We start from the raw sequence: 135568 nt of genomic DNA, 5'->3' as shown, positions 1-135568 counted from the left end.
ACGTGGTCTGCGGTTTTGAGGCCGGTTGGATGTACTGCCAAATTGTCTGAAACACCTTTGGAGACGGCTTATGGTAGAGAAATGAACATTCAATTCACGGGCAACAGCTCTGGTGGACATTCCTGCAGTCAGCATGCCAAACTGAACATTTTAGAGTGGCCTTTTATTGTGGCCAGCCTAAGGCACACCTGTGCAATAATCCTGCTGTCTAATCAGCATCTTGATATGCCACACCTGTGAGGTGGGATGGATTATCTCGGCAAAGGAGAAATGCTCACTAACACAGATTTAGACAGATTTGTGAACAATATTTGAGGGAAATGGTCTTTTGTGTGTATAGAAAATGTTTTAGATCTTTGAGTTCAGCTCATGAAAAATGGGAGCAAAAACAAAAGTGTTGCGTTAATATTTTTGTTCAGTATAAATCACAACTGTTTATATGGTTTGTTGGCCGCAACAGTGGCCTGCAGCTTGGCAGGTGTCAGGTGACACCTTGGTGAGACATAGGTGACATGCCATCACCCATCCCCTCCACCTTCCAATGACAAAGTCACCTTATATACTACGACACTTTAGAAATGTTGACATGCTACATATGAAACGTGCAAATGTAACATATTTGTGGTTTTGCAGTAACAAACAAATGTTAAGAGAGTGAATCCCAACTCTACAGAGCAGTGTACACAAATGCAAAAGCTGCTGGAACAAAAACCTAGGTGAATCTGATTTCCGTCCCGTGGACAACGAGTTCCCATCACTCAGCATCTGCCATGTAGCACCATGGATCATATTTACACCCAGACAGCAGATAGGGGCTGCAGGGACTCGATGGGATACACAGGAAGCGGAGGTCACTTGACCAAACACAACCCATGCAGGCCTGTGGGAAGACAGCAGCAGCCATACATCATGCTGGAGAGGCAATCCGTCACCCAGGCCGCTCGATTTGAGGCAGCCACTTTGAGATTTGCCACAGCCACCGGCCCTTGAGGGACAAGGTGATGACAGAGCTTGCTACAAATACACTCTATACCTCTCACAAGCTGGACACTATATACACTGCTCGGAAGTGTCAGGAGGTAAACTGTCATCACACACATCCAATTAAAATGATTTTGGTCCATTGTTTTTTGTTTTATTTTGTTTTTGAAACGTTTCCATTAAATGTTTAACTTACACACAAAAAGGTTTCGTATTGTCTTATAGCAGATGGCAAGATGTCGATATTTTGTTGTTGAGAGAAAACCATGTCTAAATGGAGTCTGCAGCAATGATCCAGTCGAGCTGTATGCAGACTGAGCCCAGCATAGCAAATCGTCTTTTTATGGTGCAATCAGGAAGGATCTGGCAGTGGTTACAGAAGTGTAGTCTAGTTCGACAATAACTGGGGTATTTTTGGATGAATGAAAATGAATCCATGAGTGAAAGCTGTTTCTCTGGTTCCTGAAAAGCAATATGCTGAAAGCCAGAAGACATTTTTTGCCATCATCGAAGGTGCTTGTGTATTTTGAACATCAGTAAATCATTGTTTAATTTAAAATGATACTGATTTCTCACTTCTATTTTGTTGCAATCATATTGTTAGTGTGACTGTTTCCTTTTCTCCCGCAAAGAGGATTTTGCCAAAGCAGCAGCAGCCATTTTTCCTGTGTTGTGTTATAAAACAAGGCTGCAGATTTCCCGCAAAATCCAATAGATGCCACACAATGTTAAATTCTGCCAACTGTATTAGCTATGATGTCATTTTGTTTAGTGTCATTTTTTCTCAAAATGTTTCTGGTAATGATTTATTCAACATGCAGCCCACTGTAAGAAGCCATTTTGACCAACCCAAAACACAATGTGATATTCAATTTACCCAGCATATAATCTTTTTACCGCTTTTCTCAGGAAAAGATTTAATATTAGCTACAATGCACCAACAGGCACAGACCTAAATCAGTTTTATAATTTAGCTTGTAATGCTATCATCTGAAAAAAAAGAGAGAAATCAGCCTCATGGTTACCCAACAATGAGTGATGGTCCCTAACGTGCCTGGACTTTAGGGCCTGTTGTGATCCCCCATTGTCTAGCCTTGCGTCACCAGGCTCTTCACGTACGGCAAAGATGGTTTGCCTGGTTTCCATTCACTCTGAATTTTGTCTGGATTCTGGTTCCGGTCTAGAAAGCGGATCCGGAATTCACCAAATTCACCAAAGTAAAACTTTAAATTCTGGCGCACCATCGTCTCGTCGCATCCTCTTTCACCGTTTTGACAGGTGTAACATTATCAGGCAGCGATGTTGGCGATGCCATATTGTTGTTGTTGTTGTTGTTGTTGTTGTTGTGGCTGATAGAGCATGCTACATGGTGAGCATCATGCAGTTTTCCTCTCTCTTCCGCCCCCACTGCCCCAAACTTATCGAAAAAATGCATTTACAAACTACAGGTATAATGTACAAAACTAGGATCAAGTGCATATTAAATAAAACAGACTACTGAAATAGACAATAACTTGTAATACAATTAAATACAATAAAAGAAAAGGGTTAACTTAATGGCTTGGGGCTTTTCTTGTAAATTATATTCTTTAAATTAAAAAGTTTCACCGCACTTTTATTAGCTTGGTGCTTTTATTTTGACGGAAAGGCACATCCATCGAATTCCGGATCCTGTCTCACTCGCCCTGGTTTTCATTCGTGTTTTATTTTGAAAATCGACCGGATACTCTCGTCTTTTCTGCGCGTGACTTCCTGTTTGACTCATTTGAAATGTGCAAACTGACGTGCTGTCGCGCGGCGTCTACCCGGCGCGTATTCTTTGCGGAGCAGAGTGCCAAGCCGCTTCTAGGCCGCGGCTGGTGAAGCAGCCTGACTTTAATGGCCGCGATTAGCTCCGGCACCCGCGCCTCGGCCGGATCGCGCACGGCACAGATCTGGTGGGTTGCCATAAATGGGCCTGTCCCAGAGGCATTCAACTACCAGAGAGCTTTTGAAATGCTCTGATTCAGGGTGCCTTACTTGCAAATCGAGGGGGAGGGAGGAAAGCAGTAATTTGTGTCAGTTTGTGTAATTTATTTGAGTCTCACCTTTTGTTTTCTTTCCGTATTGCGTATTTTGTATTGTTTTGCGTATCTGTAACTGTTTGTGAGTGAGAGAGTTTATTTTGTCTGCACATGATTTAAAATAATGAAATAGCCCTCCAGAGGCAGATCAGTACATCGGTCATTTTTCTTTTAATTACTGAAATGTTTAACCACTCATCCTTAGCTGTATTTTAAGTGTAACCCTTCACCATAACATACCACTAGTGTTTTCATCAGTAAAAATAGAACATTTTTCACACATGAAAAGCACAAAGATTTTCTGCGGGGGTAGCATGCTCCCGGACCCCCCTACACACATATGTATCTTATTGTTCAGACTTAGATATTTGACCCTACATGTATGTGCCCCTGTATCAGAAGGACTGGCCTTAGCTTGGCCCCCCATTGAAACTGGCCTAGAACCGCCACTGTCCATGTATGTATTAAGAATACTAGATAAAGACCCCTCTCATTCCTAAGAAAGTTGCTTAGTGGTACATTACAACTCTTTACCCCATAAAACGCCTAATAGAACCACCCTTATAGAACATTCTAAGGCTACCCATGGAATTATTTGAATAAAAAAAATTACATCTCGCCAGGTGATTATAATAACCTTCAATCTTGCTGCGCCTCTAGATTTTCCAAATCTTATCGGACTAAATGGATGAAATCCCGACAGGGAAGCCAGTCCTTGTTTTGATACTCAAATAAATTTTCCACTTATTTACAGATGTCTCTCTTGCCATGTAAGTTTATGGGAAAAAGACTTTATGGGGCCCAAAAAGGGCTTCGAAGCCTGGCGCACTTCCCAGGGAACTGTTTATATCTATATACTGAGCGGGTCCTCTTCCACAGAGTAGTACATGTTGTTTCTACAGGGCCCCAGAATGGAGAAATGAAACGCTGGCTCTAGATTGGGCCATTTGCAGTACGTGGCTTGGGAAGTGCACTGGTAGCTGGAGAGGTGCCAGTTGGCCTCAGGGACACTGCCAAGGTGCCCTTGAGCAAGGCACTGAACCCCAACTGCTCGGGGCACCTTTTGATGGGCAGCCACTTCACTATGACATCCCTGCCTTTAATGCATGTATAGCTTCTTCTTCTTCTACACACTTAGCATGCTGTAGACGTTTCAGTTCTGCAACCTCGCTGCTTGATGCCACTAAATCCTACACATTAGGCATTTAAACTTGGTTTAATTTACCTGAAAAAGAGGAAGAGAGAAAAAAAAAAACAAGCAACAACTTCTGGAGCTGAAAGATAAAGCCAACGCATAAGTGCCAAAAACTGCAGTTCCTTGATTGGCCACTTGAGGCTGGCTCAAATGCGAATCACCCCGAATAGACCCCCATAAAATGTCCAGCTTTACAGCAGAAATAAACATGTTTACAGCCTGATACAAATATGGTTTTGGTCTCTATAATTAATTTTAACATTCATGGGGTGAGTTTTTAACTCATCTGTTTACATTTTATCAATGCTGAAAGATAAAGTCTATAACAAAAAAAAGATCAGATTTGTTCAGAATTGATCCTTTATTTATCTTTTTTTCTGAATTTTGGAGTAAATAAATGGTGCTGTTGAGTTTGATCCGTGGACAGGTCAAATGTATGTTTGCCACTGATGCAATGATAATAGTACGGGAGGATTAAAGCAAAGTGGAGAGGGGCTATCAAGTGTTTCACCTGTGTAACTAGGAAGTACCATATGGCTGCACTTCTCCAACTAATACACTGTACTCTCACTTTCATCATCTATTTATATGTACATAGCTGACTGAACCTAATGACTTACAGACAGATCCTCACAAAAGCCCTTAAGCTGTATTTCTCAACCTGTTTGCAATCTGTTATTTTCCTGAAAAGTGTTAGAAGCAATTTCCTTTTAGTTTCCTGTTTTAGAAACAGGAGCAAGTGCTGCTTCACAACCAATACTGTACAACACTTAGCTCCAAGAATTAGAGACTAAAGCACCTTAGATATACAGTACCTGCCGCAGACATCTTGTAACGCTGGAGATTTAAAACTACATTTCTCATGTCTTTAAGAAACTAACCTTTTCAAGCGTAAATAGTATAGGCGAGAGCATACCTCTCATTGAAATTCTGTATTGTTTAGCCAGAAAAACAGCAGATAGCAAGAGACGACAGCTCTAAATTATATGTCTCTGTGTATTTGGCCCTGTAGGAAGAAGTGAAATAAATGCATGTGCCCTTGTACTGTATGAGGTCTACTGCAGGTGGACAGGCGGCGTAGATTAATTTGTGCCACCGGCATGGCAAGGTTCCATGCACATACAGTACATAGCTTGAGCAGCGGTCTGGAAAAGAGAAAGAGAGCAGGGAGAACACAGAAGGCCTTTCTGACTGCATGAGCACTTTCAGTGAGCACCGCAAAAGGATTAATGTGAGGGAATATTATACATAAATGGGATCAACCTGAACTTCCAGTGGTGCAGCCCATTTTTACACTCGCAAAGGTCTCAGGAAAAGAAATTCCTTTCACGCTGATATAACCTTTCTTAAAAGCATCACCTCAAGTGCTGATACTGAATAATTCAGTGCCTATTAGTCTACCATTTGCCTGGACATAAAGTCTCCTAGCAACATTGGCAGACTTCAGGTAGGTGTTTTGTCACGGAAGCACTTCTGACTGCAGGTAGCGCCACACATTAGAGATTGGCATAAATAGCAGCCAGACTGATGCCTGTAATTTAAGCACATCATATACGTTTGTCATCAGAGAATCAATGGACAGATACTCCAAAAATAACTTGTGATGTAGATTTCATTTTTCTGTCTTAATAACATATTTCTCACATATAGACTTTCTTCCAGTACGGTATTGGGTCAAACACTCAAAATAACTTTAAATATGAGACGGGAATGATGAGTTTCAGTGAAACGGCCAAATGGAGAAAAATTCTGCTCTACTGAGAGCAGACAGCCAAATAGAGTGCACACACTATCAACACGGAATAATGAAGAAGCAGTAATATAATGATGTATGTCTGTAATATATAAAATTCTCTAATGATGACCGTCCACTGCCATCGCATTTTGATACAGGCACGCCTGCACACACTTTGAGGCTGAGGGATTGTAAATGTCAGTGGCTTGTCACTCAGACTCAGTCCCACATGGACAGTGAGATGGAGCCCACTAAAAAGGGAAGACCGAATGACAGGACAGACATTAGTACTCTGTCTGACTCACTCAGTGTCCGACTGTCAATCTCTGGATATGTTCGAGGCGCTACTTTACCACTTTATGCATTTCCAAATTTCTATTCAGTGCCTGATTACCCTCTATTCAATACCTCACTGCTGGATGTTGATTGGTTCTCCCCCTTGAATGTTTTTAAGGTGTTCCAATTGGCGGTGGCCTCAATTGCTTTCCCCAGTTTCAGTGGGGTTAAGCTGAAATGGAAAAGAAAGGATGTCTTGGATTCAGGGATCAGATGTGAGTGAATTTGTCCACAGCATTTTTAGAAATGGCCCATTTTGTCCCCATCAATATTTGAAAGCATAATTTGTTAAAAATGTTCTAAAAATAGGTTGCAAAAAGATATATTAACTAACAAATGACAGCGCTTTGAGAAAGGTTTATTTGCACAACAACACAAAAAAAAACAATGTAAATATACAAGAAAATTATGTGCAAAGTCCAAAAGTAACATAAGAAAAAAAAATGATTCTGATTCTAAAATGACCGAAAAACATGCATGTGTCAATCAGTAACTTCAACATATTCTTAACACAGATTCTTCTTGTCACATTTTTTCATTCTCTCTCTGTGACCATGACAGCACATATGAGCTATTAAAGACCAGGGGTTTATAAATTAATTAAACTGAATGTGTCAGCGACATGAATAGGTACCACATGCACATTCAAAGAGACCAGTTCCCCAAACAAAAGAGGACTAAAGAGTAAATTATGCCTACATGTGTGTTGTCCTTTAAGTTTTTATATTTTGAGTTTTGTATTTAACTTAACATAAATGAGGACAATTCCACTATGAATTGGTGCATAAAAAATTAACAGAATGCAGGAAATGACGTGTTCCCGAAAAATCAACAACAGATGCAGGAGGATACCTGCCTGTTTAGACCTTTTATTGTCTTGTTTATTAGAAGTTGGTTAACCTCATTCAGATTCTTTGTCAACTGAAATGGACAGAAAAAAACCCCACATAATTAATAATAATTAATAATACAATCCCACGTTTTTTGCTAATGATTCATGAGTGCATTCAGAAAAGAAATCCACCATTACAATATATTTTTTCTGTTTGTTTGGAACATAATTGGGCTCTGAACAGGCTACCCTATGCCCTTTTAATGCACTGTTTTGCATTTTTTCCCCAACCCCCATAATTATCTACTTTGACCTCATACCAAACTGCCATTAGGCTACATTTCCTAAAATCACATATGCTGAAGACCATTTAATTTATTGATTTATTTTTGAGCCCCTTTGTCCCCAGGACTTTTTAGCACAAAGTGACACAGTGAAATAAAGAAGCTTTATTTCAGAACAAAAACTCAATACAGTTGAGGACCTTTATTTAATTTCTGTGAATATTTATCACAGTGAATCATGTCATTGATGTTAGTGCCACAGTTTGATGATCCGGTGGAGTCACTGGTCACTGAATTAAAAATATCTGACACATTTACTTTTGTTGTGCAGAACGTGATAATTATCAGGAACATTTGTGCATTCTCCCTAATCGCAACATCCCTGCCACCAAAGTTTTTTTATGTTAAATTTCAGTTATGTATGATTACACTGCACAGCATGCCACAGACTGAGATGTTGTCACCACCTGACAACACTGATATGTACATGGTCCACAGCAGCCATCTAGATCTGGTATAGATTACACCAGAACTGTGTCATTTTCACATGCCAAGATTCAGTGACACAAAACCAGTCGAGAGCCAAATGGCCACTAGGCTTTTGTGTTAGTTTAAATAAATCCCACTTTGGAGAGGAATATGTTCCTCTGGACTTTGATGCAGTGCAATATCCTGGGGTTTGAATAAAGTGACTCCAAATACACCAATGACTTCCATCTGCTCAGTGAGTTATGCTTGTAAATTCTGCAATTAGATGCATAGTTAATTCCTGCTATCTATCCCTTTATAGCTCGTGAGTTTGGTGGCAAAGACCACCAAGCTGTCAAGCGCTGGCACCAAGTCGAGAACATTTTATCTCTCAGCGCGATGACTCGTACAGTGACAGAGCTGAAGAATTTATTAAGTGTCTGGTAAAGTCACCATGCTGCACACTTACTCTCAAACTTCACTCATTTTCTTTGTGATTAAAAAACCTCAGCATTCTTAAGGATGAATTAGTTTCAGCTTTAATCAAGAAAATATACTTGCAGTGCGTGAGATTGCCAAGAGAATGTCTAAAATAATTAGTAACAGGCACATGAGGTATCTCTGGTACAGGGACGAGCTCCTGCGCAGAATGTGATGACTATGAAGTGGAGTTGGCCGTCGCTCTCAGGAAGCAACATGACCTCATGGTTGGAAGTGGGATCTTGAGATTCAAGGATCATTAGAAATAGACCATAATACATGAATGTAGCTGCAGGGGAAAATAGGGAACAGTACAGTAACTTAGGAGCAACTCAGTTGATTAAAAAAAAAAAATCTGCCAGAAAATGGGAATTTGTTTCATTGCGTGATACTTTCTCCTTCCCTCCCATGGACTGCCTCTTCTACAGAGTTTAAGGGCTATTCAGCAATCCATCACTCCATTGATCAGCGCAAGAGAGAGGTGCGAGTACAGCAGCAGCCTCCTGCACAAGTCTCTGTCACCACCCCCGCCCATCTCAATCCTCCCATCTGTTTGGCTACAAATTAACATGGACAATAAAGCTGCATTTTCACAATAGTGACGAGCTAACGAGAAAAGAGATCCAAGAGATGCAAAATACTGTTGCAATAAAACTGCTTTGTCACGGTCCATTTGGGCTTGAAAATAAAGCTTTTTAGCTACAGAAATGTGACACATATTCTCCCTCTCAGCATTGTTCTTCATCACTCAGCAGCTGAAAACAAAAGTAGGCCAAACAGTAGGAGGATTTTGAAATTCGAACAGGTGGGTAGGCGTTTCAAATCTGAGAGTAATCAGATTTGATTAAAAGCCATAGATCTCAGCACATGGTGAAGCAAACACTTATGAACATAAATATGCACAGAGCATATATATTAATAAATAATAATAATAATAAATTTTATTTATAACGCACTTTTACAAGTGCTCAAAGACGCTTACATAAAAATAACAACAGTTTAAAATACAAAACAATATAGAATAATAACACAATTAGAATACAGAAACAATGTAAAAGATCAGGGAGAGATAGAATATGATGGGATAGGATATGGTTCTGGTGTGGGATATGGGACCAATGATGATAATGTCTGATTTGTCACTGTTTAGTTGAAGATAGTTTCTTTACATCCAGTTTTTGATTTCAGAGAGACAGTTACTGAGTGTGGAGAGGGTGGTGTTGGTGATGGCTTTGGTGGAAATGTACAATTGGATGTCGTCGGCGTAGCAGTGGAACTGTAGTCCGTAGAGATGGATGATTTTGCCAAGGGGGAGCATGTATAGAATGAAGAGGAGGGGACCAAGCACCGATCCCTGGGGGACGGTTAAAATATTGTATATTTTGCTTATTTTGTGCAGTGAAAATGTATTTCCCCTTTATTTTTATAATTACTAATTTTTATTCATCTACTCTCAGGCACAGTGTGCACTCATCAACATTACTTGTTAATGTGCCAGTCCCTATGCCTAATTTTAAAGTGGCCATTAAAACAGCAAAACAAAACACACAACAGTAAAATTAGAAGCAGAGAAAGCAAAATATGAACAGTTAAACAGGATAAAAAGCTCATAGAAATAAGGCAGCATCATGGAAAGTTGGACATGTTAAAAGTAGGCAATAAAATAAGACAATGTTAAAGGAGCAGTGTGTAAGATTTACAGGGATTTAGTGGCATCTAGTGGTAAGGATTGCAGATTGCAACCAGCTCCAACTTCTCCCAGTTAACATTCCTTCAGTGTTCATCGTTCAGGAGCATTTGACTGGGAGCCAAACTATCCCCAGAGGTCTCTCCCTCTACAAATGAAACAGGCCATAAATAAAGCAGTTTCACATTACATATGAGCGTTTTTCAGTCCCTGCTCAACTTTTCTTCTGATATAGACAGAAGAGGTAGAGGTTTTTACTGGGAGCCGGATTTTCCACATAGGTCTCTTCCTCTCCAAACAAATGGAAAAGATGATTTAAACCGGTAAAAACTCTGAAAAAAGCAGTTTCATGTTACAAATTTGTTTTTGTTTTTTTACAATGTTCAGCTTGACAGAAACAGGCCGCTAGCCCAGCGCCTGATAATGTGTGCTAACCTTTTTTCTCTGATAACCTAAGATCCAGACACATTCAACCTGGTTTGAATCATATTTGAAGGACAGGAACTACTTTGTGTTGATCAGTAATTACACATCTGATTGTACAAAAATGATACAACGAGGAGTTCCTCAAGGCTCTGTTCTTGGGCCTCTTCTGCTTAAAAGGTTAAGTGTTTAATATTTAGGGGGATTTAGTGGCATCCAACTAGAATTCTTTTTTTTTTTTTTTGTTTTTTACCTAAAGCCAAATTATTAGCAGAGGTCTCCTCCTTTCAAAAACAAATGGCTCAGATGATGTGAACCAGTAAAAACACTGAATAAAGCAGTTCCATGTTACAAATCTGTGTTTCTCCATCACTGTTCAACTTGTTGGAAATAGGCTGCTAGCCTAGCACCTGCTAATGTGTGCTCACCTTTTTTCTCAGAAAACTTGAGATCCAGATGTCCAGGAGGTTTTCGCCAGAAGCTGAATTATCTACAGAGGTCTCTTCCTCTTCAAAACAAATGGTCCTGGTGATTTAAACCAGTAGAAACGCTGAATAAAGCAGTTTCACTTTAAAAATCTCTGTTTTTCTTAGGCTGTTCATTGTGAAACAGCTGCTATAAAGTAGTTGACACAAAAAGCAATACACAAATGGCCCTTTCTAGAGTTGGTGTTTGGTTTGTCCACTCTGGGCTTTTGTACAAACACGGCAGTGCAACATGGTGCACTCCATGGACATGGACCCATTACCTATGTAGATATAAATGGCTCTTTCCAAGGTTATGAAAACAAAACATCCTTATTATCAGGCGATTATACACAAAAGAAAAACATAATTATTACATTCTATTCCATTTCTGTCCGTGTATCCCCTAAAATCCTATACACTGTAACACTGAAGAGTATATTTACAGCACTCTTAAAACACTGGGCTTCCAGGATGGCCCTGCTTCTCGTCTCTACATCTTTACGGGTTTCCAAGTTTGCAGGCTAAAAACGTAATAGTAATGGAAGGTGAAAGACAACAGAAATGAAATCACACCACAGTGCGAAAGCAAGTGCTTTAGGCATTTGTGAAACAGGTAAATGATCTTTCCAACACTTTCCTACTGAGAGAGGCTGAGAGGAAGGACCATTTGCGCCCCTTTCAAATCCCTCAGATGTACTGGACTGCTGTAGAGTAAGTCTTCATTTCCCCCCTTGGCCACACACACACACACTCACACACATACACACACCAGCGACAGGGGCAGCAACTCTCCTTTGGCAGGGACACTAAGCACTGAACAGCTCCGAGCACAGCAGGAGACTTTGGCCACCTGCATACTGTGGAGTGGAGATAGAGAGACAAATCCAAGACTGAAATTGGTGATAGACACTACAACATTTCCTTTTTCCACTCCAAGGATTTCAGCAATTTGTTTTCAAGGTTTAAACTGTGCTTAGGTATGAGGAGCGGCATAAAACGAAATAAATCAAAGACTTCCCATTGCTATGGGTGCTAAAACTGATTCACTTTTATGGCACTGGAAGAGGAAAAAAAATGCTTTTATTGTTCCCCAGGCCCGGCAAAGACCTATGCAAAATGTAAACAATGTTTGAGCCTACCTTTGAGCCTTGTTACAAGGGCCAACTACTGTGCAGTGTTCATTAGAGTGGAAATGATATGTGCAAACAAAGAGAGGCTCCCAAGCAGCACACTCTGCTGCGTCTTTTCATCTCAGAATTGCAAATGAATGCAGCCTCCTCACCTGGTCCCTGCAGGCAGTGTCCCAGTGCCTCCAATCAGTGCTTTATTGACAGCAGGCATCCAGCAGAAAACTGGGAGCGCTAATAGTAGAAGATGATGCCTGATAAACACGCCCTCCCCTCTAACTGCTTATCCCCCCACATATTTTACTGCCTGGCAGGGTGGCCTCTAACCAAGGTCAAATTGTGGAGATGCTCGGCGAGCGGAGCTGCTTATGCCAAAAAAAAGAAAAGAAAAAGAAAACGGAGCACAGTGTTGTTTAAGAGTCAGTTCTGACTCAGTTTGGCTGTTCTCCATCTGCTTTGTAATTTTAAAAGGTTCTTTGTCCGTACTGGCACAGAATCTTGTTGGAGGAGACAAGTGGTTTCTATGAATATACGGAATATACCAAGAAAAGTACAGAATTTCAGTCAAATTCCAGATGAAATGTAAAAGATGTGAAGAACCAACGTACTCAGATGTTCTGCTGAATAAGCAAATGAACCATACGCAGTATGCAGTAGTGTCGAAGGTATATTATGCAGGATCATCTGCTATTGTTTCCAAACACCCTCACCAGACAAAGTGAAAGTGTAAGTCAAGATTAACTTTCATTTTGTGTTTCGCCTTTTTGGATGGATGCCTGCTGCTTAATGTCTGGCACCTGGCTGCTTCCTTTTTATAAGGTCCCAACCTCACTTGAGCACTGTAGGGACTCGTGCCCAAAAACGTCCATAACACCGAAAATAAGAAGAAAACTAGAATTACTGCCATGCAGTTGGACGCCTCCACAAATCAGTCGAGTTGCAATTAACCAGACTTACATGTAGCCATGACAGCTGAATATGCTTCATATATGGATGTTGCTGCAAAGAAGCTGCAAATTCTAAAATGTGGATGCTTCACACACATCTTTAATCTGGCAGCGGAGGAAATCTATACAATCAGCAGTTTCAAGGTGGTCCCCCAAGATTAGTCTGACCAAGCATCTCCCCTTCTGTTCCTGAATTATGGTGGAAGACAATGGCCAGAAAGAACATTTGGCAAAATATTGATGTCACAGTGAAGTTGAGCTTTGACCTTTTGGATATAAATTGTCATCACCTCATCATTTCATCCTAATAGACATTTGTGTGAAGTTTTATCATAATCAGCATGGGAATTCTTGAGTTCTGGCCAAAAACATGTTTTGTGAGGTCACAGTGACTTTGACCTTTGAACACCAAATTTTAATCACTTCATCCCTGACACCAAAAGGACGTTTGTGAAAATTTGAGAAAATACCCTCAAGGCCTTCCTTAGATATTGCCTTCATGAGAATGAGATGGGCGTAAGGTCACACTGACCACCAAATTCTTATCATTTCATCACAGAGTCTAAGTGGACGTTCGAGCCAAATTTGAGGTTTTTCCCTTGAGGCCTTTTTGTTCATGAGAATGAGACAGACTCAAGGTGACCACCAAATTGTAATCATTTCACACTTGAGGAAACTCCTTTAAGGTATTCCTCAGACATTGCAATCAAGAGAATGGGACGGATGGACAGACGGATGGACAACCCAAATACAAAATGCTTCCAGCCCCGGCCATTACCGGAGGCATAATATGAAAATACAGGCAGAGGGCAGAGTCTTTGCAGAAAAATACACCACCACTCATTTCTTCTGGGTCATAAGTGATGGTTGAAAGGGATTACTTTTATGTGGGTCCATACATTATTTTTTTAGGAAAAACCCTGTATAGTATATTCTTAAGACTACTGGCATGCTACATTATTGTATAAGGCATCTCTCTCCTTGGAGGTGCAGCGTTAGACTTCCAGTGCAGCAAATGTCTGTGGCCAAACCATTCTGTCTAAATAACAGGGAGGGTGGCACGGTAAACACAGACTTGCTTGGCTTTGTCGAGCTAATGACTTCCTGCTCCAGTGGCTTGTGAAACAGTGTTAGAGCCAAAATAAGTAAAATCGGGAGCAGAATTTAATCTGTCACTCAATGGAAAGCCTTTAAGCAGAAACATGCAGCCACCCAGAGGGTGCACGCAAGTGAAGTGAAATTACAGCAAAAGCTCCCTGGCACAGAGTGAAGCGCCGGAACAGGTTGTGTATAGGAATGAGGACTACAGATTGGTTGGATAAATAGGGGATTCTTTAAAGCAAAACACGCTGAGTGTGAATGTCAACCAAGGTGGTAATCTAAAACCATCAATCCCTTTGAAATCTAGGTAAGCTGCACCTATGTAGAATAGAGATTGATGTAGGGAGGAAGACTGCGCTTGCTCTCGGTTTTTGATCTTTTCTGAATTCGCCCCGAGCTTGGTTTTGAACTGTGGAGCTGTGCAGCACTCATTTTAACAATCCATGTGTTGCGAGGTAGTGCGAGAAATTCAGTCTTCCAAACGGCTCAGAATTAATCATTTCAATGAATTGTTTGTTTCCTCTGTAGTCTCCTGGGAAAAGTGGATGGGTATGATGAGAAGTTACTCTGGGGTGGATGAGCTAAAATTAATCAAACACATCAATGGCTTGTTTTTGCTAAAAACCATCCTGCTTCCTTTCTAACCTGCTTTTCTCCTACTGTTTTCTGACAGTGGTGAATACGAAAACAAAACTGCATCCGATTTATACCTCTGTGCAATTACAGCAAGCCAACATTGATTCTGTAAACAAACAGCTGAATTTATTTACTGAAAAAGAAAACCTCCAAAATCACTCGTATCACAAATGATCTGTTCAATAATGAAAATAGACGAGCCTTTTCATAAGATATGATGAAGTGTACAAACTTTTTAAAACATAATGTGTAATGCCAGCAACTCCAACGTAGAGGCAATGAAACTTAAAATATATTTTTTTTTCATTTAACAAGTCTATTCTGAATCACTGACATCAAAGTTTCCCATGTTCCACATTAATATTCATGTGTGAAGCAAAGGAGGAAAAAAAAACAAAAAAAAAAGAAGAGAAAATAAGACATGAAATGCAGATTAGCCTCTTCTGAGAAGATATGCAAATAGCAAGCCAGACACTTGGAGCTTTTCTTTTGCACACAAGCAGACAGACCACATGCACATACTCTATATGCTTTTATATTCAAATCTACCTACACATAATTTAAATAGAGTTTGAAATTCACAAGGTCACAATCATCTGAGGATATCATTATAATTCTGTAAGGCTGAATACAGAAATAACCAGCGGGTTTCCTGCGTGTCTGGACAGCAATAAATCACATAAAGAGATTGAAATATAAGAACAGACTGGCTTTAATTTAGGGGTATTTTTGGCAGTATTCTATGAGGTAATACAGAGTGGACAGTTGGCTGAGGGAGTAAAAATGAATGTGGAAAACCCTCCCAAAACTTCAACATCGGAGTCCTTCTAGATATTAAAATGCACACAGCCTGGGAATAACTCAATATAATAATATGGTTTGCTCATGGGTGGTCATGGACAAATAACCTCTAAAAGTCCCGACCGCAAATTTTCTCACATGCAAAAATTTCACCGGTTTAATGAGCATAGTCTTTGGCACCTCAAAACTGGGAGACCATGTACTGGAAAGGATGGAATTATTTTACTGCTTAAACCAATATGTTCTAAAAAAAAACCCTCAGTTCAAGACAATCTGCACATAAATATGTAATTTACGCATCAAAATGGACTTTATTATAGAGGAATATTATTCTTTAGGATTCAACATCAAAAGGAGCTTTAATTTCTAATATATGGAAGAAATCCATTGTTGGTGAAAAGTAAGAGACACCACACCTCTCTGCATCTGTAAGGTCTCTAAAGCTCTACACAAAACTCCTTTATTTTAGCAAAAAAATCTATTCCCTTTGAACCTTAAGAAATATGACACAAGTGGACAAAAGCATGACTGAGCCTCAAAGGAGCCAAACCAGAAGTATTATGGCATGAAGAGATGAGAATAAATCCGGAATATGTCATAAACCTTATCTTAATAAAATACCTCTTTCACTAAAAAAATCTTAATTCATCTGAATATCATGTTTATGTAAAGGCTGTGATTCCACATGTAATATTATGTATCTATGGTTACTATATATATATACACTCTCAGATCAGACATTGCTTTCAATCCAGCAATTCAAACATATGCATCACATCCAACAGCTTAGGTCGAATAGAAATATATTTTCCAAAATGATTTGTACTGTGATGTCAGCCATCATGACCTAGCATCACTTTGTCCAGATGATGGCTATCACAACTTGGAACAAGAGCCACATGTAAACTTACAGCGAGATAATTAATTGAAAATGGGTTAATTCCTCCCAACGCGCTCGTCCACATTAATGGGGGAAGGAGATAAGAACAGTCTTAATGGCTGGTCAGACCTTCTCGGAGAAGTGTAGCCAGAGCGGGCTTATCTAAATCCTCTTGGCAGAGCTATCTGAATAGTCAGAGAGGAGTGCAGAGGGGAGCTTAAATTTGCCTGAAAAGCAGCTCTTATGAATAAAGCAGCGGCAGGAAGTTCTCCTGAACTTTACTGTTCTTTATTAACTAACTTATTCACAGCCCAGTCACTAGGAAAAAAGTTGGCATTGTACATTTCTGCAAACCAAGTATATGTTACATATGTATGTTTCAAACATATCATATCAGCGTTTCTATACTGACATCGTATATGAGCTGACCTGAGGAGGTGAAGAGGTGAAGAGGATGGTGGATGGCGTGTCACCTAAGTGTAATGCCTGCCAAGCCGCCTACCGCTGCACAACACTCTTTGAGATCAACAAACAACAAAGCCGTAATCATTGCTATTTCCAGTAGCTTTTTAGACACCAAACATGAGTTATTTTTAGCGATCGTGGCTGTTTTTCCACTGGGAACAGTGCCAAGAAAAGTGGTTGTTTTTTCCCAAGACATCTCAGTTTTTCCAGCAGGAATTGTGCCCCTAAATCAGGTATTTGAAATCAACCATAACTGTTTTTTGCGCCTAAAAATAATGACGTACAAATGTTATGTGTGCCAAAACATAAATGCCAACATTTTTTCCTTGCGACTTGGTTGCTTATTCAATATGTTGTGTTAAATAGAACAGAAAAAGTACATATTAACCAAAGAAGCAACGTGACTTCATAATGTGAATGAGTTTGCCATAATAAGTAAAATATAACAGAAAGCCCAGGCTAAACTATCTGAAAACAATGTTCCTCTGGAAGCAGCTGGCCTCTCTTGCTGGCTGAGAAGTGGTAGTAGAGTTGTAAAGGATGGTTCGTGTCCCTCCTGTGTGTTTGATGTCACTGATGGGATAAGGTGACCTGAGTTTGGGTTACGATGCACTCTCTGCCACCGTGCCTTCGCTGTCGCTCTGCCTCAGCGACTGCCTGCTGGAGTCTCTGTCCACTTCATCCTCTTCATCAGATCTGCCAAGACTCAGGTGTCTGCCGCACACAGGAGGGCTACAGGGGTCAACACACACACAGACACACCATTATATCATTACTTGGCTACTTACAGTAGACAAAACTGAAAGGCGTAAAGGAGAAAAAAAAGGTTGTCATAAAAAATATGGCATGGGAAACCACAAGCAATTTAGGCTGCAAGATTACATTCTTCCCCAGGCAGTAAACAACACATCCCTGGAGGTGTGCATAGCATATGTGCACATTGTTATCATGGAAGCTTTTCTAAATTTTAATTAGGATCAACACGTCCTCAATGCATCACAAATATTCTTGGTCCACCGCTCCTAGATGAAACAGTGTTACCAAGAATTACCCAGAAAAATAATAACAAAAATTCTGGTCTTTTAACACCATAAATAACTGACAGAAAAGCCATGCATGAGGACTGTGACATAATGTTCATATTAGTAAATAATATGTGCAGTTCATGCAGTAAATGTCAGGTGTCAACATTGATGAGCTCAATAATTCACATCTCAGCTAAGAAAAAAATTCTGTCATGTATTTCATGTTGCTCCTACCTACCACACTCATTAAAGGTCATTTAAAACCGTGGTCCTACATCTTTAGATTATGTTGTCATGACAACACATGGCATGACAAGCACTGAATGCATTACTTGAATACCAACTGTGGAGATTTCATGCATCCGCACTGCCATGAGCATTTCTCTTCACAGTAATACACCCAGAGGACAGCCACCACAAAACAACTGCAACATGTCCTTTCAGTGCAATAACACTTACAGAGAACAACCAGAACTGTCTCCGCTCTATTTATAATTATCCGCAACATGATCAAGTGTATTATGAAGTATTAGATATCTGAAATAGGCTCAAGTACTCTGCGTTCAAGCCTTGCCGTACAAACTGCTGCATCTCGACATGGAAGATGTGTGAGTTAGTCAAAGCGAGTGAGACATTAGAATGAGCGCTATGAATAAGAACTGAAATTACTCACAGGCATGTTAATCTACAGTGAAAGTGACACTTTGTTTAAAGGAGGTGTTTTAATCACTTTTTTGGGCTGAGCTGTTGTTGCCTTGTGTACTAGGCAGCAGCGCTCTTGGCAAACTGGTAGCGTGGAAGCTCTCTAGTGGTGTTACAGATTAAATTTTGAACACGCTCAGAGTGCTTAAAAGAAACAGTGACTCCAAACTAAAACACTGAGTTGGATTGCAAACTCATTTAGTACTTCTATGACAACAGTTATATTGTTGACATGGCCGCATACTGTATGTGCCAGTGCAATCTTCAGTCAACCTGGCTGAATTCACCCTACAGTGATTCAAGAGAGAAAGAGCCGGTGTTTAACTAGAGAGGCAAACATGTTCAAGGACAATAGGAAAAAAAAAAAAAAAACACTCAAGCCTGCTGTCTTGCATTTTTTAAATTCACACAGGAGGCAGAGATGCTCAAACTGTCAGTAAAATTACTCTCAAAATAGATAGGCTTTTGAAGCTTAGAGCTAAACTTAGCATTTTAATTATGAAGCAAAGTATTCCCATCAAGTAAATATCAACAGTCGTGTCACACCTCTTTAAACTCTTCTCACTTAAAGAAAAAAAAATTGTGTAATTTAGTTTTTGCCTAACTGCCAACATCTGTTTGTGCTTGAAGACCATCCGCAGCCAGACTAGCCTCTTTCAACACTATGTGCTTATAACAGCATCAAACACGACGTCAGGAGACACACTGCAATCCATCTTTGGAAAATGGAAATAAGAACGTAGCACTGCTTCACAACAGCAGCATGTGTGATGACTAGTATTTCAGTGCTTTGCTTTCGATGGACAACTAAATGTCAAAGAAAGAAAAAGTTTGTCAATGAATTGCAATGACATATTACAGTATATCTCTCAATATATTATATCTGCAGCTGCCAGTAATATAAACTACAGACATAACTACTGTATGCTGCAGTAAATTGGTGAAATGAGGACAAATGTTGGCAGGAGCAAAGGAAGAAAAATCGGCGGCATGCACTAATTGGCCAATGTTGATTTTTGAAAAATGTAGCTACTGTAGGGCTAGTACAATACAAGTTAACATTAGTGCATCAGAGTCAGAGTGAATACAAAACATTCACACACAGCAAACTAAGTTAGTTCATTCAGTGAATAATCCTGGCTCAGTGCCATTGCCAGGCTCCTGGTTACTATCACACCAAGCATCACCTTCTACTTTCGGTCTCAGTCACTGTCAGGCTTGTAGAGGTACTTCATCATCAAGCCATCCATCTTCTTCTGCTTCTTCTTGTTATCCTTCTTGCTACGACCTGCAGGCTCCTTCTCGTCATCATCAGATGGTTGTTTCGGGGCCCTTTTAACACTGCTGGAGCTGCGGTAGGAGATGGTCGAGTTGGAGGAGGAGGAGGACGACGACTCTGAGGAGGAGGAAGACGAATCCTCCGACTCACTTTGCTTCTTCTTAGATCTCTTCTTGGACTTCTTGCCCTTCTTCCCCTTTGAGCTCTTTCTGCTGCGACGCTCATCTGAGGAGGAGTCGCTGGACAGAGAGACTTTGCTTTTTTTATCTTTACGACTGCGGGAGCTGCTGGTGCTCACAGTGCTGGATGGCCGATTGTAGTCCAGAGCAGAGCCCGATGAAGAGCGAAGTACGCTGGATGTGCTGCAGCCGAGCCCCTCATCTTCTCCTCTCTTTCTACTGTCCTCACTTCCTGGTCCCTTCTTCTCCACCTCTTCGTCATCACTTAACTCATCAAGGTTGCTGCGCTTGAACTTAATAGGTTTGAAGCTCAGCACCTCGTTGATGGCAGCCTCCAATTCAGGGTCCAAGTAGTTTCGATGGGTGACTGTCTTGATGTCAGATGAGTCTGGCAGATTGCTGTCTGAGGAGCGTGGCTCGGCCGGGGTGGAAAAGCTGCGACTGAGGGAGCGGGGACTGTAAGATGAAAGCCCCCCTTCACTGAAAGCCATACTACGGCCATCTTCATCATCATCGTCGTTATCATGCAGGCCGAATTCACTAAGGCCACAGCTGCGGGCAAGGGACAGGCGGGAGCTAGTGCGCTTGTCATCCTTCCAGGAGCTGCTGCGATGCAGCAACCGAGGGCTGGAGCGGCTCACACTGCTGATAGTCGACTTATTGTCATCATCCATGTCCAACATGCCCCTTCTGGTAGACACCCTGCTGGGAGCCACAGAGGACACCACAGAGTCTTTATCAAATTCAGGGCTGCTGCGGGAGCTCCAGCGGGAGTCCAGGCCCTTCCTGGCTCTGCTGGTGGCTTCAGAATAGGCCAGGGAGATGACAGAGCCTTTATCGTCTAAGTCTTCCTGTGCCTGGCTCTTCTTCCAATCCTCCTGGAGCGCTCCAGACTTAGACTTGGCTTTGCGCATGGAGGCCTGGTCTGGTGTGTCGGGCTGTTCTTTGAGAGTGCTAAATAAGGAGCTCTCATCGCCTGTCCCTCCTATGGAGTCTTTCAGGTTGGAACGCTTCCTGTAGCTCAGGGAACTCATGACAGACACTGATCTGTTCTGCTCTATCTCTTTTCCATCTTTGCTTCCGTCATTCATCTTCTCCTTACCCTCTTTTACCTCCTTGGTATCTGCATTTGCTGCATATCTAAAGGGTTATGCATAAAATTGACACAAGAGACAACCAACAGAAGACAAATACAAAAAAATCAGATCTCCATATACTTGAGAAATTCTAAATTATTGCCATCTTTAGTTGTATACAGCATGCTCCATGTGGTAGCTGAGACTTTTGGTACTTTGACAGAATATTACATTTGTCATTTTCATTTTGTCCTTGGGACCAGTCAAGAGTCTATTGCTGTTATGTACAGTATACACTGTAGAAAGTGAGGCAATCAAGCAGCAAGGAGATCTATCTAACTGGCAGAGGCGTCATTAAGCAGGCGTGCCAACTGGCCACGGGCCACTTCAATAAATTTGACAGCAGCCGCTTCCCCGTTCCGCCTCCTGTCATTAGACAGATTACTGGGAGAGAGAGATGACACCTAATCATATGAAATACCCATCCTTCTGTTGCAAACTGCCCCAGGTAATCCTGGGCCCTTTTTAAGGCTGGCAATGTGGGTAGTTTTATCACTGTGAAACCATGAGGATGTACATGGTTATCTCTCATGATGCACAAGGATGTGGGCACTAACCTGGTGCTCTTCAAGCTTCCCTCATCTGACAGGGTCTTGGTGGAGCCTTTGTTCTTCGAGAGCCATGACTTAACTCCATCCACGCGGTCCTCCACCTCAGAATCTGTTTCTGTGTCATCTCCGCTGCAAAGAAAAAGAATCAGCTACTGTTTGAGGGCAGCTTCCAAGACTCCAACGCAACACAGCAAAGAATATTTATTTTAACAAGTCATTTTTACATCTTCAAGCGCAAAACTCTTGCAATCAAGTGAGATAATTCCCTTCATATTAAATAGAAATATAATTAATGGCCTTAATCTGCCTTATGCAGCAATTCAGAATAAACTGAGGCAGATTTTCAGACATGAAACTACACTAAATGACTTGTTATGTGAATATTCTACACAGTGTACCATCACAGGAATTACACAGGCAAAATAATGGTTAGTTTTCACATATCACAAGCTTTTGGTTAGTTAATTTAAACCTGTGTTCCTTCTCTTATAACAATCAAGGTTAGTATGATGCAAGACAATCCAGACAGGCCGCAGGTAAGCATGATTATGTGATACAACAATAACATAATCAAGGTGTTCTTTTAACAGAATGTTGAGCAGACGTAGATGAGCGATCTAGGCAGAGATGAAGCTGTTGGAGGCATAATTAACTTGTTTGGCTGGTTCTGGGCTGCTAGCATCTGTGTGGCATGTCACCTGCTCCTGGTGATTGTTATTGGAGTGGAGCCATGAGACAGCCCCATGGCCCTGCTCTTGACATAACAATCAATATACAGAGACCTGTGGCTACTGATGAAAAAGTGCGGTAGATTCCCGCCTCGATAAGGTCAATCCTGATTCATTCCAAATCCATGGTGAATTTTCTGAATTATGCATCCCGTTGTCCTAGAAGGGTAATGTGACAGAAAATGGTGAGGAAGAGGAAAGCAGAGTGGCCTATTACCTCTAAGCCGATACTGCCATCATAGTCAAAATGCGTTTGGGAGATGCATTATGCAAAAAACTTCTCCATTTTTTGTGAGGACATACTGCTTCCAACCTTAGTGCTAGCTGACACATGTGTAATAAATAATTTTCACACTCAAAGGAACCGTTTTAAAGGAACAGTGTGTACAATTTAGGGGGGGGGGTTAGTGACATCTAGAGGTGAGGATCACAGATAGCAACTAGCTGAAAATTCTCCTAGTTCGAATTCCTTCAGTGTTCATTGTTCAGGAGGTTTTTACTGGGAGCTGAATTATTGCAGAGGTCTCTTCCTCTCCAAAACAAACAGACCAGGTGATTTACACTGGTAAAAAAACACTGTATGACGCAAGTTTCACATCAGAAATCATTGTTTCTCCGATGCTGTTTGGCACATAGCAAACGAGATGCTCGCCCAGCACCTGCTAATGTGTGGTCACCTTTTTTACCTAACAACCAAATTATCCACAGAGGTCTCCTCCTCTCCAAAACACTGAATAAAGCAGTTTCATGTTAAAAAAAAAAATCATTATTTTTCCAACGCCCTTGTTGTGGAGGGACTGCAAATTGTATTTTCACTGTAATGTGAAAATACAAAAGGCCCTCTGGGTTACTGTAGGGGCATGGCGGTGCAACATGGTGAGCAGTGGTCGAGAGTTGACTCTCTATGTAGATATAAATGGCTCATTCTGGGAAATAAAAACACAATGATTCTCATTTCAGGTGATTATACACTACAGACAACATACTTATTATATTATATTCCATTTCTGCCAATATATTTCCCTAAGTCCTACACACTGGGCCTTTAAAGCTGCACAGAGACTCATGTGTTTAGAAGACCAAAACTACATTTGACTTGTGATGATGTGGTGAGCTCTGTCAGAGGAAATTACATTTTCCATTTTGTTTTTGGTTTCAGAGCAGGACACTGTATATTAAACACACTGTCGCAGGGCAGACGGTGGCAATGATGACAGGGTTTTGTAGAGGAGCTGCAATTTTCTATTCCAGATCTTCATTCTCGGACTGGCTTATCTATCTGAGCCCCGGAACATGTTGCAAAATGTTGGGGAAAAAATGCTCATAAGTAGCAAACACAGTATTCAAAGAGGTGTAAGATGACAGCCAGACTGCTGAGCTCTATCATTTTTCTCCATACCACACATCCATCTTCGTTGGTCTCCCAGTGAACAGCATGCCATTTTCTTTGTCACCAAGCCTTGTGTCACACGTTCCGTCATGTTTCCTCAGAGAACAAAGTGTCCTCTCTCCTTTTTTTTTTTTTTTTTAACACAAGAGAGGTGGTGGCGTTGCTGGTAGTGTCTGAGTATTGTGAGAGGGCAAGCACAGACAGGAAAAAAAAAGCCTCAGACTCTTAGACTGAATAGCATTTAGGCTTTCAAGATTTCTAAGAACATTAACACATTTAACTTTCCCATCATCGACCTTACGGCCAGGCTTTCGGGGGGGGGGGGAGTAATGACGATCTCAAAGAGACTAAATGGCCTGATTATACTATTTTATACAGGAAAACCTGCTCATTTCGGGATCTGAGAGGTGCTTCATTAGGCAGCAAGCTAAAATTGTGAGTCCAAGTTCAGCTTTTATATCACCCCTTTATTTTCCACTGCCTCTCTTCTCCACTGCATGCTAACTACAAGTGATAAACGCCCACTGAAACAAGATAATAGGTTCATTAATACTGGAAAGCTGATTACACATGCTGCCCATTTGTCATCTCTGTGATACTGTGACTTTTTAACATGATATATCACACAACAAAATACTGAAACCAGCCCACAGCAAAATCGTCTCCCTCTTACCCCCTCTGTCTCACACTCACATACACAAAATAAAAGGTGGCTTGCAATTGAGTGCTGTGCAAATGGTGTCACAAACGATTTGTCCTTGGCCCCACACTACTAGCTAACCAGTCCTGAGGCTCGTAGATACAAACAAGCCCCGAGAATTTAGAAGTGAACATTAATAGCTTCTGACAATTGGCCTGCACTGGTTGTAAATCTTTGTCACAAATACTTAGACTCAGCATCAAATCTCGTATGGCTTGGTTCTATCACTTTAGCACTTAAGCCACCAACACCATATTTTAAGGATATCTGTTCAACATGAGCTAATTATAGATTGACAAAAAGAGCATATCATTTATGTTACTAAAACAGTGTACACTGAACACTCTGTGACGTTACTCACTCATACTTGCAGATAATCAGCACGAAAAGTGAAAAAAATGCAACCATTCTATTCTCTATTCTGTACTGCACAGTCCTGCATTAGGGGAGAACTCGGTTGGTCGTCACACTTTTAATATTTATTTGAACCCCTCTAAATCTGTACCCTCAGCCCATTCCCACTCCTAACTCGTCAAATACCGCAGGTTTGTTAGTGTAACTTGGCATCAGATGCACAGTGGTACCCTTCGCAGCAGGTGGCTGACATAAACTACCATGACATAAAAAGCAGGAAAGTACTACAAGTGGAGCAGAGGTGGATGGGTCAAACAAACTTTGGATTTTTATCTGGGGCCCCACTGTTCATTTCCCGTGTAAAACCAGGAGTCAGCTGAGTTATTTTAATATAGTATGCTGTAGTATGTGTAGCATGCTTTGACAGTAACCATGATGTTTTTTTCTAAACCTAACCACATACTTCTCTTGCCTTAACCTAAGGAAATAAACCTGAAAACAAAGCGTTTTACCTACATTGTAAGTTTATTGTGAAAAAGGCTGTATGTATGAAACAAGCAGAAACTGTATATTTTGTGTGAAAATGAAAGTGTATTTTGACAAGATATAATGAGTGTTAATAGACACTCAGTTCCTGAACGCCAAAAACTGACGCAGGAAGGTACCTAGCTCATCATATTTTGATGTGTAGTTCCACAGACAAAGCTGTGGTTTTTGACGAGTTGGGGTGAAAATTTGTTGGTATCCTTAACAGATCCCCTTTCAATATGTAACAAAAGCCTAAAATATCAGTGGGGTATGGAATCTCCTTAAACTTCTTAAGCTAATTCTGTTCAAAAGATATGGACTGTCAAATTGTCTTGTGCACCTGTGACATTCATCCCCATTGTGGGATTGGTTGTCACACACAGTGGGGTTGGTTGTCCCTATGTTTGTTTAATGGGTAAAAATAAAAAATAAAGGCAATAAAAAGAATAAAACAATAAACAAGAATCGCCAACTGTGTATTTTTGCTAGCAACTAAGCTAACAACCACATGTCGTAGCCTGAGTAAGAAAAAATCTATAGCTCTCCCTACATAATTTTTAATGGTAAAAGCCAATAAAAGAAACACAGAAGGCCTGACAGGTCCCCTCATCTCAATGTCATGTGTCTTACTCCTGTAGGTGACCTCTAACCACAATTCTTAAAATTTCAATACCAACATTTTTAAGTGTGCCCTCTAGGGAGCGAGATCTTATGACTATGACAACCAACCAATGTGACAACCAACCCCGTTCTCCCCGAAATGGAGCCCCTGTAATTTAAAATATCCTGCTGCAGTCTACAAGGGGAAGGCCAGCTTGAACAACACTAATTCCACTTACATTATCTCCCTCCCTCTACAATAATAACAATCCAAGCTATTGTAACCTCTGTTTGAGGCACTGAGTACAAAAATATTGAATGGTAATGTAAATCATCTGGAAAATCCACTTCATAATTAGAAGAAAAATCACCTCCTCCATTATTGTTCATCCATGCTGCTAATGCAATGATGTTGAAGGAGGGAAAAAATGCAATTAAGTAAACACAGAAACGCATTGCTCTTCTCCTCGAGTTGCACAAAGAGAACAGCGGAGCGCCGATACACACGGGTTGTCTGATGAAAAAGGGATAACAAAAAGCATAATGAAGAGTGTGATGCCATGTCGTCCTGAAGAAGCAATCAGAGGTTAAAGCGGGAAATTATGGATGGGTATATCCGCTACAAACTGAAGACTACATTTCTTTACTACGCTCTGATGAAGGTTTAAATTATTTAACATGCCACAAAGATTCCTTTCACTGTATTAAAGCTGAAAGAAAATGGGATTCAGTCAGTCAAAAGAACATAATTAACATTCACGATCAATGACTACACATTTTACAAGCAAGACAAGGTGAACATTTGTATTTAAAGTTAAATGTTTCACAACACTATGAAATGAGATTGAATTAGTGAAGCCTTTGCATGCATGTAAATCAACAGCTGAGCTCTGGGTGGGGAAAAAAAATCAGCGGCGCACTGTGCCATCACTGTCTTGCAACACTTGCTGACTGTGCAGCCATGGACAGACTGTGTGCTGCAATCATTTCACAGTCACAAATATCGCTCACACAGTTACGCTTAGGGTCTTCCAGAACACATGTTAGTCCCACTATGCTAAGTTTGCGTAAAGGGCACAGTACAGATCATCTCTTTGTGCCATACTTTGAAACTGTATAGAATTTCTACCTCTTTCTTTCTGTTTAATTCTACGATGGCAGCAGCACCTCAGTTGATGAGGAGCCTGTTCAAGTCCCTGGTGGACCAAATCTGGAGTGTGGGCTGGTAGCTGGAGGGGTGACAGTTCTCCTCCTTTGTTTGTTTTCAAGTTGTACTTTACTGATTTCAACAACAAAATCAGTCCTGATTCTTTCCATTTCTTGTCATGTGTGAACGCAAAGCACAAGATTGAAAAAAATATATTATAGAAGTGCTGCTAAAGCCTACCATAGACTAGAAGACGCTAAAAATACTTAGAAAAGACTGAAGTCTAACTCTCTCTCACATCTAAAGACGATGTGGGTTTTTAGTCACACACTATAAGATTTTGCAAAGACTGGAGATCTTCCAAGGTCACTATTTGCAAGATTACAACCTTTTGAGATTTTTTCCCACCCTGCTCCTGGTGGAAAATATTACATCAAACTCCCTTTAAGAAATATGGCATATTAACAATTCCTTATATGTCTCAAAATATAAGATTAAAGGCACCATATGTTGACAGCATTCTTGTCAATACAGCACCAATATAATCCATAGAGATAAAATGTATTTCCACAGAGATAAACTGTATTTGTGTACAAACTTATTGGTTAGTTGTTTTAACTTATTTTAGTTGGACGAGACAGTGGACATGAGAGCAGACTGTTTCAAAAATTAAGATTTCTCATTAAAATTTACTTTTGCTTTTTGGTGGACGTGCCAAATAAAACATGGAGTCTTGTTCACTTTACAACTCCACCAGTTTCTCCTCCTTTCCCGCAGTACAAGAGGGACTTGTTCACATTCTTGTGACTCCCTGGAGTCCCCTCCATGTTTACTGTCTACCTGGTTTACTGCTTCCTGTCTGGTGCTGGGAAGAGCACAGCTATTGGTTGTTGATAATGGTCATGTCATTGAACTCAAGTATTTTCATGAGCTAAAACTTTTAAATATATTTGATTATTTCGGAATGTCAAGATGAGATACAGACTGACTTAAGACAGCTCAGACTGAGATTTACGACCATTATTCGGACATTGGAAGTTTGTCCATGACAGTGAATTGCTTTAAAAGCTGTTTGGTGTAAGACCTGCATAAGATGAAAAGATGAAAACAATCAGTAAATTCATCTTAATCTAAGAGGTTTCTTCCAAACTAAACTTACATAAACAACTAAAAGGGGAAATTTGCTTAGGTATAATATTTTTGATTTCACAAGGACAATATGAAAACAATCTGAAGAGTATTCCCCATACAATTCAAGGAAGATATGGGCTTGTTGCATGTGCTCTGGAAGAACCCACAGATGAGCAGAGGGCAGATAAAAATCAGTGCAGTTCAGTGCAAAACAGCTTTAGCCTAAGATTCAAACAGATTCATGATGAAGGCACATGATGAAAATATTCATCTGAGACAATGATGCAGTATTACCGCAGGTCTGTACCACTTGGCAGTTTTTCATTTGGGTCATATTTTCTACAGTAGTGAGACTGGCTTGAAGGAGAATGCCCGTGTCACTGTGAGTGGTAGTCTATTTACGACTCAAGTTTACATTTCTTCTTCTACCATTCTGCAAAGTATTCTGTGCGCCATCAGATTTTTCAAATAATTTCTTGTTGCTGTGAAGGTAGAAAAACAAGCCCTGAAATCTGCGACGAGGCCGTCTGTGTACAGACACCTCTGGACACTCGGCATAAAATAAAATGAAACAAAATGAAACACTGGGGCCATCCTTTAAGGGTAGCTTTTATCAGAGATGTATGCTACACAGACGCAGCTTCCCATTCTATTTAAAATTACTTCACCTCGCAGTGTTATTGTGAACAACACAAACTGAGAGGATAAGGAATACTGCATTATTCTCTCTTGTGTTTGAAACAGGTGAGAAAAAAACAAACTTGCAAAGCACCATAATGACAGAAACAAAGGATGCATTTTCCATTCTCACGTTTTGTTCTTTCTTTTCTGATATTTTGTCACCATGTCTTGCAAACTGCCAGAAGTGTGGGAAACAGCAAAGGGGGAACAAGGGAAAAAAGAGAAGGTGAGATACACAAACAACAGTGCAAAAAGAGGACAAACTGAGATAACAGCAAATAAATAGTTTTACACTTACACGCACACATAAAATAACTATCCATCATAAAGCAATGACTCGATAAATCAATTCATGCTGTTGCCGGCCTCCTTCTTAAACAGAGCTGGTGTGTGTAACCTCTTCCTTTTTAGAGGTTTGTATTACTGCAGTCGGTGTTTACCTCAGTGGGCTCTGAACTAGCATAACCCCCAACCCCTCCGCAAAGAGGGAAGGGGTAACCAAACAGGGAAAACCGGCGCCGAGACAAAAGATCAGAGGCAGGGAGCCGAATGAGACCATGTGAGAAGTATTTGGAGAACAGACAAAGTGTAGTGTGACTCACGGAGTACAAAAGAGGTTAGACAGAAAGTGATGTAGGAAGATGTGGGAGATAGAGAATGAAAAGATACAAGTTGTGATTGACAGGCTACTAAAAAAACTAGCAGTTCTCATTTTATACTTTTCTTGGAGCAAGATAACTTGCGCCAGTACGTAGGCCTCTAGCAATAGCACAGTATCCCCTGTTGTACCAAGCACACATTACAGATCCACTGAAGTAAAGGCAATTGTATCATTCCTTCAGAGGAGGCTAAAGCAGTGCTGTACCTGTTGATTAAGTCATCATTGTCATCACTCTCCATCTCGTCCTCTATGGCAGCCTGCAGGTCGCCTATCCTTTTGAAGGCCAGCTTAAGGTCCACTTGTAAGCTCTGATTTGCCGCCTCTAAGCTCTCGATGTCCATTTCCTGGTGAATGGATCACAGCACAGATGAAGCACGGTTACCTCCTCTAGTGTGAACTCCAGTGAATCGTATCAAGCCTCCAAGCGCCCGAAAGCCCTTACCAATTCGTGCTTCTTCCGGCTCGCCTCGGACTCCTTCTTAGACAGCTCTCCCATTTCTTCTTTCATGTCCCTTATCTGCCTCTGCATTCGCTTATTCTGCTCCTTCTCCCTGTTTTCTGCTGCAATGCGTTGGTTTCTCTCCTCTGTCAACTTTTCCAGGTTCTCCTTGAGACGACCCACCAGGCTCTGTGGAGGATTCAAGGTGAACTGAGTGAGCTTATTCTTACAAAGGTTGCATGTGGATGAGTGAACATCACTGATCTCTTTTGATTTGTATTAACCCTTAAATGTTTGCCTGAGCCTATGGGGCTGGGCAAAATTATATGAAAATATCTCTTTTAGATATTTTAAATGTTGTCTTTTCCTGGTTTTAAAGTCTGCATTACAGTTAAGTGATAAACAGACTGTTCTGTTCTAGCTGTTCAATAATTCAACCTAACTGTGAGAAAAAATGTTGGTTGTACCTTTCTGAAAACCAGGGTTACATTACATTTGCTAGTTATTATGTAGCAGATAGTATAGTGGTTAGATTTAGGCACAAAAAACACTTGATCATAGTTAAGGTCATGTTTTGGCTTTAAATACCTGGTTTAGTGGCACTATCCTAGCTGAAAAAGTAGCAATGTCTCGTTAAAAAAAAACACTTTTCGTGCCTAAAGGTTGCCACAAAACATCCATGTAAGGTGCCCAATAAACCGACTGGAAACACGGCAAAGACTCGCTAAATCAGAACCACTTTTATTGTTTGTTGGTCTCAAACAGTAGTCTGCAGACATAGGTGACATGCCGTCCACCATCCCCTCCACCCCCAGATGGCAAAGTCAGTTCATACACTGCATCACTTAAGAAACATTGATATCATATGAATGCAATGTGCATATATAACGTATTTGTAGTTTGCAGAAACGTACAATGCCAACATTTTCTTCTGGCGACTGGGCTGTATTTTCACTTTATCCACTTAGTCATAATGCCCACATTACTAATGATTATTTATCAAAAGTGTCATAGTCTTAATATTTTGTGAAAGCACCAATAGTCAACCCTGCACTATTGTTGTAACATTTACATTGAGGTATCTGGGCAAAAATATTGTGATATTTGACTTTCTCCATATCGCCCTGCCCTACCAGCCCATCATAGTCGGTCTCTTTGAAGCATGTAAAAATGCAAAGGTTTTTTTATTTTTCTCAATTATGAATCAAAATATATTTATTCCCTGCTGGATGCTTTTCTTCAAAGATATGGAGCGACGCAAGGGACGCCATACCCTCATCTCTACTTCTTGATAAGCCGAAAAATAAAATGTCAAATTTGCGTTTATAGCTTCACAAAGCATTACATTTACGAGACACAGAGGATCATCTCACCTCCAAGCGTTTGATCTGCGTCCTCTCGTACTCCAGCTTGGTCTCCAGCTCACGGATCTTGGCCTCCTGACGACACACAAGAGACTTTTCCACCATAGACTGTTCCTGGAATTCTAGCTGGCTCTGAAGTGAATGAAGCTGGAGGAGAGACACACATACATAGATGTAAACACACAATTACTCCCTAAGGAGCAGTTCCGACTGCAAACCTCCTCCGTGACCTCTGCTGTTCCACTTCCTCTTAAGCAAGGACTATGGAATAGTTTGCGCTGATGTTATGCGTATGTATTAAAACTAAATTAATGTTCACTTTTTCACCCTTTTTGTGTAAATTGAATCCATCTTGGTACATGTAAATATTGTGCATCCAGCCTGAATAATGAGCTCAAGATAAGCCCCCAATCTACCACAAATGGTCAAAAGAAGAGCTTGTGGTTCAGGCTGAGTAACACCGAGTCACAGTAATTTCACAGGCTTTTGGAAAGAGCACAGCTTCATGCAAAGCACGTTTGTTCCATCTGAATCGTTTTCTCATGACTGATAAAAGGAAGAAAGATACGTCACGACAAAACCCGGCCCAAGAGGCAGCATGGCACCTAATGGGGGACTTTGCATCTGAGACAAGGAGGATTTGGAGCTCTCCTTTGATATTACTAAAGAAGCTAGATTTCCCTCCTACTGGGGATGAGATAACCACTTCAAGGTCAGCCGCTTTAGATGGCTATCACTGCTTTCTCTGGCAGGTTTTAACAATGCCTTACAGCCTGCTGGGTGTCTCTAGTGTAGCCAAAAATATTCTGATGGGTGGGCCTTGCATAAAACTGAGTGGACCAAAGCTCTGGCATGCGTATAGCTTAATCTAATAGAAACAGAGTCTGCTGTTAGGGGGTGGCAAGAGCTCAATTCTGTCCTTTAGAGAAATTATATTTGAAAAACATTCCGTCCAAGGCAGATGGTTTTATTTGTTTAGACTGCATATCAACACTTAAAGGAACACAGAAAGTCCAGTTGCTGTGAGCCTGAGCATGTGTAATGTACATGCAAACTGTGCACTAGATAAACACGCTGCATTCGGCTATTATAGCCCAGAGGAAATTCATCAACGAAGAAAATTGGCATGCATTAATACAAAGCAACTTGACATGTTAGAGGTTATCCTCTGAACAAATAGTGCTCCACCAGAAAAAAACATTTTTATTATAAAAGCACTATCATTATAAAAGCACTATTATCAACACAGACCTGAATGCATTAACCTTTTTACCACACCAATCCACATTTATTCCAAGCCTCAATCATTTTGCTGACAACTCAGTGTAGCACTGCACACAGCAACTAAAACAGTCAGCTCAGAGATAGGCTAAATCAGCTTTATGACAGTCATATAATTCAAATACAGAGCTGTTATTGAGTGGGCTGTAAGTTATGCAATGCAAACATGCCCACAATAGCAATGTTGACATGTTGATGTATAGCAGGGATAATGTTTCCAGGTTCACCTTCTTAATTTAGCATGGTAGTACACGAACATTGCAAATTAGCACCATACTGTAAAAACAATGAATCAAAACTAGATAGAATTCCAGCTGAGGCAGACAGGAATTTTGCAGATACACTTTTTGTTAATAAATCAATTCAAATTTGATCTGATGATGGAGTCAGATGAAAAGTTAAGGGCTCTTATTACTAAAGCTGCAAGATATGCGAAAGAGAAAAACACATTGCGATCATATTGCCAGATATTGCACTTGTGATTTGTTTCAAGAGTTTAGAGACAATGGTAATTTTTTACTTTAATTTGCACTTAAACAATAAAATTAAATGATGATTGTTTTTTTTGCCCAAGCATATTCCCTTACATGTGGAGTATGGTTTGTAGGCTGGTGCATCTCTGCAGCACCAGTGCTTTATTAATTTTAATTTAATAGTACATTGAGATTACCTTTATCAAAACATTCCATCTCCTGCAATTTGGATATTGAACTTGGCAGCATTGTGGTTTTGATAATATTTCAATTAATTGTGCAGCACTACTTGTTGCAGTTCATCCTGAGGAGAACATAAGTGTGCATGTCAACCATAAGTTGTTGAAGATATTTCACTCTGAACCACAAATGTCAAACCTCGATTTAGGGGCCATGCATGGACTGGTAAGCCTGCAAAGGGTGTCTCATGTGCTTTTATCAGTTCTTTGTACGCAGTAACGCTCAACCAGGACAACATTCAGTCCTCACATTGTTTGTGACTGTTAAAGGTCCAGTGTGCAGGATTTAGTGGCAGAACTGTAGTTTCTATGTGTCAAATTTGTAGTAGAACTATGGTGGTCAATGCAAAAACATGTATGGCCATAATAGAGCCAGTGTTGGATTTGTCTGTTCTGGGCTACTGTAGAAACAACATAGCGGACTCCATGTAGATATCAACAGCTCATTCTAAGGTAACTAAAACAGAACAATTCTTAGTTTCAGGTGATTATAAACTAATGAAAACATAGTAATGAATATTATATACCATTTCTGCCAATAGATGCCCCTAAATCCTACACATTGGACCTTTAATAAATATTAAAAGCACATAGCTACAGCCATTACTCATGTCAGAGCTTAAGTGCCTCAGAGCACAGTGCAGAAAGCATTGTAGATGGACCTGTTACAAAAACACAGCACAAACTCTATATGGGCAAAGGGTGCATTTATAACTGCATAAGTGTGTATTAAATGTTCATCTAGGTAGATCATTGCACTTGACGCACTAAAGGCACACATGAATGTTTCAAGGCCACCCATCTCTCTACATATGGATTTGTGTGAGTGTGTAAGGCAACTAGCAAATACAAAAGTAACATAGAGCAGAGCAGGAGTTTGACATTTCAAATATAATTTTGCTGTTAGCATCTGTTGTTAGGGCCTTTTTTCATATTTGAGAGTAAAATGGCACCTTCGTGGGGTTTTGTATTGGTCAGAATAATCATGCTAAATGTACTTGTTTCCAATTGCCATCTTTTCATTTCTGAGAATCTTCTGATATTTAAAAAATGAAATGATGCATTGGCATTTGGATGACAAACAAGACCACAAATGAGATAAATCACTGAGACAGAAGCTGCTGCACTGAGTTGAGAAATAATCGTTGAAAGGACGAGAATAAGTGCTTTCATTTTATGTAATTGGTTAAACCATAGAAACAAGCTGCTGAGTTTGTGTACATGACCCTGCCTTTAAATGCGAGTGCTGAGAGGCAAAAGAACAATTCCTCTTCTTGACTCACAACCTTCACTGATTCCTACTATTTAAATGCAAATAGCATTGCAATTTTGAGAAGAAAGCTGCCACAGAAACGGAGCATTTTTTGGTCGTAATAATCAGAGAAACTCAGCAAAAAGCTGAGGTCTAATCAGAGAGAAGTGTTGAGGCAGCGGGCAGACTCCTGGCAGGCAGCTATATAGTGCTTTTGAATACATCCTTGTACCTTTTCTTGGATCTCCTGCTTCTCCTTTGTGGCTTCTTCCAGCTGGGCCTGTAGGTCACTGATCTGGCTCAAGTCTCTGGCAGACTAGTGCGCACACACACACACACACACACACACACACACACACACACATTCATAGACACACACACAAAGTCAACAGTCAGAGGATTAGGCTGTCTATATGTGTGTGAGAGAGGGGAAGTATATATCAATCTATGTTGGAAAAAAACATCCCCTTAAATGTAAATGGTTAATGAACATAATACATCTGTGCCAAATCATTTGTCATGTGATCTGCTGCAGAACAGATTGCATCCCCCTGACTGCAGAGCACACACTGTGTTTAGAGGGGAACATGTCCTCCACACCTCAAAGCCACTCTACTTAAACAAGCAGAGAAGAACAGAATGTTAATGCTGACGTTAAAAATGGTATCCTACAAGTTCTCAAACTAAATACAATTAAACAAGTACAAATTATCGAAGGAAATCTATTTTTGTCTCATCTTGGTCTGAGCATTGATATAAGAGTTATTCATACAACCTTATTTTCAAGGCTTTCGAACTGCTCACCAAGGCATGTTGGGTTACCTGGGCAACTGCAGCTTTGTGTTTCTTCATCAGCTCATTCATGTCCTCCTGATCCTCCTCCATACGAGACTGCAGGTCATTCTTCTCTCTCTGCAGACGGCTGACCTGTTCCTCCAACTGAAGGACAAAATTATAAGGAAACACACACATTTTTAGTGTAGAATGACAGGATTTATTCATGAGCTATTGAATATGATAAATGGTCATTAGTTGGCCAGGCCGGGGCCGTCCTGGAATCTCATCTGATGGCAATGAAACACAATCTGGACGGGAGTTCTGGCTGGAGGATGAGACCAATTGGAGATAATCAATTGGCTCATTTAGGCAGGGAAAAGTGCAGCCAGTGCAGCATACTGGTGATGTCCTACTTAGAGTTCATCCTCTGTGTTCAGGGGGGAGAGACTCGGGCCCTCGATATGCATTCTCTAATCTGAGACATTTACTAGACCTTCCCTTGCCATAAATGCAGCAATTAACAAGCAAAGCACAGGCACACGGCGTTGTGTGTGTCGTCTCCAGAGACACAAACATCCTCAGTCTATGAGTCTGACATGCAAGCGGCACTCTCATGAGACAGCCATTAATGAGCAGATGGAGAGAAAAAAAACATTCGACAAAGCTTATTTATCCATTAGAGCAAAATGTTGAAATCAGATATATGCCAAAGGGCATTTAACTTTAATATCCCACCATGGCTTGGTGATGCATGCATATTAATGTTAGAGCCCTGCTGCATTTCTATGAGTGAGAATTTGATAGGCAAAGCCCCCCCATTAATTAAACATTGTTTGTTGTTTTGGGTTTCATTTGCTCGCATAGAGAAGGGTATGAAATACATTTACATATATATGTATATTTTTTTTTATCAAGGAAACCTTTTCTGCATTGTGAGATGAAAAGGGGTGTTTCATTATCTATAAACGTGTGATATTGCTATTGATTATAAAGACACATTCATTTATTGTGTTAGAAACGTGCAGAACATTCATGCAATATGTGGCACCCCTAAGACACATCACAGACAAAACTCACCGACAGCTTAGTTTTGACCACGTCCTCCATTTGGATATGCAAGTCCTCTATTTCAATCTCCATGCTCTTTCGAGCCTTAACTGCTGCTGCGGAAGTGAACTCTGACTCCTCCAGCTGTGAGAAACAGGAGAAAGGATAAGTGGAGAGGAGGTGAGGGACAAACATTAGTAGGGCAAGATCAAGGATCTATCCTGGATAGGCAGAGGAATGAGGATTTATCAGCGCAGTTCTATTCAGACAGCAGACCAAGGTCTAAAAGTGTGTGTCGGGGGGTTGTATCAGTATGAGACACAGTGGAGTGTTGATGGGATGGCATACTTGATTTTTGAGCTGGGCGATCTCCCTCTTGCTGGGGGCGTTACTCTTCAGGTGGTCCAGCATAATCTGTGCATCAGCCAGAAGGACTTTGGTTCTCTTCAGGTCTTTCTTCAGCCTCTTCTCCGTCTCCACATCCCTCTGGCTCACCTGAATCACAAAATGCACCTCTCTAGCCAGTACTGTTACACATACTCTATTTTACTATCCTCCTTCAAAACCCACAGCACCTCTCCAGACTCAAATTCAGTTTCTCTGCGATCAAAAGAAATGGCGCGCACTAAATCGCGCACACTTAGCTGCACTGACAGAGACCAGAGGCAGAGTGATGGAAATACCTGGTCCTGGGCATTGAGCAGTTTGGACTCCAGCTCTCTTCTCTCACGCAACACTTTCTGCTTGTCTTCATACTCCTCCTCCAGCTGCACCTCCATCTGTTTCAGCTGCAGGACACATGAACAGAGTGTCAGGATGCACAAACAGATGATCAGTGATAAACAAAGTCAGACATAACACACCATCGACCGTCCTGTTAGACATGGCTGCTCTCGCACGTCAAAGACAAATGGGTCCCCCTCTGAGCGGATCAGCCAGCCTGTAGATCCATCAAAAGGCTTTCAAAGGAGATAACATTTTATTTTTCATGTTTAATATACATACAAACGCAACCAGTCCTCGTATTCTAAACTGTACTTATTTTGTTATTAATATGCATGTGCTGTGTTGGGTAGATGTAAGGATTTTCAGCGAACGTTGTGCTTGTTGTTCCTTATACATGATTGTGTGTAATAGGCAGCCTCTGCACTGTATAATCTATCCATACTAGAAAAATATTATTTATTTCTTCTTCTGATGAATACAGCATGTTTGTGTACCACATGGGACACAATCTGATTACCAATATGAACATGAAATAAGCAATTCAAGAGCTTGATAAATTAGGCTGTGCATGAATCTGTAAGTATAATGAATTTCAACACATTTGAGTAAGGGCTGTCAAACCATTCATTTTTTAATCGCAATAAATCACTGAATTTCAATAGTAAATTGTGATTAATGACATTTTTAAATCACATGTTTAAAATTTCATTATTTTGCATTTAAAAACAGTTTTGAAGTCCATATTTACAAGGTGAAGCATTTCTCACCAGAGTGTATTGAAAATAAATTTACTTTATGATCCTGACTTTTAGATTAATTTTTATTAATTCAGTGCTGCACTGCTACAGCAGTTTGGTCTTGAAAAACGACTTAGAGGTAGGAGACAACTTGAAAGTATAAGTATAAGGAAAACATAGTGTTTTTGTTTGATTTTTTTAAAGGATTACACTATTCTAAATTGAGAAAGTGCAGTTACTCTGATATCATTTTGATTCCTAAGTAACCCCCAATGATCCCCGCTTAATGCAACAGTATTTGCACTTTTCAGGAGCTCCAGTTTAGTTGCTTTCTCTGATTCATACAGGTCCTGTATGTATGAAACTATTGTTCCCCCTGACAGTAAGATAACATAACATGCCAAAATTATATACTTGTACGGTGGTGTGTCTGTGTTGCTTTGCAGTTACACCTCCAAAACACTGGCTGGCAGTGGGGTTTCTGTGAAGTGCTGTAAAGTTTGAGTGATTCAAAACACACCTAAAACACACATTAAACATGGCTTAGCAGACACATTTTCAAACACAAGTACACAGACAAAGCACCTGTCTTTTGCTGGACACATTTCCCCCACTAATACAACAAGCCAACTTATTAGCACAAGCCTATGGCATTTTACATTGTGTAAATTAGCCAAGCAGCTTGCAGGCTTTTTTCTCATATTATTACTGTAGCGACTCCCACATTTCTCATCATGGCTTGTGCTGGACTGAGGAGTTTGAAGAACTGTTTGCTGTTGTGTTTGCTGTGTTGTTTCCAAATGCGAATGTCACTTTTTGTTAGTGTTTATAATGTGTCTGTTTAAAACACAGTGGTGGCGGTGGCGGTGGTGGTGGCATGGCGGTGCAGTGGTGAGCATTGTCGCCTCACAGCAAGAGGGCCCCCCTACAGCTTATAGTCATAACTTCTGTCTCACATTATGTATAAGATTCTGCTTACTTTTGACTTGTCAATTGAGCCGTGTAGGTGTTTTGAAAGTTAAATTGGCCATTTAAAAGCTCAAGGAAGTTGCTACTTTTTCATCACTGCAGAAGGAGGAAGCTGCTGCAGCAACTTGACTATAAGCAACGTTACTATGAGGGGACAAAAAAGCAGTATGCAATTAATGCGATTAAAAATCAATTGCTTTGACCTTAATCGTGTCGTAATTAACGAGTTCACGTGGACAGCCCTAGTCTGAATAAGTGTGTGTTTTTCAGTGCTGCTGTGATCAGAGGTCTGTATTATGTAGCAAGATTTGGCGAGTTAACTTCAGGATTAACCCTGGTTTTTCACTACTAGGAAGCTGGTTCCCTTTTAACAGGGATAAATCAAAGTGTTAACACATGTTGAAAAGCGCTGAAAGTGCTCTGTAGCAGGTTAACATCAGTAGAACGGATCACAATCTGTCAACACCCCAAGCAATGACTGATGAGATCATTGGAAGAAAATATCCCAACATGGACAAAAGTCAGGTAAAAAAGAGTTTATATTTTAATAGGTCAGTGGAATCGTTTTATTTTTCCAAGCTTTCTTTTTTAGCTCTGGTTTTAAAATGGTTTGGCGTTTACAACACCAAACACATCATGATAATTTTAGCTGCAGTGTAACTGTGCAAAGTGTATTTTATCCCTGGAGTGATAGCTGACAGTGAGGCTGATTTTACACTCTGATTACATCACTGCAGCTCAGGGTAACATGAGACACCTCTGTGATGATAACTGGCAATAAAAACCAAAGACTGTCTTTTTGTAAGAAAAATAATCCACACTGTTAATTGGCACCTGCAAATATCAATGCAACATTTCAGTCAGAATATAGATCTCATCACTCATCACCTACTTTTTCATTCTTTACTTAATCACAGTTGTTTCCTCATCATCTAACTAAACAGCAAAAAATACTCACTTTATATTAAAGTCATAGTAATACCTACATGTATTTTAAGCCTTGGCCTACTTTTAATATTTGGAAGTTATTTCTAGTGTTTCTAGAATTATTCATTCATCTCATATAACATGAGATACTTCATTCATGATTCTGATTATATCACTTGTAATTAACAACCCTGTTTCCCTTTCAAATGATCGTGCTCATGGCTGGATAGGAAAACCCAGAGTTGACTGAGCTAGTTTATAACCAGCTTCTTCATCCAGACATCCAATGCTAGGGTTGGGAGGCCAGATAACAGAAAGATATTCTGGGAATGGTGAATTTGCTTTGTAGCACAGACCTCTGGTCTTATTAATTGTTGGTTCAAGATTGAGAGGCTATGTATACGAAAAAAAGCGCACATATGCATAAGTGAGAATGAGCAGCACCTACCTTCTTACTGCAGGAATGCCTGATCTCGTCTACCTCTTCATCCTTACTCTCAATTTCTTTAGAGTGGGTCTGCCTCTGCCTCTCCATCTCCATCTCAAGCCGCAGCTTAGCCTGAGTACATGGTGAGGATGCATGCATTTTAACAGCACATCAAATAAATGCCAAAACACAGAATTCAGAAACCACAAAAATGAAAAAGAACAAGAATCTTGGTTTTGATCCAGAACACGATTTCTACCATCTGTAAAAAATGAGAGAAAGCTTCTCATAAATTGATTTCTTAAACAAAACTGATGGGACCTTTGGGCTTTTAGGGCAAATGCAAGTTGTGTACCTGCTCCAGCATCTGGATAGTTCCAGCCTGTTCATCCAGCTCCTCCTCCTGGTCTTTAACTTTGGCCTCAAGGTCACGAAGCTGTTTCTTGACCTTGACCAGCGAGGCTTCATCCTTGGACTCCTGGGAGGACAGATCCTGTAGCTCTGCCTCCAGCTGCTGCACCTTCATATTCGCTGCACACAATTCAATGTCCTTGTCCTGCAGGCGGAAGACACACAGTATAGCGCACATCTGTACCAGCCCAGTTATGTCAAATAGAGAGCAGAGAGACCAGACGTGTAGTCCCTGAGAGAGGGCATCAGAGTACATTTGAAGTATGCACTATAGTGTAAAGTAGCTTACCTGCAGCTGCTGGCGGAGGTTAAACATCTCACCAGTCATTATGTCTTTCTCGCGAGCCAGCTTCTCCCTCTGGCTCCTCTCTCTTTGTACCTCAGCCTGAGCCTGGTTCTGCTCCAGGTCAAATCTGGAACACACACACATGGATACACAGCTCAGCAAATTATTGATTTTACAAGAGACTAGGGTTCCATCGGGCTAAACAGCTCAGCATCAGATAGATACTTTTTAAAAAAAAATGTAGTACCCATGGAGAAATTGGTTTTCACTATAATCACAAAAACATTGCATCACAACATCATAAAGGTCACCAATAGACACACAAAAGTCATCAGCGCGTACACATAATATACATATACATATTCATAACTTAATGTTGCTTTCAGAGAGTGATATCCGACAGGGAATTGAGGCCATTTTATCGCTCTCATCAAAGCCAGACTCCAGAAAAACAGTAATTTAACACTGCTTAACACAGGAGCTGCTGGTCTACCGCTGCCTTCATCACTTATTGTGAGACTGTGAGTTAGTTTGGTTTTGCCAAAGTCACACAACAACCCAAAGCAGATCGAGGCAGCAGTGGACCAGCAGCTCCCTTCGTCATCAAGCTAAAATGAATGTTCTTGTCGGTGGAGTCTGGTAGTTTTGACAAGAGCATGGGTAGCTTAAGTGTTAACAGTCTGTCTGATGGTAAGGTACAGCAGTGAAAATATTCTCAATATAGCACACACTTAAACTGTTATACATTTTTTTAGGTGGCTAAAATACATTTTGCTGTTGCACCTGCCAACAGCAGGACATTGCTTAGCTTCCATGGCGGTACTTCTGCCTGCTTCTCCAACCTGGGGACATGCTGACTGCCATCTACTGTATATAATACACTGATCATGGATAAGTACCTCATACAACCAACTTCAAAAGATCTGAACTATCCCTTTAATGGCCTGTAGAGCAAATGAATACTTGGATCTATTTTTAGTGAATAGAGGGAGATGGGGGGCAATATCATAGCCCAGATAGCAACAGCAACATAGTACACTGTGTATCTGTAATTACACAAAGTGGCAATATGTGCCAATTTGTGGAAAGCTGAAGGCTACAAGAGCTGAAACTGCTACATCAAGTCATTTGTCATCAAAAACTGTCATGGTTTCGTGAAGTAGTTGCGTATGAACATTTAAAAATATTGAGCCTACCGACTTAATGTCCGACCCTAACTACTGTTACTTAGCAGATTTTGACCATATGAGGATATCCTGGACACAGAGCCCAACATCACTTCAGCGCTACCTCTTATTTTAGCCTTGACTGTTATCCCCTTCCATTAGCCATCAATTTATAACGGGGTTGTAATAATGTGCAAAATGTTTTCTTCAATTGTCTGGGGCAGAACCACTTATGGTTAGTGAACTTAACAGCTAAGTGTTTCATGCTGTCAGCTCGTTGTAATTCCCTGTTTTTCTCTCTCAAGCGCAGCTGAAAATAATTTCACCCACAGAGCATCTTCAATTAGCCACAGGGGAGAGATCACATTCTGCCACAGCGATAGCTTCTCAAGTGCTTAAAGTCTGAGTCATTTTCTCAGCTAATGCAATTCCACAGATTACAGAACATCTCAGTCACTATTCAAATTAAAGAAAACGTTAGTGTTCTGCCGGGTGGGTCATAGTGTCTGCGCCTGGCCTTTCAAGGAGAAAAGAGCAATGTGTTCCCTGTAATTTTGTGTTTGCGAAAGACAGATGGACAAACAGACAGACACATAGCCAGACAAAGGAACTGGAACTGACTTCCTCTGTTTCTTCTCCAGATCATGGTTGCGGCTCTGCAGGCCCTCCAGGTGAAGCTTGGTGTCCTGCAGCTCTGCCGTCAGTTTCTGGCACTTCTTCTTCAGCTGCTGCACAGAGCGCTGCACATCCTCATTATCTGTTTGCAGATCAGCCAGCTGCAGCACACACACACACACACACACAACCACATGCAAACAAACACAAGTTTTTATTATTTATTCATGACAAGTCAATGCATATCATTATTATTTTTAAATAACTAACTGGCCACAATTGTGTGGTACCATCAAAATAGACTTGATTTGTTTAACAAATTTATGATCATAAAAAGTTTCTTACCCTTCTCTCGACATGTCTTTTGCTCTGCTGCTCTGTCTCCAGCTTCTCATCAAACTCCTGCTGGAGTTTCTTTTTGGTGAAGTCCATTTCACGAATGGCTCGGTTGTATTTTATCCGCCACTCGCCTCCTGGAGGAAAGACATACAATTCGGAAAATGTCTGTGTGACATTTGGGTGTCTCCTGCCTTTAATGCAGGTCTAGCAGGGTACACAGACGAAAAGGCTCAAAAGCTCAGAAATGATGGATGCTGTGGATTATGGAGTGCACTGTACTGGCTGTGATGGTTATCACATTCAAGTACCGAAATAATATAATCTCTCAGGAAATAAAACGTCTTTCATCAAATCCCAACCTTATAAGGTCAAAAAATTGGACAGGAAACTACAAAGCAGCCTTTGCGTTTCAGCTCTAATCTTGGATAAACCTGAGGTAAGAATTCTGAGCACACCACAATAGTAGTTAGAGAAGGACATGTCTAAGTGGCACTTTCCACAGTTCTTAGCCGACCCTAATTCTGGAGCTGTCAGAGGCTATCAGAACTATAACAGCAGCCGGGCAGATATTCAGGTTCAGGTTCATTTCCAAGCCTTATCATTTTAGAGGCTGTCCATTTCTCCTTCACATACCAACACCGGCTCCTCCATCAGTGCTGCTCATTAGCATATATATAGCATAATGACAACTTGCAGGGCCACCGGCTCTGATCCCAACGATTATTTTCTCATTCATCTAAGAATTCTGATATGCTCTGTAATGGCTTGTCTGCTGAGGTGGGTTGGAGGGGGGTGGGAACGCAGCGGGAAAGAAAAAAGTCTCACGGACAATATGTTCTCAGCGGGAGCTCTCTTTCCCAGCAGGTGGGGACCAATCGGCAACAGGCATTAGTTGTACGCCTGGGAGCGAACATCTTAATCCCCTAGCGGTAAATCCCAAACTTGGAAAATATACTTAATAGCATTATGTGACCAAGTCTCGCTGCCATGTCTCCCGCTGAAACAGTCAAACAACGCCACTAATTCCTGCAGCTACAATTAGTGTAAAGGAGATTTTTCAAACTGTGCACATAATGCCGGTATGTACGGTTCAGTAAATTATGCCTCTGACCTGAGCTGACATGCCCATTAGGCAGGTCTTGGCGAGCTGCTGCAAATGTCACAGGGGCCAATTAATTAGGGAAATGAAAACAAATGTTTAAAAACACTGATGACCAAGACTGTGATTGCAAAAAGAGAGAAAAGTCCTCCTGTAATTTTGGGAGTAGATTTAAATACAAGGATGGATGACTGTCTCTGGCAAGGGTGTAGGTTTTGTTTCAACACTGAGGGGGGGGAGTATATTAAATAGGAGCTTTAGGGGTCGTGTGCCAGAAAATTTTGAGCACTTAGTTTACTGCATTCTGGTGAATACTTATGCACCAATTTGTGCTTTTTTGGCATCAGTTTATGGTGTAAATGTATTTAATGTTTTTAGTGTGCCCTGCGTTGCCCCAAAATCTACACCTATGGTCTCTAGTGTCTGCACCAAGCCACCAGGAACAGTGCCAAGCTTTGAAGCCAATTTCACATAGTGGCCAAATGTGAAATTACAACTTCCGGGTGTGTCACATGATGCCATTGGCCCCAAAAATACTTTTTTCCATAGACTTACATTGTGAAAAAGACATGTAGATACATTTTTTAGCGTCATAATCCTCATAAAATGACTTGTTTCACTATCAGGATTTGATCTATTTGGTCTGATAACATTTCTAAAGTCTAGAAGTCGTATGATTAAGTCATTTTATCCCCTTTCAAGTTAGCAGAGCGCAAAACTGGAAATTAGCTGCTCGGCCGCTGTAAGTTTCTAGCGCGCTTGTTCTGTAGCCCCCCACAATGCAGAAGATCCAAGTAACTTTAAACAGCAGAAAACAAGCTTTTTTGAGCTCATGTGCCATTAAGCAACTTTCATAGGAATGAACAGGGCCCTCGCCTCCAACGTTGTATCCAGTTCTCTTTCTACATCCAAGGTCTGCACCTGCAAATGACAACTAGCAGTTCCTAGCTCAACTAACCAGCATCATCATCATCGTCCAACTCTCCATTGAGCTCTGATGTTTTCATGAGCCGAGCCTCCATCACTTCCATCTCCTGTGACTCTAATTGTTTCTTCACCGCATCAAACTTAGCCTGGAATGTATAGATTAAGACAGGAATCAAAATAAGAGCTTGTCAGTCACATTGAAATTTGATTTTTTTAAATAATACGCTGTGTGTTTTTATCAGTGTATATATGTGCCTGTAGATCCTTCATGTCCTTCTCCAGGCGGAGTCTCTCTGAAGTCTCAGTCTCCAGCAACTGGGACGCTGACTCACTCGTGCTTCTCTCATCAGCCAGCTCTGCCAACAAGTCTGAGATCTGGATACAAACACACACAGAGACAGGGTGTCACACAGAACCACAAAATATTTGCCACTGTTCTTGTACAAGTTAGTGATAAGATCTTTAACTGAAATGAAAGAGTTTAACTCAAACACAGTCCTCCCAGCATGCATTGCCACAGGCGAAGGGACCCACCCTGCTCTCCAATCGATCCGTGTTCAGCCTCAGCTCATTCCGCTCTTTCTCCACCCTCTCAAGCTTCGATTTCTGCTGCTGGATCTCCTCCTGGAGCACAGAATGCAGCTATATAGCTTATTTGTAATGTTACAGGTACAACAGTTAAATATTAAGTATTACAAGAAACATCAATAATTAATAACAGGAAGTTCCGTGCTGCTGTGGCAGGTGGTGCTTCTTTAAAGCAGATTAGGGTCTAACTGAGAGGAATCTATCAGGTTGGGTGTATCACACAGAAAGGCTTCCTCACGTCTTTGCTTCGCATCTGCTCCTCAGTGAGTTGGACTTCAATGAGGGGCTGGACTGTGGTGAAGAGCTTCCACCATGGCCAGTCTTTCACGCCACGGTTCTTCTTGATGTTCTTCTGGATGCAACGGATTGCCAGATCCTGAATCTGAAACACACAAACGGACATGCAGTCACCAAACAGGAACATCTACGGAAATGGGGATGTTTGTTATAGTGTACACACACAGAGACGCAGACTGAGTCATTGGTAATGTAATATTTATCTAATTGCTTGCAACTGTATCTGTAAATTGATCTTCTAATACAAATAAGTGCTTCATAACCAAGACAACAAACATAATAATAGCCTTACTGCAGCAATTTGTCCAGTACCATGGTGTTAAATGCATTATATAGAAACAGATGGTTTATTAAGTGTTGGAATGCGCACACATCACAGGGTGGCAGTGTCCAGAGGTCCATGATACAATGCCAGACAAATAGGAACATCTTAATTACTCACTGGGATAAATGCTTTACAGAATTCATCCACTGTTCACATATCATGAACAATATTTGAAAAGAAAAAAACTCATCTCTCTCATTCTTCTCTTATACTGCCTGTGTATGGGCTCGCAGCTAACCCAGGACTTCCAAGCCTCCTCCGGAGAGTTTCTGCAGACTGTGTTCCAAGGCTGGAAGCTAATTTTTGATTAATTAAATCAAACATGTTGGCAGCTAATTCCAAGTATTACACGATTTCCATGCTGCTTATGCATGAGGCTCTCCAGCAGCAGCAGATTATGGGCAAACCCAATTAGAGCGACGCAATTCTCAGCATCAGGTACATTTCGCCCTGAAGGTACTCTCTATGACCAATTAGGATTTGTCACACAGTGAAAGCCTTAACATGGAGTAAAATGCAGCAAATCTCTGACAGAAGATTTAAACAGGTCTCACTTGTCATATTTAGTCAAAAATGAATAGAAAACAAACAAACGATTATTCTGCATGAACACCATGGATAAACATTTTGGTATTCATGTCACATTAAGAGGGTGTGACAGCTGTAAGACAGTGTGATGTGAATTAGGTTTGTGAGCCAAGATTAAGACAAAAGCGTGTTTTCATTCTCTTTCTCGATGTTCTACATTTCCATCAGAGTTAAAAATGTGTCCTAGTGTGTGCATGCACAGCATATGTATGGATATGATCCTACCTCTGAAGAGAATACTTACATGGTCATGCTCTGGGGATTTCTACAGCATGAGATAATGCCTTGCTCAAGGACAGCAACTGATCACAGGTATGGCTTAATCAAGTAGCAACCTCTAGGGCTGAAAGATGAAACCAACGCAGAAGTGCAGTGGCTCTAATAGTGAGTTGATCCCCATAGACCACCATGTTAAAATGCTCAACTTTACAGCAGAAATGAACATGTTCACAGCCTGGTTCAAAAAATATTTGGGTCTCTATAGCATATTTCCCTGTATGGGGGTGAGATTTTATAACTCACCCATTTAAGTGGTATTAAGGCTTAAAGTTGCTGCAAAGTCGATGCAATGGCAACAGCATTGGTTAGGTAGGAGTCAAGGCATAGCCGTATTCATTTTTCCATAACCACGGGGGGGCTGGAGCCTGTCCCAACTGACATCAGCCGAGAGGCAGGGTACACACTGGACAGGCTGCTCAGCTATTACAGGGGTGACACATAGAGACAGACATCCATTCACACTCACATTCACACCTACAGCCAATTTAGAGTCACCAATTAACCTAATGTGCATGTCATTGGACTGTGGGAGGAAACTGGAGTAGCCGGAGAAAACCCACGCTGATGCTCCCCCACCCTGGGATCGAACCAGGAACCCTCTTTCTGAGAGGTGACAATTCTCACCACTGTACCACTGTGCCGCCAAATTTCAGTTAATGGGAGTCTATTGCAACTTTTTGGTCTCCTGAAAAAATCCTTTGGTTGCACTAAAAGACGCTGTGATGAGTTGGATGTTCACTTTTCCTGATAAGTACATTTTCTTTTAATGGTTTTAAGCCTGTTTTTCACAAGCAAAAATTAGCATTAGCATTGTCACAGTTAGGGTTATCTCCACCCTATTGTCCAAATATGGTCACTTCTGGCTCCAAAAATCCAAGATGTTGACGGCAAAAATGCCAAACTCGATGATTCAAAACGGGAGTCCACAAACCAAAGGGTGACATCACAGTAGCTACATCATTATTTTATATAGTCTATAGGCCTAATCAAGGAGCTGTTGAATACCTGGACAATATCATAATGATACTATCAAATGATATTTCAATCCTGCAATATGCATTTCTATGAGCCATAATCCTAGCTGTTAGTTACCATGGCCTTAAATAAATCAGTGCACATTATAGAAATGTACCTGATACCAATACAGAGCCTATCCATGTCTGTACAATGGGAGGTATTCATGTTTCTTCCATATGTGACTGCATGGTATCATGATATTCTGTATCCCTGTCTGATAAAGATAAATCATAAAATACAGTGAGCACTGTTGCAATAAGAGGAAAAGATTCAAATGAATAAATATAATATTACTAGGCTAAAGCTAGCTTACGTTTGCTGCTTTACAGTGCTTTACTGATTTCAATGCAAATAACAACAACATAAAAAAAAAATGTGTAGGGTACCTGAAGGACAAACCTCCCAATGCGGTAAGTGCCTGCTGAGGCAAAATAACAGACTTTTAAAATGTCAGGTTGTCCCCTTGAGGAGACAGTTGAAAGAGGCAAAAAAACAAGAAAAATTATGGCTTTGTCATTTAATGTCACATGGGCCTGGCACAGCTTCACAAGGTTAACATGCCAGGGAATATCAATCAAAGGGAACTTGTGACTTTCTGTCACATCCATATACATCACCCAGCATGTGTCAGAGTCTGAGAGGCTTCACCAGAACTCATATTCACTGTTTCAGAGGCAAACTATCGTCTACTGTACCTGCTAAGACTGGATGCTTTAAACGGTGCAAGAGGCAAGGGAGGCCTATCAATATTCACAATGGGATAACAGGGTAACAGCAAAGGCGCAAGTGGATGTTATTATACAATGATTACTCTAAGATTGAACAGCAACACAGTCTGTAAATCATGGAGAGAAGCAGAGATTAAAATCACTCCACAGCCCTGCTTCTGTCCCATTACCATGGTGTTGACTAATTGAATCAGGAATAATATAAACAGAATGAGTTTCAGCAGGAAAAAATGCCTTTCAGGTAATCACTACAATACGAGACACATGTAACAGTTCAATAGTTATAAATCTAGCATACTGCCATTGCTTTAGCCGTAGGTGAGGGGAGGAGAGGAAAGCAAGGGGAAGCAAATCAGACTGGCTCTGCTTCTCACTTCTGATTCTCGACAGCGCACATTTTCACATGTCAATCTGACACTTTACTGCACATACTGACCTCATAATGTTAAAAGCTTAGATTTATTCTTTCTAAAGGCTTCATATGACTTGTCAAATCATTCCATTATTGGAAAAGACCAGAGTTTGATAATGTATGATTGCACTATTTCAATGCAGTGAATACCTGCACCAAGAAGCTTCCATGGATAAAATCAGAATGGGCCATGTCCTGTATGTTGTACTGTGACATGAAGCATAGCTCAGCTTGAATGGCTTTTTTATCCAATTATCTATCAGTCATCCATCATCCTCAGCTACTGTGCAAAGTTATTTCAGCTACACTGTGGGAATGACTACAAGGCCTGAAAACTATTTTTTTGTTTTAGCAAATTTGTATTGTTGGTTATGACTGCTGGATTATTCCAAAGGAAGTAATGTGTCACTCTAATTCCACTACTTTTGTTGGTAACTAGACATGCTACTAAATATATTCTCCAATTAGAGTCATAGATAATATCTGACAGTTGTCTTGTCCCACACTTTTCCACAGCAATACGTAAGTCATATAAAATGAATATGAATAAGATGTTCAAAAGTAACGCAAGTAAGTAACTACTTTTATATACAGTAATTGGTAAAGTAATTTAATTACTTACTAGTAACTGTAACTGATTACTCATTTTCAGTATCTTGCATGACACTATCTAGAGTGAACAAGATGTACCACCTGGTACGTTTAAGGCTCAGTGGTTAAATGTTATATCTCATTTGTTTAAGCAATATAAAAACCTAAGTGTCATATCGAAACATCATTGTTTTTCAGGGAGTGATGTGCCAGGCAATTTTTGGGCCCAGTGCACTCACAAGGTTTGTTACCTTTGGACAGAACCAGGTATAGTTGTTTCCCCTTGTTTACAGTCTTTGTTCTCACCTACAATAACCAGCTGCTGGTGCTGGCTTCATATTTACCATACAGACATGGCAGTCGCACTAATCTTCATTTGACTCTCTGCAAAATGTTATGTAAATTGTAAAATGTTGAACTATTTGTTGAAAGTATAACAACTGGTCCTTGTTATATTTGTGCTTGTGTGTGTGTGTGTGTGTGTGTGTGTGTGTGTGTGTGTGTGTGTGTGTGTGTGTGTGTGTGTGCCCTGTTGCATGTACTTTTTAATCGCCATGCTGTGGGTGAATGAAGTTTTTTAATTGAGTTGAATTTTGAGTAAACACTGGGTATGACCATAAAAGTAATGTGCATAATCATGTGCACGGTTTGAATAAGCCTTTACACTGGATCATCCTTTAGCCCTGACATGACAGAATCTTCGGTCTCATTCATACACGTTCATAATTGTATGTTATGTGTATCTTACCTTGCCAACCTATACCAAGTTTAAGAGCAATAAACTCACAGACAAAATGAAAATGAATTCTTATCTTTCTATTATAGATACATTTGCAGGAGATAGGGGGCACATGGGGGCAGAGGGAAAAAAATGTCTCTTAGCTAATGACTTCTGTAATTGCGTAGTTGCCTGGCAATCTTGAATGGTTCCTCGCTGTTGATTTACTCCAAGTTCTAGCAGATTATGAAGCACTGGGCCTTTAGCCTGCTTCACTGTGTGAATAATGACCTTTGAACATAATAAAGAAAATACACTGGCCTGCCTTGGTTCCCCATTTTTAACTAACATCCATTACTCAGACACTCATGGTAAAAATATCAGAGGAAAGCTAGAAGTCCAGTAATATAAAAGGTCATATTGATTTACCTTATTGCAAAGATGACAATTTAATAGTTTTACTGGCATCATATACAAGATATCTACTCACTAACAGCATGTCATGCTGGATGGAGAGCAGCAATGTTGATTCTGTTTCTGCTGGTTCATCACTAGCCAGCTGAAGCGGCACATTCACTTAAATAGTAATCACAGAGAGGGAGAAGGACTGCGGGGCTCCATATATCACAAGAGGACACGTATGAGGTCCGGAGAGATGGACCCATCACATGCTGGGAGAAAAATGGAAGATGGGTGGAGCAGATGGGTGTGTGAGTCAGCAGTATGCTTGATAAGGCTGCATTTAAGGGGAGTAGTTTGATGAAATGCAACAGAAATGGACGTGTCACCATCAAATATCCCCGTGGGAGAGCTGACTGGATGGATTACAGAGCGGGAGGGAGGGTGTAAGGGCAATTGATTTAGAGAAGACATTTATAATTAGTTGAAGATTTACAGCAGAGCGGGTGAGATCTACCCGAAGAGCAGAGCAAACAGGCACTAAAATTAGCTCTGAACATGGAACTCTCAACTCCTGGTGGACTCCAAGGCAACAAGGCCTCTGGAGCTCACATTCTTCACCTACTTTATTAAAAAAAGAGCTTAGCAGCAAAATGGACCTTGATACTAAACTTTGTTCGCTTGCAGAATTATTTTTGCAATTTTAACTTGTGTCTTGCAATGTATTAAAACAAATCCATTTGATTTTCTCTCATTCAGCTAATGATATGAATTAAATGTGAGATAGATAATTCAGTTTGGATGAATAAATCCTTGGTATTACTGGCTTAGACTTGGTGGCACCCCTAGAAAGAATCTCTGAATTTTCAGGAGGTTGATTATGCTGTTGAAGTATAACTTAGTTGAAAACTGTTTCAATGTGGAGAGTTAATATTTCTAAAAATCTGATGTTTAAGAGACTCCTTTGAAAATTCTTATTGCAGTTGTTCCCTCGCCAAAATGTATCCCAAATTTGGAGCGCTATTTAGCCCCCTTACCAACAAGCTATGCCAAAGTGATTGTACCAATGGATGCCTTAGTTTGTCTAGTTTCACAATATACCTACATGCTAGCTTAAAAATGAGTGAGCTACAGCCTCTTCAAAACAGTAATGTCTGCCTCCAATTATTTTCACGAGGACCAGTGGGGAGGTCCCACTGCTGAGGTCTTAGCCCTTCTTCTCCATGTGATGTCTTGCCTACCTTCCTCTTCTTGAAGGCTTGCCGCGCCAGGTAGCCTCTACAGGCAGCTTCAAACAGGGTGAGATTACGCTTGGTTTGCTCATCCCTCTGTTCCTCCAGCTTAGCCAAGGTGCCAGCTCTGAAGAACAGCTAAAACAAAGCACAAACACACACACACACAAATAAAATCAAATTAACTTATTAGCAAAGGATAAATTATTGAGAGATTATGTAATGCTCATTTTAGCCAGGGGGAAATTGGATTTAGAGGCCTTGTTTTAATGTGAAGTGCAAGAGAAAAAAATATAAACAGAACAGAGTTTAAAAGTAAATAAGTGCACCGAAGCATTAAATCAATAAAAGACAGTGTAATCCACGGACAGGAGAGTCTTATCTAAGTGAGAAAGCTGTGATTAAGTGATTATCTCGGACAATCAGCCTTGTCTGTTTCTAATCTGGGCCAAAGGTAAAACAGGTAAACAGCTAATATAAAGCAGATCACGTCATGGCCTGTCTATACCTGGCCTTGTGAATGCATTCCAGTTACAAAGGCAGCAAGCTATTAAAACCGATGGATCATGGACTTTCTCCATCCAAGGTCTCTCAATACAAGTCCCAATGCTTCATAATTTATCAGCTCCATATGTGATTTGTTAACAGAGCAGGAGCTGGAAATGATCGAGCAGCTTCAGGAGTGGAATCTGCAAACCAGCAGGGAGAGGCGAAGCCTTCAGTGACATCAGTGAATATGACTTTTCAAATTGCTTAGTGGGGTTTGAGCAGGAGCCAACATCTGATGCGTGCGGTACTTTCTAAAATGTACGTGCTGTTTGTAGACACGTGGCTATCTCTAATGGCAGATCCTGTCATCAAAAGCTGTGATACCACTGCCGTAAGGTTATTTGGGGCTGGTGTAATTGGCATGCAAGTGAGACAGGTTGCTAGGATGCCACTGGAATGCTTTGTGAATGGCCAACTGTGCTTGTCTACTTCTGAGCCCATTTCACACTCCAAAGTGTGGCACCATGCAAAGCCGCTGCCTCCAAACCATTCTTGTGTCGTGTGTTTTTTAAAAGGAGACCCTGTACAGCGCACGTATCTGGGAGCACAAGTTCCACTGTTTTCTACATTATTGTTTCCTTTGATTTCCTTCTTGGCTGATGGCCATTTTCTGGCTGATAGGATTAGACCTCAGTGTGCCAGGCAGTGTTTACTGTGATTACTTTACAACGGTCATGGGGAAAAACAAAGAGGGCCATCAGTTGCGAGAATTTGCTCTAATGACCTGAAAAGAAAGAGAGAATTACGGTCACATCGTCGGGCAGAGTAGAGACATGCCTCTTGGGTAGCCACTGGCTATAAGACTGGAAGAAGGGGCCAGGCTTGGCAACTCTCCAAAACAAGGATGACAAACAAACCTCAAAGAGGGACAGGTGTAATGAAAGATACACTTCCCCCAGACAGCAAGTGTCTTTTTAAGTAAAAAACACAAGGATGAAAGGAGCTGTGTACTGCAGCTCTGTGCTTAGAGCTTTAAGAAGAGTGAAACTGGCAGCGATTCACAGCAAAGGTTTATTCAATAATTTTGAAGCTGTTTATTTGTTTGAGATGCAGTGGCATTACTTACCCTACTGAGACCCATGTGGTAGCTGCTCTTCTCCAAATCCAAGGACTCCAGTAGCTCCTCCACAGCCTGGGTAAAGGCACACATGAACACAAACATACACACACACTTAGTCTTTCAACTGCTGGATCCAGTGGGAACTTCTACTGACACTGCAACACTTCAGTAGTCCACAGTTCCCCTAAGTTGCCATGCTGAACTAATGGTACAGTGCAGTTTCCCCCTCTCCTCTCACATCCATTCCCGGCTGGGTTTTGTTTTGAAAGTAAGTCAGTGTGAACAGGAAAAGTTTGGCTCCTCAGAACCTCCCAACCACAAACCAATTACAACTTGCCCCCCACCATAATCCACCGGCTCCTGGCATATTCCTCATGACCCCCTGGTTATTCTTGGTCCTATTGCAGCTTTAAACCTGCATAGCCAATGTAGAGATACACCATCAGCCAGCCTGGAGCTTTTCTCTGTCCATCTACCGGGCTGTATACTGTAGGTGTATTGTTGTCTCAGCCTCCTCTTTCTACTTGAGCCTAGAGTCTAAAAGACCGCATCTAGATTACACCAGGAGAGGTTTGCCACGAGCACTGAGGGGCTTTTGTTTGCCAGTGTTTCCACAGAAACTCAGCCACAAAACATGGACACTGGGGAAAAAAAGCTTTTCTCTCCCTTAACCCCATTCTTTCACTCTCTCTCTCTCATTTCTCTCTAGAAGCAAACTTTAGCATTTCTTTTACTCTTCACTGCACTTCAAGCGGGACTTCCCTTGCAGAGGACCAATGCACCAATGCACAGCACGCCTTCATTGATAGTTAACTTTGACGAATAAAACTCACACCAAGCATTTTCTAAAGGTTATTTTCACAATCCTTATTCATAACTTTAAAACAAAAGCACTACAAAGGTAAAACACCAGTGTTGTCAATAAAACAGGGTAGAACCTTGGCAGCTTGTTTCCAATGCCCAGAAAGATAAGTACGTGTACTTGAGTGGTATTTTGCCGCTTTGAATGCAGCAAAGCACTTTCTAAGCCGCACTAGCGATCTGCCTCTTTAACAGGCATGATACTGATAAGGTTAAGTTGATTAGATCATTACAATGGCTCTGATGAATGAGGGTTTATTTCTCTGTCAGTTGGCTGCTGACAATTCAGGGGCAGATGTAATGAAGCTGCCTCTTCACAACATTAATCTTTGCTGTGCTTGGCCACTGGCGGAGCTTTACATTTTCCTCTCTCGCTGATTGACTTACTCTCTTCTCGTCCTTCACAATGTAATTCCTCCCGTGCTTCTTGGTGAGGTGCGGTGCCAGCACGTCAAAGCGGCGGCGAAACTCAGAGAACACCATGTGATCAGGGTAGCCTGTGTGTCAGTATCAAATTACAACATTATATTCTGGAAATGTCTGTAACAGATATTGAAGGAGGGACCCAAAAAGAAAGAAAAGGAGAGGTGTGTATTGTTACACCTGTCCTTAGTATGTGAGGAAGGCAGCTACCTCACCTTGCCTATAGATCCGGAGAGCATCCAGCAGCTTGGAGCCACGCAGCTGAGCACGGAGCAGGGCTACATCCAGCTGCATTAAGCCAGGATCTCCAGTCTCCCCTTGAGCCTCACATTCCCCTCCTTTGAACAGGGATCCACTCAAAGCCTTAAGGGCATCCGCCTTGGGCAATATGCAGTGAACAAAGTGAATCCTGGACCTCCGCACCATGTCAAGCAGAGCATCCTGGAAAATACGGAGCACAGTTAGGGCTGAAGCCTTATCTTCCACTGTCGAATCTACATGCAATCAATAGTTTAACTTTTTACTTAAAACAAACATATGCTATGCATATTGATTCTGACATGCACAACCTACAATATTAATACATTTTTTGAGAACGTACACCAAACTTATTACGTGCTCATTCATCCAAAACATGTGTCCCTGGCTGCAGGAAGTAAACAAGGACAAGATGTTTTTGTTTTGTTTTTCCTTAATTAAAATCTCATAGTAATGATCCTCGTGTAAATTTTGGCATTATAATGCCTCTGTAAATAATGCACAATGGGTTATTATTTTCTTGCTTGATAAAACAATTTTCTATGGTTGTTGCTACTTTAATTCCAGTACAAATACCAGGTTTGAAGACCACACACAGGGTTGCCACTCTTCTGTAATGATACACTTCAATGACTTTTTAAGCACTTTTTGGGAACCGATCCTCAGTTCAGCATTACTCTTGGACTTGCTGGGTCTGATTCAGGCAGTTTGAGCGCAGAAAGCCACCTGTGGGCACCACAAGACAGCTAGAAGAGCTAAAAGCTACTCTTAAAATGCCTCAGTTGGAGTTTTTGTAAACACTGAACAGCTGATCTACAGTTGGGCATTGCTGTTGTTTCAAGCACCTAACTGTAATATTACTGAAATCCTATTGTTAATGCGTTATATTACTTTGTAACTACTCAAAGTAATCATTACTGCAATGCATTACAAAAGTATATTGAGTAACATTACTCCCAACACTGAAAATAAGCTAGCTAGCAGCTACATTAGCACAGTTCAACCTGGCGGATAAAGTTAGATGGTTATAGCGTCCAGCAGAACAGTAAACACTGCACATACAACAATTACTTAACATTGATTCGGACTAATAATAACTGTTGAACATTAACAGGTTAGCAAGCACATATAAAAATATAGCATAGCTCACAATTTTGAAGTACTCTTTGTGAGTGCTTGTGTTTGTCTCCTTTTGCATGCTCCTTTCACACTGTCTACACTTGATTTTGTTATTTCAGTAACTGCATTTTGGGAAATATTTATTTTTTGGGACATTTAGTGGCCATTTTTAACTTGGGTTGAGCAGCTACAGGTCATTAAACTGGCATTTGCAAAGCATGCTGGACAGGTAACATTAGGGAGAAAGGGGTACGGGGCCTCGCCTCGACACAGAGACTTAAACACACTAAATACTCCGCACAAAGTTGATTGTTTTCTGGAGTCAAACAACCAACAGACGTTCAAACTCAAAAAAATCCAAAATGCTAAATCTGGGCATTTTTAAGGAGCCCCTCTGAATCCAAGTATTTTCAAGTTCTTTATTTTTTTTTTCTTTTTTATCCCTTACCATGTCCTAACCATCATCTATTTGCCAAAACAATACCATGTGCAGAATATTGTGGAAAGTGAGAAACAGCTGCAGGGCTCTTCTCATGGCACACTACCACCAGGCCTAATATTACTTTTAAATCTATCTCTGGGTGCAGCCCAAATACTGGCTGTCATCTCATCCATTTTCTTTAAAACTACGCTACAGGGTCCAAAGTACACTGCAGTACAATTTCACAAGTATGAGCCCTGATATATTTATCACATCAACTTGTCAGGTTCCCACCTGTTACCAAACAGGAACCGATTAATGATAAAGGTGCTGACTGGGATGTTGTTCCTCAGTGTCCTTGGAGTTGACACAAAAACAAAGTTTGACTGACTGATTAGTTCCGTCCTCTCCTCTTACCACTTGCAGTTTTATCTGGATACACAAGGACTTCTTCTTGATAGCAGCCACCCCTGTGGTGAAGGTCTTCCTCATGCTAGTGGCCCTTCGCAAGGAAAGCTGGGAAACCCCCTCAAGGCCTGCAATGGAACCGGAGAGAACAGTGGCTCCAGCCGTTCGGCTCATGAACAACGAGCTGATGATCTTCCTGTAAGAGATACACTATTTAAGCCTAAAGTTTTGTAAAAATCCACTAAAGGAATAATTCATGTAATGACCCCTGAAAGCTAGGCTTCTCCTGCAGGTGTGCTGCTTACTTCTGGGAGTCCTGCAGGAGGCTTGTAGCATTGGTAGTTGCAGGATTCTGCTTGGCGTAGTTCAGCCACCCGCAGACATCGTACTCCACCCAGTCAGTCCCGTGACTATGGCCCAGCAGGAAATGATTATCCTTTTCACTCTTCAGGAGGAAAGTGTGACCTGATGTAAATGTAGGAGGCAGTGTGAGACTCCCTGGCTCATTGTACATGTACTGAGAGAATGACAAAAATGAACAGTCTCCATCAGGAGTTTAGGAAAGTGTTGCATGAAGGGTTTATCAAAGATTCATCTTGTCTTGATTACTCTGGTATGCGCAGGCTGTCACACACCTACATAAACTTTACTGACACAGTCATAATAAAAGACAATCTGTTCCCGACCTAGTTGTTCATGCGGTGGACCATCAAAGAGATACGGGTGATAAACTGGAGACAGAGCTCAAATCTGGCCTGTATAAAGAGTATGAATGAAAAGATTTCAGCTGTTGTTTTGGGAGGCTGCAACAACACGTTTCCACAATTCTATTGACTTTTATTAGGATAATTTCTATAAGCTGTAACCTTGGCAAGTAACAGTTGTCAAGGTTGCCAACAATATAAACAGAAAGGATTTCTATGAGTCATCTATAGTAAATCTGTCAGATAGTGCTTTGTGTACAGTCTATTATACAGATATGAAGAGCCTACTCTCCATGATACAATACAGCTTAGGAGTCTTCACTGGAGTTAAAAATACAAGGTGAAATCTCTTTATCTGAAATTAAACGTGTAACAACAGTTGGAAGATATTGTGAAAGAGAGAGTAAAGGATGATTCTGCTCTCACAAATGATGACCCAAATTGCACATAATGTTCTTATGCCTCAAGGGCAGAGATAAATGCTTACAACAAGTGTATTTATTTATACCATAGACTGCATGCTAAAGATTGACGACACAGTGGCTACCCAGAAGTAAAGCCAAAACATCTTGACTGCCTCCTGGTGGCTGGCTACAATACGGGTCATAAACCCTGCCCCCTCCACATAAGATGATTGAACTTTGGCCAATCTAAAAAATCAAAGTACACGTCTAATAAGCTTTTTCCAGGAGATGTTAGGTCGTTCCTATCACACTAATGTATGCTCACGTTTTCATTTTTTGGCTAAGCTTGGTTTTAATCATTGTTTGATGCTTTAAAAACGGGGTGTGATGTCATGATTATCAGCTGTGACTGTGCTCGCAATTGAGTCACGCAGGTGTATGGCGGGACCTCGATATTGTGGCGTCTTCTCCTCGATCACTACTGTGTAGACTCTGGCTTCAAATAACATCACCAACGCAAGATGACAGCGCCTGTTTCTGAGATATCTGGCTCCATTTTTGTCCAGTGGGAGTAAGTGGAGACATGTCGTCCATCTATATATACAGTCAATGATTACACCATGTTATTGCTTTGGCAACATCACTGATATTAATATACTGCTAATTATATTGGGATTGAATATTCATAGTAGCTTTTTTTCAAAAGATTTTTTCAAGTAAAAACTTTCAGGCCATTTTTTAAGAATGTTTGAGTTTATGTCTGCGTGCATGTGTGTGTGTGTGTGTCCTCTCCTCGCCTTTACTCTCGCCCTCAGCAGGTCCGTAGTAGCTAAAGAGACGTCCCAACAGGGTTTCCTCTGACCCCCCAGGCTGCAGCGCCTCCTCCTCCATTAGCCACAGCAGGCCTCGTGCCTCATCTGTCCGCACTGTCCGTACCTGTCAAATAAACACGTGTACACCCACAGACACACACACGCAAAGGTCATGGGTCTTTAGTGCAATGCCAGTCTGGACACAAAATGTTCTGCCGTGAGACTGTGATGATCACTGTACCTTTAACTTCCTTTCTGTTTTACCTATTGGACTCCAAAAAGATTATGTTTTTACAACAGTTCCTCACATTAACACCTTGCCACAAGGACATTCAGCTTGCTTTTGCTATTCAATGTGAACACATTAAATCAGAGGATATTAAAAAAAACAAATTATCACTACTTATGAAAGTTTCTGAAATTTATCCTTCAAATGTTGAGTGCTGGCCTCTATAGTCGGTGTTTGCTTTAATATTCTGTCCCACTCAATGTCAGTAAAAGTAGTTTGCTGCACTGTATGTTTCCCTAGTTGTGGCAGGCATGATAGTAGCCTAATATCAGCATCAGAAATTAAAGTTTCAAAAGCATTTGTGGTCTTTGCACCCTCCAGCAGTTGCTGCTAAATGGCATCATCAATTTAGCTTTTCCTTATAATCGAAATGGAAACAAACAAAAGAGCTCATGAATACAAAGGGTGGTGAGGGAAAAGGGATTAAAAAGTAATACAATTAGTCGTACAATTAGTGTGAACACAGAGAGGAAAATAAAACCCACTCCAGCATTGATGATCTTGAAATAAGTGCATGGGGAAGGTTTTTGTTTGTACATTCAAATACTTCAAAAATTAAAAAGCACGCTTTGTCGTTTTTTGTTTGTTTTTTTTTGTTCTTAAACTTTTGCCAGAGTTTAAATGATGCACTTTTTTTGTCCAAAGACATTTAGATAAGCCACTATTGTTTTGTGGATGACAATGAGCTCCACAGTGAGGTAGCCAGCTTCGGTTGGCATGGCTGATGACTGAATCCACCCTGGGAGCTTGGGGAACCAAACTCACAAAACCAAAAACTGTTTTAGCAGCTATCAGGAAGTTACACTGGAGACATCCTTATCAGCAGTGCACACTATGCCGACTTCAAATACAACACAGAGTATCAGTTTGGAGGAGACATATGACAACTATGAGGCTTGCAATGAATGAGCATTAAGGCTGTTTGCGATAACGGACATCTGAGCTACAACAGGAGAAAAAAATATCTGTGGGTGAAAAAAAATCAAGGTTCAAACTGTCTTTTAATTCTTTGCAGCGGATCTTTAGAGTTGACTTTCGAAATGACTTTGAAGAATCAGTGTTTTTTTCCCCCCTTTGGTTTGTAGTGTGATGTACTACAGTTCACTGCTTCTGATGACATTCCCATTAGAGTGTGAACCCTTTAAAAAGTAAAGCACTCCAACCAAACACATTGGAATTATACCAGAGTGATCTATGACTCTCTAAACTCTGCCATTTCTGTTTCCATGGTGCAGATCACAGGCTGCAGAGGCTAAACATCGATTTTCTTTCTTGAAGTCAATTCTATAACCTTTCTTTTCCTGCTTTCTACCCTCTCTTTTGAGCCTCTGCCAAACACCTTCAATATTTAAAAACTCACAGAAAGAAAACTTCTGATGCTAAAAGATGATAATTACTGTTGAATAAAATAGAGTGCCCAGAGATTACCATGTGAAAATAGATCATGAAAGGGATGCAAGTCTCTTAGGTGTTCTGAGAAGCATTCAGAGGCAACACAAAATTTATGCATGAAAATATCCAGAAACTTGAGCCAGAAATGAAGACAACAGAAGCATGAAAACACTGAACTTACCAGAGCTTGGCTTGAGGCTTGGTCTACCACTGCTACAGACAGGGATGTGCTGGGCTCTGTGTCATCTAAAGCAAGCTCTATGTTCTCCTGAAGGAAGACAGGAAGATTGACACACTCTTTAATGACTTGTGATGATGCCAAACAAAAGAAGAAACAGGGGATGTAAATAGTGTTGTTTTTTTGGAGAGTGAAAATAAAAGAATTGGAAAAAATAAATACACTTAGATTATATCTTTTTACAGTTTGGAGCCCTGGGTTGATGATATTTATGAAACTTGTAGGACAACAATAGTTTTCCATTTTTAATCTTTAGTACTGTGCAATGCCCATTCTGCTTATCTGAAAACAGCGGTAGCTGAAGTTAGGGACCATTCTTTATTTATCAGAGGATGAGGGGTGGCTGGGATGTGACTTTGTTTTTTAATGTGTGTGTGTGTGTGTGTGTGTGTGTGTGTGTGACTGTAACTATTGTCATGCATGCGGGAGCGCAGAATCTATTGTTGTTTGCAGGATCTAGTTCGTGCAAACGGTTTATTTTTGTCAAAGTTTAAATGAGACATAACTATTTTAAGATTAGACTGGGTCATGTTTCCTATTTTCTGGTCAAACAGAAATTTTAAATCTGATGATAGTTTATGTTTTCCCAGTTTTTGGCTATGATAAATTGTGCAATTTTTGGCATTTTTTAAAGAAAACATGCCTTTAAACTTGCTGTCGGGCTTTGGGGTTCAGATGGTATGTAAAATAAGTACAAAATACAACAATTTGAAGTCCCTGCCCAGTGCTTAAAAAATATGTTGCCCCATGTTGCACCACCCCCTCCCCCCACATAAATAACAAGTAGTCACTTACATGACTGCTCAAGACTGGAAAACAAGTCAGATTAGATCATATACTCTGATGACAATACATGTTTTGGGGTTTCAGTCTATACTGAGAAGTGAAATGCTGCTCAGCTGACAAGCAGCCTACGTCTCTTAGACAATCAGATCTTGTCCTAGGGAAAACTATAAAAAGATGCATTTCAGTGTTTCTCGTCAGAGACAAACTTGTTTTCCTTCTGTTTTCTGTGTGTGGTGGTAAGGTCTGTCTCTCTTGCTATACAATAATAATTTTCCATGACAAATGGTTATATTGAAGATGAGGAAAAAAACAGTTTGCTGCTTATGCAGCTAGATTGGATGTTTCTCTAAGTGAGGAGCCCACTATCCCTTTTCAATCGCAAGACCTTTTCCAGGAGCCCATGAACCTGACAACAGTTTGACCACAAAAACCTAGTTCCGGATTTGATCGTATTTCCTGTCCCTAAAATATTCTATGGTCTAGAGGTAGTAGTTTCAGATAACCCAGGAACTGAGGAGTTTGTAGGACATTGCTGACTTGTCTCATACTGCCATGAGCCCTGGGGGAAGTAGCTTCCATGTGACCCATGCTAAATGTCAACATCACAATTTGACAACACACCATTAAACAATTAATTTGCATCTGTTTTGATAATCATTTAATCAATTTTATATTTGTGATATATACTGGTGGGAGTAGTTTCCTATTCCCCAGAGTTTTTTTCCCCAGATTTATTTCTCCAGTTATGATCTAATGTCACCCGCAGTGATGTGTGGCTCAGGTGAGCAGCCTTCAGTCCCTAAATCTTGTGTGTGTGTGTGTGTGTGTGTGTGTGTGTGTGTGTGTGTGTGTGTGTGTGTGTGTGTGTGTGTGTATGTGTGTAGACAGAGAGAGAGACAGAGGTAGGGGAAGAGAAGGTGGAAGTTGGACTATTGCACACAAGGTTATTAATAACTTAACGTTAGTCAGAATGCTACAGGACCCACCGGTCAAACAGCGCATCAGTAATTACCCAACCTTAGAGAGGCGCACTAAACGTAGTGCATTATTCAATCAATCAATCAATCAATCAATCAATCAGCATTAGATTGTCATCACACTCAATGGCTAAAAGTTCAGGCAATTCTATTGCTTTCTTGGGAATTTGGACATTATTTTTCCCTGCTCCAAATCCAGGAGAAATACGACTATAGTGGTGAGTTGTAGTCTATGTGCAGGATTTGAATTACTGTTAAGGCTAAAGGAGGAACCTCAGTGTGTTTATGTTTTTTGTAAATAACTTTTACCACTTCTAATTTAATAGGCCTGTCACAATAAGAAGTTCTCTACCAAAAGTGATTGACCTGAAGCCTGTCTAGGCTGCAGTAAAAAGGGCTCTCAAAAGATATCATGTTTTTTGTTCCAGTACCTGCTCCTCATCATAGTGATAATGGGTATAATCACAGATAATATTTGACAGTTGTCTTGTCCCACACTGTTCCTTAATAAGGGAATTGGTGTAGATATTTTTAAGGAATGCAAAAGATACTTCCCCTAGTACCTTATTATTTTTATATGCAGTAATGGGTGAAGTAATTTCAGTAACGTGCAAATCCTTGGTAATATGTGATTGTAAACTGAATATCTTTGTGTTTTGAACCACTGGTCTGACAAAACAAGACAAGTGAACACACCACTCTAGGCAGTGGTAAATATAATATTTACTATTTTCTGTTAAATAGACCAAACAATTACATGAAAAAATAATTGTCAGATTAATTGATAATAAAAATAATCATTAGTCTCAGCCTAGCCTCGGGTACTGGCTTGTCTAGATGAGACAACAGAGGCAAGCACTAGTCCCACAACTATGCACACAAGTGCCAGTCATCCAAGTAATTTAAAATCTTGATCCCCCTTCATCACGGAGGGGTGGCTGTGCCAATGCACCTAGAGAAGGTGCAGGCAGCCATAATAACTCACAAGATTTTTATGGATATTGAAATGAAAAACAGTGGCATATTAGATGTAAGAAAACTAAAAGCCAGAGCAAATCTATTACAATAACAACAACGCTTGGCATTTACTAAGACTGCTTTTCCTATAGGTAAATGGAACCTCTAAAAGATTTCATTACTGTTGCAGATAATAACATTTCTGCGATAAAAGTGGAAATAAATACTGTAAATTACCTTCACCAGAGCAAAACAGGCATGCAGCAGCTCACAGTGACAAAGTGCAGGCGGCACTAGGAATGTGGGGAAATGTTGGCAGTGCTAATAGTGTGGCCGTGACAGATGCCAGTGTTCCAGTTGACAGTGTATGTGAAGTAGCCTAAATGATTTGTTGTTCTCTGCTGTGGGGAGTCAATGTGCAAAGGATACACAAAAACTATCCACGCAGTTGCAGCAGCACTCAACAGCATTTAATGTGAAAGAATAAAGCATGTGCCCGTTGTGTGTATCACAGTTTAACCTGCCTGTCACCACCATTGTTCATACTGTGAGCTGCGTTAAATGCCTTCGACCCAGTTTTCAATGACAGTTTCACAGCTTCTTATATTTTTAAGATGCACTGACATGAGAGAATTACACTACAGAGATTTATGCAATATTTCTTCATTTCGCTCCAATTCCCTTTCTCCCATGCGGAGGATGTAGGTGGGAGGTGGGCGGGAAATCCCAGGATCCTTGTTCACAGTATTAAAAGTAAAATGATCAGGATTTCTGTTTAACTTTAGTGTGCTATCAGCCAAGTTTTGAATACGAAGGATATTTCTGAGATTAGCTAAGATGGGACAGCAGTAATGGATGATGTAAATGATGTGTGATGAAAGAAAAAAGGCTTTTATATTTATCCCTAATTTCTATTTTATCTTCAATTCTTAGAGATGACTGTGCCCAGCTGCAATGGTCCAGCACTGCTACACAGAACTTAAAGGAAGACAGACAAAGAATAGTTCCTTGATCAGGAAGCAACACCACTGCTGTGCAGCTGGGCGTGTCTCCCAAAGGCAGTTGTGAGTGACTTCACTTTGATCTCGGCAGAAGAGGTGAAGACTGGCATTGCTAATGAGGAGGTCTAACACATGAACTACTTTGGCTTGTCACAGCTTGTGACAGGTGGGAGGGATAGTGCGTCTGATGTGTGAACACATACACTATTGGAGTTGATATATCTGAGAGAAAGCGGCAGACAAAGGGGGAGAGAGAAACAGGTAGGAGGAAGAAAGAGGCAGCAAGAATGAGGCTGTATGTACTGCGTGGTGCATAACACTTCACATGTCCTTACCTCTTTGTATCTCTCCAACTCCTGAACGAAGGTGCGCTGATAGAAGAGGGAATGCAGACGTTCTTGTGTGTAGTTGTGGCATAGGTCCTCAAAGGTTGCACCGCACTCTTGCTTGGCCAGCCTGGGGTTCTGAAAGCCTGGTGTGTCCACAATGAGTAGAGAGCACAAGGAGTGCTGGCTGGATTTCAAGGCCCTGAAGCACACAGGGCGAAACACACACACAAACACACATACACACTGTGATACTTGAAACCACATTTTATTGATTGCATTCACTGAATATAACCCTTAGCTTTAACCTTAGCACTCTTTACCACATCCCTAACATTAACCCTCACTACACATAATCCTGGTTCTATACTGAAGCCTAAACCCAAGCCTTTAGTTTAAAATAGCTTCTTATACTCCTAAACTAACCATTAAAAACAATATTGTCTGGACAGGCATTGCTTAACCCCACTCCCAAAATCTACAGTAATGTAAAATTTCATTCAAGATGCCAGGATTTATAAGCATATCAGTATGTCAAGCAGACTTTAAGGTTGTATTTTAAGTGATGCACAGGCTTCTGTAGGTTTGGTGCAGCCAAAAATGTGCCATCGCCAATTTGTCACAGTTTCAAAAAAGCTTTGGATCAAAAATACTGACCGGTTTATTAAAGAAATGAGGATAGTGAAGAGTTCCGAGTAAAGACCAGATGCCATGGCCTCTAAACACTCCATGGCTGTAGCCTTGGATCCTATTATGAAAGGCAGCCAGACACAGAACAGATCAGAAATAGCCAGTTCACAACATCTCCATCAACAAATACGAGAACTAGTTGAATTAGAGAATGAAATGTCAATGTTTTGAGCTAAAACTATGGTCACAGCATTTGTGTCTAAAAAGGATGTACAACAGCATCAAGTTTGTGCATACTATGCTAACAGGCAGGCATAAAGTATTCAGATTGGGTCTGAAATAGTCTCTGTTAGCTGTGTCATTTAGGACTCAGGTGTTGCCGAATTGGTGAGATCAAAGAGCCCACGCTCATGTCTGTGCCTGGCAGCAACAGCCACCTGTTAAACTCTCCTAATTCACTCCACTATTGCACAAAACTGTGAGTTTATGGTGCATACACATCTATGACAGTATGTTCATGTGCGAAGGGAGATAGAGGAAAAGTGAAACAGAGGTCAATTCTGTCCATCCCTTCTGTGACAGACTTTTAACTGTATCCTTATGCCCTTCAAAGTGTGTTGCAGTCGTGATGGAAGTCAGAGGACCTGCACATGTGAAAAATCAATGTGAGGCAATTATGATTTCAAGGACAATGAATGAAGAGTAGATCCAAAATTGCTTGTCCCGACATAGTGTGTGTACTTATCTGTCAATAGCCATTGTAAAGCTGTGGTATTCATTACTAAGATAAGCTTTACTTTCTCCAGAGCATGCAATTTCCCTCCAGTGATGAGCAGAGGCGTATGCATGTGCATGTGTGTCTGTGTGTGTGTGGAAACAGAGTGACAAAGAGAAACAGAGGAGGGGGGGGGGGGGGGGGGGGGGGGGGATGCTGTGAGGAATGGAGAGGAAAGAGTCTGTTGGTAAATGTGGTCTGTAGAGTACCTGCATCTGCTGTGCCATTTTCATCAGAAGCCTGCCGAATGGTGCTGGCTCTGGGCAGGGTGCCCTTGGCCTGGTGCTTGAAGATGGAGGAGGAGAGCTCCTCCAGGGTGCAGCCCAGCAGGTAGGCTGCCTTCTGGGCCCACTCATGACGTGCAAATTGTTTCCTGCCAGCTGAGACACGTGCATGAAAACCTCCATTAGTCCTTCTGCCAACTACCCCAGGCACATGGCTAGCCGAGTAGCTTTGTGACAGGGTAGGATTACGTCTCTGGTCAAGCTGACACTGACACAGCTGGTGAGAACATGCACTAAAAGCATGCTCAAAATGTTACTGTCTTGAATGCATTTAACTACAGCTGACAAAAAGAAACATCCACTTGCTTCTACTGTTTCATGTTCAAAACAGTCTATGAAGACGAAGATAATTGCCCTTTTTATCGTCTTGAGAATGAAAGCAAAACTTATCATTATGGGACACAATTAATTTATTTACATAAAGACCTCTGTTGGGAAACATAAGTTTCTCTTTAATCTAGTGGAGGAGTGATGGAAACATGCAGATATGAGTGCAACTTCTGTTTTAATCCACCATGAAGTGGTATCTTCTAAGACTTGAGAGAGGAACTGGGGGATTTCACACAGTGAGCAGTGGGCTCTATCTGTTTCATCAGCGCCGCAGAAGCCCTGCATACTTTTTATGATGATAAGCAGGATGGTTGTACAGACAAGTAACTACATTTAAATATTTGCTTTGATAGACTATTGCCACCACAATTATTAAACTCCAGTAAAAACATCAAAAAGAGGAAACTGGGTTTGCCGATATATCTGGATATTAGTGAATCAAACATTAAGGAGTGTATGACACTTAAAGATAAAAAAAAAAATCTACATATGTATAATATTTGCTCTTAAAAAGCATCCTGACTCACAGTGTGATAAGACCTTTTTCTATCTGTGCTCATTAGATGTAAGTGTTGACCGTATGGTATAAAGAGAAAAGCAAGTTCATTTCAGGTGGTTCCTTTAATTAGTTTTGGTGAATTAGAGACCAGTGCTGCCCTCTTGTGTTACAACATGAAGCTGCATTGCCAATGAATATTTTATACTGTGTGTAATAGTCAAACACTAACTGAGTCCTGTGGCAGCAAAAGCTTTTTTAGTGGTCCCTGGTATGATTATTGTATTTTCATGAATAAATTCAATATTCCCTTGGAGAGGGAGACAAAATTTATTTGCCATCAGTGTGTCAACTCTTGCTCATAACTTTTATCCCATCGTGCACTGTTTCTTCATGAAAACCCCCGCGTGTTTAATGGGACGACAGCACTCCTAAGTCCATAAATCACCCAGTAATTTGCAGATCAGAGCAAAATTGTTTGGTGTCTGTGTTATGGGATGATATTCATTGCTGAACATTTTTTAGAACTGTTCCTGGATGGTTTTTATACTGCCATCAAAAAGATTGGCAGCCAGCTGGAGGGGATCACTAAAAATAATTTAGCAAGTATTTCTTCATAAGTGACTGGCAATTACAGTGCAGAGGGAAGAGTGAACAAACACGTCAACTGCAGAAAATACAGAATCACTGCTACTATACATTCCTAGTGATTCGTATGGTGCATATTATTCTGATATACTGCATTTATGAATGGCTTTCAAAACGCAGAAAGTCAGACGTCAAGTTGATTGATTTGCACTGCAGTGACATCTGCACTGCAAACATAGTACAAGTCCATCCTTTAAAAAGCCCACTGTAACTGTTCTCAAGCAAGGGTCTTTTATACTTGAGAAAGAAAATATGCCACGCTCACCAATAATAAAAATCTTTTTGACAGCATCAGCCTTTTCAAATGGCAGGTACCTAATTTTAAAATGAAAGTCAAATGCTGTGGAAGGCAGATCTGTTAGAGCACCAACAACAAAAAAAATAATCAAACCCTCTTACGTTAGATTTCATCATACAAATAGCTTCGAAGACAAGAACAAATCCTCATGTCAAAAAAGACTGCTGCTCTCATTAGTCCTCTGATGCATTCTTATGATAAGATAACATGTTTGTCAAGACTTCAGGCCAAAATCAGATTGATGTGTCTCTGTCCTTCAGCTGCAACAGTGTTTCCTGACAATTAGACTCTGGCAGTTTGCCAGCGGTTTAAAATCCGCAGTGAGGAGTGTCAGATGATTTCAGTTGGTTTTCATGCGATCATGCTATCAGTTCAAAGCAGATGACCAGGAAAATGACTAGTCACACGAACTTTTCCTGCCTAAATTTTTAATTTTTTAGATCAGTGCAGTAGAGCGGTCTAACACCTGTGCGCTGCGCAGCATCTTTTAAAGTGCAAATGCATAATTCAGTTATCTGGATTACAGCTGTCTTGCATCACACTGAAGGTGTTACCTACAGTGAGATAATGCAGGCTCAACATTTTAGTGTTACTAAATTATATTCAGCTAATAAGGGTCATTTTAGGCAATTTTAGCTTTTTCATCATGCACTGCTGTGTGTACAAATCAAGGGTGATCTCTGCATCTCTGTTTGTGTGCATTATATTATTATTAGCACTATCCATATAATAAGTTAGGAAGCTATAGAATGAAAACCATTTGATGAGCAATCTCACCCTTAGTAGCTCCTGCAGACCCCAGATGGTAGATGGCCCCGAGGACGAGCCAGAAGGCCCTCTGCTCATCACCACTGATCCCCAGAACCTTCATGGCCGCCTGCAGCTTGGAAAACTGCTGGGAGGCCCGCTGCTTATCTTCAGTCTGGTGGATAGCACATATAGTCGAATAAAACTCATTTCTGAACTATCAGCAATACAAAAAATCCAGAAAACGTCTTAAATTAATAGTAGGAGGTTTACTGACTTGTCAAATGATATTTTAACTTAGGATTAACAGAAGTGATTACATCTGCAATGGTTCAGCATAGTTGTTGATAGATATTAATTAGTCTGCCAGTTGCCAGACTGTGCCATCTTTCAAAATGCAGCTTACCTTAGTCTGAGGCATGATGCTGAATGCATTGTTTTCAGCAAAGTGGTTAAGGTGTAGCTCAGTTCTAATGAAGAAATCAGAATAACACAGAAGACATGTCTACTAATGTCACTATTAGGATAGCAGTAATATATCATTGCAACATATCAATGTATAAATCCAGTGCAGCACTGTGGTACATTGTGCATTTAAATAGCATAATAACTATAGTCCTGACCTAAGAGAGCTGTCTACTCCAGCCATCAGGTAGTAAAAGACATTGAAGGTGGACTCTCCTCCCGGTCTTCTTGTCACTCTCATCTTCTCCAGCAGCATGGTCTGCAAGGCCACAGCACAACAGCATATTAACATGCATTGGTGGAGGAAGTATTTGGATCCTTTATGTAAGTAAAAGTACTAAAACCACAATGTAGAAATACTTTATAACAAGTAAAAGTCCTGCATCATAAATAACACAATCAGGAAATGTACTTAAAACTGTAAACTTCAAAACTATCAATGAATAGTTAAAATTATTAAAATGAATAAAGGGGAAATCATTTCATTGATGAACCTGGAATCATGAAAAGTGACTTCAATGATTATCAAATAAGCTACAAACAAATTTTCTGTCAATCATCTTATTGATTAATCAACTTATTATTTCAGCTTTACAGCTATATACTGGTAGTTTACAGTTCACAAAAATGTTAATTTGTAAAGTAACTAAAGCTGTCGGATGAATGCAGTGAAGTAAAAAGTACAATATTTCCCCCAGAGATGTACTGGAGAAGAAGTATAAAATGGCATGTGAAGAAAATCAAGTAAATTTGTAATTTGTACTTTAGTGCTACACCATTGTTAGCATGATAGAATACAACATTTACTACAGGCAGAGCAGGTAAGCATAATGTCAAAGCCTGCTGGAGTAAAAATAGCTATACTGGTTTATTCCACATTGTCTGGGATCATGAGATCATAGCACATGAGTAGGAAACTCAAAAGGTTGAGCGCCAGTGACTCGAATAAATGCTCAAATACATGTTTATTTGTACCTGGATAGAGGCTGAGGTTACCAGGCCTGCCTGGTCAAAGTCCAAGGAAACAATATGGGAGAAGCGACTGGCATTCCCATTCATACAGGTAGAGGCATTTCCAAATGCCTCCAAAACTGTGTAAACCGCCTGCCATTTCTCTGCTGCGGACAACACAGAAAAAAACAGTCATTTGGGGGGTTCTTAATAATACACCAGCATCAACATGCACCAAAACTTAATTCTTTTTATTTAGAGCTCCTCTCCAACCTACTGGAGAATGTTTTGTTAGTGCTGCCAGCAATGGTGACCAGGTACTGGATGATGTGTTGGCAGTTGGTGGTCTTGCCACTACCGCTCTTGCCCAGCAAAACAATAGATTGATCCTGACGAGTGGTCAAGAGGTTCCTGTATGCAGCCTGGGCCATGCTGTAAACATGAGGGGCAGTGTCCTCCCTTCTGCAGCCCTTGAACATTTGCATCACCTGGAAAGAGGATAACGAGATGGTGACATTTGTACGTTTATTTCATTCCAGTTACACTCCTATATTCTGCAATTCCATAAGAGATGTGTCATTATATGCACAGGCTGCAGCCTACCTTCTCTGAGTACATCGAGGGGGCACTAATGGGGTTAACAACCACCATGCTGGGCCCGGCATGGGTGTGCACCAGGTTACCGCCATACCGCTGCCGCAGGGAGTGCATCACGCTCGACTCATTCAAATACTGCAGAGAGGCCAGGTCCTCCACTCGGTCAAATAGCGGAGGGTTTGCCTGGAGTTCAAAGTCAGAGCGGTCATGTACTCACCCAGTGTCATCCGTAATTGATGTGGTTCAGAGTTGATTTGATGATTAAATACCTTCTCGACATCATCTTCATCCACATCCAATAAAGATCCATCACTCTCCAGGCGGATTTTCACCTTCCCCTCTGGCAGACTGCCTGCCTCCGTCTTCAGGAGAGTTGCTGCATCACCACAAAGTGTGTAGTTAATTCATCATGACATATGATCTCGAGTGCACAAGCTTCGTCTTATCTTACATGTCTGATAATGTGAGGCTGTTGTATCTCTTTTAATAATGTATAAGCTTCATTAAAACTCAACAAGCAACATGCTTAGTCTAATTACATACAGCCTGAGGTCTAGTCTAGTCAGGTGCCCTCTTTTAACATTAAAATATCAAAAGCATTTTCTAAGCTTCATAAGTCCAACAATCAAATGTCACAAAGAGAGACAGTGAGTTAAGAATTTGCTTTGAATTACACATGCATACTGGTGCTTAAAAACCAAAGTTTTTACTAACCCATAGAGAATCCATCCTTGTGGACGAGCCATACTTTTTCTGTGTTGTACCAGGCTCTCTCTGCTGTTATCTGCTCCTCAGTCTTTCCCTATTGGAAACAAATACACAATCATTGATCAATAACTGAACATTACAAATCAAAATAAAATAAAAAATGCTGAATGATAAATTAAGACTTCCACAAAGCTCCTTCAAATAGCACTTTCACAAGCATGGACTAACATGCTGTTAACATTCACATGAGACATCAAAGGGGAACTGCATTCATTAGGTGGCGGGCTTCTGTCAGTGTGAAAAACCTGCATGAATGTGTGTGAGTTGATTTATTTTCAAATTTCACTCTCAGCCCTCTGCGGCAGAACTACAGTTCCCATAATTCTCCCTTTAAAGCTGCAGTTGATAACTTCTATGAAAAGAGCTTTTTGTCACACTGGATGACACATGAGACAGATAAGTGGAAAAAAAAGTTCCTCTGCCTCCTTCTACTGCTTCTAATGGCCGGCGTGTTGAAAACAGTCGAGGCAAAACTAAGCACCTCCCACCAGCTGGAGCAAACATTCTCATTTTACAGCTAAACAGTACACTAAATATGTTTCTGCAAACATTTGAGGGGGTAAATAGGCAATGTATTTGCAGAATCTTGATTTGTATTTGATCAGCGCTGCCTAGCATGAGAGTTAGTCTGAAATTCATGAGCAGTGATTGACATGATTGACAGCTACATTAGAGACTCCTACGGTCTGATTGGCTGTTCATGTTCAGTGCGGTGGATTCTTGCACTACATGGAAGCAGAGGAACATGATTTTATTTCACAGACTATGTGTCTCGTGTAGTACTGTGTGGATATAGTGAGAGATTCAGCAAATATGACAAAAAAATAATTTTTCATAAAAGTAAACTGGGTTAAACTGGGTTGAACTAAATGAAACTACATCTAATGTGTTGACTGAAAAGACATCACAGACAGGGTGAGTCAGGGATGTTTTATCACAGCAAAGTACATCACGTAGACTTAAGGGGGATAGCACAGGAAAGAAGCACAATTTCCACAACAGAAACAGACAAATTAAGTCAAGTGCTTGGAGTGAGTAATGCATGGAAACAGACATACTCAGACATGCAATCAAGCTAACATAATAGTCCTCAGACAGCTGCACCAAGAGTGTTTTTTTTTTTTTCTGTATTTTCTCCCTCTGGTTAAGATGCGAGCTGAGCAGGTAGTGAACTGCAGAGTTCTCAGTGATACCTCAACAGCAAGGGCTATAGGGAAGATGAAACTTGGGCTTTCCTGGTGGTGAGATTGCCTAACTTACTAGCCTTCATCCCACACCGCTTTACTAGTCCATCACACACAAAAACCACAAGACACACATCACTCTGAAACACAGGGGAGATGCAACCAGAGCTACAATCGGTTGTAGTCATGGTCAGACCTTTGCTGCAGCTGAGTGTGCTGCCTGAAGGATGGCCACGGGATCCTCAACAGGCTTGGACTGGAGAAGGTGGGGGGAGGAGAAGTCAGTATTTTTAGCAATTGAATTCAACAGCTGAACGTTATATTCAGTCATTATCTCATAGGTGCATGATCAAAACAATGGAAAATATGACATGATAAAAACTTTTTATAGTTTTTACAGGTCAAAAATTATTATGAGTAAAAACACAATATAAAAACACCGCAGCAAGACCATCAGTTCAACTGTACGCCGAGCAACAGTAGCAAAATAAGTGAGTCATCAGAGGGATTCATCAAAAGAAATTACAATATTAATGCTTTAATAAGAGGGGATCACAAGGTGCACTGAAGTACAGTGTAAGTCTATGGGGACTTATGCACAGAATGAATGTTCTGTCATATTACCAGTCACACTTAACAAGATCAGTGGAACACCGTAACCATTAAGTGCATCACGCACCATGCAGCTACTTGTAAAACAAAGCAATAGTCAATGCTAATGAACTTAGCTATAGAAGTAGTATGGTTATGCATAAACACAAGGATATAATGTCATATGTTATACAATATACTATATCACTGCAAAGAAATTCAGGGATTTCTGGAGTTCTTTAATGTCACAGACACTTTTTTACTTAGGAATTTTTCACTGCAAAGTATTTGAGAAACTCTCTAGTGTTGCATATGACTACAGTGTGACCTCTGTATCTATATGTGGGTGTAAAAAGCAAAAACAGCAAGAATAATACACAGCTACATGTTGTGCTTATTGTAAACTGAATTCAGCAACGGTAAAAATCAAGCTGTTTTTGAGACCTCGAAAACCTGGTCAAGAATCCCGGCCCAAACTTTAGTAACCACTGTTTGTGTCACATTACTACATTCCGGGCCCTCAAATGAACCCTGAATGAACCGAAGAGAACAGTGCAGGGACAAAGACGAGCAGGCGGGCACAGACAAAGTAGAGCAGCGAGAGGGGTCAGTAGAGGAGAACAAGCTTTAGACTCCAGCACTCAACGGGCGAGGGAGCGCAGCGAGCCCACCGTCGAGCAGGCCGTACCTGAGAGGATTTGCGGCGTCTGGCACGCTAGCCATGCAAACAGCAAAAAAAAGGAAAACAGCGAGTCAGGATCCGATGACCCACAGAGAAGCAAAAATAGAGACATGAGACACAATTTGACACAGCAGGAGAAGGAATAAAAAGCCTTTTGGTTCTCTAGACTTTGAGAGAAGAAATAGGCTGCTGGTGCTGTAGCAAAATAATTACAACAGGCAATGTCCAAAGTCATACAGTACACAGGAGCTCCTCTGGACCTGATAACAAAGAAGTCAATACTACAGAATGAATAAGAGGAAGGCACTGAGCAAGAGAGACACAGAGCTAAAGCTGTCAAGTTCATTTTCAGGAGTGTGCAACTGAGCTCAAAGAGTACAAGGACTCATACTGTTGTGTTTTCTGAAACAAAAGTCAGTTCACACAGGATACCATTTGAGATAGCATTTTATGGATACAAAGTTAGATATTAATTATTAAAGTATCCACAAAATGGGTTTCTCTCAGTTATTTTTCTACTGAACTAACTCTGAAGTCATCTCCATAACTTGTGAAACAGAGACAATAATCTCAAAGTTTCAGATTTCACACAGAGTGGCCAACAACACAGGGCACAGGGGACCCCTGTAATTGAAAACCTAACAGCAGACAGCTCGGGACAGCCATGGACGTGGGTAATTTTTGGACACATTTCCCTCTAACTGGGGAAGCAAGCAGTTGACTCAGGCTGGTCACTGGGTAAAGCCTTGGTACAGCATGGCAGGTGCAAACCAAACAAAGTTAGAAAAACAGAAGTTACATCATTGTCATTGAAGGCGAAGATCCTCCTCACGCGCTTGTAATCCTCCTCAGAGGGAACCAGCTCTGGGACCTACAGTTGGATAGCAGGACCGGCCATTGCAATTGGGTAGCCAGAAAGTAAAATCAATGATACAGAGGAAATTGCTATGATTGTCCACTTTAGACAAACTGAAAACTGACTGTGCACAGAGAGGTATTCAGTATAAAAAAAACTAGTGCTTTTGAATGTAGGAAACACACACTGTTACATGTACCTTTGAAGTAAGATGAGCACACACCTGTTCTCTTGGTGCAGACTGAGCTTGGGGCAGTGCAACAGAGGACGGTTTACCATCAGGGGCCACAGCGGGACAAGATGTTTCCTTTACCTTTATAATATATGCAAATACCCACAAACACACAGTTTGCCAGACAAACGTGCACACACACAGAGATGGAAATTACATGGGAAGATGACAATGAGGATGACATTTATGTTTTAGCTTCCGGTTAATCATTTCATTTTGTATTCAATCCAACACATTCAGAACTACAACCAACTTCAAGGGATGTTTGTTCCTGCTAATTTAATTTTCCAGTTAATTCAATCAGGAAATGAGTAGGGAAAATGACTATTACAGAAAATCGGATCATTAAGCACTGCAGCAAAAGAATAATGGTTCAAAGCTTTTGTCAATGGTTACTTAAGCAACAATCTGCTCTTCTTTAAAGTAATTAAATAGTTCAGTATTGTCTCAGCTGAAATTTTCATACAACTACACCGATATCCAAGGAATCTGGGAAAGAAACCTGAAATTAAATCATCGAGTTTCATGACATTGCTCTGTAATTGTACGCAGCTGTGGATCAATAACTTAAGTTCTGTCCCATATCTGCTCCTGATTGCATCTAAAATATATTTCTAGTTGAGTCCACTGCCAAAAACCTTTTTAATCATGGCAAAAATCAATATTTGTGATTGATTTTTTTTTTCTTTAGATGACAATAAGATGCTAGTTTTGAGTTAACTTTTTCTCCGTAATCTCATATGCTACAAGTAAGAATTCAACAAACCTCCATACAAAGCCTTACGGTGGAAACAAATAACTACATACATCATACTTTTCTTCCAGGGCTAGTTTAGTTGTATCTGATGGCTGACGTCAATAACATGTCATGTTGATATATAGCTCCACTGAGAACTAAAAAAAGCGAAATCACAAGACAGCACAAGAATGCTTAGTCACGTACAAATGTACTTTTTTAACATCACATCTTGAGCCTTGCTTTAATATCAGAAAGCTAAATATCTCCCTGGGGCAGTCAAAAACACAATATCCCTAGGCAAAAACACCAGGTGCATATCTCCAAAATCAAATCCCTTGCTCCACAGCCAAATACCCAACTGTTCGCCAGATTTCGTGGACATCTGTTGATCAAATTTTCAGATGGCCTGCTGGCAGACAAAACGGCAAAGATACTAAATAACAGGACAAAATATAACCTTGTCTCAGGAGAGAGAGACTATGAAAGTATAGACAGCACAAGTGTGGAACTGAAAGGACAGCTACAAAATAAGTCCAGACAAACATAAAAAGTTTAGCTAAAGCTGAATTTAATTATCCATGTACCAGCTCCAAGCTGCACATGGTGATGCATGACCAACTGTGACCTTAGTTTTTTGGTCAACTGTTTTTGGAAAGGGCTGTGTAATTGGCAATAGCTACTGATTAGTAACTCTATGAGAATATCATTTCAATTCTTCTCGTGATTCCTGTTTCTTGAAAAAGCATCCTCAAAGATCCTTAAAGCCCCTGCCTCAGTGGTCAGAACAACTTCAATGCTTTGGCTGCAGAAAGTGACAGTAATGAGTCACAGCTCAGTGCTCATGGACAACTCCAGCTGACCACACTAGCAGAGTGCAGGCCATGAGTAAACCCTTATACCCACTGATGAAGTCTGATCATGAGCTGGTACATGCACCCTGCTTCCCTTCACTTATTCAGAATGGCTTTATTATATCAAGGCTCTTTTTTTGTCAGAAATCAAGAGCAAGATTTCCTTTTGCAGGAAATGTTAAAAGGGCAATTTTGTTAATCACGAAAATGAGATGTAGTATTATAATGATAGTTGTAAGAAATGGTGATTCAAAACCGAAAGCAAATCTGGTCAATTTGAAGATGTCTTTCAGGGTAAACACTGTGACAAGGCTGCATGGATATGAACAGTAATGGCTGGGTTATTAACACACAGCATGCTCCACCCGGGGGTTAGGCAGCAAAACATTCACTTTTTTCACTCAGTACCTCCGGTTTCTTTACAGCAATTGGACGAGGCTTTGGTATGAACCCTGCAGGAGGAGCCAAGGGGTCTGTCTTTATGACAGGGATGAATCCCGGAGGTCTTGCCAGGGGATTTTGTTTTGGGGGCACCGGACTGGATTTTCTGGCAGGGATGAAACCAGGCGGAGGGGTCAACAGATTCTGTTTGGGGAGGGGGATGAAACCAGTAGGCGGGGCCAAAGGGTCAGGTTTGGGAGCGGGGATGAACCCGGCTGGAGGGGTGAGGGGGTTAGACTTTGGTGGTGCAGAGTTTGATGTGGGCACAGATGTAGATGTGGCCTCTTCTGTTTTTTCCACAGTAGCTTTTGCCCCCTCTGCCTCCACCTCTTCTTTCTCCTCCTCCTGCTTCGTCTCTTCTTTCATGTCCTCTTTGCGATCCTGGGTGCGGGTGCGCGGCCGGTGTTCCTTGGTTCTACTTCTGCCCATTAGGCTTGTCAGACCCATAGAGATATCATCCTTGTCCTGCCCAGCAGCTCTGGTGGTTTTAAACCTAGAGTCTGCAGCAGAGGCAGCCCTAGCAGCCTCGGAAACAGCAGACTGGTTCTGCTCTACCGTCCCAGCAGGAACCACACGCCTAACAACTCTTCTCACAACCCTCACCACCTTTTTACCGCTAAAACTCTGGTCCTCCCCCGGAGTGTCTGGGTCGCCCATGGCAACGTTACTGTTGGACTCTTCCGCTGATGATGCAGTTGACTGTGGACCACTTCCTGTGTCTAGCCTCGGTGTAGCATCTGCCTGAGGCTGACTACTATCTACATCAGACTGGATACAAACAGAGGAAGGCAGACAGTGGTGCTGATTATTTCCATGGCTGACGCAGATAAACTGCCAAAGATTTCAACAGCAGGTTCGGGGCTCAGAAACTCTGTATAAAGGATTATTCAAAAAATGGATTTATATCACACTCACTCACTCAAGCTAATGTATGCAATTACCCAAGCTAGTGTGTGCAATCAGGCCATTTGATTCAAGACTTTCATTTAGTTTTAACTTTGGAGCGTATTTGCAAACTGTTGTCAGATATGAAGAATGCACACCATGCATTAAAGTGAGAAACACTGAAAAAAACTTTAAACAGTACATCCGAGGGTGCCTTTGAGATTAAAAGTAAAGAACCTAAGTTGTAAAAATTACATGTATATATCAAAAAAATACTTCATCCAAAAATGTACCATTATATATCAATATATCAATTACTCACCACGTTATGTTGAATTCTTGGAGAAAAAAAATGTTTTTTTTGGATGCCTCCACGGTGAACAAAGAATCCAAAAAGGCAAACATTCTTTATGAATCACTGACCACGTTTAACAACAGCAAAACAACATCAAAACATCCATCACACAGCTTGTGCAGTATAGTCTCATTTATCCAGTTGTCCACATGCATTTTCACTTGAGCAAAGTTCAAATCATGCACATGCCCAGGCCAATACTTGGCCGTGCATGAGAATGTTCGGAGCAAAACGTTTTAAATCATAATGTTTTAACAAAAAAAGCATGTTTGGAAAGTACTGAGCATACAACTGGATAAATAAAACTTGCACTACACTGCAAGAGTTGTGTCAGAGTTTCTATACTGATGTTTTGATATAGTTTTGCTGTTGTTAATTGGTTCCCAATTACTTCAATTCATCAAGAATATTTGCCTCATTTGGATTTTCCATTCAACATGGAGGCATGCAAGAAAAAAGAGGTTTCTTCAGAAATTCAAGGTGAGTAATTGATATACAAATGGTCATTTTGTAGGTGAAGTATTCCTTTAAGCTTCACAGTGGTTCAATCGTGACTTCTTGGTGTTGTTGAACGTAGTTCCACAGAGGACACCATTTCCAATCTTTTGATTGTTTAATTAGCTAATAAAGAAATGTAGACACAGTGTTTCGGACAGTGGGCCAAGTGATATTCAGCACTGACAACAAAGAGACTAAATTGTTAGAAAATGTCCTTTATTAAGAAGGAAGACGTGCTTTATTGGGAGGGGAAATTCAATTTTTCCGCTCTGTTATTATATTCACACCCAAAGGCCCAAATGCACACATGCACACACAGGACCTACACACATACATTATGTATGGGGAGATGTCAGAGCGAGGGGGCTGCCCTATGGTATGTCACCCAGTCCACACTTTGTACTTGATCTGTACGGGGACTTGAAGCCAAATCCCCAAAGACTGAGCGACTGCCACCCCATGCTTTGGTCATGTTCTTCAAACAGTAGTTGCCCAGAGAAATATGAATATCACCTCGAGTTCTATCCTACTAATAAATTAATGATTAAGTGTATTTGTCATTACCTACCTATTCCAAAATTCAACATATTGCTAGGACCATGCTAAAGTAAATTGTTTGCAAAAGGGTTGTGATTATGATTAGTAGCTACATTCTTCTCTGTTATCTTGCGCCACAGCACACAAAACTGTTCTCCGCATGTGAATTAGTGCCCAAGAGCATGCAAGGGAAAAGACACTTACATCTGGCTTGTTCTCAACTTTAACCTACACAAGAGGAAGCAAAACCAAAGAGATCAAACCATACATTCAGACCAAAGCTTTTCTGCATCACCATAAAGGAGTATTTCACAAATTCAACAAGCAACACCATGCAGATATGAACTGAAAGGCCAAAAAACAAAAGACACAGAAAAGCGTGACTTCCCTTTTGCTCCCAGAATGAAAAGCGCGATTTGTACGCCATGGAGATAGGCCAGAAGTCATGGAACAAGCTGGGCGATGTGGAGAATAAATGAATGGAATGATGAGAGAGAAAAAGAGAGACAGCCGAGGAGAGGAGGATGTACTGAGCGCAGCGATGAAGAATGGGAATTTAGGGGTGAACGGTGAGAAACTGTGAACTTTTCTGCATACAACAGGGCAGTGGGACCATGCAGCCCTGAGAACAGAACACATGAACAACAAAATAAAATGGACAGTTTGCTTTTGCATACTACAGGAGACAAGTGGGAGACATGAACATGAAGATCTAAAAAGATCTACACACTGCAAACAGGACTAGAAGTCTATACTCATCTGCAGTAGTGTTATTTATGAAAAGTAGGCCTCACTCACAATCAATTACTATAACTATGTATGAAGAACTACCCTTCACCTAAGTCAGCACACTAAAATGATTACATATGTTAGTCGTTCCTCTCATTTGTAGTGATGACACAAAATCAGTCAGAAAACATATGACTATTGCACACAACAGGAATGTGTTGCCGATAGCAAAACACATTACAGCCAGCAATATTAATGGCCGATTGATTAAGGGATCAAACAATTCCATATCTATACTTAATGACCAGGCATACATGCAACTTGTTGAAACTTTTCATGAACAGTCCAGTATAAAAAATTGACCTGCTGCTCATTGAGGAGACACAGCAAACATGCAGCAACATGTTTCACCATCTCCGGCCCTGCTTTCATCAGAGTCCACTCCTATAAATAGTTTCAGCAGCAAAAGGAGGCCATTCTGAGACGCCATCAGAGCCCAAATGGAACTGCTAAGCAGAGCATGTACACCCAGAGCAGATCACACCGCCTGCCCACACACACAGTCCACCAGAGGCCCGCGCCCATTACCTTCTCTTTAGGCCTGGTTAACCTTCCAATCTCCGCTCCGTCACTGGAGCAGCGCAGTCAGGGCCAAGGCAGAGCAGGACCTGGGTCGGGAAAGAGCTCACTCTCCCTAGTCCTGAGTGAGCGGGAGGGTAACGCCGAGGGCGGGGTCAGAGTCGGCACAGCACAGTAAAGCTGTGGATTGGGGAGTGGAGGGGGGGTAATGTGAGAAGTGCTGGGCAGGGACATTGGAGAGGGACAGCTGCTGAAATACAGAGGGGCTATAAATAGGATTTGCAGAAGCACATCAATTAACACTGCCACTTTTCACTGCCAATCTCTTGCCTGGTGACAGGGAATTAGTGAGGAAGTCTCCCTCATCAGGTGATATACAAACCTTTATGTATGCCCTAAACCTTCATTTGAGGACACAGAAAGTATGATAATGCAATTAAGAGATTGAGAGATGATAGAAAGATCTATAGTAAGACTAAGTGCAACGATTTCCTCCTCCAAACAAACTCCATATTGAGTGAAAGCTTTCTTAATCTTCCATTCCCCTCAACAATAACAGGTTAAGTAAGACATTTGTCTCAGTGTGAAGGATACACACTAGTACCTACACATCATATCCTCTGTATTCACTTGAAGGTGAGAAGCCTCTATCTCTATGCAGCTACCGTAACACACACATCAAAATACATAAACATGCAAAGAGCCAAAGTATTGACTTATTATCTAAGGCCAAACCATGTTGTTAGAACTTATGAAAGACATATTCCTCACCATGCCTTGTACACCACAAGAGGGAGCTATGAACTAATGTATTAACTCTATTTCAGGGGCTTCTGCTTAGGCATTCTACTGACCTAAATTTGAAATGCTGTATTGTTTGGTGATGAACACAAATAAGAATGACACAAAAAACAGCGGTTGCAGGACCCCAGGCCCAGAAGACAGCCAACAAATAACACCCATTTCATGTTTGTCTGTACTTCAGTGTCAATCAATTCAAACGTTATAAAATGAGACAGAGACCAGGCAGATGTAATTTAATAACTACTCTTCCAGTCAAAACAAAATCTTTCATGACATTGCTTCAAGTGAAAGCTCTGTCAGTACTGCAGTGCTGCAAAACCAGTTAGGGAAAAACAAGTAAAAGCTCATTGGTACCATAGAGTGTAGCAACACAAGGAATACAAGGGATGAGTGAATCCTATCTTGGCATGCTTTTTCCTCCATTAAATCATTCAGAGTTTAATTTATTTGCAAAAAACTTTTCTTTATCATGGTGAAATCAGAAGTTAACATATTTACAGTCAGCAAGACCCTGCCAAACACACAGCCTAGCTAGTGTATCTAGCACAGTTTGCTAATCCCCAGAGTCAGTTACTGGGCCACAGCATTATGGTGGCTGTTTGTTTACACATGGTTAGTACAGACCAAAGATTAGGGACTCTATACACCATAAATACTGCTGATTCTGACCCAGTTAAACCCTAATATGAAACCTACTCAAATTATTTTTGAAATAAATTCAACATAGATTTTTTTTATATATACAACAATATCTGCTTTTTCTTTATTTACCAAACCTTTACTGACTTGGGTTGTAGTCCCTGAAAAGGCAGAACAGAGCTGACCACACAAACAAAAGTATATAATAAAGCTTTAGTAAATAGAGACAGAATGACAAAATCTCCCAAATAAATGTATTACATTTATTGTTGGAAGCCGATCATTTCAGATTAAAATCTCCATACAGCATAATCCAAGAAAAGTGGGCAGAAATCACGCAGACATCTGACCAGTGTCCATGCTTTGGGAGCTCAGAGCAGAAATGAATCATGGGACATCACAGTCTGCAGTCCTCTGAAAATTCCAGGATCTGACCCAGATTTTACACAGTAATAGTAAATAGGCCTGAAAATCAGAACTTCTCTCGGAAAGTAGGCCACATGGACATGATTTAGGGAGCAGCAAATTTACACTCAGGTGTGATCTCACCTGTTGTAGCAGTGTTTAGGGGGGAGCAGTACAAAATGGCCTCATGTAACAGCCAAAGACAATTCTCACAATATTCACTAATAACACTAATAACACTAAACACAGCCGATTCATTATCTCAATAAAATGAATGCATAAATTGTGTGTGGTTTCATAATACAAGTAATGATTCTCAATTTAAAAAGCTCTTGGGTATGGCTGACAAGTGTCTCTGTCCTACTGACTGACAGACGTGGTATCAGTCACAAACTCAAGAATGCCAAGTATGTCTGTCTTAATATGTCAAACTGCCATCAGAAATAGTCACAGTGACTCATTACAGCTGACAAATTTACATGAGAGATTAAGGTCTGAAACAAGGGCCCAAAAGTCTTAAATTATGAAATATAAAGCACATGTAAAAATGGAGGGAATCTTGAATGTAACCTCTATCATCATGAACCAAACAGCTTTGTTCTTGGAAGCCCCACCTCTTTCTAATCCATGCCTGAGCTAATACTCTCTGCTGCTGTAGCATCACCCCACTGGAAAGAGGGATGATGTGATTTAAATGGGCAGCTTGGGGAGGAGATTACACCATTTGCTAATTTCCTGATGAGAAAACTGTGTCTGGAACGCAGAAAGACAGGAAATGTATGTAGGGATATTAAATAACAACATGGGAACATCAAGTCAGCCATGGGCCACCCTGGTATTCAGGCTTTCAGTTTTGTGTGTGTGTGTGTTTGTTTGTTTGTTTGTTTGTTTGTTTGTTTGTTTGTTTGATTGATTGATTGATAATAAGAATGATTAGAATAATAACTAGTAGAGAATGCAATTTCTGAAGAAATTGCAGATGTGAATGCAGCATGCTGAATAACTGATGCTGCACTGCAATGCTAGCTTGAAATGTTGAATAATACTATTAATGAATGATGTGGAATATTTAAGGGTTTTTGACAAGCTGATGGTACACTGCAATGCTAGTGTAAATGTGTATGAATGTCATTAAATAAATGAATTATGGGGCGTCGGTAGCATAGTGGATAGTGCCAGCACCCCATGTACAGAGCCGATGCCTTGCTGCAGCGGTCGCAGGCTCGACTCCAGCTTGCGACCATCTCTGCATGTCACCCAAGCAATCCATTCCTGATTAATGTTTGAATGAAGTTTGAATGTTGACAAATGTGGAAAACAAGTGGGCAGAGTAATAATTATAAAGAATTCCAAAATTCCAAAGCTGTAGAATACCATAGGCTGTAAATGCTTTCGCATCTGGGATATTATTGAAATTTTACATGAATCTGCTTTTTCCTGTTTGCTATTGTGCTACCATATTTGAACTGTGTTTGTGAAATCAATAAGTGCCATCTTAGTCAAGATAAAAAAATGGTTGTAAAAAATGTATCTAATAAATGTCAAGTCAGTTCTGACAAATAGATTCAAGTGTACAATAATAATAAGTGGCATATGGTATTCATGAGGACACTAACCAGTTCAAGGGACAGCCCGTTTTGACACCATCAACTTGCTGAGAGTCTCCTGCATATTTGGCATCTCAACTCGGTTTTATAATGCCTCTGTCTGATTGATTTACCTCCACCAGCTGGAAAATTTAAAACTGCCGAATAGTGCCCCTCTCTTCCCATCCTGAGAACAAACAGAAGGCACAGAGTATTACAGCCCTACTCATACCGGCACCTGCTCATATGCAGTACAGCAGGATCCCCTTACACAAACTGTAAGGGAATCCTTAAGTAATGTATGGTATATGAGCACTAATTCTGCACCTCACTTAGACGCATACGATTAGTCGATCTTCTTTTACCTTCCACCCAGACTGGTTTTGGTCATTTTAAGCTAGCCAGCCAAAAGAAAAAAGTTCAGAGAGCAGATATGAATCTAAGGTCAAACGTTTGTAACATTGCATAGCTTAGAGCTACAGTTGGTAACTTTTATCAGTCTTTTTTTTTAATCGTCATATTTGCTGAAACTGTCACTATATCCTGACAGTAGTACATGAGACAGACAATCTGTGAAAAAAAATCTAATGTTTTCAGAAACATATTTTGGTTTACTCTTTGGCTGCATAATTACAAAATTTACTCTGGCGGGTGGGCGGTGCTTGGTTTTGGCTTGATTTTTTCCAGCATGGCAAGCAATTCACAAACTTTCTCATTTCAAACTTTCTCATTAAACAGGACATTAAGATATGTTTCTGAAAACATTTGAGGCAAGAAGAAGGCAATGCAGTAACAGTCGTGATTCATATTTTATCAGCACTGCCTAGTTTGACAGTTTGACTGCAGTTCATGAACAGTAATTGCCGTGACAGACAGCTGCATGAGAGACTCTTCGGCTCTGATTGGTTGTTTTTATTCAGGCACAGTGAATTTTTGCAAATGCCATTAGCAGCACAAGGAGGAGACAGAGGAACATGAGTTTTTCACAGATAATCTGTCTCATGTACTACTACAACTACAGCTAAAAAAAATACAGTATGATCATTACACGCATTCAAATCTTTGTTTTAGAGGCTCAAATTCTGTTTCTTAAGTTTTCAATAGTTTCAGTTCGGTTTTGTCATCTGTGAATGTGACTTTGCATAACAGTGATCTGAGTCCAGTGGTGACATCTCAGTAATGAGATGTCAACTGGCTTGAGCGGTCTATAACTCAGTGTCATGATGAAGTGCTTACAGTGAATCAGGAAAGACACTGAAAGCTTTGGAAATACAATGGAAGAGACATAACAGAAGAATAGTTGTTCTGACCTCATGTAGTGTGGATGATGGCTGCCACCCAATGGACAAAAGGTTTATGTGCTCAGCTGTGCATACTCGGCCTAGCCATAAAATAATTTAATTTAGTCCCAGAATAATGTCGAAGAACAATTAAAGGTGTGATCTCTTACTGACCCCTTGTGATCCACTACTGACCCTTTTAAAAAGCAAATAAGCAAATGTTTGAGATTACACTCAATTTGTGCCAGATACAGTTATTTTGGCAGGGAGATTCCTTTTTTCGTGTGTGTAAAGGTGAGGGGTGTGTTATGTAGCCTAAAGCAAACCATGTGATGTTCCTGTAATCAGAAACCATATAATAATAAAATAGAAAGCGACAGAGACAGCAGACACAGGGAGAGCAGGTGTTCAACTAATACCAGACCTGAACGGTAAGTTTTTGTTCAATATCCAGCTCATTATTACTGTACTCTCACTGCAGTCTTGCACGGTGCAGTTACACAGAACACTGCTGGTTGCCTGGTAACATCACAGTGATGACAAGACTCCAGGAAGTCACTGCACCCTGTAAAATGGTGCCGCAACACAGATCGAGATACAACATTTTATTTAATTAGTGAGTTTTAGGGGTGCTGGTCGGCAGATATTTTTTACGTATGAAAAAGCTAAGCTAGCTGTTGCCTCCTGCCTCCAGTGTTTATGTTACACTAAGCTAACAGTCTCCTCGCTGTAGCTTCATTTTAGGTCGACAGATATGAGAGTGATATCAAACCTCTCATCTAACACAATGCAAATAGACATATTTCCTAAAGCATCAAACCATTATACCAACCTTTGTATAAACTGAGCCAACATGCAAAATATGCTCATCCATCAGATATGGTCCTAACTGTGTTGCAGAGCTCTAGATCCAGAATCCAGATCTTATTATAACCAACTATAAATAGTGCTGTTGGTTCTAGGTCACGTTCACATGCACATTTTCTGCTTTTTAAAATGGCCTGTCTTACGATGATCATCGAGATCAGCTGAATGTGGGACAAAGCAAAGTAAACGAACTGTGTCTCTGGCTTTGAAAACATTTGTTCCCACAAAGGTACATTCCCACATAATTCAAAATGATGGTTAAAGGCATTGGGTAGAAGAAGACAATGTGATGCACACAAACAGATGAGAACATCAAGTTCACACCTGCTGTTTTACAGTGTATATCACAGCAATTGTGATACACCATTTCTGTTTAACTTAATATTTGAACACTAATGGTGGGTGGGTACATACTGTCATCAGAAACATAAATGATTTTCTGGTGACCACACTGGTAACACTGATATTGTTAGCATCTCTGCTGTCACTTCTGCAATGCCTCCAGATTCTACACACCAGTCTTGCACAGAGCACCTTTTACATCTTATGTACGCCACAACAACACTCCAAGTAAGGCCTCACAGTATGGATTAATTACTGAACTTTCACACTAAACTAGGCACATGTGACCCAGCCCTCAACCCTAATGTGCTCTGGAAAAATGGAGACAATCTCCTTCATTACACAAACACTTTATGTATTAGTTAAATAACAGTTCAAGCCAAGTAATTTGATTGGACAAGAGGCATTCCATGAGTGCGGCCTCCCACGGCTTTGTGCCTACAACCAAATCACAGCCAAGCTGATATACAGTACAACAGCATTCACTCTCTTACAATATTGCTTAATTATAGAGCTGCAACAATTAATCAATTAGTTTTCAACTGATAAAATAACTACCAAGTAATTTGATTAATCGGTTTAAGTAATCTTTTAAGAACAAAAAGTCAAAATTCTCTGATTCCAGCTTTTTAAGTGGGAATATTTTCTGGTTTCTTTACTCCTCTATGACAGTAAACTATCTTTAGGCTGTGGACGAGACAGGAGGATGTCATCTTGGGCTTTGGGAAACACTGATGAACATGTTTTACTATTGTGTGATATTTTACAGACCAAACAACTAATTAATGATTCAAAAGAAATCATCTACAGATTAATCAACAGTGAAAATAACTGTTAGTTGCAGCCCTAATTAACTGATTAGTGAGTCAGTCAGTCTACTATCATTTCACCAGTCTTGTGGTGTGATTTTGAATAAATCTATAACTGGCCAAAAGTGATGCTGTCTCAATAGTCTGAATATTATTTTATTGTATGTATATACTATAATTTACCTACGATGGGACTGTTTAATAGGAAAAAAATTATTCTTAATTTCCAATGTTCATTTGTATCTAATCTTATTTCGCTTTTTCACTTTAAAACAAAAATTATACCAGCGCGACGTTCTATCAACACCTATCCTTACAGTGTAACTAATAGGCTGGGCTTTTAATCAAGACTGTCTATTCTTTTTTGTTCTAATTTTCATGATTACAGAATAAAACCATCATACGTGGGCATTATTTTTTTTTAAATGCAAAAGCACTGTGAAAACATTACTGATTTATCTCAAATAACAGTATACTGCCTTGCCCTTACATGAACCTAAGTTTATCTCACCCACTGTCTTCAGACACTTAAGAATCTGGTGTTTGTTGTGGCGGCTAATAAAGAGTTTAACTTGATGTTCCTCTACTTGTTGCACATGATTATCCGAGCGAAAAGAACTGAATGGGCTGCCAGCTAAGTCTTACAAGACCATATGGCCATGGTCTGTGGTGGCGTTTGGGTCGTTGTTTCCTTCAGCGTCCTATTGTTTGGTGTCAAAGGACTGGGGGGGAGCGAGGGGGGGATTATATATACACAGAACACATTCTCTCTTTCAAAACACACACTCCCCCATACATACAAGCACAAAAGCACATTACTAGTGTCATTACAGTTCCATCCGTGATCCAGACATCTTTAATCCACAATACTATTTGGGTGCAAAACTACACAGTGCTTAGAAGAAACAAATACCAAAATGAGGAAACTAGAATTACTGCCTTGCAGTTGTATGCCTCCATGAACCAGTCAAGTTGTAGTTACTCTTTACATCCATGTCCAGACTCATATGTAGCCATGACAAGTTAAAATGTTTCAAATATGGATGTTTCTGCAAAGAAGCTACAAATTCTAAAACATGGATGCATCATGCTTCACACACATCCTCATCCTGGCAGCACAGAGGATCTATACAATCTGCACATGTATGACCAATTCAGTATTTGACCAAATGCCTCCCCTTCTGCTCCTGAGCTATGACATTGAATAATGACCAGAAAAGTGTTTTTTCAGGACATTATGATATCACAGTGAAGCTGACCTTTGACCTTTTGGATATAAACTGTCATCACTTCATCATTTTATCCTATTGGAAATGTGTGTGAAATTTTGTCATAATTAGCGAATTAATTCTTGAGTTGTGGCCAAAAACATTTTTTGATCTTTGACCTTTGAACTTTGACCACCAAATTCTAATCAGTTTATCCTTGAGTCCAACTGGACGTTTGTGCCAAATTGGAGGAAATCAGTCAAGGCCTTCTTGAGATATCGCCTTCATGAGAATGAGACAGACAAGGTCACAGTGACTTTAAACCTTTGACCATAGGCTTTGACCACCAATTCCTAACCACTTCATTGTTGGGTCCAAGTAGATGTTTGTGCCAAATCTGAAGAAATTTCCCCAAGGCATTCTAGAAATATAATGTTCATGAGATGGAATGGACAGACATATGGATAGTTGAACAACAAAAAAACATGATGGCTGTGGCCACAGCTGTCACCGGTGCTGAGGAATAAAAAAAATGCCATATACAGCAATTTTAAGGTGGTAATAAGTTTTACCCCAGGTATACATTTATTGAAAACCCCAAATAACAAAGCTCTAGAGTCATCAGAATAACATAAACTCTGTTTCTCAGTGCAATGGAGATGAATCCAAAAGTCTGAAATTGTCAAAAGATCCAAAGTGAAATCCTGGCTGACAAAAAAGCAACATTTTGAGATATAAGCGCTTTTCAGGAATAAAAAAGATTCAACAACAATATTACTTACTTCAAATATGTCTTTGCGCAGGCCTTCAGCAGTCCTCAGCCAGCTGGCGTTCAACTCGCTCAGCTCCAAAATCGGCTGCACCTTTAACCTGACCGATTCTCCAGACTGACGGATCATCTCCACGATCTCATCCCTGCTCTTGTTCTCCACATTGATGCCGTTGATTTCCACGAGCCTGTCTCCTGGCACCAGGCCAAGAGCCCGGTCCTTGGTCCCAGCACCTGGCTCAGCAAAGTGTACCACACGCCGACACACCCCTCCATCAGGCTGCCTCTCTAGCATGGTGGTCCTACGCAAAGAGAAGCCAAAATCCCCAGTGTTGCGTCGCTGTATCTCCAGCTCTCTTGGATCCGGTATTGGGGGAGCAACAAGCACGGGCAACTGCAGGTCTGCACCAGGGAAGGTCTTCTCCACCATCTCAGGAATGTGGACCATATTGATGCCTTTTGGGTTGGGGTAGGACTTCCGAGACGATGTAGTCCAACTCCGTCCAGAAAGATCTGAAACCTCCAAAGCATTGTCATCTTTGTTCTTCAGTGAAAAAGAAACGTGCCTCTGGCTTCCCACTGAATTCGGCCTGGCCAATTCCCCAAACTTAGCTGCTCTCTCCTTCACAGAGCGGCGATGATGATCCAGTTCATGTCCCTTCAAGTCTTCACCAGAGGTACTTGCACTTATTTGCCCTATATCTTGCCCCAGGGTGCCGTGAAGGCGCTCTGTCTCCAGGTCTGTCAGACTAAGCTCCATGTTGGTAGCCACCTTAATTGGGATAGGACTCGAGATCTCCAGCTTGCTCCTAGATTCCCTCTTAGAGCTCCCTCGATTGAGGTGGAAGAAGCCTCTGCGTATGCTCATCTCTTCCAGGCTCTTTAACTCTGCCTGGGACATACGCTCTTTCTTCTCTTTCTTCTCCTTCTTGCCCAATTCCTTCTCCTTCTCCTTGTCTTTCTTAATTAGGTGAAACATGCTCACACTTTTCTGTAGTCTTATTCCAGTTTGAATTGTTTACAGCAACAAAAGAAGAGTTTCATTCAAATGATGAGAGAGAGCATCCACAGTAGCTCTGGACCTATAATGTCATCTGTCAGGAAGAGTGGGAAAAAAAGAGAAAATTAAGAAAATACTAGCTGAGAGCTTAAGAGAACCTTCTAATTTGTTCATGTTCACTTATGTTTTCTTATATTTATGTTTTTATTAGAATACAGATCTGCCTTAAAGGTCCAGTGTGTAGGGGCATAAATGGTACATAATATTCATAACAAAGTTTTCATTAGTTTATGATCACCTGAAACTAAGAAGCATTGTATTTTTTTACCTTAAAATTAGCCCTTCATATCTACATATGGAGCAGGTTCACTACCTGGATGTATAAAGACTGGTTACAGCATTGGAGGCTGGGGCCCCATTTATTCCTATTAAAGTTCCTCAATAACGCATGAAGCAAAAAAAGTCTGACTTCTCGGATGTTAAATTACCTGAATCTTTCACATTGTAGGGACCACAGAGCAAGCACACTGCAGACTTTGATGAATGTGGATAAAATAATTTAATCTTGCAGCACCTCTAGACTTTCATAATATTATTGGACCAAATTGATCATATCCTGATAGTGGAAGGAGTCATTTCCCGGAGGTTGCGAGGGTCACAGTGGTCCCTGATTTACAGACATCTGTTGAAAAAAGTATTTTGGGGTCCAATCACATTACAAGACAGACCCAGAAGTTGTAATTCCTCTGTTTGGCCACTACAAAAATCGACTTCAAAGCCTGGCGCTCTTCCTGGGGGCCTAGTCCTCTCCAACAGAGTTCACCATGTTGTTCTACCTTAGCCCAGAACTGAAAAATCAAACACTGGCTCTAGATAGGGTAATTTGCATCAGCCACTATAGTTCTCCTGCAAGCCATGGAGGAAGTTTCAGTTCTGCAACCTGACCACTAGATGCCACTAAATCCTACACACTGGACCTTTAACAAAATAATTATTTGTTGTGTCCTTGTGACAAAATACATTTATCCCCATAAGGCAGTTGCCAAGGCTCAGAGTCCAAGGTTCACAGTCCTGTCCACATTCCTCGTACATCTTATTGTTGCAACACATTTGATCAAATAGGGCACTGTACCGCATTTCATGTCAAAACTCCTCTCATATTGCAGTTTTTATATAATTTTAATCATAATTTTCCCATTCATAGCGTCCACAAACAATCAAAATAACTCAAATTAGAAGAAAGTAAACAGTGTCAGCTGTGTGAAAGGGACATCACCTACAGTACTGGTGTGTTACAGTCTCAACAAAAGAAATGGCCTGCAAACAATAATATATTGTAAATAAAAGATTTATTCTCTCAGTCCTATACATTTACACGTCTAAGCCACAGTACATGTGAAGTTGCCCTACATACAGACACAGTTTGCTTTGACCTCATCTGTCTTGCTGTCAAATGATCAGCATCACCATTAAAGTGATGCAGAGCCTCTGAACATGTGTGCACGAGACTCTCCATCGAGCCTGAATGCATTACACATCCATACACGTTGTGTTAGCCCATAAACAGTTAAAATCGCACTTAATCCACACTTAATCATGTCTCCTCATGTCAGAGAGGCTATAAAATAACAATGCAATCTCTTTACAGCACTTTACAATACAACTGTGAATATTCTTATCATTACTGTTGACAGAAAATGATAAAATATTCTTTAGCTTTAGCTTTAGTGAACTTACTGTACACATGCTACAGCTAGGTTATCGCTGCGACTAGTCCACAGCTTGCCTGTAATACTCTCCCTTTAAGCTGCTTTGCCCTCATTCTCTAGCACCGGTGGCCTTAGGGAACACTTTAAGTAGAAAATGTGACAATGTCATTCATATAAAATGACACAGAGTAAACGCTATTAGCGGATATGACACTGTCCTACCTGTAAATGCCCGCGCTGTTGTCTTGCTTGAAGTTTTCAGCATTTTCCTCCTTGCAAATTGACAGTAGGTGCGAGGTATGTACTTGTGGTGCCTTCAAATGCTTCCGGTAATCTCCGATTTAGTAACAGTATGGTCGGTTATAGAGGACCCGGGGATACAACCAATCTCATGTTTGTGTTTTTAAATGTAAAAAGAGGGCAAGTGGTAGTCATGAGTAGAATAGTTTATATATATTTGAAGACAAAAAATGAAAATGGAACTTGAATTACATGTGCAAAAAATGTTCAAGGAATGCTTTCACAACCTTTTACTTATACTGATTTCATACAGCCTATCTTTATATGTTACATGTGGACAAACTGTGCCAAATTTAGCCCTCTATAATCGCAATTGGGTCGTCAGTGTTTGAACTACTTTAAAAGTGTAGTATTTCCAACAGTAACTGAAGGCAGCACCAGTGTAAACCGGACAGCAGTGACCCCTCCTGGTCTTTCTACTTAACTGGAGCACTGAATGTGCAGGTGCAGTTCAGGCCTTCTTTTCACAGACTGTGGTGCAGGCACAGGTAAATACTCCCAGGCTGTCCACGTTTTACTTGTCAGGACTCACCTTAGAACTCAGCACATGAACCACATGTCTTAATTTAGATGTTTGATAGGATAATGTAGCCTAAGGGGTGTTCATTTTAAGTTTGCTAAAATATTGAATGTGCTTTTGAGTCTTCAAACATTAACATATATGATCACATTTTGGCTTAAGTAGGCTATAATTCTCAAATGTAATGTCTTTAAGATTTATTATATTATGTATGTACTATAGCCAATAAATGCTATCCAGGACAGCAAGCATATTCTTCAGACATATCTATTCAAGTCAAGGAAAATCAAGTCTTTTGTCCAACTCTATGGCACAAGTAAGATTCAGTATTACTGCATTTGTCCATAAGGGAATTTGTCTTGGACATAAAGGTAGCCTACTGTAGACTACAGGCTGCTGTAGGCGCTGAAATTCGACTTCTGGCGGAAGGACTAAACAATGAGAATCAGACCAAGATACAGATTTCTAGACCAAATCAGAGCCCTTGTACATTGATGCTTTACAGGCCAAGTAAGTATAAAGTTTCTGATGTTTAGATGCATCATCTGTCTGCTTACAAAGGATCCTTTATGGTTCTTGTTTCTTCACAAAGCATAGTGTAAGTCTAGGAGTAAGTGAAGGTATGAATAAATCACAGCAAAGACACTGATTTGACTCTATTTACAGAAACATTTTCATAAAATCTGCACTACATTCATATCAGTGCTTCTTCTATAGTACACCTAATAAACCAAGAATGGTAAACAAATTGCAACATCTCCCAATCATTTCAAAATTCTGGCTTAACAATGTTAAGTACTCTTTTGCTTGTGCAACTGTCTGCGATTAGAAACTGGTACACTGAATCTGTCGCAGTTTCTCCCTGAAATTGTCGAAATCATTTTGATAATCACAAACTTCATAACTTACTTTAACTGATCCATCCTGACAAGTTGAATTTAGAGATATACAAGGACAGTCATGGATGGAATATATTTACAGTACAAAAGAAAGATATGGTTTGAAATTATTTACAGCCATGACTTTTTGCCTCTTCCTATTTTGGCCATATTGTGCAGTCTAGTCTTGCTGCGTTCCTTTTCATCTGGATTTCTCTTCGAAGTACACTCCAGTGTGGAGTCTGTCTCAAAGGAGATGGCCGGGCCTTGGTTTGGGACACCGCTGCTCTTGTCCCGGGACATGGTAGAGGTGGTCTGCAGGACAACCCTGCCACGGAGTGAGTGTTTGAGCTCCAGCAACAGTGGGTTGTTATCGGAGTATAAATCCACGTGCTGCATGGGGTTTCTATCTGACTCACAGCATGTGCAGCATGCTGAGAACAATACTCTGAAAATATAAATCCAGCCTAGATAATGCAGCTCCACAATGTTCAAGATGAAGCAACCTAGACTGACACTGAACATGAAGTTGAGAAAGATGGTCTTCTCTGTGGCTCGGGACACAAAGCAGTCAGTCCTGTTTGGACAGGGGTAGGTCTCACAGCGGAAAAGGTGTGGGACCTCAAATCCAAATAGGTAATACTGCCCAATGAGGAAGATTATCTCCATGATGGAGCGCAGCAAAACGTGTATGATGTAAATAAGCAGTACTTGGCTGGAGAGCTGGGTTGGGTCCTTTCCTACCTCTCTCATTTCCTCCTCCAGCTGGCTCATCTCCTTACATTCACCTTCCTGTGAGCTCCAGTCCTCATTATCATAGGTTGTGTTATAAGGACTGCCAGCTTCCAGCGTTGTCTCTTTATCTCCTCCCATGTGTTTGTCCCTTTCTAGTAAAGGTGAGGACCTGGGCACCACTTCAACCTTCTTATCCTCTATCTTTTCATTCTTAGTGATTTTTTGCAAGACGTAGATAATGTAGAAGATGGAGGGTGTGGAGACTAGAACAATCTGAAAGACCCAGAAGCGCAAGTGTGAGACAGGAGCAAAAGTGTCATAGCAGACGTTATTGCAGCCAGGCTGTAAGGTGTTGCAGGTGAACTTGGACTGCTCGTCACTGTAGACAGCGTCCCCCACCAGGGCCACAAGCAAGATCCGGAAGATGAGCAGCATTGTCAGCCAGATCTTGCCAATGACTGTGGAATGGTTTTGAACCTCAGTTAGGAAGCGGCCAAGAATGGACCAGTCTCCCATTTCTGTGGAAAAAAAAAGTAGTTAAAACACTGTTACTACAACCATACCAACAACAATCAGGCAGAATGTTTTTTTTTACAGTGAATCATAATAAAACCAAGCTGGTTGCTCACATACCCTGCACTTCTAAGGAGAAAAAAATGCCCACAAATATGACTCAATAGTCTCACCAAGGAAGCAGGTGCATGAAACCACATGTATTTGCCCACATATGGCTTTCAAATATTATCTAGGTTCAAATATTGACCTAGAAATCCCCCTAAATACCATAAAATAGCTTTCTTGGTGTGTCATCGCCTCATGTTAGTTTGTCACAATCTGACATGACCTTCAGTGTCATTTTTCCCCTGTGAACTTAAGAAGAATAAACTACTGTGTGTATTTCATATGTAATGACAATATAGCAGATATTGCATTGAGTTATAAAAGTTATAAATTACCAGCAGCTTCTTATAGTCCCAAAAAAAGTTTAGTTACAGGAATGTGTGTTTTTAAAATTCCTGGGTTGACAAATTAAGTCTCAAAGTAACATCCACAATCTACTCCTAAAAAAGCTAATCAACTCTATAATATTTTGTTGTGTTCTTGTGTCCTCGAGGAGCTTACCTTTGGAGAATCTGAGTTTTCTTTATCCAAAGCTTGAGAAAAAACAGAGGAAGCAATCTGCATAACTGTAGTTTCAAGTGGAGCCCTTTGCTGGACGTTATCGTGTCTTTTGAGCTGGATGAGGGGAGAATGGGCTGACCACACATATTCCCCAACTCCTAACTGAAACATTCGTTGCACTGTATGTGAATAAAGGCTTTCAATGTACAGTGGGACAAAGATTGAAAATGTACAATGGGGGCACCTTTACTGAACAGCCATTCAGGGACGAGCAGAGAGTTCAAAGAACGTACTGGAAAGAGTGTGCACAATACTGATTCAAGCATGGATCTGTGACCACTTTCATTTTAAAGCTGAAATACAAGTCTCATTTCCTAGAGGTTTTAAACACGGTGGCCTCACTGGTAGTGTGAAGAATCACTTTATATCAGTTTTCATGTCACTTATGATTAAGTTTTCAAACATATCAGCAACTTCTCTCTCTTTTTTCCAACTCTTGGCTGTTGTGGAGCAAAGAATATCCCTGAAATTGTAATACAAGCACTCAGGGCAACTTTAACCATCCTTTTCTTGCTCTTAACTGAAAAAGTGTTAAATAATTAAGCATACTAGCAGGAAATGCTGCTTTAAAAAAGTCCTTAAAAAGTTATTATTGAACAAGTGCTCTTTTGGTGATTCTACACATTAATGATATGGGCTGGACAGATAAATCTTTGTTTAGTTATGGGTATTACGAAGTGTAAGTGTTGTGTTCAGATTTGATTTTCATTCACAGTTAGTAGCTGTCCTCAGTGAAAAAGAAGTGAGTAATGCTTTACTTTTAATTTGACATACAGTATAGTGATAACTGTGCTGTGTTAGCCTATATGATACAGGGGTCCTCCTGTTATAATGTAAATTTAACACTGTTTGGCTAAGTGTGTACTGTTTACATTGTCTGGTGCTGCCAAGCAATCTGAGCCCTGTTGCTTTAGTTACATCCAGGTACTTTAATAACCACTCTTTTGCTACCTTGAAACTGAATATTGTATCCACATAGGCTGATTATTAGCTGAGTTGGAATGCATATTTTTAGTTTATGAAGATATTTTTCAGCAACAGTATGTGCCTGGCTGGATTTTAATAAAAGATGTTGGAATGACACACAATCTTACGTGTCTTAGTAATCTGAGCTTCTATAGGACAGCCGTTGGTGCTTATGAAGGTCATTTCTTGTAACCCCAGATGCTCTGTGCTTTTTTTTCTCAGCTGTTTACAAGGTTGAAGGTGTCATTTGACCACAGGCAGGCATCCTGTATTCCTAATATTGTCTGCCTGCGTTTAATATCAGAGATATCAGTTATACATTGTTATTTCACAGTGATACATAACATGTTCCCTTCTATCAAATGACTAAATTGAAATCCAATGTGTGAAATATCTTGGCGACAGGTGTAAAAACATCAGGATGATACAATGCAGCTATGATTCATTTTTCACTGTGGTCATGTCAGTGTCCACTCTGCCTGTGGTTTGATCATTAGTTATACAATAATAAATGATATAACACAGTGAAGGACAAATTTGAATTTGGTTCCAAGAAGAATGATATAAACCAATATGTCTAACTCATTTGTAGGAAGAATGCTGAAGATAGGGTTGGTATATTGATGAGATCAATAAAAAAGTGTCAATTCATTTTTCTTTTACTTTGAACAAATCAGCAGCCTTCACATCCAAGCCTAAACTGTTGTAACAATCTTTATAACCATGCTATATAGAACATTAGAAACAACAATTAATCCACATGATTTCCTGATACTATCAGAATTGCAAAAATCCTCCAAAAAATAATTCAATTAAACACGAGAAGCATTTTTTTGTCGTAGTTTATTCAATACAAGTGGTGTAACACTCAATGAGTAGACTGCGTGTGTGTTATTTTGGTCCACTGCAGGCAATTCGTCCAATTTATGGGTTCTGGCGTTTTCATTCATCCCCATCCCATGAATGAAAATAAAGTGCTGCGCAGGCGAATAATTTCTTGCTCCGTTTAAACGGAAACACTTATCATTTTCGAAAAAAAGTAAGGCCAAGTGTCTATATGCAGAACAAACCCACTTCGAGATCATTTTCTTACAAAACGATTGTAGTGTTACTGAAATATATTCATATCCCAACCACATGCGACAGTAGTCGACTAAATGCCCCTCGCAGAATCAGCGGAAACCCATCCAGGGGGGTGTTTAGAAATCCACACACATCATATTAGTTTTAGGACAGGAAAGAAACGATTAAAATAATGTGTTACAATTACAATTCAGAATGTTTTTTAAGTTGGCAGCCTTAGTTTATTTACCTATGTTTCATGAGCCGCATAAACTATTACACAAATTCTTTGTAACATACTAAATTTAACATCCCCCCTAAATAGTATGTAAAGTGGTTCAGCCCTTCGAGGTTACCGGAAGTTGTTTCAGCTGCCATGTTTGGTTGCTTTGTTGTAGGCTTCTACAAGGTTTCCTACAGAATTAGTAAGTGTGGAAATGGAGCCGAGCTGGAGTACGTTTCTTTTTCAAGTAAGTTGACTCTTTGGGAGGGAAACTGGGGACGCTCGTAAAACAACCTTAGAAAATGTAAGCACTAGATATCTTCGCGGTTAAATCAGTTTTTAAACGAGTAATGCCAAGATCAAGTAACCAAGCAAAACAATGGTATATGAATCCAGGCGTCCAGCTGTGAGGCTTGGGAATGACGCTAGAACAAAAAATCAGTTCTCCTCAACGCGTGTTTGGAAAATGTGGCTTGTTTTTCTATTGTACGAATACTTAGGTTATTAATGGCGAATAACTCGACAGCGTTTTGGGGTTTTTAAGTTTGTTTGCCAAGTCGAAGCCAGCGAAACATGCGGGATAATTTGAAGTAAGGCTGGAGACGCCACTGCACCGTTACAATCGAGACAGACCTGTTTTTTTCCTGTGACTGAGAGCTTTGATCGGACGCCGTAGGATAATGAGATGTAATGCCGGCGAAGATGTTCATTGTAACGCGGATAACACCACAGATAATTTTAATTTAAAGTGGGAAATGTAAGCAAACGTTGAATAAGTGTATACTTAGGTTATCGGCTGCTGAGATTTAGTAACGACGATTCGCAAGTCCGCGGTGAACTTTCCGCTTGCCTCAGCCGGTTCGACAGTAACTAGCCAAGTTAGCTAACGATGTCTCGGCTGGCTTCATCAAACTCGCTGGCTAATTTAGCTTAATTTGGGCGAGGCTGTCGCAAAGAGCTCACAAAACTAATGTTACACGGCTAGATAAGCAGCGCCGTACCGCTCTCTGTTTATTAACAAGCTATTTATTCTGGTAGACCGTGGTGGAAAGGAATTCAAAGTATGCACACACATCAGCTAACACTAGCAACGAAGAAGCAGATTTGAAATTAGCAGCGACATTACGCAATTTATAAATCCATTTTCAGCCAGAAAGTGAGTGCGGCTGTTGAGTGATATATCTGCCACGGTTAAGTGGTTTTCACTCGGCACTAAGATGGAAGGCTATTGTAAATAACATTAATTAAATGTTTTATTCCTATGGCCTTACTTAGCCTAAAAGATTTAAGCCCAGTGAGGACGTGAAAAATGTAAGACCCCTAGTTTTAATGGAGAGGGTGTTTTTAAAATGATTAAAGGGTTTGCCGCGCATCCGATTGTTTTATTTTAATGCCGTCATTTTGTCCTTTGTTAATCAATATATGAGCTCATACCCTAAGTATATCGTCATACTACTTTCTCGGGTTTATTTCCAGGTCAAGGGGGCTATATGTATGAAGTTATACCCCCGTGTGTTTTAGTGGGTGTGACAAACTCCTCAATGAACTGTGCAGCAGTTCAGTGTCATTCACAAAAAAACTTTAAGCATTTTTCTCCAGAAGACTGTCAAATTCACATCCTCAAATGTTGACCATAGAGTTACAAACTGTTTATTACTTAACTGCAGCTTCATATAAGTGACTGAAAGCAGGATTAGACACAGATCATGGGTTCTTGTTAGAAGTACCATTGTGTTTGAGTCCTTTGCCAATGCTGGCCAATAATAATCAACATTTTGTGACAGACGTGTAACCTTTAGAAAAACATGTTTACTTTGTGTTACCTGCCATCATAAATAAACATGTTTGCTGTTACTGCAACATATTTGTAGAGAAGGACCACTGATGGAATATGGCAGAAACAAGGCATAGACAAAAGTTAAATAATGTGAAGGATTCATGAGGGGGCTGCTGGAATCGGAATCGCAGGAGGAGGCAGAGTCGGTAGAAGTGCCACAGGGCAGCTTGAACTATCAATATGTTGGAGAAGTTTCTCATTTGAAATACTTTTAACAGGTCGAAAGCCAGAGTCACCATTTTGATTTTAACACTAGTCCTGCCTAGTGTTGCCAAAATGTGAATAATGCACTGTGGATTGCTTTTATACCATTTCTATTAAAGTTAGATCATCACAGCCGTTGAGGATACTTCGCCTTTTTGTGGTCTTAGTAACGTTTTGCTCTGCTGTCAGAGACTGATGATCACTTACTCACATCTTTGAGCACTATTTCTTCCCGACGAAAAAGGCAGATGGGCGGTGTGGCTTGTTGTGGAGTATCTGGCGTCTAGCCAGAAGCTCTGCATGTATTATGTACCGCACACTGTTACTCTGTCAATCTCATGTAAATCTGTGTGCAGTTATCACTCTGGCGCTTGATGTAAGGAGGGAAATATTTCATTCAGCTATACCATCAATTGACATATGCTTTGCGTTTTTAGTTTGAAAGTACTCCACTCTATTACCTATTACAGAAAGGTATTTCATTTATTAAGAGGTTTAAATTAAAAGATGACGAGTCTTGTTTAAATACTTTGTCAGGCGTTTTAAATTAACCACATTGTTGTGTAAATGAGCTTGAATATTACCATAAGTACAGCTGCATCTCCTCCTATTTTTGCTAAATGTTCGGTATATTAAAAATCCAGTACCCGTCAGGCTGTAGTTAAGACCCCTAGTGAATCATGTTGTTTGGACTAGTTTGGCTCTGGGTGTGCAGTGATACACCAGTAATACTGCAGAGTAACAGAAAAATAGTAAAGAGTGCCCCAAAGTGAGGAAGACACAATTTAATCCCTCTTTGCCGGAAACTCCATTCTGGCTTTCTCTGGAGACTGCAACAGCCACTTGAGACAAACACTGTATAAACTATGTCATACAGTAATAATAGATAAATGTATAAAATGTGCTACACATCTTTTGGATATTTTACCAGAACATTTAGGTGACAGTTTGCAAATGTCTAAAAGAAAATGATGTTCAACAGGTGGACACACTGTATTGGAAATGGTAAATGGACTCATCTTAAACTCATAATAAAACCCTTACAGGACACTGTAAGACATGTTAACATAGATTAAAAGTAGTTGTTGGTGATGCACCTTGCATTTGGAAGCCATTTAGTTATTTTTTGTATTGATCTGCTTCTCAATACAGTAAATAACTGGCCAAACTGCACTTTAGATATTAACATTCAGTGCAGTGACAGTTTAATTTGATATGAGAAAGGTGCTGTTACATTTGAAATTGCATTCATCATTTTCCCATTAGGGGCAGAAGCATGTTAAGTCAAGCTAACAGATACACAACCACCAAGTTGTTAGGGCTAACACGATAGCAAACAATTGCCAATTATATGCTTCATTTATTCTCATGTCTGTGGCCACCTGGTGAATGCAGGTTCATTTTAGCTCCACTTTGTTTTGACTAACCCCTGAAGAATGATCTGGGTCTTTAGCTTGCTAGATGTTCAATTTTGTTAACTAGCCATTCCATTATTTCCATTCCATATCTCTTTGCCATTTGGTGCTGAGCAGGTTGCTTACAGTGGGTTTTTATCATAGACTTTATAAGGTAATGGATGCAGCCACCATGCTGCTGCCTATCTGTTTGTTGACTCCCATTTTGAAGCCTCGAGTCTGGCCTTTTGGTCATCGCCATCTTGAAGCCAGTAGTGGCCATATTTGTATGAGAGGGTGGAGCTAACCCTAATGCTAGCTGCTAGCTTAGTCAGCATGTTGCATTTACAGCTATGGTTAACTATGATAAAACTAATGCTAATGCTGATTTTTCCCAGCAGAAAACAGGCTTCAAATCATTGAAACAAAATGTACTTATCGGAAGAACTGAATATCCGGCACCGTCGGAGAGTCTTGTAGTAGCCTACAACCAAACACCGAACACGACTTTCTTTTAGGCTAACCAAAATGTCACAGTTAGCTTTCATTAACTCTACTCTGTCTGTAAATCTGGGGTTACACCATAGTTATGTTACTTAACCAACATTGTCACCATTGTAGCAACTTGTCAACTCACAGCACCCACCTGTTACTCAAAGCAGCCATGCCCTCGATCATGCATAACTTTAAGCATTAATAACATTTTGGTTGACTTATAAAAAAAATCAACCCCTGTACTGTTGTCATGAAATGAGAAATTAGCTATTTAGACCAAACTACTTTTTTGTACCAAGCTGTTAACATGTTTATTTTGCGAAGTGAAAACATCGATACATATTAGTGTTGTCACGATACCAAAATCTTTGTTTCGGTACCAATATGAATTTCGATACTTTTCGATACTCTTCGGTACTTTTCCTAAGGAAAAGTCCTTTTGGATACAAACCTTTAGAACAATAAATAGTAGGGGTGTAACGCTACCAAAAAAATCATGGTTCGGTAAGTACCTCGGTACGGACGTCACGGTTTGGTTGCTCAAATGTTTCAGTTGTCTCGTGTTGTCTCCCTTTGCGAGGCAGACTTTCTCTTGGGCCAGCTGCGAATGTTGATACAAGTGTTGTCATACACACCACTTGCGCAATCTGTGTTCCAATAGGAACAAGAAAGGCGTTTGTGTGCGTAAATGAGTAAAATAAATTAACTGAATTAATGAATTGAATCAATTTCAAAGTATTTTCCAAATGCAGTATAGTACCGTTTGGAATACTCTAGTACCGCGGTACTATTTTAGTACTGGTATACCGTGCAACACTAATACATATCATCTTTAACATATGCCTTTATTTTGAAATTCCCATGGTATGTCTGTGTCACAACTTCCACCCAAGCACACCTCCTTCCTCAACATTCGGACAGTGTTAGCAGCCTAGCACCAGGCAGATAGTGGCAAGCAGCCAAGAAAGACAATGAGAACATTCACTGATAATGTCTCATATTGATCACAGGCCCCTGATGTGAATTGAAATCATACTGTCGTAGACTTTGAGATCTCAGCAAATATTTATAATATATAAATCATTGTTGTCCAAAGAATCGATATATTTTATCGTGATAAAACTTGTGATTTATGCCCCTAGTCAATAGCCCTAAACAGAAACAATAAAAGTAAATAAAAATAGACTTGGCAGCCTTTAATTAAATATTTCTCACTGGCACTATTAGGCCTCAATTTCACAGTTTCATATTTAGTGTCCTGCTTATTTGTGTTCTACATGCACATTTTTAACAATACATGTTTTTTCGAGGCAGACATTTTTGACATGGTTCAAAAAATTGTCCCAGTCAGCCAGCATGCACACCACCAGGGCCCTGGAACATGCTCACCTAAATGGAATGCAGTTGTTTGTAATCAGTTATCAGTTGCACCTGTGCTTTTACTGCTGTGGCGAGCCAAAAAATTCTATCAACCTTTAGAATTGTAGTAATAATTCCTTTGGCCAAACGAAAAGATGGTAGCAGTTGAATGTTAGTGACTGTTACTGTGTAGCATAGATTTAAACCAAGGGTGACTTTGGTGTTTTACATCACTGTTACAAAGACCACTCACCAGCTGTTGTTATCACTCACTCTATGTGTTTGTAACTGCAGTGATTATGCTGGCAAAAGCTGAACTTTTAGGTAACTGAGCCATTTCATCATATCCGTGAAGCCAAAAATAACTCATCAGTCTGTGCCATACATATGCAACATAAGAGATGCACTGTACATCAGCCAGTGAGTAACTATTTTAAATGTTAGTTCACTATTCTACCTCAGTCTTTTGTCAGATACAGTACCTCTTTATAAAACCCCAGATGTGGTCACATATAAGAAATATTTGCAGTTCATGACTCAAGAGAGCGCTTTGTGCTCTCAGGTAATATGTGTTTCATAGATTCTAAACCACATTACATCTCACAGCAGTTTCCTTGTTCTTGACAGGACTGTTTGCTATCAGATGCTGTATTAAATGCCAGCACTTTAGGAGGTTCTGGCTCATTGATATCAGTTTTTTTGGGAGAAGGATGGCATAGTGAGTTGCTTAGAAATGGCCGATATCATCCTTTTACATGATGCAGTCCAAGCCCAGGTGAAATTAATATATCAAAACAGCTATTTTGCCCACTCCTAGCAGAACTGAAATACATCTGCTTGCAACCTACATCAACAAGCAAGAGACCGAATCCCTGCAGTGTTCGTATAGCTTCACAGGCTATGAAAAAATCCAGAAGGATTACAAACATTATAAAAAGTGATGTTTTGTGAGAAGTTGTGTCAACTCAGCAGACAGGGTTGCAGCCAATGATTTCAGAAGTTGTAAACAAGTGAAGACCAACCTAGAAAAAACTCATGAACTTGAAGAGAAGGCGTTACATTTCCATTTTTATTTTTATCAATAATAGTTTCTGTTTGTTTTGTAAAAAAAAAAAGGATTTTGGCAAGCAGCTGTAGAGTGAGGCACAATAGATTCAAGAAAGACAGCGCATAATCTGACTCAGACTCGATTCAAGTCTACAGTGGCCCGTGGAGCCATCAGGACACTCCCTCCATTTTGATGTTATTTATGAGGGAGCAGCCCCAGTTGTCAGAGCGCATTTGTGTCAAAATGGTCAGAGCTGCATGAAGGCACAGCAGCTTACAGGCCCTGCACCTCTGTATAGACGCAGGCTGTCTGCAGCGGCTATGTCTGCTGTTCACAAGCTTCACAAAGAGGGTTCCCGGCTGGTATCCCCCCACCCAAACATAAAGCCCCCCCTCACCCCACCCCTGGTGTGCCAGCGGACGGGTTAGCATTGGCATGATGATGACTAATCCTGGAAGGTGGCAAGTGTGAGCAGGTGCTTAGACAAATGGATGGGTGGGCTTGGTGGCATTCTCCACGAGTTCCCAGGTCCCATTGCGTATGAGGGAATGACGGCTAGTTTAGTTGCGTAGTGTGTGGATAAACAATGTCCCTGTCTCATGAATAGATGAGCCAAATCAATGAAGATGAGCATACAAAGATCCCCTGCTGAGGCATCACTGCTCAGATTTGTGTCTCTCACAATAGGCTGGATGACATAAGGAGGACACTGTGTGGTTCATTTTTCTTTTCTATCCCCTGCCTCCTCTTTTGCAACTCCTTTCTTGGCTGGCCTTCTGCGATGGATGATTGAACCTCAAAGGGAAAGGTCAAGCATTTCACCTTGCCCTTTCTTGCTGGTGTTTCACAACACAGTTGTCTTGACTGTGTCCATTTAGCAAAATAACAGCGTTAACTGTGATTTATTGTTTATGTTTGATACGGGGGGGAAAAATTGTCTTTTCAAGTTACAGTACAAGTTTAGCAGTAACTATAAAGGAGTATGAATTAGGGAATTAACATTAATATTCGTCCCTGCTAATAGAGTGTAACTGTGTGCCTGCTTCTCTGTTAATTACGATGGATGTTGGTGGGGCAGTCCTTAGGTTAACAGGAATCCAAGGCCTCTCTTAAAGGAATACTTCGCCCCCCAAATGATCATTTGTATATCAATTACTCACCCTGTGTTATGTTGAATTTGACAAAGAAAACTTAGTTTTTCTTGCGTCCCCTCACAGCGAACAAAGAATCCAAAAACAGGGAAATTCTGGGTGAATTAAAGTCATAGGGGGCCAGGTTTAACAAAAGCAAAACTATATAAAAACATCAGTTAACAAACTCACACAACTTGTGCAGTATCATCCAAGTCTCATTTATCCAGTCATATGGTCATTACTTACCAAACACAGGCATTTTGCTAAAATGTTACCATTTAAAACACTTAAACATAAAAAGTGTAAGCGCGCTACTCGTCTGTGCCTGAGAGTGTTTAAGTGGAATTGTTTTGGGTTTTTTTGCTTTTATGGTCTTGGCTTATACTGCATGAGTTGCGTGAGTCTGTCAACAGATGTTTTGATATAGTTTTCTTGTTGTTTAACGTGATCCCCTATGACTTCAGTTCATCAAGATTTTCTATGTTTTTGGATTCTTCGCTCTCTCAAAACAAAGTTTTCTTCCTGAATTCAATATAACACTGGGTGAGTAATTGATCATTTGGGGGGTGACAGAGCTATTCCTTAAAGGGGGGTGAGTAACTAACTTAATTAAAAACTAGAGCTAATTAGAGCTATGCAGTTGTCAGAATTTAAATTTAAACTAATCTGATCTTGGTTAGAGCATTAAATAACCTAAGCTGTAAAATGACAAGAAAAGCAGTTGTACCACTGTGATCCTCATTGTTTTATCTAGTATAGTGAGCTGTATTTTTCTGTAGTATGTGCATTTCACTCCTTTACTTCACCACGTCCTCTAACTGAGCTCCTTAGCTGAGCTAATGGCCTGCTCTTCAGAGCACTGAGCTCTGCTTTGCCTCTAATTTGGTATGCTTGCTTTGCAGTCACATGATGAATCAGCACCATCATGATGGGATCATTTTTCATCCAGTATATTTGGATTCTTTAGCACTAGTGGCATGCTGCATCAACCTCATTAATGACAGATCCTGTGCCCATTTTGTATTCTGTAACATCTTACTAACCCTTGTTGCTTTCATGAACATGTCAAAGCTAACTCCTGACAGTTGTGGCGCAGCTGTCAGAACCGCCTTTGTTCTAGGGTTAATTCTTATGCAGACACTGGCAAGTAATGATACAGTGGGGTATTCCAACTGTTGTGAAACTACAATCCCCAATATTGATGTGTATTTCATATATCAATTTTGTGTTAGACATAGTTCACCCTTCATTATCATTGACCTTAAAGCTTGTAATAAATTTTGCCAGCAAAGGTCTGGAATTAATTTAGGCTCAACCAAATATTTATCTCTGTATGTGTGTGTTTGTATCATCAGCAGGCCAATGAAGCCCTCCACCACCAGCACCATGTGGCCCAGAACAGCCTGCTGCCACTGCTTAACGCAGGAACTGAACAAATCGACCAGAAGCCTATCCTGCCCATCCAAATAGACCAGAAGCCCCCTTCCAGTGCTGCTGAGCTCCTTAAAGACAATGTGGCCAGCGGAGGAGGTGCACGGCCGCCAGTGCCTGTGATAAAGAAGGAACACAAAGGCAAAACGCCGTTCGTCTGTGGCTACTGCAACAAGGCCTTCCGTGACAGCTACCACTTGCGGCGTCATGAGTCCAGCCACACAGGTATCAAGATGGTGTCGCGGCCAAAGAAGACCGCCCAGACGGCCCCCACCATGGTCCCCATGATCTCTACCATGCCACGAGAGAACAACGGCAACCCTTCCTACATCTCCACGGTAGCGGGAATCCTCTCCACAGCGACCACCTCGGTTTCCTCAGGCACAAGTATCATGACACAATCGGCAATGGGCAACGTGCCACAGCAAAATGTCCCTAAGAAACCCGCCAAACCCGTCAAGAAAAACCACGGGTGTGAGATGTGCGGCAAAGCCTTTCGTGATGTCTACCACCTGAATCGCCACAAGCTGTCCCATTCAGATGAGAAGCCTTTTGAGTGCCCCATCTGCCAGCAACGCTTTAAAAGGAAGGACCGAATGACCTACCATGTTCGCTCTCATGACGGGGGAGTCCACAAGCCCTATGTATGTTCTGTATGTGGGAAAGGCTTTTCCAGGTAAGGACCACATTAGTAGTCATTCAATAGCTCTCTAATGCTAACCCTCCCTGAAATTTGACCTTCAACAATATTTTAAATATCTGTACAAAATGTGGGGAAAAGGGTGAAATGAATTGTCTGATGTGAAGACATTTTTCTTCATGCAGCCTGACAGACTTGTCATGGGGAGTCAAACTGGCAAACCCTGAGCCATGGATGGCTGTTGAGTGCCGGCAACAGATTTCATGGGGAGATAATATTACCCATTTCAAATGTCTTTGAACATTCCTCATATAGCTCATGAGGTGGAGGGATGAGTTATGTTTCCTCTTAGACCAGTAGCAAAAGGGTAAAACAAAAACATGACACAGTTAGACAGGCATTTGAAGTGGACTTGAAGTGTCTTAAACTTCCTCTAATATGTCAGTGAATAGCAATGAAAATGTGTTTTTATTTAATTTTGAGGCCTGTCTCGCAAAGCAGGATTAGGTACTTAAGAGACAACTTTTCTTTCGGAAAATGTAGAGCCCTCAAATGTGGAACATGAACTGAAAGCAACTGTTTTAAGTTTTATTCACCGCAGTTATCAAACTAATTCAGTAATCTTGCTTCCTGAGACAGGCCCAGTGCAGCCTGGGACTCCCCTATACATAACTGGAAGTGGTGTCCTATGGGAGGCCAGCAGGGTATCCATGTCCTTGTCACTGCAGTAGCCACTGGTTTGTTTGGGATATGTCTGCAGTGCGAGGGTCTAGGCCTGTGAATCTCTGCGTCTTATACTCTCCCAGTGATACTCTTCGGTATGTGTATCTGAGGAGGTGTTTGGTAGGCAGTGGGATCAGCAGAAACGGGGACAGTGCACAGTGACAATAGCAAATTCTAAATCAGTGAGAAAATGGGGGCAGATGCAAAAAGCATTTTTTACAACTGCTCTCGTTTATTCATATGCTTTCAGTCATCAAGTAACATGGCTATTGTAAACAGGAAGTATGAGATCTAATTTATTCTTATGATAGTGGAGACACAGAGTAATTCTATCCTCTGGGTTGCATTCCAGGGTCAAAGAGAAAAATCTTGACTTGTCTGCATGGAATATAAAAACAGCATCAGCATTCAATGTTAGTGTTTTGGGTCAGAAATCTATTTGCCCGAAGTCAATTTGTACTTGCCCCTATACCGATTGTTTTATTTATTAGTGGTTGTCAAATACCAACTTAGCCTCAAGTTAATTGTTATGTTTATTTTTTTCATTTAAGAAAGATGCTGTCAGCTGGTGCATTTCATAGTAGGAGTTATGCCTACATCCTTAATTGCCATCAGGGTACAAAGTTGGCACTATCCACTGGACAATTCCTAGTAAAACTGGCAAGTGGCTGGTAGATTTGCATCAGTCACCAGCCAAAAAAAAACAATGGCTATCTATTGAGTTGCTGGTAAAATCTGAGTCATAAAACCCGGAAGTGAGTTAGCATTTTACCACTACCAGTTCCCTTGTCTTGAAGCCAGTGGGTTTTTTTGAATACTATTTGTTCGATGTCTGAAATAAGGTCTGTGGCTAACACAAGACCTCACATTTTGTGTTACGACACAATACACATCAGTAAATAGCCAACTTGTGATTTTTGAAGCCAGTTAGTGTCTTTAAAAAGGCAATAAGTGGCTAAATGAGACCACAGAATGTCATCATGCCGAACACAGTTTTATAGCCATGTTGTTATAGCGATTGCATTTACGCTTCAAAAATCATAAAAGTGGTGTTCGTTTGTTAAGATTATCTTGTTGAACAAAACATGTAAGTATCACAAACTTTTGTTTGCCACAGAGCTTATTTTCTGCAATAATCCAAAATCCAATGGGGAAATCCTATAGGCTTTTTGATAAGCAAACCAGGGCGACACTAACCTCTGCGTTGGCCTACAAAAAAAAACATCATTCCTGCAGCACTCTGTTTGGCCACTGGACAAAAAAATGATTTTGCACCCTGAATACCACCCAACTGTACTCCTGTTTCCAGGATAATTGAAATACTCTCTTGTCTTTACCTACCGTCATTTTCCTGCGAGTGCCCAATAGGTACTGCGCATATGCAACTCTTAACAGAGATGAGAAGGAAGCGAGATGGTTCACTCCTTAGCTACTTTCATAATCAGCTCTGATCGGGCGAGGGAGTTGCTAGATTTACTAGCCTGACGTGGCATTTTACTTGCCCTTGGCAACTAGGCAGTTCTTATCATTGAGTCCTGAGCAGGATGATAAAAATCCTGAAAATGTACCCTCAGTCTAAAAATTGGGTTTTACAAGTAAGAAAAACATGCTTGCTAGATTAAAGTGTAACCTTATATACTCTAAAATTACCACCTTTCATGTTTGCAGTTGTTCATTAGACTGTCTTTGGCAGTGAGAGGATTCATTGTAACAAAGAATGCAATCGCCAGGTGGTACATTATTTTTTGCTTTCCCAAAAGTTCACTCAACAGTGACCCTATTGCTTGTAGCAACCCATGACTTGTATGTGAGTGATTCAGCCAGCGGTGTTTGGATTATTCAGTGGCACCATGATTTCATATAAAGGGATGATTGTATGGCCATCTACTGTCCATGAGGCCTCCCAGTGGCTGTGTTTTCATATTTATCAGTGTGCTCAGCAGTTTAGATTTGTACTTGTATTGACCCCCACGCCATTTCAACCACATGTTTAAACAGTCGCACATGGGAGAGCACCAGTGGTAGAGTATCAAGGGAGGGGGAGGCGTCACTTGTCACTTTGCGGTTCCCGCCAGCATGTCACAGACACTCTTTCCCCTGGGAATTCAGTGAACCATGCAGTAATGTTCGGGTCAACACATTTACTATGTAGGGAATAAATATTTTGTTTAAGAAGTTCTCATGGTGCCTTCGTATTTCGATTTATCAACACAAAATAGATTTCACTGTCTGTTAACTGAACCAAAAATATCTGGTTGTGTATGTAAATCAGCATGGAGTGAGCAGAGGATATTGATAACACCAGAGGAGCTCTGTGCTGCAACACAACTTCAACAAAAACATCAGCAGTGCACCCTTGCCAAGCTGTAACATTAGCACTGTGCCGTGTAGGGCAGTTTCAGGCATGCCTCCAACACGGTGACGTGGGGTAGGGATTCATCAGCATACTGGAAAGTGAGAATGGGGACTGAATAACAGGGCACTGAGTCACTGCCACTCAGCCAGATATGTAGGCAGGCACTGTCTGGAGTCTGCTCTCCTTGTCAGTAGGACAAAAAAAATGAAAGAAAGGGGAACAAAAACCTGATTCCGGTTCATGGCACCACTGAGAAGATTCCACTTGACTCCTCTCATTTGTATTTAAGAAAAAAAATCCAGCAGCATGAAACTTTCCGGTTTGGGAGCAGCTGCCAATGCTGTAACCCTTACTCACTCCATTATGGCACTTCTAACATGATTCAGCTCACAGCTTCACTAGAACTAACAAGCTGACAGAGGAGGATCAGTGCCAAGAAGAATTTGTGAATGCTGGAGTTTCACTGTAAAGGTCAAGAGGCAAAGAACTGTTTTCTTGTAACGACTGATATGCAGTGAACAGTAAATTATACAGTGGAACACTGAGGAATGTGAATGTTTATTATTGTTTTTTGATATTTTTAACCCTTAGTTTAATAGTAATTTTTGTATCAAGCCTTAATTTGGGACGCCAGACACATTTTTATATATAAATCTAAAAATATATTTAACTGAATGTCATCTGTCAGGGTTGTTTTTCAGCTATTTGTTATTTAAATGTGTATAAGGTACATGTTATGTATTGATGACAATTTTTGGAAAGACATAAACAAGTGCTAGAATTATCAACTTGTTGCAAAGTTTAAAGAGAAAGCAAGTTCTGTGCAAAAAAAGCTGTGTTTTTTGTTTCTTGTATTGACACTCTTAAAGGTCTTTCATCATGGACCAACCATAGCTGTTCAAGCTGAATCCTCACATTTTTTCCATAACTGAAAACATGCATTTAATACTTTGTCACAGCTGTTGACTGTTGTCAGAAATACAATAATTCAGTCCCACCCATTGCATTAATGAAGCTGAATTAACTTTGTGGCCTACATAGCGAATTCCGGATCCTCAGAGGGAGACATTGTGCAGTTCGGTCTGGGATTTAGGAAACTACCAACCAAATTTCTGGAAATTGTCAAGAAAATTCTCTTCATATTTCTGTAAATAATGCTAAGGCTAAGAAAAATAAACAGAAGTAGTGTAGTGTAATGCTACATTGACAATTTATTATGAAAACAAGCGGAAAGTTGACAAATTTACCATCTTTGTTGTTTGTGCAGTTTTAAACTAGGTCAAACTGATTCACGCACGATCGATCATGGAGAATTAACCGGCATTGACTGAAATTTAAGGGATTTTTTTTTTGTGCCCATCCCCTCATTATGACAGCTAAGAGAGCACGCACATATGCTTCCACAGCTCTGCACATGCAATGTATAGAAAAGTTGTTCATCAGGCTTTTTACTTGTGCTTGTGCACTTACATGTGGTGCTCCTTGGCGCTAAATAATGCACTCATGTAACTACTACTTAACTACTACTTCTCATGTAACTACTTCTTTTGTCATTAGGAAAGACCTGCATTGTTATTACAATAATTAGACATCTTAAGCAGACAGCAAAGTCTTTTCTTAAAAATTAAGGGTTGCTTTGTCTTTGTCTTTGAATCATTATAATGTAAGAATCTGAATTAGCTGTTGTTCTGTTGTTTTCTGTCAGCTTGATGTTCTGTGCTTTAAGGAGAGTATGGAATCAAAACACCATACTGTGTTACTCATCAACAACTCATGGAGCTCACTGCATCGAGGTCCAATTATTAAATGTGTTGTTTTTGTTTTGTTTTTTTTAAATCTAGGCCAGACCACTTGAGCTGCCACGTGAAGCATGTGCATTCTTCAGAAAGACCGTTCAAATGTCAAGTAACGGTAAGAGTCATTACTGTGAGCCTCAGCATTGTTATTGTTGTTATTTACAAAGTTGTTGTTGCGGAACCTCACTGACCTTTGACCCCTGCCTGCCTTGCGGCTGCAGGCCTGTACCTCTGCTTTCGCCACCAAAGACAGACTCCGTTCCCACATGATCAGGCACGAAGGCAAGGTCACCTGTAGCATCTGCGGGAAGATGCTGAGCGCAGCCTACATCACCAGCCATTTGAAGACTCACGGGCAGACCAACTTTAACTCCTGTAACAAAGGTACGTCACGCCTGTCAGACGCACACACTCCTAATGTCACAACAGTTCATCACAGCTGTGTTCAGTGGTTAAGAGAAAATTCCTGAAAATCTTTTATCATAAACATTCAGTCATGTCTTGTCGAAACCGCAAACCATAAATTTATAAGTCTATAAATCAGGCTCCATTATCTTCTTTTTTTACAACCTTTTTCTACAGAAGGGTTTTTTTTTTAATATATAATATTTTGCTTGAACATCTCTGCCTCATTGTGGTTTCTCTTCAGTTGACAACTAGCCTTTGTGAGTCACATTACTGCTGTAGTAGTCATGAAACAGACGGTTAGTCAGGCCTCATATGTTCAGTCCCATCACAGTCTTCTAATGTGAGTAACCATGGTCATGAAATTCCTGGGAAAAGTCATGAAATTAGGAAACCTGTTTTCCAGGCTTGGAAATGTTTTCTGAATTAACATAATGTTGTCCTTTGTTTATGTGTTTATATGTTCCTAAAATTGCCACAACATATCTAACATTAAGGAACACGTTGTCACAGAAGGAGAGAAAGAAAGAAAATGCCAAAAAGCTGTTTAATCAAATGTACATATTTAAGTGAATCACATCATGATCGGGACATCCATACTTGTATAGATGTCAGAAAAAGTAATATCTCGCCGCTGTGTTGTGTCATTAACCTACTAGGATGGCAGAAGACGAAAGGGACATGATTGGGATCAACCATCTTTTATTTAAGATACACTGCAGGATTTTCCTTTTTAAAAAAATAAAAATAAAAAATTGCACACAGACTCATACAGAAGTAATCCCTCTCAGTGTGTGGTGGCATATTTCTCTGCAGAGACTCTGCCCTCTGCCTGTATTTTCTTATTATGCTCAGGATGTTTATAGACGTGTACCCGCATGAGGCGGAACGCCAAACAACAGTGAATCTGGGGTTGGGTTTTACTTTCACTTTAGCTGGCAAGCATGTTTACACACAGTGACTACAAGTCCTGCATAGTATAGCTTTAAGACATCACAGACGCTCAAGTTCAGGCAAGGTCGCAAAACAATTATAAGACATATACATAAAACAAACATTTGCCTAAGAAGAAATAAATACATACAAAATTTTCAAAATTATAATCCAAAGACACATCAAATTGTTTAAATGGCTATAGGATCATTGGTGTTCTATCGTCCAAAAAGTGGCACGGCCCTGATGATTTTGCCAGGGTGTCTGCAGGTCCCAAAAAAGTCAGTTTTATAAATATCAGGCCTGGAAGTTATCCACCTTTTATTTATTTATGTATTTATTTTTGCCAACAGGAGTCAAGCTCTTCTGCTTGAAAGTTCACATATCTGATATTATAAATTTTTAAACCTACCACATAACCTTATTCTTTACTTTATACTTGAACAAAATCTAGATAACCTAACTCACTATAACAACTGTATTCCTACATGAAACCTACCTTGGCATGGGATCAAACATATTCCCCTTACCTTTATACTTACCTGCAATGCTTGATAAAGAAAAATCGGTCTTAAATCTGGTTAAACATATCTGAAAAGGTCTTAAAAAGGAATAAATGTAGGTGTCTGGCACCTGTAGACACCCTGTGTTTTGCAAAGTACCCATACGCACCAGTCTGATCTCTTGGCACATGCAGTCTAGTTGGCAGCTGTAATGTCTAATGAGCGAGGAAAGTTAGCAAACACTAGCAGTTTGCTTATCCACAATTACCTGGGAAGTGAGTGTTTAATAATTTATGGCTGTATCAATATATAGGTTTATTCATTTTGAACTACTTAAATGAAGTTATGGAAATGGGGTAGAATGTTATGAAAATGTTTTGAAAATTCTCTGGTAAAATGTGTGGAAACCCTGTGCAGTCCTGGTTGTTAGATCACAATGTGTAATGGTTTGGTACTGTTAAAATCTTATGATGCATTAGATTGCACAAACAGTAATGATGGTGTTCTCCATTTAGCTATCCTTTTATCTCAGACCAGTGAACAACTATTTTAAGTACTCTTTTCCTGTGTTTTCCCAGAGGGTAACGGAGTCTGCAATTCTTCCTCAGCTACACCTGTGACCATCTCGGCCCCCATCACCTCAGCGATGAACCGGGGCCACTCCAACAACCCCGTCACCATAGCCGCACAAATGAACATTAGCACCAACACGGTCAACATCACATCTCCAATCAGCCTCCAGCACCCAGTCACCATCACTGGGCCAGTCAACATTGCCTCCGTCAACATCCCCGCCACGGCACCCATGAATATCGCCCACCCAGTCGCAATAACGACCCCCATGCCTATGAATATGGCTGGCCCGCTCAACATCGCCATGAGGCCAGTGGATAGCATGCCTTTTCTGTCCCAAGTCTTGCCTTCTTCCCCGCCCTGGTAAAAAAAAAAAAAAAAGGAGAGAGAGAGAGAGCATCGAACTGGTCAGAAAGAAAGGGAAAATGAAGTGAAACAAGAGACTCCTGTCCTCATTATTTGCACCTCGAGCCCAGCTCTTTCTCCCCCTCAACCATGTTTACTTACCCTGAAGTGAATATTTACATGAGCTGTGCAGCCGGTAGGAGCTCCCCAAGTCACAGCTGCGTCCCAACTTATGTTTAAGTGACTGACATGAGATGCAGAACACTTGAGTAGAAATCGAGTAGGGTTTATCTTGAAATCAGGACAGCCGTAAGACTTAGAGTAGTCAGTTAGAATGATGAAACTGTGATTTGTATAACGACAAAGGAGAGGAGAGGATTCCTCAAGCACCCTTGAGGACTCCGTAGGAAAAACACACCTGTGCTTTTGTTAAAGGGAGATGAGGAATGGACTGAAGCAATAACAATAAATTGCTGTTTTTGATGTTTTACACGTTCTCTCCCAAAGCCTCTGGGTGTTACTTTGTATGTTTTTTTTTATATAATTATAGCCTGCTAATCACTATTTAATGTTATAGGAAATGAGTCTAGTAAAAGGGACAGCAGCTTCCATTTGCATGGAAGAATATTTTTTCACAGTGCTATAGCTTTTCTTTTTCTTCTCAGATAGTAGGTATGCTCTTGAGGTACAGTGACTAACTTGTACAGTTGACATAGTAATGTATTTTCATGTCAGCATTTTAATTTTTATGCTTTTGTCATTCGAGTGGATGCCTCGACGCTGTCCGCTTGACAATGAAATATTTGTACTTTGTTTTCTATCGGTATGGAAACACAAAGGTATGTTTTTATTTGCCTATTTGTAGTGTTATTTTTTTCCATGAAGTCAGAATGGAATGAGTCTTGCACTGAAAGCATATCCTACATACAGGTGCGCAGCAGTATTATCAAAGATCAAATTGGAGTCTTAAGTGTTTTGGTTAGCCAGCCTGCACTTGAGGGCCATCTAGTGGCTGAACATGAAAAGGCCTGGCCTTGTAGTGAAGCTTTTTCAGGCTGTTACTGTCATCATAATGGTGACGAATTAGTTTTGTCTGACTCTTCTGTACACTGTTTTTTTTTTTTTTTTGTTTTGTTTTTCATTTTTAAATCATTTATCTGTGATCGCCCCAAGATGATACTAAGGACCCTTCACTCAGGAAACACGCATAAAAGCCCATTACACATGAACTTGGTTCCTTTTAAATTGAGTATATCTACCATGTATCATGATTTTGGATCTCTCCATGTTGCTTTTTACCCTTCCTATATCATTTGGCATTGTGATGTTCCATCAGGGACAAGAAGTCCAAGAATTATTCATTTTAAACATAGCCGTCCATTTTAATAATCATTTACTGTGCAATGGCATACATGCTGTACCTTTTTTGAAGTCATATTCAGCTCAGGCTGCACAGTCATGTGGCCGAGATCTGGATGAGTTTGATAAAAATGCAAGTTTGTGTCCATTAAAATAATGGGACAAGATTGATGTTGCATGACCCCAAACACTGTAGCTGTTGAACATTAACTATTTTTAATGAATGCCATGTGATCTCAACAGTGTTGCAGCTCTTTGAGTTGATTCAGTTTATACTGAAAAATGCAATATGCATGTTTGTCATTTTTCCCAAGTTTTGTTTGAAACAAAAAATATTAGTGTAGCTTTTTTTTTTTTCTTTGTTCTTATGCATTTACGTAGATACACTATGATAGCCTGTTTGCCAAATTTGATACAATAATAATGTGATAAACTGAACATTTCTGGTGGAATTGAACATCTCTTTATTTTTTAGGAAAAAAAAATAATAATAATTGGAAATTCCAGGACCCTTGTGAAAGCAGTTGAATGTATATCTTTGTACAAAACTATTTTAGTTTCAAGGATATGGTAGTTACAATAGATGTGAAAAATAAGATAACCTTTTTTATAAATCTTTTGTATTAGAACATTAACAATGGTAATTTTGTATATATGAGAGGCTAGGCTTTCTGATTAGCAGAAAGGTCAAACATTCCTACATTTTTTTTAAATGTATGTTTGTCAAATTATTACATAAACATGCGCAATGTTATGTGCCTTTTATTTGGGTTGTCTAAATAAAAGAAAACTATGAAATGTGTTTATATGTATTTAGCAATATTGGGTACTAAGAAAGCATCACAGTTTCAAATACGTAGGAGTTTAATATTATTTATCTCTTTTCTTATGTTAACAATCACTTACTATTGAACGCAACTTGGCAGGTGTGCCCACTCACAATGCCAACCCATAGCTGGGAACACTATACACTCTTTAATGCTACAGTTTTTTAATTTTATAAAACCCAACCAAAAAACTGGACTGTACTAAGAGGAGCACAAGCTCAAAGCCAACATGAGTGTTTTAAAGCGGTGGTATCTGTCAAATAAGTTTTTCCTGTTATTTGCACATTGTGCTAACTTAACATATTCCCAGCCATTTTCCAAAATGCATTGCTAGTTTTAGTCATTGATAGTTTCACTTTCATGCAGCAAGATAATCTGCTATTGGTAATGTGGTGCATTCAGGACATTCACAACTTAGCATCAGGTTCATTTTGGCATTTCCTGCATTAAACCTTAAGCAGCTGATTCTTGAAACTCAGATGTCGTACTCCCTTGAATTCGCCAACAGCGTGTATTTAAATTAGCACACAGTTTCAACTTTGCACCACCTGTCTGGGGGTCCCACAGCCTGCACCGAGGGCTGATTGAGACGTACAACCAAGGCGTCACATCCCTGAGATATGGAAGTGCAAAAGCAGAGATGGGAGGCCAAGAAGCAGCCAGGCGATGTCTTCCATTGACATGCCCATAGACGCTGGTCGACTGGGCAATGCTCGTGGTCCCAACTGCAGGAAGCACATCCCATTGTCTCATAATCTGTGCAAATGTCTAACTGGGGCCCCTTGTCATGTTTTGTATTGTTTGCCGCTCAACCTAAGAGACGTGTCCCCTTTTAAATTATCAAATGGTTCAACTTAAATAATTGTTCAAAGCTGAAAGAGGTAGAATTATCCATTATTTAACAAAAACAGAGTGGGGAATATTTTAAAAAAAAATGTGGTTGAACTTTTTGTTTTTCTTATCTACTTCATTAATCCTCTCATGACCCAGATTCATCTTGTGACCCTTAGGAGGGGGCCTGACCTTTAAGTTTGAAACCAAGGGACTAAATGTAACTATACTTAAAGTAGTTAAAACTAGCTCCACCTTGAGCAGCCACAAAATGCTACTTACTCACTGATGCATCAGGCTTAACAACCAAATGTTACGTTTAGAACAATATATCAGTCACATGGCATATTTTTCTGCAGAACTAGTGCTTTCACTTTTGATGCTCCTAATACATTTTTCTGATAATATGTATTTTGATGATTTTGAATGCAGTACTTTAACTTGTAATTATGTGTTTTACTTTTACTTAACTGAGTAATCTGAATACTTCTTTGACCACTGGTTGTTGTAAGTGACCAAGAAGAGTTAAAGAACTTCCTAGTGCTTTGTAAAGGGGTGTATGATACCAGAGAATCTCTAGGCAAGTCTTAATCTATTATCAGTTAAATTATATTTAGAAAGACATCAAGTTCAGTTCTTAAAGGGGAAGTACGCCCATTTTCAAAATTCATTAATGTAACAGTTCAGACAGTTCAAATTATTAGTAAACATAAGCAACTCTCTCAAACCAAAAAACTAGAGTGCTAAAACTCAAAATTGTGATGTCAATATTTATAAAGTCTGGAGCTGCCTCATAGACGATGAATTGGGGAAGATGTTACAGATGACGGAGAGAGAACCCAGGGAATGTTCTGAGTTTATGGATACATTTTGTGTTTCATAAGGGATGCTGTGTTTGCACTACAAGCGACAAAGCAACAGGCTACCAGTCATTTTTAATAGAAGTCTCTGACTGACCCCCGACACTTGTTGCTTGATGGCCGTGATACACTACAAATCAAAGTTGAGCAGACCTCAGCTTTTTTAGTGTTCTAATGTCACGATGAAGCATCAACCAGTCTTGTGTTTTGTTTTCTAGCTGTGGTACTGTTATTTAGCTTAGTTAGCTGACACTATGCTAGCTTTGTGTACATTACACAGTGCACACAGGAATGTCATGTTGAAAAGGAGCTCAGTCTCTGTGACCAAATACAAACTAGATGACGATCAGTCGAGGATTGTTGCAAGTTGCACCAGACGCACACAAGCCCATGATTACGTCACTACATTAACGAGCACTTTAGCAACAGAGGTGACTGGGCAGTCTTGTGGTGTTGCTCATTGTGTGAACACAGCATGAGAAAACTACACTAGATGAAAACAAATATTCTGTGGGTCTACAAAAGCAGGTTTCCATTCATTGTCTATAGAGCAGCTCCAGATTTTATACCCTATGACATCACAAGCTAGGGGCTTACTTCTCTGGTTTCTGTCTTGAGGAGAGAGTAGTTCATGTTTGCAAATGTTGACTGAACTTTCCCAGGCCATGGAAATAACACATTGGAATTCTTCATTTAAGTTGTGTTTCTCTTTAATAAAACAGTTAAGCTCAATGCAGAGCCAGACTGGGATAATAACTCAGGTAAAAAAAAAAACTAACTGCACCCAAGGTCATACACTCAAACCAGACCAGCTGTTGCTCTGTGCTCATGCTTGCTGTTAGCTTGAACAAGTCTGCTCACTCTTTGGCGCTCGCTGACAGTTTGTTTTCACCCACAGAACTGCCCCCTTGTCAACTGTCAATTGAAAACATTCTCGATCATGAAATTCCCTCGAGGGCAGCTGCTTCTGAGATGGCGAGGCCCCCACATCTGACACACACTATCATACCACAGTCAGAGTCACTGTGGTCATGCAGCTTGCTTACAGCTGCATGTTCACTGAGCTTCAACCATAAACTATCAGCCCAACATGTGTTCTGCTGAAGTCTTTAATGTCCACTGGAGGTTCATGTGACACAAAGATATTCCATTTTGTACAGCAGGTTTTAATAATGCCTGTGTCCTAGGTTTCCAATTCAAATCAACCTGTTTAAAGAGTTTCATAGAATCAAAACCCATTTTCTAAAGTATAGATTCTAATCTGCCTTAATCTGTCTTGAATTTCAGAGAAACAAATGGTAACATCTCATCCCACTGAAGGTCTTGAAAACTGAATGCGAGACTTAATGTTTTTGCAGTACACAGTTGTCCAGCAGATGGTGATGTCTGTACATATTTCACTGTGAGGTGCTGTTTGAGTCCTCGTTAGTTTTTTCTTCCCAATGTTTCTACTGTAAGGAATAATCCAACTGGGCACATAGATTGACATTTGTATGATAGCAACCAGTTTACTGACCCAATGGCAAAATTTAAATTCTATTCTGCCTGGATCACATTTATTCTATTTCATGGGGCGTGGTGGAATCACCTAAGACAAAGACACCCAAGGTAAGTGTATCCAGTGGTGGACATTTCATAGTGTTGACCACCTATATTTCTCAGGTGAAACAATTTCCTCTTGAGTTAAATGTGCAAAGGCAATTGTTTCTCTTATAGATTTCAACACATGTATTGCAATGTTACATCAGTTACATCAGTAAGAACAGACAAGGGAACAAACAGGTTCCATTCATTTAAAGATCTTCTGCAATGCCAGCTTTTTTTTTTGGCTCTGAAATATAATCTATTGGTGTCTAACAGTTTTGGCTGCGGCATGGCTCCTGCTGCTAAAGAACTGAATCCCGGCAATAGTTTCCCTTATGTGCCCCAGGTATGCTATCTCCATCTCTGTTCTCCAGCTGTATGTATGCAGTAAATATAGTAAAGGTTAGAAGAGTGCTCTGTCCCTTAAAGGGAAAAAAAGAGAAAAACAACATTAACTTGGCAACTCTGTAGGGTGGAGAGTTCAAGTGAAGTTCACAGGAGGCCTGCTCGGTCTTACTTCCTGTTTTCAGATTAATGTAATCGTATCAAATAGTCAATGAACATAAGTCTATATTCTAGATTTTCAAAAGGGCTTAAAAACTGAATAAAATAGTGATATTTCAAAATAAGAGCAATGGAGTTCTCCACAGTATCTTTGATTTTAAGAACTTTGATGCAATGGGACTGGGAAGCCCAACAGGAAAGGAATTCACTCATGACGAGATGGGATTGGGCTGAATATCTCTCATTAAAAACACTTGTATTGATGAAATGGACACACATTTATGTTTTAATGTGCAGACAAGTAACAAAACAAATAACCAAGTATACTCACAGTGTGATACCAGTATACTGTGATACCAGTATGATGGTGCTCTGTTAAATGCTATGATTAAATAACAACACACATCTGACTCCACACCAAAACACCAGCTGACATTTAAATCTTAATTCCTGCTCTGGTCATGAGCAAAACTGTAAGCAAACACGTCTTGTGAGAGCAAACTTGTATTCACTGCAGACAGCTGAAGGCCTGTTGCTTTAGACTGAGGTATGGCATCCAGAGCGATTGCATGACATGTTGAATGGGGACCTTGCTCAACCAGTGACTATTTGGCGCCCTTATGACATGTAGGAAGTGGGAACGTTGACACAGAATCTTATGCAAACTACATTTAGTTGGTGGGTGTGGGTGTAAAAAGGACAGCAGATATTGTCTTTGCAGTGGTCCCAAACTTTGATTTATGAGTCAAAAAAGAGTAAAAAGTAGGACTTAAAAACATTTTAAATGTAACTTTAAGCAGTCAGCCTTAGCAGCAAGTACTACAGTCATGTCTACCCAAAATTCCCTTCCGCAGGCATTGAATCAGCCAGTAGCATGACTCAGGGGTGATATGTTTTAGCAGCCAGAAAATACATTAAAAAAAAATGTAAAAATAAAAAGCATGTTGTCATAAGACGATAATGATATGTTTCTAAAAATGTTACATACTTAAAATAATTCTGATTTGTCAATTCAGTGTTTTATTATTTGCTGTTTAAACTCACCCGAATTCTTGTATTTCACAGCGATAATAAATATAAATCTATTTATTAGAATCACACAAAAGATGAAGAATAAGCGCATATGTTATTTTAATTTTTAATTTTAATTTTATATACTTTATTAATCCCCGAGGGGAAATTCAATTTTTCACTTGTCTTCATGCTGAGTCCATCATGTAGTTTTTCATGTTGTATAGCAGTGTGAGTGTTAGGATAAGCTAGAGGTTGGACCAAATCATTGTGTTGTAACTCTCAAGTCTTTGCACTCAAGACCCAACTCAAGTCAGGAAAGTCCTGAGACAAGTCCCAAGTCACGACTGTCAAGGCGCAAGTCATGTCCATAGTCCTGGAATTCTGGATTCGGGTCCTTAACAGGTCATAATGTGCTCTTAACAAATGTAATGTCATTTTAACAGAGTAATAATATATTCATTTGGAAAAATCATTAAAGCTTTTCAAAATATGCATTTATTTCTTGTATAAACAAGTTTGTTGAAAAGTTACTTTGCTGTTAAGCTAACCATTTAGCTTGCTATGTTAATGTCAGCATCGACTCACCACTGTTTATGCAACTTCAAATGTCGAAAGAAGCTGGAAATTGTTGCATCCTCGTATGTTATTTTCAACATGTACATTTTGCATACTGCAATTTATTTTTTGTTGACCACTGCTTAGTTTTTGTACGCAAACAAAATTGTCTACAGTATCATTTTTTTTCCAGTTGGTTCTCTCCTGCAACTTGATTGGCTATTGTCAGATTGGTTCAAACAAAAGCATTGACTCGCTGGGAATACACTGCGTTAATTTGATTCAGCAAATGAAGGGAAATTATTTGATTCGCGGCACACTTTTTTTTAAATAGGCCTAACATAAATTTTAATCTTTGGGTTTGGGGGTAGGTATTTTTGAGTCAAAAGGCTCAAGTCGGAGTAAAATCATGAATCATTGGTGTTGAAGTCAAAGTCAACAAATGTCATCAACTTTTTGACTCAAGTCTAAGTCATGTGACTCGAATCCACACCTGTGGGAAAGGCCTTGTGTCTTTTTATCAACTTGTCATCAAACATCTTCTAAATATGGAGGTTGTATAGGTTACTGCGTCTGCTGGCCTCTCCTAACTGACACTGGTGAGCCCTGGAGCCCTCTTAAATAATGCAGGAGAGTAAGTAATCACACTTAGTAAAATCTTAATATGGTAAATAATATCAATCTAAAAATAATAAAATTTGATTCTCGCTTAAGACCAAAATTTTATTTTGAGCGGCATACACACCAGCCCGGACATGAACACAATTTTTTAGGCTACTTTTCTAGCACACACACTATTTATCAAGAAATGCAAACACATTTCTTTCCCTAATTGTCTGTGAATGCAGCAGATATTAGCTGATTCAGAAAAGAGGCACTACTGAAAAAAAAAAGAAATAATTTTAAGACACGTCTAATCAAAAATACTCATACCTTTTTTCAGTTTCCTTTTTTTTATATATTGATAAAATTTTTGGCCCTGATTTATCCCCACTTATCCATAAGTCTGCAGTATAATGGATATGTAAACTGAGTGTTACTTTTCATTATATTCGTAAATCTGAAACAAATACACATTTCCATTTCACAACATGTGATAAATATGCAGCATGTCACATCACATTCACATACACACCAAGATACAAACATTTCTAATTGTTGTATTTATTTGAATTATAAAATAGACTTGCATAAGATTATGTATTCAAATGGTGCAATGAGCCAAGTCAGTTGTTTTTGCAGACTGCACAGGGCAAAGGCTCTAGACCTGAAGGGTTGGCTCATGGAAATCCTGGCCCGCAAAGAAGATGGAATCAGACAGTCCACAATCTAATTTAATCTGAAGCCGTGAGCCCCATGCTACGCATGGTGCCTTGGCCGTCCAATAGTACGACAGTTTAAACGGCTTAAGGGACCGTCAGGCTGGGAAAGGATCACGTTATCCTCAGCTGAGTGAGACGTGTCAGCAAGCTGTCAAGTGCCTATCTGAACACTGCTCATGCAAATTTTTTGGAATATATTGCATGTACTTTTTGGATTGCCCTGCATGTTGCACATTATTTATAACTGAACAAAGGTCAGTAATCCTCAAGTATCATGTAAGAGGAACATGAACTCTTGGAAAGAACTGAAGCTAAAAGAGAGAGCACAGAGGGGGAGGAGGAACACACGGTGAGGCGCTGAAATGTTTTTTATCAGAGATGCTTCTGTTGTGCTCACATTTTTTTAATCTGTCAACTGAACGGTTGACACAAAGATAATCATTTGCTTATGGGGCAGTTATGCAATAGATGATGGGCCAGACATATAGCATGAGAGAGGTTTTAAATGAATTTTTCCTCTAAATTGCCAGTTTTTATTTATTAACAGTCATAGCTCTGTGTTTAGAGTGTGTAGCAACATTCTGTTTTGAGCATTAGCTGGCATCATACTGAACAAAATGAAACAACACTGATATACCTCACCTTTTTTGGTATTTGTACAACTGCTCTCTAAAAGGTGAACATGTACAACCAATATTAAATATCTGTTTAAAGTCTTCCTTTGCTGCAATCCCACTGTTTCCACTTAGTAAGTTGATTTTAAAGGCAAAGAGGAGCTGAAATTGGCAGGGTGCTCTGCTGGCATGTCACGATCAAATCTGTGCTGTTAATACTGCAGGACTGAATTTACAAAGTACTGGACCAACAACAACAAATAGTTTAGGATTGGAACTTGGCTTTGTGTCTGATTATTCCATCGTTGCAATGGTGTTAGAGGGATTTACAATTTCGTGTTGAATCAGTCTCAGATTTCAGCGGTATTTCAGAGTTTACATTTCTGGTTTCAGCTGATTTGGAGGTTGACTCAGCGGTACACCAGAACACTCTGAGAGAGGGTCCTACTTCCTTTGATCGGTTGTTCATTCTGATCCCTGTATATTACCGTGCAAGGCTGCTGTATGGATTGGTCATGTCTGGCCGGTGTAAGATACAGTACAGTTTCCTCTGGAATCAGAAGACGAGAAGAGACAGATAGACAGATGGAGAGGAGGAACACAGGGCTCCATGAGAAGTGACTCACATTCCATTGTATAATCAGGGTATATTAAAGGAAGGAACATCACACCCTCATTGCAGCAATGAGCCATGTGTACTGTTGCTTCATGGTCGTGGAAACCTGCACACTCCTCCCACCCCCATACATATGATATGCAATGTCCTCATATACGGACAAACTATGCACACTGCTCTTGAAGTTGCAGTAAGTCCCATCACTGGGATTTAAAACATACTGTTATTTCTTAATTTTTTGGCTGCATGCTCTTGCTCTGGCTGCATTTCTTTTGGTTTTGAAGTAATAAGAGTGTGAGTGGGAGGATTAAGTGACTGGTTTTAATTTGACCACCTCGTTTGTAGTAACTCTTGAGACTTCACAGGAGCAAGATTTTGGGCACCAAATACGAATCTAAAATATGTACTATTTAAGGCCCAATACTCAAAAGGCACACTGCATCCTTTCAACACCAAACATGACATCATTGTGAAAAGTGCACAGTCTGCATTTGAATGCAGACCATGTACACTCAACTACATGCAAGTGGAATGTCAACTATGTGGACTCGGATTTGTGGGATGGGAAGGGGGCTGGACTCTGATCACACATTGTACCTTTGATAAATACATAAAGAACCTGTGGCCTGTTGATTATGTTGCTATTTTTTTGACTTGTTGCAGCAGGAAAAGCACAAGTGTTTCGAATTACATTAACGATGGCCCTTTTGTACTCCCAGTACAAAAAGTGTCCCAGTAAGCTACTGTGACAATGAGCCTGTTTACCTACCTGCTATTAACATTTCAGGTGATCTGATCACAAATGGACAACGCTAAATACAAGTGTAAATGACCACCAACATGCACTGTCATCTGATCACTCAAACCACTTGCTGAGGTGGTCCGAGACGCATTTCATCACATATTTTTTGTACTGTAAACACTTATGCGTCCTGATGTGCCCCTGACACGGACTACGCCAATAATGCGGGACATGGTGGTTGCTTTGGTGACAGCTCATTAACGCTGTAAAACCTGATGAGTTTACAACTTGCCCTATGGAAGGAGATGTGTTGAATTCTACTGACAGCAATAACTCCAGCTGTACTAACACAACTGCTAATGTGGCTAGCAAGCATGCTAGAGAGCAACTAGAGAGTGTAGAGGTAATAACCATGGCTGGGACAATATCAGACTTCCACAACACAATAACCATGGCCAAAAGGTTTCACGATAACAATATCATTGCGGCATCTCCAGAAAAATTTAAAAAACAAAACAAAAACAGTGATGATGCTGTCAGTCACATTTATCTTCAACTTGTGTGTTGTCACTTTTCAGCAAATGCAGTCAAAATACAAGTGTAAAGGGGGAAGTAGAGTACGGAACTATAACTATACAAAATCGTACAAAAAGAGCAATCACACATAACAGCCAGTGAAAAGCCAACCAAATGGCGTTGAGGAATGGAGACAAAGTGAAAATGGGAAGAAATGGAAATGATTTAAGAGGCACTGGACTATTAACACAATATTACCATGCATGTGTCAATGCAGGTATATCGCAATACCTAACAGAGCCATTTGGCTTTCTAGACTAAGTGATGTGGGCAGGTACGAAACCTGAAAACAAGTCATCAGCTGGAGACAATAGACACAGGTGTGCACGCTTGTCTTCAGATCACCGAAACATATGTTAATACCAGGTGTAAAAAGGCTTAGTGAGCCAGCATTCACATCACCAGGACCCTGAAACTCATTCACTCATTCATTCATTGTTTATAGCCACCTATCCAGTTCAGGGTCCCAGGTGCACTGGAGTCTATCCCCAGCTGGCTTTGGGCAGGAGGCGGGGTACAACCTGGACAGGTCGCCAGACGATCACAGTGCTGAGACCCCTATTCATGCTCATATTCACACCCACGGGCAATTTACAATCATCAACCTAACTTGGCACACACCTGTCTATGTCAGCTTCATAGACTTTGAAAAGGCTTTTGACAGTGTAGACCGCGAGCTGCTATGGAAACTCATGAAACACCATGGAATCCCCCAGAGGTACATAAACATCATCAAGAACATGTATCAGGACATGCAATGCCGAGTACTCCACCAGGGATGTGCACTAGAAACATTCAAGGTGCTCACTGGGATGAAACAAGGCTGCCTGCTCTCCCCTTTCCTCTTCCTCCTATAGAGATCGACTGGATCATGAAACAAACAACCTACAATAAAAAGACTGGCATCCAGTGGAGTCTGATAGGACATCTTGAGGACCTCGACTTCACGGATGATATCACACTACTCTCACATGCACACCAGCAGATGCAAGAGAAGTCCCAGCTGCTAGAAACAACTGCAGTCGGACTTGGGTTCAAAATAAATGGACCAAAAACCAAAATCATGCAGATAAACAACAGAAGCATGAATCCCATAACCATCGGGGGGCCAGGCACTGGAAGAGGTCGATAAATTCACATACCTGGGAAGTGTAATTGCTATGGAAGGTGGGACAGAGGAGGACGTGAAGTCAAGAATAGGGAAAGCTAGAGCAACATTCAATATTTGAAATAAAATCTGGAAGAGTAAAAACTTGAAGTCACTGAAGACCAAGCTCAAAATCTTTAACTCCACAACAAAGACCGTACTGCTGTATGGATCTGAAACCTGGAGGACCACCACCAACATCATCAATAATATGATAATAATAATAATAATAATAATAATAATAATAATAATAATAATAATAATAATAATGATCATTCAATAATAATCTTCTGGCCAAACAAAATCAGCAACATCAACCTGTGGGAACGCACCAAACAAGATACAGTAGAGGTACAGCTGATAAGGAGGAAGTGGAGCTGGATTGGACACACACTGAGAAGAAAACAGGCACTGACTTGGAACCCACAAGGCAAGCGAGGCAGAGGAAGACCCAAAAACACCTGGAGAAGGAGCACAGAGCAAGAATTCAAGAAGGGACTGACGTGGAAACAGCTGGAGAGGAAGGCCCAAGACAGACGAGGGTGGAAACAATTCATCAATGGCCTATGTTCCGAAAGGAATACAAAGGCCTAAGTAAGTAAGTAAGTAAGTAGGCTATTAACCTAACTTGCATGTCTTTGGACTGTGGGAGGAGTAATGCTGGCCCCCAGGCCCTAACAAGAGGTTTCAAACCCCTTTGCTGTGAGGCGACGGTTCTAACCGCTACACCACTGTGCAGCCCAGGACCCTAAAACTGAGGCAGCTAAATGGAATTAAGCCATCATTGGTATTAGCCTATTATCCACACCTGTGCTTCTCCTATGATGGAAAGTCAAAACACCTGCTTTGATAAATATCAGGTCCCTAAACAAAGCACCTAAATGGAATGCAGCCATAATTCATGTTACTATCTACAACAGTGCTTTTTCTGTTTCTGCTTTAGATAATGGTGCCACACACTTTGCTGTAATAATTTAACTTTACTTTAAAAAGTTATTAAATGTAATTGTACATACAATTCATTTGTGTGCGTGTGAGAACACGCGCGAGAGGGCGGGGGAAGTTAACGGGATGTAGCGTTGAGTGCGGTTTTTGTGACCTGCAGGCTATGACTTCATTTCCCAGACTGCACCGCGCCCCATGATGTTCCCAACAGCTGACAGACGGTGAAAGCCTCTGCCAGAGCTGTCGGTGGAAGCGAGTAGCCTGTCGTCGGTAGCCTACACGGACCGAAAATACAAGTCGAGCACTGCTGGACTTCGGAGCGCTCCACAGCCTGAGTTTACCGTCGAGCATCTCGCTTTGTTTCAAAAAATACATTTCGTTTTGCATCCTGACTTTTCCACATTAGGAGCTGGGGACATTTGCTGTCAGCTAACTTCCACAATAGGTCGCTGCGTCGCTGGACTGCTGCATGTGTCTTATTGTAGCTTAACAGTTTTGACTCCAGCCCTTCCAGCCGTGCCCAATGCTGAGGAATGGATAGTGTGTCTGCTAAAGGTGGGAAGATGGTCGAGAGTGATGAGCAGCCGGAGAGGGATAGCGGCGGCGGTGGCGCAGCGATGGCCGCACTACATCAATGCGAACTCATCCAGAATATGATTGAAATCTCCATCTCCAGTTTACAGGGGCTCCGGACCAAATGCGCCGCGTCCAACGACCTCACACAGCAAGAAATACGCACTTTAGAGGTAACCAGCTTTTCAGATCTGTCACAGCCCCGTCCTGCGATAGAGAGCAGTGTAGTCAAATTGCGGAGTCATGAAGCCCTAACACTATGTCCGCCTCATATAGGCTGAATATTGGCTGCAAGCGAGGCGCCCTATCTGAGTGTCAGAGAGCTGAGCACATTTTGTCGCTTCCAGTACACTGCTGGGGCGATGCATTGAGGGCTAGATGACTCAAATATGATTTTGCCTTCATTATTTCTGCAGAAGATCCCCAAACGGTTGAGATGTGACAGTTATTTGTGTGACCTCTTTCTCTAGGTGGAAATATTTGTCAGGAGCCCCTCGGATAGTTCACATCACCGTGCTGTGCAGCTGAATCCAGCCTGGCCTAATGGCACACATTCAATAATCTGATGCTGCTATAATTTATGCTCTGTTCCCTGCACAGGATTTTGTATGTGCAGCCCACAATAGGCACGCAAAATGAAATGTACGACGTGTTCCATGTTTTTTTATCTGTCTCCCCCTAAGCAGGCAGGGTTGATTTACGCGCTGCTTTCCTGCATCTGGATGCGGATTCGGTCCAGTCGTGTTGGGATGACTTGACATTGCTTTGCGCAAGAGCCATGGCTTTGTAGGGCCTCAGTGTATCCTACTATAGTAGGCAGTGTGATGGAGAAGTCATGCCTGGTAGCATGCGAAGGATGCACTCAGTATTTTCTGTCTCTAGCCTTACAACCATCCTTGCATGTTAAATTATAAAATCCAGATTCAAAATGTTTTTGTTATATAAAGTGGGACTTATTTATCTTTTTTTTTTCTTTTTTTTAAAATTCTTTCTCATCATGTGAATTTTATTGTGACGCTGTTATAGTCATTTTTAAAAGGGTCAGTTTTATCTCAGGCCTGCATGTTTCCACCCGTGGGATGTTTACAGTCACTTATTGTTTTTGTAATATTCTCAGCTGCAAGATGACTGAAGGAGTCATGTCATGGAAAGTCCAGCTTCATGTTGTTAGTAACAATGCCATGAGGGGGCAACAGGCCCTGCTTCTGCTGAGGAGGCTGATGGGAAGAGGGGCTTGGCATGGGGTATAAAAGGCGGATACAGGACATTTTAATTAGACGTGGAGTTGTGGAAATCAGTGGAATAGTACAAGGTAAATGCCCACAAGTAGAGCAATATATCTTTGGTATAGGCTCCAGACATACTGACATTCTAGAGACATGATAGATGGTAAATGGGTTTTCTTGCTCATGGTTTATTTAAGCGTTATACCTTGGATAAAAGGAATATCCACTCCTGATTGGCTCCAGGCTATCAATTATCCATGTCTGTTTTATTTCTGTATAACTGAACACCCCACGAACAATTGTGCCGTTGCCCCTAAAAACTAATGTTCCAGAAAGCTCTGAGCGTTTAGTTTCAGTCACACAACAGACGCAATAGCCTGGCTGAACTGGTTTTCAAGTGACCTTCACAATGGTCAAGAAGCAACATAGAGTTACAGTGTATTTGCAGTCTTGTTACTGTCACATTGTTTGCCCCAGCAGGCCAGGTAGCAGCGCAAAAGCTCTATTTGTGATGGTAGTATCAAAGTCTGCAGGAAAACGAAATAGAACAAGATGACAAAGCAATCTCATGTTTTCAGGCGCAGCTTTTTATCCATTTTCATAATGTCCACAAAATAATTTGGTAGATTCTTAGCTGGCTGGCAGGCACGAGGTGCAAGTTGGCAAGCTACTGTGTGGGAACAAATTTTCACAGGCTCAAGTAAAGAAGCCCAGTATTAAATGAAACATTCAAAGTATTAAACTGAAATAGAAACCAGATCAGATCAGTTTGTGTGTTGTCCGTTTTAGCCCCCCACTGCTTTAGTGCAGTGAGTGTGAGTGAAAAAACATGTCTGGTGAGAAGAACATAGTCTGCTTGAGTAGTTTGCACAAAGAAATGTGAAGTTCACGGCCTGTTGTGCTCTACGTACTTCAGCTCTTCTTCATCCGTTGTCATGCGTACCCTGTCGTCACTGCGTGGAACAGGATGTGATCTGGCAGAGTACTTCCTGCGCTACACTGTCTTATGGGTGAATTTTTGAACCGGCATTGTTCTACATGACAATGGGCACACCATGCCGCTCTCACATGTTTCTTGAAGGCTATTAAAACTGCTCTGAGGTCACTTTCCTGTAGCTAGAGGCCGTTGTGAGGGGGTATCCCTGAAAGTCAGAAGTGGAAACAGTGGGTCTGGTTGCTTCGAGTTAGCTTAGCTGGTTTGTGGTTTAGCAAAGTTTAGCGTCCCTCCCTTCTGCATTTTGAGGATCAGAACAACTAGAAATCTTTGATTTGAAAGCTACCACTTCCTGCAGTGGAGACGATAAGAGCCTCAGACTGCTCACTGGAAACAGGTATGGTAGATGCTTTGTGGTTTACAGCACAGCTAAATGTAGATCTTAAAGGTATATTTATGACATTTTTTAAGTCTTATTTTCACTGATTATAACTGTACTTTTGTCTAACGGACAAGCTGTTTCTGATAATCAGCCTTGCCTCACATCACACAGCACATATGTAGCTTGTGCATAAAGCTATTTGTCTGTCCAAATGTCCAAAGTAAAGATAGGATGTGACAAAAATGTGATCAACTTGTCTGAGAACATATGAGTAGAAATATCTTTGGTCACATCTCAAGTCAAAACTTTCAGAAACTTCTCTTGATCTAATCAGTTGCTGTTGGTCTGATTATGCATTAGCTGAGTTGTTGATTCATTTTAAGAAGTGTTACAGGGTTTTTTTTACTTTGTCAGACAGACCTTTGTCAGTTCCACTTACATTTTTGGTGTAATGTGTACGTCATATCATGGTTTGTTATTTTTTTTTTGGTGTCTCTACTCAGCTGTGTGAGGCTAAAATCTTCCTTTCACTGTAGCTGCAGGTGATGCTCCATTTTAATGGTTTTGTTAATTTTGAATTGTAAGATCTTTTACTGTCGCGTTATTCTTTCTCACTTTCTTATTCCTGTATGGCGTAGATACAGGGTGAGCAGATGAACGAGTAGTTCCTCTTGCTTTGATTCAGACTCTACTAAAAGAAGTATTTTACTGCTTAAAAGATGGTCTTTTCATAAAACTAGGCTGTCTATGCAGTAAAGAGAAGCAAATACTTTTGAAATTGGTGCTACATGATGAGAAAAGGTGGCTCTGGCATTCACTTTTGCTCAAGAGGTAGAAAACCTACAGCTGCCAGAATGCACTTTGCCACACCAGACCCATAAATGCGTATGCTGGTAGGTGACAGTAAACAATAAGTCAAAATATGTTTCTGAAGACTGAGGCGAGAATCAGGCAACGTGGCAGCAGAACCTTGGTTTATATTTGCTCAGCACTGCTTAGTTTTGCTGTTTGAGTTCAGTTTTTTTCAGTTTACACAATACAGGAAACAGTATGGCATCCACTTCCTGTTCACAAATACTAAAATATATAACTAAAACATATTAGGTGAGAAACTGGCAATACAGTAACAGAATCTCAGTTAATATTTGATGCCTAGCTTTACCGTTTGATCAGAGTTTGAGAGAGCGAAAGAGGGGCGGCTCTCTTTCACAATCCATTTTATACTCTTCATGTCTGTGAAGCAGAAGTACTTTTTGTAGTTCAAGCAACAGACCCAGAGCCAAAAATCACGTCATCAGGCGGATTTGAGCAAGGAAATGAACAGAGATATCTGGGCGCTGACAAAATGGAATGCATTTTACCAGAGTTCTTTCACACATACAACTCACATTGTCATGATACAAAGCCGGTTGAAAATCAAAGTATCCCTTTAAGTGACAGTACAGTTGCTGTCTACTGTCATATTTATTGTCCGTTTTTAAAACTCAAGACATTTTAAACACTATAGAAATGTGGTCGAGTCTACGAGCTTCCTAGTTGCTGTTATGTACCTGTCTTTAACCTTTGAGCCCCCTGTGAGGGGACAAGAGAAAAAAGAATTTGTCAGTGCAACCTTTATGAATAAGGCAGCTCAACAGTTTATTCCTCAAATATGTAACCTACATTAAAACAATACATTCAAGCTCTTTTTAGCTTTTCTTCTGGTTCGTTTTTTAAATCAGAACAAAGGAGTTTGAACTGATCGAAAAGCTGGTGAATGCTAATCGGGCGTCTACATAACAGTCAAATACAGAGTCAAATGTCTGGATGTCTTTCACCAAGCTTTTAAGCGGAGCTAGCGGGCCATGGGGCGCTGTCTTGATCAGCAGTCTTACTTCCTATGTCTTTACTGGCATACCATTTTGAAACCACATCTTGCCATAAGTGTGCACTTTCACTTCTTGCTTCGGCCCTCCTCGCAGATTCATTTGCCACATGCCTTAAATTGTCAGCAGATTCTGGAGCTAATCATAGAGTCAGACTGACTCTGTAGGCCCTGATACAAATATAATTCCAAATTTCAGCCAGTATGTCAGGTGCTGGAGTTCAGACATGCACAAGACATCCGGAAAAACTCATCTCTGTTGTCTCTGATCCTTGACCCATTGATGTGGGAGGCGTATTATAGCTCCACGATCTTCGAATTCTGGCAGGCACACTGGCTTCCCACATCATTGACCAGGTGATCACATTGAAAACATTCAGTAGCAGCCAGACATGATAGATGTCATCACTACTGAAGCTTTAAGCACCTTTAATTCATGTGATGATTTTTGAGAGAACCGTGTGAGGTCAAAGTAGTTGTCACACTCGAGGTGCAAACGGGCATCGCTCCCATATCGCACTGGAGGGCCATCAAGAGAGGCTTGAACTCACTTTATACTCTCATTGAGAGAGCTTTATAATTCCACTTGAACTGTGTGTTTTTTCTGCCTTGCCAGTGAGAGGATAATGATACTGGCCTCTCAAATGGAGTGCTAACTGGTACTTCACTTTTCACATGTTAATCCCACTCAGCCTGCCTCTCATTCTGCCTCTGTATTACTTTTACTGTAGCTCTTTATGTATTCCTGACTTTTGCTTTATCATATCCACTGGGCGCTGCCTTAGCAGCTTGTTTGTCCAAAAACATGATCCAGACACTTTTTAAACATGAACTCAGAAACATCCTGTCAACAGAACCCGAATGTTTTGCTTACGTGCTGCATTTTACATAACCCTGAAATGAAACAAGTGTGCTGGATATTTGTTCACTGCTGTAAATCTTTACACAAAAGCAATTCACCGTCTTATCTTTTTAATCACTGCTCTCAGTAATGATCAGCAAACAGCCAAGCGTCACTCTGTTTTGTCTCCTCATGGTGTTGGAGAGAGTTTTTGCTGTGCGCTCGTGGTGCGAGCTGTTGTGGCTGCATCTATATTTAGACATCTTTCTTCCTACGCATTTTCAG

General features: G+C 40.5%; 4 protein-coding genes across 16 annotated transcripts in view; 2 read left to right on the top strand and 2 right to left on the bottom strand.

Annotated features, from left to right (window-relative positions):
* Window positions 1-14878: 14878 nt before the first annotated feature.
* LOC126387815 (unconventional myosin-XVIIIa-like) lies at window positions 14879-81655 on the bottom strand. Of its 10 annotated transcripts, none has more exons than XM_050040499.1 (48): window positions 81518-81642; window positions 80591-80655; window positions 80405-80430; window positions 77893-78693; window positions 75862-75975; window positions 75606-75677; window positions 74813-74839; window positions 73730-73789; window positions 72296-72383; window positions 71851-71957; window positions 71588-71764; window positions 71262-71472; window positions 71009-71151; window positions 70192-70292; window positions 69975-70038; window positions 69599-69743; window positions 66975-67145; window positions 66018-66108; window positions 65370-65562; window positions 61257-61343; window positions 59380-59518; window positions 57780-57939; window positions 57484-57670; window positions 55484-55709; window positions 55233-55342; window positions 53991-54056; window positions 52385-52513; window positions 46028-46171; window positions 45736-45825; window positions 45457-45576; window positions 45233-45347; window positions 43182-43309; window positions 42843-42997; window positions 41059-41182; window positions 40714-40914; window positions 40380-40490; window positions 37256-37360; window positions 36921-37067; window positions 36603-36716; window positions 35571-35687; window positions 34981-35064; window positions 31513-31650; window positions 30143-30328; window positions 29905-30044; window positions 29170-29214; window positions 21787-21909; window positions 19823-21233; window positions 17503-17640 (listed from the first exon to the last, which is right to left on the bottom strand). In XM_050040499.1, exons 2-47 carry the CDS (start codon window positions 80625-80627, stop codon window positions 19838-19840), a joined length of 7515 nt encoding a protein of 2504 aa, XP_049896456.1. In that variant the 5' UTR covers window positions 80628-80655; window positions 81518-81642; the 3' UTR covers window positions 17503-17640; window positions 19823-19837. The 10 variants fall into 10 exon arrangements, with proteins under 10 accessions (XP_049896460.1, XP_049896456.1, XP_049896454.1 ...); XM_050040497.1 differs by having other exon boundaries at window positions 80591-80822; window positions 81518-81619; XM_050040498.1 differs by lacking the exon at window positions 81518-81642 and adding an exon at window positions 81293-81504 and having other exon boundaries at window positions 80591-80822.
* A 13101-nt stretch (window positions 81656-94756) lies between these two features.
* LOC126388141 (gap junction delta-2 protein-like) lies at window positions 94757-95875 on the bottom strand. Its single transcript, XM_050041048.1, has one exon. It carries the CDS (start codon window positions 95873-95875, stop codon window positions 94757-94759), a length of 1119 nt encoding a protein of 372 aa, XP_049897005.1.
* A 3069-nt stretch (window positions 95876-98944) lies between these two features.
* On the top strand, window positions 98945-116017 carry LOC126388006 (vascular endothelial zinc finger 1-like). Of its 2 annotated transcripts, none has more exons than XM_050040883.1 (5): window positions 98945-99039; window positions 107618-108369; window positions 113254-113323; window positions 113430-113592; window positions 115658-116017. In XM_050040883.1, exons 1-5 carry the CDS (start codon window positions 99007-99009, stop codon window positions 115987-115989), a joined length of 1350 nt encoding a protein of 449 aa, XP_049896840.1. In that variant the 5' UTR covers window positions 98945-99006; the 3' UTR covers window positions 115990-116017. The 2 variants fall into 2 exon arrangements, with proteins under 2 accessions (XP_049896840.1, XP_049896839.1); XM_050040882.1 differs by having other exon boundaries at window positions 115628-116017.
* A 13673-nt stretch (window positions 116018-129690) lies between these two features.
* The window catches only part of ksr1a (kinase suppressor of ras 1a), a 35635-nt gene continuing 29757 nt past the window's right edge, over window positions 129691-135568 (top strand). For all 3 annotated transcript variants that reach the window (XM_050040807.1, XM_050040805.1, XM_050040806.1), the window contains exon 1: window positions 129691-130209. In XM_050040807.1, the coding sequence (XP_049896764.1) occupies window positions 129997-130209 (213 nt within the window). In that variant the 5' untranslated portion in view covers window positions 129691-129996. The remainder of the gene's footprint in view (window positions 130210-135568) is intronic.

Source organism: Epinephelus moara, chromosome 3 (genome assembly GCF_006386435.1).
Source record: "Epinephelus moara isolate mb chromosome 3, YSFRI_EMoa_1.0, whole genome shotgun sequence".
NCBI lineage: Eukaryota > Metazoa > Chordata > Actinopteri > Perciformes > Serranidae > Epinephelus > Epinephelus moara.
The sequence above is the reverse complement of the archived record's forward strand: the minus strand, read 5'-3'. Positions and strand labels throughout refer to the sequence as shown.

What these genes read in the sequence shown, in the direction of transcription:
- LOC126388006 (XM_050040882.1), top strand. Translation starts at nt 99,007, where the DNA reads ATGGAGCCGAGCTGGAGTACGTTTCTTTTTCAA. An exon ending in GGAGTACGTTTCTTTTTCAA is followed by an intron (nt 99,040 to 107,617) that starts GTAAGTTGACTC and finishes TTGTATCATCAG; the next exon opens with CAGGCCAATGAAGCCCTCCA. An exon ending in TGTGGGAAAGGCTTTTCCAG is followed by an intron (nt 108,370 to 113,253) that starts GTAAGGACCACA and finishes TTTTAAATCTAG; the next exon opens with GCCAGACCACTTGAGCTGCC.
- LOC126387815 (XM_050040494.1), bottom strand. Translation starts at nt 81,361, where the DNA reads ATGAAAGCAGGGCCGGAGATGGTGAAACATGTTGCTGCATGTTTGCTG. An exon ending in TCCAGATAAAACTGCAAGTG is followed by an intron (nt 55,710 to 57,483) that starts GTAAGAGGAGAG and finishes CGTATTTTCCAG; the next exon opens with GATGCTCTGCTTGACATGGT. An exon ending in GGCATTCCTGCAGTAAGAAG is followed by an intron (nt 37,361 to 40,379) that starts GTAGGTGCTGCT and finishes TGTGTCCTGCAG; the next exon opens with CTGAAACAGATGGAGGTGCA.
- LOC126388141 (XM_050041048.1), bottom strand. Translation starts at nt 95,875, where the DNA reads ATGGGAGACTGGTCCATTCTTGGCCGCTTCCTAACTGAGGTTCAAAAC.